The following is a 144,179-nucleotide window of genomic DNA, read 5'->3' as shown; positions in this document are numbered from 1 at the left end:
TGACCTGGAATAGACGCACACATTTCTGCAGCAGATGCTTTAACACACTGAACTATCTCAAGTCATTTGTGCAAGCTAGTTTACTGGAACACCGAAATACACACACTCTTACCTTGCTGCCGGTCCCGGTCCGCGCCACCTCTGGGCTCTGCTCCCCACACGTCACAGGCTCACAGCGCCCCTGGCCAATCCTGGCGCCAGGGGCACAGGTACCCTTTCACCCGCAGCATGCCCATTAGGGCTCCTGATGGGCATGCGCAACGCCGCAAAAACACAAGTGCACATGCGTGGGCACGGGTAAAAATTCACCTTCCGTCCCCACGCATGCGTACTTGTGTTGCCGCCTGTGCAATCATGTCAATGAATCAACATGACGCCCGCCCGGCGGTCTGACGTCATGTTGATTCATTGACATGATTGTCATGAGGGAGCTGCGGGCGGCGTCGGGCAGGGGGGGCTATGCCCCCACGCCCCAATGGACGAACCGCGCCTGGATATAACAGCTACTGCAGAATCCACTCCAGCGCAGTTACTACTGGCAATTTTGGACCACAATGCTAAACTGTACAAATTGCAAAAGGAAGTGGATATCCTTGCAGCTAGGATAGAGGCCTCCGAGGGGCACTTGCAGCACAATAACATCTGCTTAGTGTAAGTGCCTGAGCTTACGAAGGGGCCCAGTGCCGAACTCATCATGGAGTAGTGGCTGGCATCCTCAGTAATGGAGGGTCTGTTTTCAACCCTCTATACGATGGAGCAGGCTTATCAGGTGCTTGGTAAACCTCCAGTGCCAAGACCGCATCCTAGACCAATAGTGGCACAACTACTGAACTTGACAGACAGAGACAACTGCTTCAGCACACCAGCTCTCGTAGACCCTGGCTTATTGAGTGTCAACCGGTTAACATTTATCCGGACTATACGGCAGTGGTGAAGTAACAGACGGAAACATACCTTACGGTAAAACTGCACCTGCTTCAAATCAATATCAATTATGCCATGCTTTTCTCGGCATGACTCAACATAACAATGAGGTTCAGAACTCATGTTTTTCAACATAGGAAGGGACGTATGGGACTGGCTGGAATGGCAGGGCCACGCACTGCCCAAAGTGTGGGCAGGGATCCATCCCCTGAATGGCAAGCACATATATGGAGGAGCCGCCCATGTCAGCGGGCCAGTGGGACTCCCTTCGAGGATGAAGCACAACTGGGAAGAGACAAAGTTGTAGTAGAGTTGAGGGAAGGGCACACTATGCTCTCATCAAAGCACAGGTCTTCAAACTGTGGGGCGCGCCCCGGGGGAAGGGGGCGTGGATGGGTTCCCAGGGGGGCGCAAAGGCCTCTGCAAGCACATGTAAATGAAGACACCTGGAAGTGCAGCGATGTTTATTTGCTTCATTTTAAGGCTGTCTTCATTTACTCCAAAGCCCTCAGAGGGCTGTGGGGCCAGAGGTCAGTGGGTGTGCTGCTAGGGGCTCAGCTGGACAGTGTCTGGAGTCTTATTAAGACTCCAGCACGAGGCTTAGTTTTTTTTCCAGTACACCCTGGGCTCCGACTCTGCCTATTCCTTACATTTGTATTTTAAATTTACTGCTGTAGTGTGAAAATGCATTTCATAAAAAGGAATAAAAAAAGTGTTGCAAATAGAAAAAATGCCAGCCAAGTATGTTTAAAGAGCCTGCAAAGACCTTGCTTTGACGCTAAATAGGGTCTTGAATAAAAAAGTGTGCATTCATTTGTAATGTGACTTTCTGTCTGTTCCTTATATGTTAAGTCATGAATCATTTAGGCAGCCGTAGAACACATTTAAAAGTGCTTCATATTTGCTTTTCAAAGTATGCACAGATAAGTGCTAAAATTAAGGCTTTAGGTGACTGTTTTTTTTTGTACCATCAGCAACATCAAAATAATAAGCTGGCAACCCTAATCATAACACTGGAAGTGTGTTGCAGGTTCAGCACATTATTTATTTCCTTCAAACTCGATTCCATGATTCATTCTATAATAGCAATATTTTAACTTATATCTGAAACCCTACGCCAATAACATGCTGATTAACTTCAAGTGTCTTGTCCAACACTGCCCGCTCCATGGCACAAATGGACTACTTTTTAGTTGCATTGTCCCACCAGTGTAGGTGCAGCAACACAATTTTTAACCTACGGGGTACTTCTGGCCATTTCTCGTTGACTACTGAACTTTGACGTCCAAGTGGGAGCACCCATGCTGGCTGGTGGTTGGACCCCTGGCAGCTGACAGACTGAGCTACCCAGAGCCATGTGCTGGACACAACAGTTGATTATTCTGGGGCAATACTAGGGCAATACTAGCTCAATGGTCTCAGAGACAGTGCTATGGGAGATGTGTATGGCTGTGCATGGGGGTAGTAGGATCTCCCATGTAGCGGGGAATAGGAGGAATAGGTTGCAGCAGTACTGAAACTTGAGTAGGGACAGAGAAGGGGAAGAGACCTATTTAGATGCACCAGACCATGATGTGGCAAATGACTTGTCGCAGGTTAGGGTTTGTTATAGACAGGTTCTGTACCAGGAAGTTAGAATGCTGTATGGGGAGAAACAAAGTAGAAGTTATGAACAGGGGGATAAGGCGGGAAACTATAGGCTTGGTTAGGCAAAAATGAGAAGGCCAGAGATGGATTCCTATGATTCGTACTCCCAATGGTGCTCTGAACGAAACAGACGAGGACATAGTTTTAACCTTTGCTCAGTTCTTTTAATATCTGTAAACCCAGCATCTTTTCACAGATGCTAAGGAGACAATGGGGCATATTACCAACGATTAGCGATATTTATCGCTAAGGAGGCTTAGCAACAAATTTTTAAACGCTAAGCATCGCCGGAAATTATCGCAGAGATAACTTGCTATTAGCAAGGTTTATCTCAGAAGTGATAAAAATCCTCGCGCTAACTGCCAAAGGAGAGATTATCGCTGGAAAACCAACGATAATCTCTCGAAGTTTGGCGTTAGCTTGATGATAGGGGCTCACAAACTTAGCCATGATATCCACCTTCCATAGGATATCATGGCTAAGTCAGGAAAATACCAGGTGTAAAAAAAGCAGTGCTAACCGCGGTTAGCGCTGCTTTTTTTTATCACTAACAGGATTAGTGAAATCCTTGATAATAGGAGAAATGTCGCTTAACAACATTTCTCCTATTATTTTTCTCTGGAACGCCCCCTTTGCATCTCATCAGAGATGCAAGGGGAAGCATAGAGAAAAAGGGTGCTAACATGCAAATTTGCGTGTTAGCACCCTGTTGCTGATAGGGAGATAATTTTATCTCTGCTTTCTTGGCTTTTAAAGCCAAAAGAGCGGAGATAAATCCCTTGATAATATGCCCCAATGTGTGAGTTTCTAACTGATATTCCTGTCCTACCGCTGAGGAGGTCTGAAAGCTAATCCTCAGAGCAGGATATAATGGAACGGGAGATCGCAGAGGCACTTTCCCAATTGAAATGTAGGAAATGGCCTGGGCCAAATGGATTTCCGGGTGGAGTTTTTTTTATTTGTTTATTTTAAGAAAGAGGTCATTCCACTGCTGAAAAACCTGTTTTATGCTTCTAGGTCATAAGATGAACTACCTCAAGACCTTTGACAAGCTCATATAGTGTTTATTCTTAAACCGGGCAGGGCACCCGAGGAGTGCTCTTCATACTGGTCCAAATTATTGCCCAAAGTGCTCGTGATTGTCTACTACAAATTATTGACAGCATAGTGACTCCAGACCAGTCTGGCTTCATGTCTGGCAGGTCCACGAGGCATAATCTATGACGCTTGTTTGGCTGCAAGACCCATAGGCATAGGGTTCTGGAACCAGTGATGGTCTTGCTTTCACAATGAGAAATCCTTTGACTCCTTGGAGTGGCCCAACATGATCAACCTCCTGGAGCGGATGGGTTTTGGACCATCTTTCCTGTCATGGGTGCAGCTCCTGTATTGTGATTCCATGGTGAGTATTAGAGCAAATAGGACGCTGTCAGGGGAGATCAAACTGGGTAGGAGCATTCAACAGTGCTGCCCTTTATGGCCCCTGTTATTCACAGTGGCTATGGAGCCATTGGCAAACTGGATTGGGGGAGATGCTCTCCAGAGGGGACTTTGGTGGGATGCCGACTGGGTAGATGTAGTACACCTTTGTGCAGATAACATCCTGCTGTATCATCCTGACTCAGACAACTCCCTTCCTAGAGTACAAGAGACCCCTGGGGTTTTCAGCTCCTTTTCAGGCATTACTATCAGCTGGGGAATCAACACTCTTTCTCCTCATGACTTTGCAGCCGTGTGAGAATCAGTCCATTGATGTGGGAAGAGAGAGGTTTTACCTATTTGTGTATTTACTCTATGACAATAACCTGGGCCATATCTTGTTGGACTTTTGTGGGGACATGGAACACTAGTGGTGCCTCCCTATTTCGTTACTAGGCAGGGCAGTATTGTTCAAAATTATCTATCTCCTCCTTACTTTATGTCCTGCAAAATGCACCTTTTGCGGTTCCCTGACACTTTTTCTCTTTGGTGGATGCCAAGGTAAGAAACCTGCTCTGGAATGGAGGCGCCCCCATGTGGCATTATCTACCCTGACCTGGCGACTGATGGAAGGGGAAATTGCACTCTTCGATCTGCGCCTGTATTATTGGGTGTCCCAATTGTTAATAGTCAATGACGGTGCTATGCAGAAAAGAGATAACCATCCTTAATGGCTGACAGGAGGGCAATGGACCCCCGAGGAGACTTGAGGAGGCTATATGGGCTGGTTAGGTTCTTTGGCTTACAGGTGTTAACTGAGATGGTGATCAGGACTTGGAAAGGGGCACTACGTAGGATGGGTTGGGTGAATAGGCTGACTTTGGAGACACATTTGTGGGATTGCAGTGCCCTTGTGGACCTACGAAGAGTTATGGGACATCAGCAGTGGAATATACTGGGGATTTCAAACTTGGAGATTTGAAGGAGTAACATGGATTGGTGACCTTTGAGGACTTGCAGGAGCAGTTTGACTAGACAAGGGGAAAATTCCTTTGCTATGTACACGTAAGGGTGCTCCTGCACTGTCTGATTGAGGGCACTCAGGATATAGAAGAGGCAAACCCTCTGGCACACAGGGTGCTGGCTACCCCTTTGCACCGACATGCCATATCTCAGATTCAATCTATGCTCCTGGTGCACTGCCAATCCTCCTGACAGGCGTTGAGAGAGCAATGGGAATTGGCCCTGGGCAGAATTGAGTATGATAAGTGTGGTGCTGCATGTCCACACCGCGCTGAGTTGGGTATTCAGTCAGGTTTCCAAATGGTCCAGTTGAAGTTGCTACATAGGGCCTACTACACACAAACTCATCTGTATGTGATGGGAGGGACTTATTTGGATCGCTGATGAAGGAGGTGTGGTCAGCAGGGCACCCTCTTGCACACAATGTGGGAGTGCCCTAGATTACATAGGTTTTGGATGGGCGTACAGAGACGGCTCTCACAGGTGGTGGGCAATGTCTTGATGCTCATCACCAGGTTGGTGTTACTGGGCATTTGGCGGGAGGTGACCCTCGGCAGATTCACATTGGTTCTTTGTAACATGGCCTTAGCGGTTGTGATGCAGAACATAGTGAAACAGTGTGAAGGGCAGGTAACCCAACTGTGCAGGATTGGAGATCCAAAATGGAGTGGTGTAGGCTGGCAGAAGAACCCATTAATTGGCCTGGAGGCTGTCCTCAAAAGCGTGTAAAAATATGGGGACAGCACTGGAACATTTGGAGGAGTGAAGGTGGGATACCCACCTCCCCTACTTTTGTTTTATCTTAACGGACCGCCCACTATGGGGAACTGTATGGACTATGGAAGAAGAGGGGGAGGTAACCTAATGGCACTGAGCAGAGTGACCTGATACAGTTTTTACTACCCAGCCTGCTGTCTTCTGCCCTACACAGATATCTTGTATTTTATTTTTTGGGATTTTGGACACACCCCGCAACACCTAGGGGTGGCGATACAACTGTTGTTCTTGTTTTATTATATTGGTTTTTACATAAGTAATCAAAACATTTTATTTAAAACCTCATGTACACTATTGAATTAAATGTATAATGTATTTACAGTTGTTGATATTGGTGATGAACTGCATATGTGTTAACAAAGGTTATCGAGTACTGATACCATTCACATTGTCTATTTTAGGACTTTTATTCTCCCTGATAAAGGCAATAGTACTGCTGTTTTGATAAAGACACCCCTATATTGTATTTATTATAGTTGGAGGAGATCTTATGATTGTACGGTTTAAGGCTTGCTGAGCATGTGAACTCTTCTGAGGGTGTCACTAAAGATATTTCCATTTACCGAAATGTAAATTTTTTTAAATTCATGTAAATTCATGTTTAGCATTTAGTAGTGTGTGCGTGTAATGAACTACTTTTCCTTTTTATAAAAAAAAACACTGATTGGATAATGAGTTATTGTGTAGTTGTGTTGTAGAGAGATGGGGGTAGTAGCCCACATAACCTCCCCTGAGGAGACCCCTGACTGCTCTGCTACGCTACCCTGAGAGAATGAAGTGCTACGAGGTACTTGGGGGCATATTACCAAGCAATAGCGATAATTATCGCTATTGCTTGGTTAGAGACAAAGGGGCATATTATCAAGGGGGTTTATCTCCGCTTTTTTGGCTTTAAAAGCCAAGAAAGCGGAGATAAAATTATCTCCCTATTACCAAGCTGTCGCTAACACCAGTTAGCGACAGCTAATAGGAGATAGCGACCATCTTGGGCCCCGCTTTGCATGTCAGTGATATTTATCACTAATGACATGCAAAGTGGGCGTGCCAAGATGTTAGCGACTGGAAACAGTCGCTAACATAGCTATCTCCTATTACCAACTTTTGGAGATATTCGCGCTAAGCGCGAATATCTCCAAAAGCTAACACCTGCCCAGGAGCAGTTCTTAGCCATGTTATTCAATGGGAGGTGGATAACATGGCTAAGAGCATTTGCTCGATAATGCATGAATATCGCTGACTTTTCAGCGATATTCATGCATTGCGGCCGTTTTTTATCGCATTTGCGATAAACCTTGCTAATAGCAAGGTTTATCTGCGATAAAAATCGCCGATTTGCGGCGATAATTTTTGTCTCTAAACAAGTTAGAGACAAAAATTATCGCTAGTTGTTGGTAATATGCCCCAAAATTTTACCGCTGAGCTGCGGTGATTTTTATCGCAGATAAACCTTGGTATTACCAAGGTTTATCGCAAATGCGATAAAAAACGGCCGCAATGCATGAATATCCCTGAAAAGTCAGCGATATTCATGCATTACCGAGCTAATGCTCTTAGCCATGTTATCCACCTCCCATTGGATAACATGGCTAAGAACTGCTCAGGGCAGGTGTTAGCTTTTGGAGATATTCGCGCTTCGCGCGAATATCTCCAAAAGTTGGTAATAGGAGATAGCGATGTTAGCGACTGTTTCCAGTCGCTAACATCTTGGCACGCCCACTTTGCATGTCATTAGTGATAAATATCACTGACATGCAAAGTGGGGCCCAGGATGGTCTCTATCTCCTACTAGCTGTCGCTAACTGGTGTTAGCGACAGCTAGGTAATAGGGAGATAATTTTATCTCCGCTTTCTTGGCTTTTAAAGCCAAAAAAGCAGAGATAAACCCCCTTGATAATATGCCCCTTGGTTCTCAGGAAATTGAAAGCTAAAGATGATTTAATTGTGAAGATCTCATAGCTTTCACAACAAATTAAAAACATTTCTTACAGCGCCAATAACTTTGGAAATTCTCACGTAATAAAAGCAAAAAAGGCACTAAAACCTAATGGTATCCTGTAATAAACCTGCATATTTTATGGAGCACTGGTTTTCAACACGATGCATTGCCTTATAGACAGATCTTTTGTATTCCTCTTTCTCAACTGTTTCTCTTTTTATCTATATTTCCGGTTATCTTTTCTCAATCAACACAAGAAGACTACTTACACAGGGAATTATTATAATCAGCTTTAATACACTAGGCTTATATTCATCAGAGATGTTGTGCAAACATGGATTGCTATATTTTCATCATGACGACCATTTATTTTTCTTTCCTACTCCATGATATTTTCAATGTAAATGTTCGATGCGTCCATACTTTGATTCCATTTGCTATTTATTCTTTGCCTATGTTTGGTGGGGAATACTTGGATTTCTATTTTAACTCTCTATCCCACAACAATTAACGTTGTGGAACATCAGCAGCCAGTATTAGACACATTTCACTGGAGTGACATCTGCATGTTCAGTTTAAAGTACAAATGTGGCCTCAGCTCCGGTTTCCACTGGCATTTGTGAAGCCATGTTTGGATCATTTCGGTACTAGGCTACATTGACAAGATTGCTTTTGCTGGTTGAAGGGCTGCCTGGGAGAGGCTTTGCTTTAACCTCACTCTGGGAAGAAACAAACCTGAAAATAAGGGGGAGTCTCTTGATGAAGGGGTAGATTATTCTATAACCCATTGAATGAGATGTACTTGGTATCAAAATCAGATTACCATTTGAAGATTGCTGAAGTGCTTGTATGTCCCTCCTATTTTGTTTCTTTATTTTTAGATTATGTGTTAATGGTCCACAGATATGGAATTGATTACCAGAGAACATTCATGTAAATCTCAACCTTGTAGGGTTCAGAAGAACACTAAAAGTACTTTTATTTAAAATGAGAACACAATCTACCTTCTGGGCTGCCTTGTGCAGCAAATAACTGTACACATTAAGGGTATTACTGCTTACTTATTTCTTGCACCTACAGACAATTAAATTTGTAGGGCATGATTGCAAATAAATGAAATACATATTATTATAAGTATAGCCCAGTGAATGGTGCAGGACTGGATGCTGCTGAAGAAGACTATATGTATGCAGACCGACCGGATGGCTCCGATATTCTTCTGCCATTTCAGATGGTTTGTTGTTCTCTCCACTTAGGTGGATGGTGAAGTCAGCTGGTGGAATCCTCTAGAGAAGAACTATTGGTCTTTTTAAACCCTTCTGACGCTTCTCAAAGTAATATGCTGTTTTCTCAATCTCTCAGACACAGTCATTCACACTCAACGTTTTCTCCATTCCTGAAGCGACTCAAGCAGAGCTCAAGCAGATGCTGATGTCTGCTGACACGAGCCTTCAATTAAGGATTATCAACTATCCCAAGCACTTACGATGGTAATATGATGTATTTTATTGAAGTGGGTCTTCTTCCATCTGCTATATTTCATCTTGACGTGATTAAAAAACCGTTATTAAGACTTTCAAGCAGCGACACTCTCCATTTTGAAGATGTACATTCGAGGTAAAAGAGTGGTATGAATTGGGCTCTCACCGACATTTCTTCCTCACTTATCATAGGAAATGCTTCATAGTTTGGGACACTAAATATAGTCTGGTGTTTAGGTGGCTAGCTACCATAACAACCTCACTAACTCTTGGCATTCCTTTTAATTTTCAAATTACAATGACTATAGTGATTGTTGGGCGCCAAGTTATATATCACTTATCTATTAAATCTATTGGCTGAATGGCAAGGTTCCAAAAGAAGAAAGCCATAGCAAACTATTGCCTTTTTCTTACAAGCCTCCAAAAGTATCCCTCTTAAAAGCAATCTAATAAAGTAGTCAGGAATTGCAATATTGAGAATTCAGACAGAATGAAGGATAGTGATGTTCTTTGTGAAGGTTCTGTTTCATCTCATGCCTCCCTAGCAATTTCTAAAAAAACAAAAACACCAGTTCTCTGAAAAGGGGAAACAATGTTGATTATCCCCTTAAATCTCCATCTCAGCTCCAGGATACCCTTCCAGAGGATTAGTGTGCTATACAATTACACTGCTCTCCACCTAAATTTGTGAACTACACAGAGTTCTTTGCTTCCCATTTTCCATAATTTATTCAGCACTCTAAGCTTGAAAGAGTATTGTTGTAGGTTATACTTGGTGATCCCTTGTGTCTAGACAAAGCTATACCTCTCTGAAGAGCTCTAATGAGAGTGAAACACAAGTCAGGGGTTATTTCCATGCATTCCAGTGTGGCTTGGAGGGTATCTTACGAATCCAAAGTTGTAATGTTGTTCCTGGAGTGGTAAAAGGCTTTTGTCATTTTACAGGTCAGAATGGATGGCTCTTTACTAATCCTATACTTAAAGACTTTGCTGTATAAATGGCAAAAGACTTTGTCACTTTCTAGCTCATCGTGGATGGCACAGTGCTAATATTATGCTTAAAAACTTTGCTAGAAAAACTGAAATTTGAGATGAGCAGATTAAGAGTGTTGCTGGTGTTGCAGGGTGCTCTACATAGAAGCTGCTCTTCACCTAAATTTGGTAATTACCCAGATTCTCTGCTTCCTACTTAGCCTAAGAGAGAGAGTGTCTTTTAATTTGCCAAACAACTTTGATGTTGTTTGACAAACCCTCATTTTGAAAACTAGTTTGACGCTCACTTTACCTGCTGTCTTAACAATTTTGGAGTGGATCCATTAAGCAGGGGCCGAGAAAAAGGGACGGGGGGGTCCCAAAACGTGTTTTTTCCATGTTAATGTCCATAGGAACTTTAGACAAGGCTACAGCCAGAACTACTGAACAGAATGAAACCAAATAAGGCAGAAAGGTAGCAGTTGATCCGGAAAGCGACCTTTTTGTGAAATTGTGTCAATATGTTCAGTAGTTTTGGAGTTATTTAAAGAAAATCCCAGTTGCATTTATGGGGACATGGTGGATCCGCGACCCCTCCCAATCTCATGCTGAATTCCGATTGGCTGCCAACACTTTAAACAAGGAAGTGTTGGCAGCCATCTTGTGACTCGGTTGAGTGGCATACATCATATTTAAAAAAATGAAAAGGGGGCAGGGTAGAAACACCCTGACCCCTAACCCTCTTAGGGACCCCAGGGCCATAAAGACATTACAAAAACAATAATAATTTGGCCGGAGTAGCTCTGGATCTGCTAATCCCACTGAAAAACAAAATGGAGCGCAGGTTCTGTGCTTCATTAATTATAAACCCCCAGGTGGGCCAGGTACAGGGGGCATTTGTAATTATAGCATGGGGCTTATGGACCCCTTTCTTAGGTGTCACTAATGCCCCGGGGACCATTACATTCCCAGGGCTTCATTTTTAAAACAATGTGGGGGATCCCCGTACGGCCTCCCCCTTTATCTCGAGGACTGCCACCTCCCCAGGTCTTCTTATTTTATTAATGGTGGGACCTCTTGACCCCCCCCCCTGCCACAGGACCACCAACTCCCAGGGGTTCTTTGTTAAGCGAATGCGGGAGGCCAGACTGATCTCCGTGAAGCCTAGGGGGCCACCACCTCCATGGGGCTAAATTAACATTGATGGGGGCCGCGCGGTCTCCCTCTTGGAGCCATAGAAGGCCCTGGTGATCGTCACCCCTCAGGGCCGTCTATTGCAATGCCCACGGGGTGCCAAACCATAGCACTGCTCCCACCAAGCCATAGCAAAGCGTGCTTCGCCTTGAGCAAGTGAGACCATTATGCTCTTGCTTGCTCAATGTGGAGCACATTTTGCTTTTACACACATGGAGCTGTATGTTAGCAGCTCCCTATGGGTAAAAGCATTTCCAGCTTCCGCACGACGCAGGGAGCCGGCAGAGACTACTGGGGTCTTTGGGCCCCCGCATTATCCTTCAGTGGCAGTTAGTGCCCTGGGTGGTGATGGAGCGAGATAGAAAACAAAATTTTGTTTAATCTCGTTAAGTCACATTTCCATAACATGAATAATAATATTAATGATTTGTGATATGTCGTGATAATACAACTTAGATTAAACTTTACACATGGGGGGACTAACATGTGTGCTCATAAACGTGCATAATTGTTGCATCTTTTTGTTCGTGCAAAATAATAAAATAATTTATTGTTTTCGTTTTTGTCATTACTAACTGCTGCAAACTTAAAAGAAGCATGTGCTTGTTTTGCTTTTCCTTGTCTGTGTGATGTCATTTCTACTATTCTAGGTGCATATGAGTCTCATGGAGTAACGGAGACTGGTAGATATAAACGCTGCTTTATTTGTTTGCAATGGCTAGGTAACATTTTGATTAATCGGGTGGGTTAATTAATTAGTAAATCTTGGGGTGGATACAGAATCTACATTATTTCTTACATTAATACTTTTCTTGTGTTTGTTTTATACTAGAAATCATAAGTTGCCTGCTTTTGGGCCTAGTCACTTGAGTCGCAGAAAAGAGCTGACTTGTAATTCTGCAAAAGTCACGAGACGCCCATTCTGAAATAAATTATTCGTCAAAAGCTGCGTTCACAAAGCAAAAACTAATGTGCTGTCATCATTCTGTCGGACATGGCCAAGGTCGAAAAAGAACATTTTGTCAGTCCTTAACTTGGCATCCGCGGAAGTCAATTGAAAGTCAATGGACGCTGCGAGAATGACTTAATACATTTGTTGCAAACTCAGGAAGCTCCTGGTTGCACTCGGAAGGGACAATGGTCTCTAAGAAATATGACTTTATGGAAGTTTTGAAAAGTGGGTGACATGTCACTTGTCACTCTCAGCCAATGGGACGTCGAAGATTTTTGAAAAATCTTTGAAAAAAAGTCATGCCCCTAGGGATGGGCTGGCTGCTGCTTTCTGACTTTCCGATGAGGGTGAAGTGCTGACGGACTTTGCGTGGAGCACGTAAGAATCCTCAAAGAACTTTACTTTTAATTCTATCTATTTAGCTCAGTTAGGGAATTAGGTTTTAGAAATGCTAAACTTTATATATTCACTTTAAATTTGATTTACTTGCTTAAATTGTATTTTCTCTTATTTCTTTACAATCATGCTTGCTTTATGGCAAATAAAATTCATTTATAAAACTATCAACTTATATACCATAATTTAGTAAATAAAATCTTACTTTTGACAAACAAGCTGGTCTTGGTTATTCAGGAGTGTAGGTTACTATTAGCTAGATCACGTCGCCAATGGTGGTCGTTTAAATGGTCAAGTTTTATTATAATGACAATATTCTTTCCGCAGATGTATAAAATGTATATAGCTTGTAGATAATGTGTATATAGATTTAATCTGACCACCTGATTCAGTAGGCCCAAAATATGTCAGGTTTATAAATGGGTCCATATTTAGTATAGTATTTTGTTTATAGGTTATGAAGTTGGGTAGCGTTATTTATGATATATTTTCTATAGGCCGCTGGATCAATTCTCTGGTAGCAGAAATTGATGGTTGCTAAAGGTAACCAAGGTAATATGTTGGTTGCTAAGGGTTACTAAAACGTTATGGTATGGAAATAGGATCGATGTTTTAACACATGTTAAGTTCGTTTTTCGTGCTATCTGTAAGCTATACCGGTATAGATTGTGTGGCGAGAAATTAGTCACGCAAGCCATCTGTTCTGTTTGTAGTGATATCGCCGAGTATCACAAGAGGTATCGCCGTGTACCATAGTGTTGTCGCCGAGCAGCACAGTTTTAGGGCTAGGTCTGAATCTTGTAAAGTGAGGGTTTTCTAAGAAATTAAAGCAGCATGAGAATAGGGACAAAGCGCCTTCCATAAAACTCACTGTAATGAGAGTATTAGTTATATCCGAGCTTGAGTGAAGGGTAAATTAACGTCGGTGCATGATTATCTATAAACAGGTTAGAGTCCTGTACGGGTACATGTTTCATATCTATAAACAGGTGAAAGCCCTGTACGGATAACGTCGTTGTTTTGCTAACGGTGCATGATTTCTATAAACAGGTGAGAGTCCTGTACGGATTTCATGCGTGTTTGAAATTAGGGAAATTTCAGTGTGAAAGTGCGAGTTTGAATTGTATTTTATGTTCAAGTGGAACTCTTAGAACTTTCACTTCGCGGTGGGTTCAGAGCAAAGCGAGTTCATAATTATACGTGTTAGAAGGGTGGGGTAAGGTTACTCTACTGACAATTGAATATTATCCTTAGTGTGAATAGCGCCGTCTATTCCGAAGTGTGGATACTTGAATGTATGTAAACTATCCTAAATAGTGAAACGAACAGATGTTGTCTTTATAGTCATTGTTAAGAATTAATTTACACTGAAAAGTGCCCTTAAAATGGCGCTGTGAAAAGATTTTGTGAAGGAGGGGTAAGCGCCAGGAGTGAGAAACGAGAAACCGCAGCTGCTGTGTACGTCACAGAGCCGCGCTGGGATTGGGTGACCTACGTCACAAGCCATATTCTGATTGGCTCTTGAGTCTCTGACGGCCTGTGAGCTGATTGGTCCTTCGGAAAAACTCCAAATTTATTGGTTGAGCAGAAAAGTGACGTAGCTCAACTGTCATTGGCTTGTTGGTGTGTTTCGCGCACGGATTGGTTGTTTTACGGAACATCCCGGAAATATTTTACGAACGATTTTGTGAATTAGATTTAACTCCTAAAAATGAGTTATCATTTTAAACATGTTGAGAAAAAGCCAACATTATTTCAGAAATTTAAGAATTTATTTTCACCTGACAAGAAAATCGAAACGCGAGGTGGTAAACTACTTCATAAGTATAAAACACCTGCAGCGTATATGGAAGGTGAATATGGATATCATACTGTCTTATGGTTCGACAGTTGGAAACGATATACTAAGAACGACGGTGTTTTAACTTGGCCTGATGATGGTTCATTTAATGTAAAGGTTTTAAGAAATTTACGAGAGAAAATGAATGCTCTTGTTCCAAAACCGAGACCAACTCAATTTGAAGCTTTAGTTGAGTGGGAAGATGAGATGTATCAGTTACAAAGAGAAGCTAGTGGAATTAAAAGACCTTCTAAAAATCCATCTTGGAAAAGAGAAACTCATGAAGATAGATTGCGAATGTGGAGACAGGGAAACATGAGTGAAGGATTGTATTTAATTCATGAAATGGTAATGGGTTCTCCTACAGGGAAATCTATGGAAAGTGAATCTGAGGATGCAGTTATGGAAGAAATATATACAACTGCTAGAAAGAATCAGCCTTTAAGACCTCCTAGATCTTGGTCTACTCCGGTGGTTTCTACTGAAACTTCACCGAGTGCACCTCCAATTAATGAAGCTCCTAAACTTTATCCAAATAATTGTGAAATCATTGAAACTCCTAGAAGACCAGAATTCGAAAATGCTCGAAATGAAGGTAGACATTTTACAATGGCTCCAAGAGCAAGAGAACCTCCAAAAGATTATACAAGAGAGGCAAGAAATGTTGAAGATGTTGATTATAATGAATATATAAGATCAAAGGAAGAATTAATAAAAAGAATGACAAAAGGCATGGAAGCCGTGACAGTTCCAGTAACAATTGGTCCTGTTCAGCCCGTATTTGATCAAAGAGAAATAAACAAAACTGGATTAACTATTCCTTTAAATACAGAAATTCAAAAGGCTGCTGAAAAATTTTATTCAGATTTATCTGAAATAAACACTTCTAAATCGAGAATGCCTGATTTTACCTTTAATGAGGATTTATCTCCAAAAACACCAATGGGTGCTATATCAGATATAGGGAGTCCTGAAGTCAGGGTAACCACACCAAAACTTGATGTGGCCAAATTAAAAGCGAATATCGAAGAATTAATAATTGGAACAATTGGTCCAGATAGTTTAAATTACTATCGAGATGATGAACTACTGTTCATTTGCAAAAGCATTCAGTGGAAAACGAAAAACAAATATGATCAACTAGAGGATCTAGCAGCAGAACTTGAAATCGATGTGAGTAAACAAAAGAATTTTGCAAAGCATTACAGATTAGATTTTTCAGAAAGTGACATTGAGAGTTTGAACTCAATGGGAAGAATAGTTCATATTAAAGATTTGATTGTCTATATCAAAAAGCTAGGAGAACTGAATAAATGGAGAGTAAAATGGACGAAAAAGAAGGAAGATGAAAGATTGGAAAAATTGTCAAAACAATTTCCAATGAGAGAAATTGCAGGTGGAGGATATGTTCATGTCCCTTGGTCGAGACAGGACATTCTGTTATTTACAAATGACTTTCCAAAATTGAGGGAAAAACCAGTTGAGTGGTACAGGCAAGTCGATAGATTTATCAAAGTGTCAAAAGTTCTGTGGATTGATTTAGATGGATTTTTTGACATTGTTGTTCCATCTGATCTTTGGACAGAATGTAAAATATCGATTAGTTGGCCAAAAACAGAACCTGAGCGAATAAAAGAAACAGGTGCTCCAAATCCACTTGTAATGGATTTCTATGAGAAAGTAATTGTTTGGATGAAAAACAAAATTCCACCCAAAGAAGTTGATTGGGTTAAAATAGAAAGAACAGAACAGGAAACAAAAGAATCAGTTCATTCTTTTTATGAAAGACTACTGCTAATCTTTAAACAATACAGTGGTTATGAAAAATTAGATGAAAAAGACATGAGCCATTTTGTCTATAGATTTGTTTATGGACTAAAACCCGAAATTGGAGAAATGATCAGAAATAGTATTGTCGGATGGCAATCACTATCTGTAGATGATATTCTAAGAAAAGCAAAGTATTGCAGTGATGAAATAGAAGTAAAACAGAAGAAGCTGAAGGAGAAAGCCATGTGGGCTCAGGTAAAGGTGGCTGAGCAACAGATTGCCAGCATGGGAAATAAGAACACTAATTTTGTTCAAACTGGAAATACAAACCAGATACAAGGAAAGTTTAAAGGTAATAATTTCCCAAAGAAATTTAGCCCAAAGATTGAGGAGTTAAAGCAAAGATTACCTTGTTTTAATTGTGGCGAAATTGGACATTGGAGAGACGAGTGTCCTCATCCTCCTAAAAACTTAAAGAATCCCTTATTAAATCCACAGATGCAGAATGGTGTTGACCTGCAGCGACAGCTACAGATGCAACAGGGGTTAAACGAATTTAATATTCAGCGACAGTTACAGCAACAGCAACAACAACAGGTGAATAATCGTCAAGACCAATTGCCACAACCACCTTTTCCGAATTGTGGGGGAGTTCAAAAATATAATCCAAACGTGGGATTTCAGGGAAGTGAACAGGTAATAAAACCACAAAAACAGCAAAAGCAGCAAAGGGTTCAAATGCAAAATGCTTCACAACAATTCTTATTAACAGAAAGTCAAGACAGCGATTCTGATGATTATTGCTGACGGTGCCCGAGAGAGGAGGAAGAGTGTGTCGTTGGAGCCACTCTTGAGGTTGACCAGTCTGGTCCTTTTGTAAACGGGAAAGTTAATGATGTAGACATCACTTTTCTAGTGGACACTGGTGCTACCCGTTCTACTGTTAGATCAGTGGAAATTGAAAACCTACCTCTCTCTGGGGATACCATCCAAGTTGTCGGAGTAAGTAATCAGCAAATTAAAACTGACTTAACTGATCCAGTACCAGTTGAAATTGGAAACTACAGAGATAAACACAGATTTGTGGTTTGTAATAGTAGTCCAGTAAATCTATTAGGCAGAGACATCCTATGTAAAATGAATTGTAGAATATATTGTTCTCCTGATGGAGTTGAGTTACAAACAATGGAGGAAGATGGTTTATACAGAATGACAATGATGATGATAGAAGCAGAAGAAACAAAATTGTTTCCTGCATTTGAAGAAAAAGATTTACCTGAAGAACTTAAAGAAACAGTGAAATCTGAAATATGGGATTTTACTGGAAATGAGATGGGTCTGATGAAAAACGTGGATCCAGTAAAAATTACATTGAAACAGGGAATAGAATTTCCAAACACTCCACAATATAAAATGAAAACAGAAACAATTGAAGGTATTACACCTATAATTGAAAAGTTAATCAAGCAAGGTGTATTAAAAGAAATGGAAAGTAGTTCTTGTAATTCACCAATTATGGGAGTTAAAAAGTCTAACGGAACATATAGAATCGTACAAGATTTGAGAAAGGTTAATCAAATTGTCGTTCCATGTTGTCCTGTGGTTCCAAATCCAGCAGTAATTCTATTTCAGATTCCACATGATGCTGAATGGTATACAGTCATTGACCTTTGCAATGCATTCTTTACTGTTCCCTTACATCCAGATAGTTATGAAATATTTGCTTTCAGATTCCAAGGTAAGACCCTCGGATGGTCAAGAATCCCTCAGGGCTATACAGAAAGTCCTTCAATATTTAACGAACTGTTAAAAAGATCATTAGAAGATCTAGATTTACCTGGTAGGTCTACGCTAGTGCAGTATATTGATGATTTGTTAATAGCTGCAAAGACAAGAGAAAATTGTGTAACAGACACAATAATTCTGTTAAATCGTCTTGCAGAAGAAGGACATAAAGTGTCCCCAGCAAAACTACAGTTTTGCAAACAAGAAGTAAAATATCTTGGTCACAGAATTGCAAAGGGAAAAAGACAAGTAACAATAGAGAGAATAAAAATGATTCAAGCAATGTTACCACCAAGAACACAAAGACAGGTAAGAATGTTCTTGGGAATGGTTGGTTACTGTCGACAATGGATAAGTGGATTTTCAGTAATTGCAAAACCCTTACAAAGACTGACAAAGTCAGATGTAAAAGATCCAATTATTCTCAATGATGCTGAGATGGAATCTTTTGAGAACCTGAAAAAGAGCTTATGCCAAGCTCCTGCTTTAGGTATGCCAAATTATGAGAAAGATTTTGAACTGTATTGCAGTGAGAGAGAAGGATGTGCATTATCTGTGTTAATTCAGAGACATGGAAATTTAAAGAAACCTATTGCATACTTCTCTGCAGTTCTTGATCCAATTGCAAAAGCATTACCAGGTTGTTTGAAAGCAGTTGCAGCTACAAGTATCAGCCTCGAACAAAGTGAGGGGATCATAATGGGATTTCCAGTGAAAGTTTTTGTGCCTCATTCAGTTGAAATATTACTGACAAGAGGTAAGACTCAACACTTAACAAGTAGCAGATTGACAAAGTATGAGAAAATCATACTGGGAGCAGATAATGTTTCGATTTCAAGATGTTTAAATCTGAATCCTTCTACATTACTGCCTGATTCTGAAATTGTTGATGACATTGAAACAGAACATGAATGTTTAGATGTCATGGAATTCTGCACTAAACCAAGAAAAGACATCAAAGACAGACCTTTGTCTGAATCGGATTTTGTCTACTTTGTAGATGGGTCATGCTTAAGATCCGAAGGAGGTGTCTTAAAAGCTTCATATTCAGTTTGTACAGTCGTAGATATTGAAGAAGCATCATGTCTTGAAGGAGTTCGTTCAGCACAAGTGGCTGAATTGATTGCTTTAATTCGTGCATGTGAAATATCAAAAGATATAAGAGTTACCATCATTACTGATAGTCAGTATGGGTACGGAGTTGTGCATGATTATGGACAACTCTGGTCACAGAGAGGATACATGACATCAGCAGGATCACCAATTAAAAATGCAGTTTTCATTAGGAGATTAATTGAAGCAATACAATTGCCAAAAGAAATCGCCATTGTTAAATGTGCAGCGCACACTAGAGGAACTGATTATATTTCCAAGGGAAATGCCTTCGCAGATGAAACAGCTAAATACTGCGCAAGGAAAAATTATTCATACAATCGGGAGAGGAGTAAAGAAACTGATTCAAATTCATTAATGCTAACAACTGTTGTAGAAACATGGCATGAGATTAGAGATTTACAAGATGAAGCAGAAGATGAAGAAAAAGACTTGTGGTTAAGATCAGATTGTAGACCACGTGAAGAAGATGGAGTGTGGGTTTACAAAGATGGCAGAGTAGTCTTACCAAATTGTTTGATTGCTGACATGGCCAGATTATATCATGGTCCAGCACATCTGGGAAGAGATTCTATGGTTAGACTTTTCAGAGAAACATGGTTCAATACCAAATTTAGAACTATTGCTGAATCTTTTTGTCAAAGGTGTTTGTCATGCCAACAAATGAATCCAAACAGAAAATCAGTGGTGGGGACAGGAATAATTGGTCGAGAAGGTGGTCCCTTTACCAGGTTACAAATGGATTTCATTGAAATGCCCTTACACAATTGTTTGAAATATGTACTTGTAATTGTATGCTTATTCTCAAGATGGGTAGAGGCTTTCCCTACACGACATTGTGATTCAATTACAGTGGCAAAACTAATGCTCAGAGAAATCATCCCAAGGTACGGTTTTCCAGTCACTATTGAGAGTGATGGAGGAAGCCATTTTGATAACAAACTGATGAAGTTAATTTGCGAAGCTTTGAGCATTGAGCAGAAAATACACTGTGCATACAGACCAGAGGCATCAGGAGTAGTTGAACAAATAAATGGAACAATTAAAAACAGAATTGGAAAAATGTGTCTTGAAACAGGTATAAAGTGGACTGATGCTCTTCCACTTGTTTTGATGTCATTAAGAAGTACACCAGATAAAAAGACAGGTTTGAGTCCTCATGAAATTTTAATGGGAAGAGTTATGAGGCAAGCTTTTGTACCTGTAGGTAAACTGTTGAGCATAAATGACAGTGCAATTTTGGATTACTGTAAAAGGTTATCTGATATGGTAACTTCTGTGTCTAATCAGGTGGGAACTGAAGCACAATCAAATGAAAAGGTTTTGACACATGATCTGAGACCTGGCGATTGGGTCAGAATGAAAGTACATCGGAGAAGGAATTGTCTAGCTCCTAGATGGCAGAAACCTAGGCAGATAATTTTGATCACTACTAATGCTGTAAAGTGCAGAGGATTAAAACGTTGGATTCATCCTAGTCATACTATTCCAGTACCAACTCCTGAAAGTTCTGATGTTGAAAGTGATACCACAGACGATTCTGATTCTGAGGCAGAAGGCAAAACAGAAGGTGAAATAATTCCAGATTCTGAAGATCGACAAGAAAGTCGACATCTGGAAACTGTGTCAGTGAATGTGCCAGTGAATGGAAATCTGACAAGAAAAGACTTGGAAATAATTGAAATAGATTCTGAAGGTGAAGAGAATCTGTTAAAAGGAAAGATAACTGAGGATTCGGTTGTTTCCATTGAAGACAAAGAAGCTGAACAAAAGGAAGTTTCAGACCAGGAGAGTATCGAAAGGCAGAGAATAAACTCTGAAGTAAGGAACAAATATCCGAAATCTGGGAAGTTAGAGGTAATTGAGGAAGAGGAGGAGAACGAATTACCGAGTACCAGTGATGGAAGACAAAGTGAAATTCCTGAAGGAGTGAAATTGCCGAATAGAGAAGTTCCTGAGTCAATTGAGATTTCAGACTACGAAACTGAAGAAAGTGACGTGGAAGGTGAAAGTGAAAACAGAAAGAAAAGGACTTGGAAGTCAGAATCAAATAATTCTGAACCAAAGAAGAAGTACGTGAGAAAAGCAGACTACTGGCCAGGTGGAAGATTGAGAGTCAGATTGATCAAAAAGCCAAAAGAACAAGTTGAAGAAATCAGTAGTCAAAAGAGTCCTGGAAAAGAAGTTGGAGTTGGAAGAAAAATTGAAGTGATATCGAGAAAAGGGAAGAGAATAATAAGACCAAACCAAAAATACAAGTCTCCTGAGTGGACTTACTTAGTAATTCCACCTGTTATTGACATATATGATAGTAGTGAAGAAGAAAACGAAATCCAAGAAATTAGTGACAATGATTGAAGTACAGAAATATTAAATTGGCAAAAGGCTGAAGAAAATTTGTTAGTTGACACAAGGTCGAAGAAAAACTGTTTAGTTGAAGAAAACTTATGTATGACATAAGGTCGAAGAAATCTTGTTTAGGGTTTTAAAAAAAAAAAAAAAAAAAAAAATATTTTTAAAAGGGGGGTGTATATAAATTTAAAATTTATTTTTATTTTTTGAGGCTATAATTAACCAAGAATGCCTTATGTTAAGGAGAGCACTTCAAAGTGTTCTGTTTTTAAAAGATGCTGTAAGATGACTCTGGTATGTCTGCTCATTTTAGTTCTGCTCTGGTTGGTTCTAGCTGTGATTATCCCTTTAGAAATGAATAGAGAATTACACAAAGTTAACTTAACAGGCAAAGCTCTGCTTAGTCAAACTAAACATAGTGCGTCTGCAAAAGTTATTGATCATCAGCCTAACATTCATCAAGATAAATCAATTGGTGATTTTTCAAGTAATACATTCACAAAGCTATTGAGTGAATATGTTAAGGTAATGGATGCAAAAGACTGCTATGTCTGCGTTAAGTTACCTGCTTCTGTTTCTGAGGGAGTAACATATAATATGCTTCCTCTCACTTATGCTGTAACATGTAGTGTATTAACTAGTTTATTTTATCAAACTGGACGTTTAGAATATTACTATTCAAATTATGATGAAATTTTTGCTAATATTAAGATTGATAATGCTTTAAATAAGCATAAGAAAGCAAAACAAATGAGAGAATTTTTCCTTGTTACTAATGAACTCACTTACGAATATGCTTACAAGAATAATCTAACATGTAAATTAAGTGCTGAAGGAAAGAAATTTTTGAATATGGTTGAGGAGAGAAGAGCAATTTATAAGAGGAATGAATTAGTCAAGCAGACTAAGTCAGCCTTCTGGCAGAAAGAGGATGAGAAATTAAATGGCAAAATGCTTGAAAATATTGCAATTCACATAGACAAACCAGTTAGTGGAAAGCTTTGCATTAGAAGAGATAACACACTTTTTGATAATTATTTTGTAGGTGCAAGTAACTGTGAAGATACTTATCAGATTCTGGGAGGTTGGGGATTTAAAGGTGAAAAGGATCCTATCTTTCCTGGGATTTATTTTGTTTGTGGTGACAAAGCCTACTACAACCTTCCAGACCACTGGTATGGAACTTGTTATGTGGGAATTGTTTTTCCTAAAGTGTTTCATGTTGACAGAGATTCAGAAGGATTGTTTAAAATTCATAATTATGTAAATAGAGCTAAAAGAGAAACTTTTACTGAAGTTCTGGGAGATATTTTTCAAGCCGTAATACCTTTTGTTGGTATAACCCTAAATGCAGGGAGAATCAGAAAATTGTCCACTATAGTTGATAGATTATCAACTGACACTGCTGATGGATTTCAATTAGTAAATGTTGAAGTTATTGCAATTAGATCCATGGTAATTCAAGACCGTCTTGCTTTAGACATACTCCTAGCAAAAGAGGGAGGAGTCTGTGGCATTTTACATGTGCAACATTGTTGTACATATATACCTGATGAAAGTAAGAATATTGAAATGTATATTAAGAATATTACACAAATGCATTCAGAGATAATTCCTTTAGAAGAAGATGATTTTACAGGGAAACTTTCAAAAAGGTTTCAAGCAATTAAAAACTGGTTTCATAATATCGGAAGTTCAATTCTTGGCAAGATTCTGGCACCTTTGATTATAATAGTATTCATTTTTATTTTGACCAAAATAGGTTGTTTGTTACATAAAAGAAAGAAACAGTTGAAAGAAAAGAAAAGAATTTATAAACTCAGAAAAGAAGAAGAAAGGGAGATTGAATTACAGGAGTTACATGGAGAGCGTTATGTAAATTCCAAAGATTTTGCAGAAACAGACTTTTAGGTTTACTGATACAAATGAATTTGAATCGATTTCTTAGAAATTTAAATTATCAAAATTTTGAGTGCTGGTGTGGTGATTTGTTAATCACCAGATGAGGGAGTTGATGGAGCGAGATAGAAAACAAAATTTTGTTTAATCTCGTTAAGTCACATTTCCATAACATGAATAATAATATTAATGATTTGTGATATGTCGTGATAATACAACTTAGATTAAACTTTACACATGGGGGGACTAACATGTGTGCTCATAAACGTGCATAATTGTTGCATCTTTTTGTTCGTGCAAAATAATAAAATAATTTATTGTTTTCGTTTTTGTCATTACTAACTGCTGCAAACTTAAAAGAAGCATGTGCTTGTTTTGCTTTTCCTTGTCTGTGTGATGTCATTTCTACTATTCTAGGTGCATATGAGTCTCATGGAGTAACGGAGACTGGTAGATATAAACGCTGCTTTATTTGTTTGCAATGGCTAGGTAACATTTTGATTAATCGGGTGGGTTAATTAATTAGTAAATCTTGGGGTGGATACAGAATCTACATTATTTCTTACATTAATACTTTTCTTGTGTTTGTTTTATACTAGAAATCATAAGTTGCCTGCTTTTGGGCCTAGTCACTTGAGTCGCAGAAAAGAGCTGACTTGTAATTCTGCAAAAGTCACGAGACGCCCATTCTGAAATAAATTATTCGTCAAAAGCTGCGTTCACAAAGCAAAAACTAATGTGCTGTCATCATTCTGTCGGACATGGCCAAGGTCGAAAAAGAACATTTTGTCAGTCCTTAACTTGGCATCCGCGGAAGTCAATTGAAAGTCAATGGACGCTGCGAGAATGACTTAATACATTTGTTGCAAACTCAGGAAGCTCCTGGTTGCACTCGGAAGGGACAATGGTCTCTAAGAAATATGACTTTATGGAAGTTTTGAAAAGTGGGTGACATGTCACTTGTCACTCTCAGCCAATGGGACGTCGAAGATTTTTGAAAACTTTCCTCTGCGTAGTTTAGTTAGCATAGAAAGGTATAAAAAGTCATGCCCCTAGGGATGGGCTGGCTGCTGCTTTCTGACTTTCCGATGAGGGTGAAGTGCTGACGGACTTTGCGTGGAGCACTTAAGAATCCTCAAAGAACTTTACTTTTAATTCTATCTATTTAGCTCAGTTAGGGAATTAGGTTTTAGAAATGCTAAACTTTATATATTCACTTTAAATTTGATTTACTTGCTTAAATTGTATTTTCTCTTATTTCTTTACAATCATGCTTGCTTTATGGCAAATAAAATTCATTTATAAAACTATCAACTTATATACCATAATTTAGTAAATAAAATCTTACTTTTGACAAACAAGCTGGTCTTGGTTATTCAGGAGTGTAGGTTACTATTAGCTAGATCACGTCGCCAATGGTGGTCGTTTAAATGGTCAAGTTTTATTATAATGACAATATTCTTTCCGCAGATGTATAAAATGTATATAGCTTGTAGATAATGTGTATATAGATTTAATCTGACCACCTGATTCAGTAGGCCCAAAATATGTCAGGTTTATAAATGGGTCCATATTTAGTATAGTATTTTGTTTATAGGTTATGAAGTTGGGTAGCGTTATTTATGATATATTTTCTATAGGCCGCTGGATCAGTGGGACCAGGGCACGCAGATTACAGGCCAATCCATGTGGAATGGGGTCCCCAGGGCTGAATTAGGCCCTGGAGGGGGGGCTGCATGGGCCCCTTCCCATAACTTAAATTAACAAAAAACAATTAAAAGGCTGGGCCCATGGGATGTGGTCAACAGGGCCAAATTGAGCCCAGGGAAGGTGGGCCATGCAGCTCCCCTCTCTTAAAAAAAGAATGTAGGAAAATAAGGCAAACTCCGGCAAATCACCGGAGGCCACGCCCCCTTCAGCATCATTTTTTTACTTGGCCATAACTATGGCAACCTTTGACCAATCTGCATGAAGTTTTGCCAACAGAGTGTCACATTGAGTACTATTGTTGAGCAAATTTATGGGGTAATCGGTGCAGTGGGGACAGAGATTTTCAGGCACGAAATAAGCTTGCATTTGTAATGTTAATTTCCATAGGAACCTTTAGCCACCTCTACAACCCGAACCGCTGAACGGACTTACAGCAAATTTGGAAGGGAGGTAGATATCGGTTCAAGGAAGTGTCTTTTGCTTATTTGATGTAAATCTGTTTGGATGTTTTTAAGAAATGTAAGTAAAAAATTATAGTTATATCTCTGGATATTTTACAAAGGTTTTGCAGTGAATTGCGGATGCACGTGCCAACAGAAATGCTCTGATTGGCTGGACGCAACCTAAATAGAAAGTTGCAGCCACCATTTTATATATCGGGACCAGTTCCTGGGGTGGAACGTCTGTGTGAAAGCCCACATAAGGGGTCAGGGTGGAGATACTCTGATCCTATGTTGGAGAAATGGAGGTGTTAGTGACACAAGTTATGTGTCCAAAATTGATTTTTGTGCGATATTCATGACGACGATGGGCCACCAGTGTGGCCCTCTGGGTACCATCATGACTATCAGCGTTGACGCAATTATTGGTGAAAATATAAAAAAAATATCAATTAATCATTAATATCAATTGTTATAGAGACATTGAGATGTGGATAAATATTTTTATCGAGTTATTTCTATAGTAAGTTATCTACTGTGATGGTTAGGACTAATCATATAGTTATCATTTTTTATGTGGTGGTTGCTATTGAATTCCTGCTTTTGCTTTCTGCTTCTGCGACGTAACCGTAGTGATCGCAATGATCAATGTCATTGTGATCTCCGGCCTTACCGTGAAAATGGGAAATAGTTTTTAGAGGTGGTTGTTTTAGAAATTCACTAGAAAAACCTGAGCTTGAAGTGTACAGTAACAAAACCCCTAGTGTGTAAAATACTGTAATGTGTGTGTATATGTGTGTTTTCACATTATAGAACAGGTGCGATCATCGCTCTTAAAGACTTCATCGCAACATCCTGAATAACCGCAAAAACAGAAAATAGGTCTGGATGATGGTTTTTAAGGAAACTTAGTATAAAAGTATGTGTTTAAACATCATTTAAAAGAAGTATGTTTATAGTAATATTTGTTGGGCAATGTTCAGAATGGATTTTTATATATTATTTTTAGATGTGTTGGTAGTCATTGAATTTCTGCTTTTGTTTGCCATTTTCGCGTTTACTGACATCACCTTAATCTCCGGAGTCACCATGAAAAGTGAAAATAGGTTTTAGGGATGGTTTTTATAGAAACTCTCCCCTAAAACATGACTTTAGAGTATACTGTAAGAAACCCCTGGTGTGTAAAATACTGTAGTATGTGTGGATATATGTGTTTTACACTTTATGGAAAAGGCACGATCGTCGTGGTTAACAACGCCATTGCGACATCGCAAATAACCACAAAAATGGAAAATAGGTTTGAAAGATGGATTTTAAAGAAACCTAGTACAAAAATATGAGGTTAAACATGTCTTTAAAGAAGTATGTATAGAGTAATATATGTAGGGTAATGTACAGGAAGGATTTTTTTACATATTAATTGTTCGTGGTCATTGAATGTTTGCTTTTGTTTTCTGTTTTGCAACATGTCTGCACAGATCGCGACATTGGAGTGAATATAAAAAATGTAAAGCAAAAAATACAATGCTTAGTAATCCATTGCAGAAAATACAAGCTTATAAAAATACATTTTAAAGAGCCATTTTAGATAGAAAATACAATTTAAAAAGCTTAAAAATTGAATAAGAAAATAATAGGTTACATGGACGTTATGGTTGTGAAATAGAATTTGAAAAAACTTAAAAAATCACTTAAAAAACCTGAGGTTACATGCACTCAAAAACCTTGGAAATTTACGAAAAAAACAAAGGTTACAGTGATGTTATAGTTAGGCTGACATTTCAGTGCATTGCAGGAGCATGATTAATAGTTAGCTCAGGTAACTACAACTGCAGAATTTCTCTGTTTTTGTACAAGCGAAATGTCAGCCTAACTTTAATGCACTTTAATGTACTTTATTGTACCTATAACCTTTTTTTCACTGTATATATATATATATATATATTTTATTTAAAGTACCACAAATCCCAGGATGCATTGTTAGTATCCACTGATGGATGCCCACTAGAGGGCTTGAAATAGGGAGAAAATTAAAATGGTGGTAACTGCGAGATGCCAAGGCGGAACCTCTGAAGAAAGTCGTAGGACGACTGAAACGCGTCAGGACTGCCAATGAATTGAATACAATCATTTCATTTTACTGTTGGAGTGCGGCTCATTGCTTTCCGTGAAGGAGAGTTTTGGAGAAATATAAATATATATATATATATATATATATATATATATATATATATATATATATATATATATATATATATCACCAATCCTCGACCTTACAACGCTGGCGCCGTTGGTGGCAGCAGCCGCCACACTCTATTTCGACCTGCTTCTCATCCACCTCCAATAGTAGGACACAGAAAACGGCACACCAGGAAAATCCAGCACAAATCCTTTTATTGTGCACTTATGGAACAAGTGCACAATAAAAGGATTTGTGCTGGATTTTCCTGGTGTGCCGTTTTCTGTGTCCTACTATTGGAGGTGGATGAGAAGCAGGTCGAAATATATATATATATATATATATAGATAGAAATATATATATATATATATATATATATATATATATATATATATATATATATATATATATATATATATTATATATATATGGTGTGTGTGTGTAGATATATACACACACACCATACATGCATATATATATACACACACACCATACATACATATATATACACGCACACCATGCATGCATATGTATATATATATATATATATATATATATATATATATATATATATATATATATATGTAAATACAGATATATATTGATTTATCTACATATTTTTAGATAGATAGATAGATAGATAGATAGATAGATAGATAGATAGATAGATAGATAGATAGATAGATAGATAGATAGATAGATAGATAGATAGATAGATAGATAGATTTTGTCACTGGAAAGAAACATGGTTTACAGGGATGTTTTAGTTAAGCTCAGGTTGCACATGAACAAAACCATAGCAATTTAGCAGTTTTAGTTACCCGAGCTAACTTCAACTTACACCCCACAATGCACTGCTTATCACCTCACATATTACATCACTTATGACATGTCTACTGATATCACTGATGACAACATTGATGACATCTCAAATGACATCACTGACTTTCTACATAGTGTACTTAATTTTAGTACACTGTTCAGAGAGCCAGTTTTCTGCATTGGTGGTTCAGCGGTGGATCAAAAACTTCGGATTTGTTGGTACCACTTTGTCAATAAGTGACTGTATGAGTAAATCCAAAAATTGCCTTCAGATAGTCAAATTGTTTGATTTGTCTATTTTTTCTAAATTTCTAAAATTACCTGCTAGGGCCTTGGTCTGTGTTTTAGTTACGACAAAGTATTCATGAATACTTTGTTTTTGTAACTTCATAAAAACGTCCCAACTTTAGCAAGATAATGCCCGAGTCAAATAGCCAAGCTCAGGTGCTCAACCTGACCCCTTGCATGAACATCAACCAATGTGGTGCCCTCTGTAAGGGCTATGGTATAAAAACAGGCAAAAGTCCCAAGAAGGGATCACTCTGAATACTGATGTCTGAGTTTGAACAAGATAATCCAGAAATAGTGGTTCAGTCTATGGATGAGGAGCCTACTAATAAGATGTTGCTGAGAATGGACATTTGTTAGTCCTCTCAGACACAGCTGAGGTCCCCCAGATGAGGACCTCATGCTAGAAAGGTTGATCAGTAGACCAAAAATAGAGGCTCAACTCCTGAAAATAGAGAAAGAAAAAAAAGAGATGCCCCTCGGACCTAACTCTGGTGGCAGCATACAAATAAATAGGGAGAGGGGAGGCGAGACTTCTTTGACTCAAAACTGCCCAAGAACTGCTACAGAATCAGGAATCAGATATATTCTGGTGGTAGTGGATCATGCCACCAGGTATCTTGAGGCCATTTCCCTTGGGACTACTGCTGCCCCTACAGTGGCTAGAGCCCTCAGTGGTATCATCTTTACCAGGATGGGCTTCCCTAGGGAGGTGGTACCAGATAGAACTACAAACGTCATTCTGGCCACCTGAAACACATGTGGCATGAATGTAGTGACCTACAGGTTCACAACCCCATACTATCCACAGTGTAATGGCCTTGTTGAAATATTCAACAGGACCATGACATGTATGAATGGTGGACTCCCTAAAAAACTTGAGAGGAGATGGGATGTCCTACTGCCATGCCTGCTTTTTGCCTACAGGGAAGCGCCTCGGACAGGAGTGAGATTCTCCACATTTGAACTTTTGTTTGGTCATCCTACTAGGGGAACATTGTGCATTGTCAACAAGGTATGGGAAAACCCTCTCGTTGAACCTAAACAGGACATAGTAGACTATGTGCTTGCCCTCCATCCAGGATTGCTAAAAACATGGATAAAGCAAGCAAAAACCTTGAGGCCAAACTAGTGCTCCAGAAGCAATGTTATGACCAAAAGGCTAATATGGTGGAGTTTCAACCAGGGCAGAAGGTATGGATCTGGGAGTCTGTGGCCCCTAGGCCTCTCCAAGAAAAGTAGAGTGGGCCTAATCCTAGAAAATAAAGGGAGATCACCAATCTGGTGGGCAAAGCTTTTGGAGGAACCCCAAGAGGGTCATCCATGTAAACTGCCTTAAACCCTACTATGACAGGGCAGATGTGACCATGCTCATGGTCACAGATAAGGATCAGGAAGCATAGATTGAACCTCTCCCTGATCTCCTGTCCACCAACCCTAACAATGGTTCAGTGCAAGAAGTGATCTTGTCAGACACCCTCACTGCCCAGCAGCAGACTGATTGCAGGCAAGTCCTAAATCAGTTTGCTGAGCTATTCTCTTTAACCCCTGGTCAGACTGGCTGGTGGACCCATGGTGTGGACACTAGTGAAAGTCTACCTGTCAAAAACAAAATCGACAGGTAGTCTGATCATGTGAAAGACAGAATCAAAGTGGAAGTAAGCAAGAAGCTAGAATTGGGAGTCATAGAGTCATCCCAGTGGTGTTAGTCTCTAAACCTCATACTCAAGGTGGTAAACAAGAAATGAGGTTCGGTGCGGCTCTAGGGGCCTCAATGCTGGGACCAAAACTGATGCACACCCCTCACTAAAGGCAGGTGCATTTTTTGACAGATTGGGAGCAGCCAAATATCTTAGTACCTTTGATCTCACATCTGGGTACGGACAGATAGGTCTGACTCAAAAAGCAAAATAAAGATCTGCATTTTCAACCCCAGATGGGCATTACCAGTTTACTGTGATGACTTTTGGGCTGAAAAATGCTTGTGCCACTTTTCAAACGTTGGTGAACAAAGTCCTTGCTGACTTAGAATCCTACCGTGCAGCTTATCTGGATGATAGTGCTGTCTTTAGCTCCACCTGGTAGGATCACCTGATCTACCTTGGGAAAGTATTAGAGGCTCTGAGAAGTACAGGCCTCACTATTAAGGCAAGCAACTGCCAGACATGGCAGCAAAAGGTTACATACTTGGGCTAACTTGTTGGTGGAGGCCAGGTTCACTCCTTACAATGCAAGATCCAGACCTTTTCTGGGATGGGGGCTCCAAGAACCGAGACTCAAGTCGGGGCGTTACTTGGCTTGATTGGTACTGCAGGAGGTTTGGGAAATAGTACTGCACCATTGTGACACCCCTCACAGGACTGACCTTCAAAAGAATGCTGAAAAAGTTGAACTGGACACTGAGCTGTCAAAAAGCTTTTGTTACTCTGAAAGAAGCAACCTGCTCTCCACCTGTTCTGAAAGCTCCAGATTATACTGAGCCATTCATTGTGCAGACTGATGCCACTGAAAAAGGGAAAGGAGTATTCCTCTCACAAATAAATGATGAGGGTCAAGACCAGCCTGTGGCTTTCATTAGTAGAAGGCTACAGTGTTGGAGTGCCATTGAGAGGAAAGACGTTGGTGTTCTGGTCCCTGAAGAAGCTGAGACCATACCTTTTTGGCTCTCACTTCACTATTCAGACTCACCATAGGCCTCTCAGATGGTTATTTCAGATGAAAGGTGAGACTGCCAAACTGCTGGGGTGGTCCATATCTCTACAGGAAATGGAAATTGAAGTAGAACACAGACCTGGGACAGCCCATGCCAATGCGGATGGATTTTCCAGGTTCTTCCACTTACATGATCAAGACTGTAGAGGAAGGTTAGTCTCATCCTCTTCATATGGGGGGGCATACAGGATAATGCCTCTTTTAACATGCTTGTCCCCCACTTTTTGCCTGCTGTTTGATGTGTTTTGAAACTGTAAGTGCACTGGATACCTAATAACCAGGTTCCCAGTGCCAAATCTCTTTCCCAAAACCTGTACCATGATTGGTACAACTTCAGATACTGATGTAAGTCCCCAGTAAATGGTACAGCTGGTACCTAGACCATGAGTACTGAAGAGGGTCCTCTGGGGCTGCAGCATTCATTGAGCCACCTCAGAGACCCCTCACCAAGGCTCTGCATGCTTGATTAATTCCCCAACTTAAAATGCGCCACAGGGCGTGTTTGCACACACATCACCTCAAGCCCCGCCCCCTTCCTTCATCAGTGTGCAAACTCACCCTGTGATGCGTTTTTTAAGTTGGGGAATTATTTCTCTTTCAATACTGGAGATCCTGAGGGCCAAAAAGCCCAACAGGTATCTCCAGTATGCACCAGGGAGCTGCGTTGCAGACAGGTGTTCAGTGGCCACACCCCTTTTTACACCTCTCTACAACGCAGCTTTGTGGTGCTTACTGGAGGTACCTAGTGGGCTAGTTTGACCCTAGGGATCCTTAGTATTGAAGGGGACTTAATCTCTCAGCTTAGACTGGTGACAGGGCGCGTTTACACAGTGGTGAAGGTAGGGGACGTGGCCTGACGTGATGTGTGCAAACACGCCATGTGGCGCATTTTAAATTGGGGAAAAAATTCAACTTCAAACCTGAGGGACCATGGTTGCCAAGTAGTCCACCAGGTGCTTCCAGGAAGCGCCACTGCGCTGCGTTGCAGAAAGGTGGTGCATGCCGTGCCCCTTTTTACATGTCTCTGCTACGCAGCTCTGTGGCGCTTACTGGATGTAGTACAAATTCCAATTTACTCACCTGGTATCAGGAGAGACCTCAGTGCTGCATCTTTGAACAGAGGTCTGATCCTGAAAAGTAATTCTAACCGTACTTACAGTAACTTGAATGTCCTTCCAAAGGCTGACATTGACTGGTTTCACTTGGAAATTCTTTTAAGTGCGGAGTTTTGGAACTTTAAAAAATCCCTCTAAAATCAGCTGAACTACGAATTCCGATTTACTCACCTGTTATCAGGAGAGACCCCAGTGCTGCATCTTTCAGCCCTCTACTGATCCTGAAAAGTAATTCTAACCATACTTACAGTAACTTGAATTTCCTTTCATAGGCTAACAATGACTGGTTTCACTTGGAAATTCTTCTAAGTGTGGAGTTTTGGAACTTTAAAATATTCCTCTAAAATCAGCCGAATGACGAATTCCGATTTACTCACCTGTTATCAGGAGAGACCTCAGTGCTGCATCTTTTGGCCCACTCCTGATCCTGAAAAGTAATTCTAATCGTACTTACATTAACTTGAATTTCCTTTCACAGGAATCCATTGTCTGGTTTCACTTGGAAATTCTTCTAAGTGTGGAGTTTTGGAAATGTAAAAAATTCCTTTAAAATCAGCCGAACTATGAATTCCAATTTACTCATCTGTTATCAGGAGAGACCTCATTGCTGTATCTTTCAACCCACTGCTGAACCTGAAAAGTAATTGTAACCATACTTACAGTAACTTGAATTTCCTTCCATAGGCTAACATTGACTGGTTTCATTTGGAAATTCTTCTAAGTGTGGAGTTTTGGATCTTTAAAAAATTCCTCTAAAATTAGCCAATCAAAAAGATTTACTCACCTGTTATCAGGAGAGACCTCAGTGCTGCATCTTTCAGTCCAGTACTGATCCTGAAAAGTAATTTTAACCGTACTTGCCACTAACTTGAATTTCTTTCCATAGGATTTCATTGCCTGCTATAAAAAATATATATACATTGAAAAAAATATAAAATAAAAAAAAACAAATATTACAATTTCAATATTTTTAAACACATTTTTTTCAATTTATAATAAAATATGTAATGTAATTTAAAAAATAAAATTTCTAAAAAAAAATGGTTAAAAACAATGTAGTAAATCAGTACAAAAAAATATAACAATTAATACATTTAAAAATTAACATTTACAAAACCTTTGAAATTCACTAAAAAAACAATAGGTTTCAGCCACGTTATAGTTAGGAATTAGCATTTTAAAAACCTTAAAAATTCACTGAAAACACCATAGGTTTCACACATGTTATAGTTAGCTGGACATTTCACTCATACAAAACCATTGAAATTCCCCCGTTATAGTTAGTTCAGCTAACTATAACTCACGCGCCCGCAATCCACTGCTGATGACGTCACATGTTACATCACTCTTGACATAGTCAGTGACATCACTCATGACATCACTGATGACATCTCAAATGACATCACTGATGACATCACTGATGACATCATCCAGTGAATTTTGAGAAGCTGTCAATCACTGTCCAGGTGTGGCCTTTAAGGAAGAGATTTTAACCTTTGCAGAATTTCTTAGTTTTTTAAAGACATTTCATGAAAATAACGATGCCCAGCTTTTTTTCAAGATCCAGGTTCTTTAGGGATTGGTCTAAGAATTCTTTAAGACCATTTCTCTAGCTATCTTTATTAATTGCTAACCACAAGATGCTGTTTAGGGTGTTGTGTTCTGCTTGTCTTAGTTTGAAGCAATCAAATGAGACCTGCTTAGTTTGATTTATAACACCCTGGATGGTTAACATCCGAGGTTCTGCAATTAATTACTCTCATGCCCAGATGTTCCAGGGCACTGACAAATTTTTGCCATTTGAGGTCAGGAGGTTTTCAAGAGCTGTCCAGTCTGTGACTGGACTGCCCAAATAGCGTTCTCAGCTGCCAAGTGCTCATCTCCATTGGGATGTGTATTAGATTGATGTTAAAATCACCTGTCACAAGTATTTTGTGAATAGGATTAATATAAGGTATTTTCCATTTCTTCTTATATGCAATGTAGGCATAACATCTGATCTACAATTTGGGCAGGTCAAATTTTGGTTAGCCATTTTGATCAATCTACCAGGTTGAAAATTCAGTAGTCTTAAATACAGAATTCGCTCAAAATTGATTTCAGATGGTAGATGCTGTTCCATTGCACTTTCCACCTCATTCATGGTTATTGCAGCTTCATTTTCAATAATTGGTTGTCCAAGAGTATCTCGACTCAGTGGTCCAGAACTTTGACTACTTTGTGAGCTCTCCTTACCTATCTCAGCAGCGCTTGTTTCTTACAGTTCAATCTCATAATTTTACATTTTTAAAATAGATATGAAAGACCTAACACTAAATACTGTCTTTAATATCATTGACAGAATCTTGGTAGCAATCGTAGTTTGTGAGTCATTCAGATTCAGCACACCATGGTTGAAAGATGTAAAAGAGCAAAAATAGCACAATCATCTTTTGTCTGGAGTTTAGCAACTTCGTTTTCTGTGGTTAATTAGATTTCCTTTTGAGTGTCTGACCAAACAACTATCACAACCAACTACTGCATATTTCCCTTCTTCTATATATTTTCAGTTACATTGTATTTGTATCTCTGTTCGAAGTACTTCATAAAGGCACATGTTTTCTAGATGTTGACTGCCTTTTGGGATGGCACATGTCACATATGTTCTGTGAAAGAGAGAAGAGTCATCAGTGTCTGTTCCAAATTTTGGGGCACCTTTTATATATAACAGCATGTGCATATGAGGAGTACCTCTAGCTTAGTATGCTTTACACCAAAATAACTCTGTCACTTAGCCAAAAGGAGGATGTGTTGGCTTGTAATCTGTGGTTAATATATCTACAAACATTAGCAGGATCCAAGGAACAACGTTCTCCTATTGTCTTCAGATTGATGTCCTTAATGCTTGAGTTTGCTTCTCTCAAATTCAAGCGGGTCATCCAAGGAGTACTCAGCACAACATCATGTCAGAAACCAAGTAGGTGCAGCTAAATTTCTTAAAATCCATTTCAGTTCTCCATGACGTTGATACCAGTACTCATTGGTGCCATGTTGACACACCATCAAATTAATCAAGTTGTATTCTAAGGTTTCATTCTTTCCATGAACTTTGTCAATGAATTACTCTGCCAGGAGATTTTGAAGGTTTACTCCTATCTTTAGTATGTGGGTTAGTGCGTATGAAAATTCAGACAAGTCACTCTCAAACAGAAGATGAAATATGTAGGGAATACACTGGCAAAATATTGAATCCTCTGAATATAATCAGGATGACTGGTTTTCAACTGCCGATATCTGTATGGGGTTGTCATCATAGCAGCCGCCTTCTCCAGTGGGAAACAGTTGTGGAAAAGAGTGCGCTTCTGAAATGTTCTCCCACACATTCATGAACCCCTTTTGCTTGGTTCATTTGAAAGAGATCAATAGATTCACCATTGACTTGCATAGAATGCATGGGATAGATGCTTAGTGTCCATACATCTATTTTAATCTGGATCAATCCACTTTTTCAATCAGTCCACTTGATGGTAAAGTTTCGTGTTACACCTCGAACAACTTCAACATTTAGATTGCAAATTTCATTTTGTAGCAGGTATAATGTGACACCAAAATCAGATTAAAAAATGGTATGCTAAAAATTACTCCTGGATGATGGCTAATTTTCTTCAACTCAACACTAGTAAGATAGAAGTCTTACTTTATGGGAAGGCTCACTCAGTCTGGTCTACAGACTGGTGGCCTTCTGATTTGGGGTTGTCCCTGATTTCCAAAAGACTGGTTAGAAATGTGGGTGTCTTCCTGGGCGATAATGTCGCCATGAATGAGCATGTTAAAGCAATCTCTGTGACTTGTTGCGGCCTGATGCGCATGCTTAGAAAAGCCTTTCATTGGGTTCCCCTAGATTGTAGGAAAACTCTAGTTCAGGCATTGATAGTGAGCCACTTGGACTATGGGAATTCCCTTATGGTCACAGTGAAAGCCTTTTTTCTAGACTTCAGGTGGTACAGAACACAGCAACATGCCTTGTCTGTAATCTTTCTCCGCTATCTCCTTCTGAACCTTTTTTACTGTCCCTCCACTGGCTTCCTATAAAAAAGTGTGCACATTTTAAACTAATTTGTTTGTTTTAAAATCATTGCATTTGAAAGGACCCTATTATCTTAAAGACAAGTTGCAGCCATATATACCAGCATGCTGGCTCAGATTCAGTGAGCTACTATTGCTACGTCCCAAACGTATCTGTACAACCAGGGATGGTGGCCGTTCCTTTTCCTTTTTATCTCCCAAACACTGGAATCAGCTGCCTTGCTCAGAAGTACTTCCTTTCAAGAATCCCTGAAAACATGGCTGCTTGATCTTTAATCATCTTATGGAATTAGCTTTTTTTACTTCACTAACATCCACTAACTCTTGCCAAATTCTTTTATTCTTGGTAGACACACCATTTACTAGAATGATTACTAGTTCATCAATATCTCTCTCTAACCCTACAGTTTCAATTTTTCATTTAAAATCTAAAGGAAAGTAGAAAAGTCTTCCTTTAAGGTCTTCCTAAAGCTCAGTTGGTGGCAGCTTGTCTATCTATGGCTCCATATTAACTATAGCCTGAAATGGGGGTACATATTGTATGAGAATTGATTCATAAACATTTAAATCTTGCAATTCTTATAGAATAGATACTGATTCTAACTTGTTAAGTTCTGGTCTAGCCAGTATTTTGTTATCCTCTAACTTATCATAGCAGTACGTACATATAATTTGCCATGTGGACAACTGAAGGCCCACCTCCAAAATGAAATAATAAACAAATTCTTGCCATTAATCTCTGTTCTCCTGTTCAGTTTTTGACAATACAGCTACATTACAAGTTTGGCTTTTGATTTTGAGTACGTCAACAACAAATACAAACACAGTCTGTTTTCTATGAGGAAAGTGTGTTAAACTTTGCAATCTCTTGTGCAAAGTTTTCAGTACTAAAGCCTGTGTCCTCTTCCTCTACACCTCCATTAACCAACTCTTCATTTTCCCTAGACTCCTTTTCAGGCCGAAAAAAAAACAACCTGAAGATCTTTACAAACTTTTTTTACCTTTGCTACTGTACCATAAAACAAAAGAGCTCTATTAGTTTCTCCTAAACATAGGGCAGGAGTTTTCACATGGTAAATCCTCCTAACTAAATTCCTAATTTTTGCGTGATGCTTCGGCACACCTTCTTTGATAGACATGCTAGTGAACAACCCTGTAAATTAGTGTACTTCCTCACTTTGCATGGATCTAATCCTTGCAAAATCCATTTTCCTGGTTCAGGCTTTGGCATGGAAACTGAAATATGAAAACTCTCAATATATAAATTGATTCCTGCCGAACACTGCAAATACTGCTACTGTTGTATTTGGACACAGGGGCCTGTCTATGCCTTTCTTGTACCTCTTTAACTATCATTTATTCAGCACTCCTAGGAAACATCTCCTCTTTTGGAATGGGAGTACCATCCTTCACCTTATAACATCAACCAGTTGTTTCAATTGCATGCACTTATGTGTTCTCTTGAAAGAAGCTTTCTCTATTCAAGAAGGGCTCAATACGGAAGTACGCTTCCATTCACCACTGAAGATTTTACAAAGATGACTTTTATTAACAAGTTTTTTTTTCTGGATTTTTCTCTTCATAAAGAACACAATTTGATCCAGTGTTCTCATTCTCTTTAATATTAAGATAGGCAGTTTACGCTTCAAAGTGAATGCTTTATCTACTACACTTTATATGTGTTCTTTTTGCTAGTAAGCTGCTGTTTTTCTCTTCTACTTCTAGATATTACTTTGGAAAGTTTGTATTTCCATATTCCTAAACATTCTCCTTCTTTCCTCTTTGTATTGTTTCTGCCTTACTGTCAGATAGGTTGTTTTTTTAATAACATTTTTAACTTTAAACATGAGTTACTGCTTTTCATTTTTGAGTTCTTGGTAAAGCTTCCTATTTGTTCACATCTTTTCTACATGCTTCATTTTTTCTTACTACTGTTTTGAGAAACTCCCTAGTTTTCTTACCAGCAGATCTTTTTTCCTCACTACATTCTAACCACCATAGTGCTTTCTGTTCTCGGTTTCTTGCAGCTAGTAGTCTTTATTTTATGTTATCCTCCTCTGTTCCTACCATGCCATTGTAAAATGTTCTCCCTGAACACAAGTAGATATCTAAAAAGAAAATTCAGTATAGATGTTACATTGCATACCTTAAGCAAATACATCCCTACATAATTCACTAAATCAGTATATTTTTCCATTCCACAGATACTAAACAAAATAGCTCTACTTCCTCTCACCTACATGTCTTACCTTCTAAGCACATATCATTTTGCCCTATGTCCTACCTAAGCCAAAACTTAGGGATGGCCTGTATGTAGTAGAAGGAGAGTTTAAGGTTTGGAAAAGAGGTTTGAAATACCAAGTCAAGTTAGCAGTAACATTGCACACGGTCTCTGCATTATTAGGCCTGGCACATTTTTAAAAGGCAACTTTTCTGGATGGGTGAATGGATTGGCTCAGTACTTGAGTACATATGTGACTGAGTGTATCAGTCTCTCTTTGGGTGTGTGACTGGGTGTCTAACTAACTATATCAGTATATGAGTGACTCTCTTAGTGATTCTATTCATCTGTAAAACTGTATGCAAGCGGCTGTATGGGTAACTTACTGACTGTGTTAATGAGTATTGAAGTATGTCAGTATATGTGCAACTGGCTCTGCTTTTGCAGGATACATAAGTGGTATGTCATTGTTGCGTAACTGAATATCTAAGTACTTCTTTGACTATCTAATTGGGTGTTTAAGTGGCTCTATGCTTTTGTAAATAGGCATGCAAGTTGCAATATGGGTGGGAAACTATGTAAACTATGAAACTATGCGCATAAAGCTCACTTAAACTTCAAATTGTATGTCTAAACATTTAAGCACATACCACCCTCCCTATCATCTACCTACACCCTACTTTACTGGTGACTTATATGTAGTAGATGGGGAGTTTAAGGCTTGACAAAGGGGGTTTAAATATCAAGTTGACTTAGCATTAAAACTGCATACACAGGCTCTGCAGTAGTAGGTTCAAGACATGTTTAAAGGTCAGCTTCTTCTGTGGATGGGTGACTTGATTATGTCAGTACTTCAGTACATATGTGAGTAAGTGAGTGTATCTCATCTCTCTGTGTGTTACTGGGTGCCTAACTAACTATATCTGTATATAAGTGGCTCTGTTAGTAATTCTATGCATCTTTAAAAGTATGTGCAAGAGGCTGTATGAATAGCTTACTGACTGTGTTAGTGAGTCTTGGGGTATGTAAGTGTGTGTGTAACTGGTTCCATTACTACTGGATACATAAGTGGTATGGAGGTGTGAGTGAACGTCTAAGTGCCTCTGTCACTGTGTAACTGGATGTGTTAGTGCCTTTATGCTTTTGTAAATTGGTTTGTGAGCTGCAGCATTGGGTGGGAGACTGGATGTATAACTGGGTATATGGGGCTGTAACTGAACATGCAACTCCCTAAAACCTCTAAGTGCATGTCTTTTCATTTAAGCACATACCACCCTCCCTTTCACCTACCTACAACCTACTTTACAGATGGCCTATATGTACCAGAAGGAGAGATTAAGGCTTGGCAAAGGGGTTTTAAATGGCAATTCGACTTGGCAGTAAACCTGTACACACACTCTGTAGAAGCAGACCCAAGACATGTTTAAAGGGCTTCTCCTATAGATGGGTGACTTGATTGAGTACATATGTGAATGAGTCTATCAGTCTCTCTGTGGGTGTGTCTAACTAACTATATCAGTGTATGGCTGGCTCTTTTAATAATTCTATGCATATGTAAAACTGTATGCAAGTGGCTGTATGGATAATTTACTGACTGTGTTAGTGGGTATTGGGGTATGTAAGTGTATGTGCAACTGGCTTTGTTACTGCTGGGTAACTTAGTGATATTTGGGGTATGACTGAATGTCTTAGTGCCTCTGTCAGTATCTAACAGGGTGTGTGAGTGCCTCTATGCTTTTGTAAATAGGTTTGTGAGTTCCAGTATTTTGGTGGGAGACTGGATGTACAACTGGACATATTGAGCTGTAAGTGCAGATGAAGCTCAATAACTAGCAGGCCCAAGACAGGTTTAAAGGGTGACTTGCCTGGATGGGTGACTTGGTAGATTCTGTACTTGAGTATATATCTTAGTTAGTTGTTCTGCCCCTCTTTGTGCGGGTGACTGTATATGTATTTAAGTGTATTGGTACTTGAGTGGCTCCCTTTGTAACTATATGGGTCTGTAAATCTCTATGTAATGGATGTATGGTTAGCTTACTGTCTGAGTACGTGAGTGCTGGGGTATGTAACTGCGTGCACAGCTGGTTCTGGTACTACTGGATACATAAGTGCTGTGTGGCTATATGAGTGAATGTCTAAGTGCCTCTGTCTAACTGGGTGTGTGACTGCCTCTATGCTTTTGTAAATGGGTTTATGAGTTGTAGTATTAGGTGGCAGACTGGATGTATACTGGGTGAAAATATCTCCAAGTGCACATGTAACTCACAGAAACTTTAAAGTGCATCTCCTAGTGTTTTAAACAGATAGCACACTAGTCAATGAGCTACATAGGGCTTATCTCAGGGATGACATATTTAGTTTAAAGCTTGGCAATGGGTTTTATTACCAAGTTGGCCTGGTAGTAAAACTGTACATACAGCCTCTGCAGTAGCAGGCCCAAGACATGTTGAAAGGGCTACTTGTTTGAGGGGTGACTAGGAATGGTAGTACTTGAATATATATCTCAGTGAGTGTATCAGTCCCTCTGTGGGTGTGTCACTGGATATATACGTAACTATGTCAGTATATGACTGGCTCTCTTAGTAACTCTAAAGTTCTTTAAATGTGGATGTAAGTAGCTGTATGGAGTCCTTATTGTGTGTGTTAGTGAGTGTTGGAGTATGTAAATGTGTGTCCTACTGGCTCTCTTAGTCCTAGATATTTAACAGCTATGTAACTGTATCAGTAAATGTGTAGCTAGATCTGTCACTGTGTGACCGGTTGTGTGAGTAGCTCTATGGTTTTCTAAATAGGTATATCAGTGAGTGCATAGATAAATGAGTAGACGTTCAACTGCATATTCTAGTCTGTAATTGACCTAGGCGAAGATCGCGGAGTTCCCGCTATGCGGAACTAACCGAAGTGACAAAAAACCTCTGTCGATCTACATGGAGTTCCGAGAGCAGCGGAGTGCATTAGGGTCATGTCGTTAATGTTGATTTTGAGCACTGAGTGTTTGTCCTGCACCATAAAATCATCGCGAATGGCACCATGCACAGCGCAAGAGGGCACAGCATCCTTTCTGCTGCTTGATTAGATTTTCGACTCGAGTAGCAGCTTTCTCAACAAGAACAGAAGGTTTCTCAAAGTGAGAGGTCACGACCTGCCGCTACCACTGTCTATAAGAAATCCGACTGCCTATGTTGAGAAATCTCACCACGAGGTTGATTTTCATCATTTGCCTTTGCCAACTAGACTTTGGTGAGCATGAGCGAGGAAAATACTTGCCAGGAAGTGGATGTTCCTTGCTCGTGCTTGCAAACTTGACGTTGATGAGCAAGAGCGATGACAAAAACAGAGTTCACCACCCAGGGTTAGCCTGCAATGGTATTTCTAACCCACTGAAACATCGAATTACATGTTTTACCTTTTAAACACATACCTTCCTTCCCTTTTGGCTACATAGATTTTGTCTTAGTAATTACTTAAATGTAATAAAACATAACCCTAAGACATGACAACATAATATAAATGTCAATTTAGCATAGCAGTCTAAACTGAAGACAGGTTTTGGACTAGTATAACTCACACATATTTGAAGGTCTACTTTTCTGAATTGCACAATCAGATGTAGAATGTCTCTAGTACTATTCTACTATTTAATTAGCAGGCTCTGAGCACAGGTATAGAACAGAACTGCAAACTTACAAATAAATTAAATATACCAATTGTGGATAAGCTAATGAACCTTTATGTATGAGGCAAAAACATTCACTCACCACTATTTACCACCAATGCATTTTGAATCGCTTAATTCCAACTACATGACTAAGTATCTAACCTTGGGCCTCCTTACAATGCCGGTCAGACGAGCATCTGACCAACATCCTGTCAGAAATGGGACTGCCCAACAAGGAGTTGGTGGTCCCGCCTTCATGCAATTGGAAAGTATATTTTTCCTATTGTGGCTTATGCTGCGGGTCATAGTACAAGCAAAAATAGGAAAAATACACTTTTTGAACATCCCTGCACCGTGTGGCAGGCACCATAGATGTTTATGGGGTCAACACAGGTGTCCCCCAGGGCCCATAGCTGAGGTCCACATAGACAGAGGCCCTGCTAGGGGCCCAAAAGACCCTTTTCCATTAGCCTTTTCATTGCGGAAGAACTGAGATGTAAAGGCTGTCAGAAAGGTGCATCGTAATGCCTACAGTGGTGCCTGAGTGGGCTCCGCCTACAATCCACCCGTCACCATAATGGGCTCCTTGAGCCTGTCAGATGTGGAGCCGATTCCGCACGCATGCATTGCTCAGACTGTCTATATTATAATCCAGCAGTCAAACTGATGCCTCCGATGTCGGGTGCAGCGACACCGATGAGCTGTCAGATGACCTTCCTCCCGCAATTGTACTAAGGCCATATATTTGTTAGTGACTGTTTCATTGTCCAAATCGCTATTTATCAGACTGTTTTTATGCATATATTAGTTACTATTGAACTGTGTTACTACTTCCATGAGCACTTCACTTTATATATAAAGGAGTATTTCTGTCTCTATTTGACTATGTTACAGGATATGGTACTATTATTCATTCTTTATTTAATTTAATATGCACTCTTACCTCTCTCTCTCTCTCTCTCTCTCTCTCTGAGGTCATAAGTAGTGCATCGCGGGGCATAAGATATAGTTAGCTCAGGTAACTATAAATGTCAAATTTCACTGGTTTGTACCTGTGAAATCTGAGCCAAACTATAACGTCCCTGTAACCTTTGTTTTTTTAGAGAATCTGTAAGGTTTCTTTAATTCTATTTGTTAGCTATAACATCCCTGTACCCTTCGTTTTTTTAAGAGCATTTCTGTGGAGTTTGAAAATCGAGTTACTAACAATGCTGTCTCTGTAATGTTTGGTTTTGTAGCAAAATGATGTAACGGGAGAGCTTGTTGGCCCTTAAAGCCACGTTAGGGCCAAGGGGACTTCATCCTCCAACCAGCAGTGATCCAGGAGGCATGTTGGCAGAGTGATGGAAAAGGGGGGCATGACCTCTGTGGGACTTCATCTAGGTAACAGGATGGCTTGTTGGCCCCAAATGACCTTTAACATCCAAGGGGACTTTATACCTCAACCAGTAGTGCACCAGGAGGTGCATTTGCAGAGTGGCGGAGAAAGGGGGCATAGCCTCCAAAGTCCGCTCAGTGATTGCGCTCTGTGGGGATTACTGAAGGGCACAGGAGGGCTTGTTAGCCCCCAAGGACCTTCAGCATCCAGGGGAACTTCATACCCCAACCAGCACTGCACCAGGAGGCATACTAGCAGAGTGGTAGAGAAAGGGGGCGTAGCATCAGGTGACATGTTGGTCTTTTTAAAAATATTTTATACATTGGAGAGGGGGGATATGGTGCCCCCTCCCTTGGCCGATTAAGGCCCCTTCCCTCAGGCCCCACCTCTTTTTTAATTTAATGTTTTACTTTAAGGGAAGGGGCAGAGTATATATATATATATATATATATGCACGCTCGAACTCCACCTCACACGAAGCACGCTCGGGCGGGTGCCAATTTGCGGCTGTGGATTCCGCAATATATTATGTTCCCATAAGTGTCCAAGGAGGTGACAGGGTAAGCAAATTACAGAGACTAGAGTCACGTTATATCATAGATTTACTCACAAAATTTCCAAGAGGCCTTAACAGTGGAGAGGAGTCAGCTCTCAAACCAAACTTGAATTGAATTGACAATGGCTGATACATAGTGTAATGAACGGTAGCTCTTTAAATTTAAATTTGAACCAAAAGTAGGATCAGTATTGAAGGGACTTCTGCCGATTCACGGCAAGATTTAGTAAAAATACTGTGTTATGCGGTGCATTATATGCCGATAGACGGCTGAATAACTTGTCAGTAAATATTGACAAATATGAGTTGTAAATCAATTACATAATTACAAAGTGCACTGTTTATAAATATGACAATAATCGTGGTAACAGAATTAGTGGCATTAGTGGAGAGAGAGAGAAAGAGAGGGAGCGAGAGAAAGAGAGGGAGAGAGAGAGAAAGATGGAAAGAGAGGGAGGGAGAGAGAAAGACGGAAAGAAAGAGAGAGAGAGGAAGACTTAAAGAGAGGGAGGTAGAGAGAAAGACGAAAAGAGAGGGAAAGAGATGAAGACGGAAAGAGAGTGAGGGAGAAAGGAAGGACACAAAGAGAGGGAGAGAGAAGAAGACAGAAAGAGAGGGAGGGAGGGAGAGAGAAAGACAGAAAGAGAGGGAGAGAGAGCTGCCCCTTCCTTTACCCAGTGGTGCATGCCCACCCCTGCACACCCATGCAGCTGCACCCCAGCCCCTCCCACTGCCCAGCAGTGCATGCCCATCCCCGTGCACCCAGGCAGCTGCCGCCAGACCCTCCCGCTGCCCAGCAGGGCATGCCCGCCCCTACGCACCCAGGCCTCACTGCTCACCTTCCGCCACCGGCATGTCGCAAAGAGGGCCCACCACGTGCCAGTGCAAGCCCCAAGCCCAGGGCCCACAAACATGGCACCCTCCACATCATGCAGCCTTGCTCCGCGGGCCACCAAGTCTCACATTTGATTCTGGGTCTTGATTTTGCTATGGCAGAGGACATACCAGTGACCATGGTATCATCGAAGGCTGCACACCTCCTCAGACCTTGAGGTGCCACTAATTCTGTGACCAGCAAGGCAACGCCACGTGGCAGTAGACTTGCACTGCCCTCTGGCTCAGGCCTACACTGCGATCTAGCAGGGCTCACAACATTCGTCACCAGTCCGGACCGTCAGGACAGGGCATCATCGCTGGATGCACACCCGCTCAGCACTTAAGGTGCCCTTACCTCAATGCACCGAAAGTCACCATCCCGTGGTGGTGTGCCTGTGCCAGCCGCAGTGTATCCGGTGCCACCAAGTCTGTACCCCGCAAGTCCTGGACCCTCTATGATTGAGTATCGTGGTGCGGACGACAGTATGTCACCTCCGCTCCAGGGGAATGTGATGTTGCAGGGACCTAGGGCCTCATGCCTACATTAACACCACACGGATGCACCAATATAGAGAGTGGAAATGGCGTTGTGCACGTGTCCCCTGCCCTTTTTATTGGCAGGGTCACATGTCTTGTGACGCGTGTGCTGGATGGGTGTTGTGTGGGTGTAAACCAGCCATGACGGAGTGGCTGTGGCATGCTGACAACTAGACCTGTGATCTGCAGATCACTACAGGGAAGACCTGGCACATGTAGAGTTGTCGTCATCCCCTGTGTGCGTAAGCAGAGTGGGCTCGCCTGGCGTATGCCAGTTCAGGGTAAGGATGTGAACAATGACCCCTGGGCTCTGGGCGTGGTTCTATACTGGGCTGGACAAGGAAGTAACTAATGTGTGTGTCCCTATTGTTGTGTCGGCGCCACCTGGACCGCGTTCGGCAATGTGTCACCCTGCGACCCAGGTCCAACGACATGAGCAACATGGACGTAAGGGGGAATCACTGAGCCTACATTCATCCACACTTCCACACTTGAAAGATCATAGACATGACACATCTGTGTGATTATGAATGTTTAATGCACATTCAGTGGAGTGTTGCAGCTGGAGCAGTACAGGGCCATGCAAACCCCACTTTACAATGTTGGCCCATGGAGGGCCATCCAGAGTCCTTCAGGGAATGACAAGTCCAAAGGAAGAGGAAGAGTTAAGTCTGCAGTCTGATTGCTGTGTCATTGGTGATCAAAGAGAATACAGCAGCCCATGTCGAGGTCCAAGGTGAGTGTTGCAGAGTGTATCGGGGGACAGTGGAAGGTGTTGATGCAGAGTGCAGAACCAAGCAGAAACAGGCCCTATGATGGAGATGCATGCTACTGCTTCCTTCTTACAACGATGGCAGATTCATCCACATCTTCATCCTCTGCTGTTTCATGTGCCTCATTTGTGGCTCGTGGTGTTGTGTTTCCAGCACTGTGTGGCAGTGACACATCAGTGGCCGGAAGTGGAATGTCTGCCGCACTGTGTGGCATTGACACACAGTTAGATATGGATATAGTGGTAGCAGCAGCATCCTGAGGTCATTGACGAACCCAGCCACCTCTCACTGGTGTGCAGCTATACAGCTGCTCTTTCCGCCTGTGTCCGCTCCATGGTCTCCATTGACCTCTGCATGTGTCCCAACACTTGTGTGACATCGCTAGTGCCACTCTGACTGGAAAGTTGATCCTGTCTCTGAGTCAGGGCTCCAGTAATGTCAGCCATGGTCTGTTGGAGAGCATGGAGCGGACTATGGGTGTCTGTTAGGGACCATGAGTGGTCCCTGATGGGACTTATATAACAATGTATGGCATCTAGTTTGGCTGCCATGCAGTTGAAGCTCATCCGCATCTGTTCAGCCAGATTCTCCTGACACCCCAACACACAGCGTTGGAAGGCCATGTGTTCTTCGTGGGGGTCCTGGGTGGCAGCCGTGCTGGTGGGTGCTGCCTGCTGTGTGGTCTGTGCAGGGGATGGGGTCTCCTTGCAGCAGCTGGGCTGCCCTGTTCCTGGAGGTGGGGTGTGGAGGCTTTCCACAAGCTGTTGGAGGGCATCAGAGTCAGAGCTGTGGTTGTCTTCTTCATCATCAGAGAAGAGAGGTTCAGGCTGCTCTGCAGGAGGTGTTGATTGTCCCACTGCAATGTGAAGGGGAGATACAGTTTAACAATGTTTTCACATGTATGTTGTCCCTTTGTAAATTTTTTCATACAAACTGCATGACAGTGTACATTGTGGCTGCTTGGGAGGAGCTGCCTATTTTTGGGGGGACAGTGGCCATTTTGACAACATGACGGATGTGTGTTTGTACTTGTACATTATCAACTAACATTTCTCTGCAATGCCAAATGTGATTGGCCAGCTTCTACACACAAGAAGCACCAGTAGTGTTCTGTTGTAACCCTGGGCATAGTTTGCATAGTAGCACTACGCGTAGCTACGTGAAGTGCACTTCGTACTACGCGAGCTACGTGTAGCTACGCGAACTGCGTAGTGCACTGTGCAAAATGCTGTTCGCACTGATTGCACAGTGCCGGATGCTTGTCAATCTCATCTTGCATAGTGCAAGCGGTCGTTTTTTGACGTTCAAGTAGATTTCTACTCGAGCTGCAGCTTTCTCAATGCGGACTGGTAGTTTCTCAGCACGAGCAGTCGTGAGCATATGCATCCACTCGTAATGAGAAACCTGACCTCCCCGCGTTGACAATCTCGCTGGGAGGTTTATTTTCCACGCTCGCGATCGGCAACTTGATGTTGCTGATCGCTAAGGAGGAAAAAGTCTCACCGGGATGTCATTTTGCTCGCTAGCAGTCGCCAACTTGACGTTGAGAACCGCGAGAAAGCAAAAAAGAAAACGCTACACTGTGCTACGTGCAATTTGTGTAGTGCAAAGTAGCGTAAACTTCACAAACTACGCAAGCCCAGGGTTATTCTGTTGTGGACGTGTGGTTGTTTGTACCACATTGTTGTCAATGTTGATGTGCTCTGCATGTTAAGTGTGTGGGTGCTGCATGTCGGGGGAGTCACCCCTGCAGCTCTTAATTTGCTGCCCCTTATCCCTTTCATGCGGTGTGCCTTTGACTTCTGAGCTGATACAGTGCTGAGATGTTACAGACTTGGGTACATTGGTCTCTTGGTGGGAGTTGGGTGTCTGGGGCATCGTTTGTACGCAGATGTGCTCTACCTAATAGTGCTTGTGTGCCATTGAGCTCATCACCCCTGTTCATCCAGTCCCTGGTTGTTACTCAGCCTGCTGCTGTTGTGTCCGGTCATGTTGAGTAGTGTCCAGTCCCCCAACTCCTGCCACCGTGTCCCTACCAATGACTGTGGACACCATTTCCTCCATCTTGTCCAGCTCCTCCTGTGACGCTGGACTCCCACTTCCAGTCTGCCTTGCTGTCTTCCAGTTGTTGGTGAGTTTCAGCTTGGTTTTGCACTTGACATCATTCCAGTGCCTCTTGACCTCTTCCATTGTCCTCTTCAGCACTCCGACTGCATTCACCTTGTCACCTTGGACTGCCATAGTCCATTTTTAGTTGCCAATGACACAGTGGAGGTGATGAGCAGTTATTGATGGTGTTCTAACACCTCCGTTATCGGGATCCTGTTTTCCTGTGGACTGACTGCTTCTTCCTATTTTTCTCCTTGCCCTTCCTTGACGCCGAGATCCCTGCCTTGTCCTCCGGTGGGGCTTGTGGGGTTCTGGTTGTCCTCCGTACTTGCTCCGGCAACATCCATTGTGCTTCGCTGTTGTTTTGTATTTGTTTGTCTGTTTTTTTTCTTTTATGGTGATTTTTCCTGCCTGACGTGTGTGATTTCCAGGCCTGTCTCAGTTTTTTTGCAGATTTTTGTATCGCTATTGGCCTCATCGCAACATTTTTTGTGTTTGTGTTTTGCATTTTTGCAGCGTCGCATTGACTTTAGCGCTCACATTTGACACTTTGTTGTTGGCTTATCGCATGGTACCTTCGTGTTGTGAATACTTAATTAACACAGCGTTATTTTCCCGCGATGGACTGCGATATGAAGAGCTGCGTTAAGCTAATTTTGCGGTAATTATATCATGTTCTTGAGAATATCCCCCAAAATTTACTATTCTCACTCCAATTTAACTTAAGTCACGGAAAGATCTGGACCCTAAACATACAAAATTACCTATTCCCGCTCTAATATCAGTCAGGGGAGGTGCTGGACACTAAACATACATAATTTACTATTCCCACTCCAATAAAAATTAATTTCAGGGAAGATTCTTGACACTAAACATATAATATTTTCAATTCCTACTACAATATAACTTAAGTCAGGGAAGGTGCTGGACATTAAAAATACTAAATTAGCTTTGCCCACTAAACATGGAACCAAAAACTGCACACTAGTTAAAAATGTGAAATATTTTGTTAAAAATGAATAAATAACAATCATTTCACCAAAATAGAGTTTTTTAAATGTACATTATTTACAAATATGTTTTTATTATATAAATATGTACAAATAAACAAATATGTACCTTTTTTCCATATATCTTAATTTTTACTATACCTTTATTCTAGACCTTATAAGACAATTGAACAATTATTAAAATAAATGAAATAATCATTTGTAAAATAATGATCAAAATATAAATATTCAAATATTTGTCATAAATATAAAAAATCATTTATATATAAATTACATGTAGCTATTCAAATATAATTATAATACTTCACTAAATACATATACTTAAAATTATAAATAGATGTAAAATCTTCCCAAAAATACAAAATAATACTTTATTCATAAAAAAACTCACAAAAAATAATCATGTATTTAAAGAAACTAAATGCAAACATTTTAGAAACATCAAAGATAATTTGAGTGTTTTCATAATCACCAAAACACAAAAAAATGTCACATACATTGTCTTTCAAATTTTCTGTTTCTAAATATTTAAAAAAAATGCACAAAATTCCATTAATTAGTAATTGCACATGTTTTTCTCCATAAACATATATCCACATTAAAAAATTACTTATAGATTCTTTGTATATTTTAAAATATTTCTCTTTAATTTTCAACAAAAATTTAAATGTTTAAAAAAATCCTAACATTTAACAATAGAAATTAACCCACCCAACTACCCTAATTTTTTTTTTAAAAATTAAACCTAAAAATTATAAGAATTTCTAAGATAGCCCCTATTTCCATTTTAACAATACACATCACTACTCAAGAAATTGAAATAAATATAATATAATTTTACAAAAAAAATGTTTTTTTTACTATACCCCACCCTTTTCCCCTATAAATATCCATTATCTTTTCTCTTTCTAAGCTTAGATGCTGCCTATATCTGGTTTGACACAAAAGATTTCTTTGACATATAAGTTAAACTAGGCATGTTGCAGTACCATGTTAACCTCTTTAGTATCGGTGCATTGAACAATGGGACCTAATGCAAATCCAGGAAAATGGATTCCTAGATCATGCAGATCTTGGCCTGTGGCTGGTTAGTAAGGTAAAGCAACAATCAGGGCTCAGTTGGACTCTCAGGCTACTAGGCACTGATCACACTGCTCTAGTTGCATCACTTATACTTACTCCCCTGCCCTCTCAGGTCCTAGAGCCTGTTCACCACAGTCTCTTAACCACTGCCCTACCCATCCAAAGAAAATGCCCACTACCATCACGCTGCATACTTTGTGATCGATCTGAGTCTTCGTACTTCAAGTAACTGCTTTTTATGACCTTGACAAGCCCTGTTGTTCGTATATTAGCAGATATTCTTAATGATAATGACAAAAACTGTAAGGTTTGATACAATTGGCTCTTGTGGTATTTATGGGGAGCAGTCCTAACCTTAAATGCTAATTTGGTTTTCATAGATTTGACTATTGTGTAATTGAATGCAAGCCCTCAAACAAGGAACTGACAACCAGGCATATCAAAAGTTAATATAGTGGGAGTGGTGGGTTACAATTTGACAACTACATACACCACAGGATGTTATGTCACAAGACAAATTGATGTTGCATGAATTATTACCCACAATATCACAGGGAATACCAGCACAGTAATTGACAGTTAAATGGGTCCAGAAAAAACTGAAATACTATACACCAAGACTTGATTTAATCTGACACACACATTTTTGGAAAGGAGATGCTGGAAAGGGCCATTTTTGCAGGGTTTCCCCAAATCTTTTGCCTTCCTACTCTGTTTTTGACTTTGTTTTTTGCTGGCTTTAGGCCTCTGTGCACTTGACCACTGCTGACCAGTGCTAAAGTGCATGTGCTCTTATCTAAGATCTGATGCCAATTGGTTTATCCATGACTTGTATATTTGTTTTACTTAGAAGCCCCTTGTAAAGTGGTATACAATAAATCTATGGACTGCATATCAAATGCTACTAGTGGGCATGCAGCAATGATTGTGCTACGCACAGAAGTAGTGCTTCAAACCTGACTCAGGCCTGCCACTGCAGGGCCTGTGGGTGCAGTTTACTGCCACCTACACTTGGCAGTACCAACTACTTGCCAACCCTTAAACTCCGATTTCAATACATATCAGTCTAAGGTAGGCTTTAGGGAGCCCTATGGGCAGCGTGCTGCATATGTAAAAGGTAGGACATGTACTTTTTGTGAGAAGTTGGCCTGGCATATGCTGCCCACTATTCTAGTGGGCACCTTGCACCAGTCCAACGCCCCTTGTTGATGGTAGGTTTAAAAACAACCTATATAGAAAGCTATCCTAGTGGTAGCTGTGGAGAGCAGCCTTCAGGCTAAGTCTGGAAGGAATGTAAAGCTTGTTTTACCAGTCTATAATCTCATGAATGACCACATGAAAGGAGAACCACACCAGGTATATGCGCATCAAGAGAATTTGTAGCTCAGAAACAGAGAGTTCCAAAGCTCAGGAGGCTAGCAAAGCATGCTTCCTTGCCAGGGGCTACTCTGAAGGGGTAGTGCAGAAAGCAATAGATCGCTCTAACAACATAACTAGAGCTCAGGCATTAATTCCGAAAATAACATCTAACATTGCTAGCACAAAATCAGTACCAGGCTCTTCAAGAGTCATTGTCACTTATAACCAACAGCACAAGGAAATTCGTAAAATTTTCTCACGCAACTGGAACCTGGTAACCGGGGATCCGGTCATCGGAGGTCTAGTGGGTAGAAAACCTGAATTTCCCTTCAGAAAATCTGTTTCTATGGCTGACAGATTGGTGAAAAATCACTTGGATCAGCCATCTTCAAAAACCTTTATGGCTTTGAGCAAAGGATTAAAAAAAAATTCAATCTGTAAAGCATGTAAATACGGCTGTAGTAAAACACAATATTCAACACCTTTTAGGGCTGAACCTGTACTAATAAACAAACAACTTACCTGCAAGACTGAGTTTGCGGTTTCTGTGCTGCAGTGCCCCTGTGAGCTTCGTTACGTGGGTAGTACCCGTCTGCCGGCTCACAGACGGATACGGCAGCACATAGGAGCCATTAACACCAAAGACCAGTCATATCCCGTAGCACGCCATTTTCAGAGTACTCATAACAGCGATCCAAAACATCTCACATATTATGTTATCGATTGTATCATGCCGCTAAAAAGAGGTGGCAACAGAGATGCACTTTTAAGAGTTCTGGAAACTCGCTATATACTGGAGTTAGACAGTCGTACCCCAGAGGGTCTTAACGCCAGTGAGGATTTATATACGTGTTTATGATAATTTCCTAATAACAATCTCAAACATCTAAACCATACAATCCTGGATAGCACAATGGCACTCTGTTCTCAATTAATATGGCTGACAATACAGACATCTTTATGGGTTTTAATCTGTTTGCTTTGTTGTATTGCAGTGGTTTAACATCTGTTATGAAATCTAAGATAAAAGGGAGGGGCTCCTCCCATCATATTTTGAATTTTTTTTTAATGAAATTTATGATTATATACACATTAGCACATTGCACTTTTAAGAAATACTATTGCACTATGCTGTTATAGCTGCTCCATGCCACTTTAATGGGTTTGAACGTATAAACATGTTTACATTGTATAATGTGTTCATTAGCACAAGCACTTTTGATGGATCCCCACTTGGGGTGCATGAAATTTTGGAGGTTTTATTTAATTAGGAATCATTTGGCCTTTTATGCCAATATTTCAACATATTGATTTTAGTGGTTTAAACATGTATTTATTTATTTATATGAATATTTATGAATATTTATTAGTTTTGCGATATGTTGCACACAAATATTATATTGTGTACTAAATGAAATCACTCACTATGAGTTTCACTAGTTGAGGTCAAAAGACTACAAAATTATATATAGTCTTTTGTTTGTTTCCTTTTTAAAACAACAACCTTCTGAAATGATGTTGGGGGTGGGAACAATAAGTCCGCCCTTTGTGTTTGCTATTTTTATCCCATTTGTGGCAATGCAAACTTACCATGTGATCAAGACTGTGGAGACAGTCGAAACGCGTAATGGCGGGCAAGCTGAGCAATGATATGCATAAATAAAGGCACCTTTGTTTTGGCACCAGAAACGAGTTCAACTCTTCGTCTTTTCATCCAGTTGAATTACTAATTGGAGGCGCAGGCTGCGCCAGGCGAGTTTTGTTTCATATATATATATATATATATATATATATATATATATATATATATATATATATATATATATATATATATATATATATATATATATATATATATATATAAATATATATATGTTAGTAACCTGTACTACATTGGGATGACGACCCGCCCAATAAAGACGCGCATTTCGGAACACCGGAGCAACATCCGGTGAAAAAAGAGCAATACTAAAATGTGCAGACATCACCTAGAGTTAAATCACTCACCAGACTCACTACAATGGTTGGTACCAGAAGCCAGTCCTAGAACATCGACACAGGACTTGTTTTTTAAAGAACAACGTTGGATACATAGACTATCGGCTGATAGTAGCGGCCTGAACGAGGAAATACCATGGAGTTCTCTGTGAGCATTCTGCCTCCCGTGACCTTACAGTGACCCCGCCAGAGCACATTACACTTGGTCCCTACATACGATGTGACACACAGTATAGTGATCAAGACAATTTACGCACATTTCTGACGTACACCTGGTGCGTTACACCTGCACAACCCTGGGGTGTCTCACTCTCTCTCTCTCTCTCTCTCTCTCCCCCCCTGGGACTGCTCACCAGTGTCTTCCGGCCAGTAACCCCCTGTGTCATGGCCCCCGGTCTCACACTCTTAGTCATGTGACTTCCCACTCTGACTAGAACACCGAACTCCTCGATTGATCCTTTTCCAATGATGACACGCGTGTTTTCACAGAAGACACGTGTTCTAACCTGGAGGGTTAGTATGCCATGCCTTGAGGCAACATACACTAATATCAATGTAAGAACTACATCAGATTCTAGATTAGCGTATTATTCTCTAATATCAATCAAACCTCCTACAACTATTTACACGCTAGCTGTAAGGGCAAGACACAGACTTGATTTAGGTTGACACAATTTAACCACAGTGATAGCACTCCACTTGAAGATGGCCGCCATGATCCCCCGGCAAAACTTGTAACACACCGTTCTGCCGAGTCACGTGACCACGTGCCCACGGGAACCTGCACTTGAGGCAAGACCGCCGGATCGCTAACCACCACCCGGATCCGGCGGCGAGGGGTAGGTGACAGAGGAGGCCACACGGGATTATCAAGTAAGTGCAAGCAGTCCAGCTCCATGGAGCGCTTACAGAGCAGGCACACTCCACCCCCGGCCTTAGAAACGGGGAGGGGGATATAATACCAGGGCAACCTTCAGCCACATTTTGCACACATACAGTGACTGCCCATACCGGGGACCACAACGGTTCTCAGACGGCTCATGTGGGGGACGCTAACTTTCTGCGTCGGGCTGGTTCAAGTATACGGGTGACATCTTCTCCCGATGCCCACACACTGAGCCAGCTCACGCCACTTTCATAACAAAACCATAACATGAGATAGGACCTCAGAATTACAGCGGGCAGCCCGCCGCGGGGGTTGCATTACTTTACCACTGGCAACAAGCGATGTAGTAACACGGCAACGCAGCCGCACATATAACACTCCTAAGAGTTAACGGGCCGCGGCTAAAGCCATTGATTAATAAAACCCGGTATACACAGCTAATCACCGCCTGGCCACGATGCACAAATAACCAGAATTCCCGACCCGGTCTCACTATGCCGGTTCCACCGCACCATAAACAAGAGGCATTTACCAGGCTTCAAGCAGCCGTAAACAATGGGGAAACAGAGGCTAGGATCCTCTGGGACGAGTGTAATCTCGTACTTCTTAAAAAAGGGAGGGCCCTTTCGAGTTAGATCCACTTGACCATACAGAGGTCCCTTCAGAGATAAGAAATCACCACTTACCACCCTCATCCGACTATAACACCAATTGCCTGGGACATATATGACCATATGCAGGCCCCTAATTGCGGTTTCTTCCCATGAACCGCCAGATATCTGTTGATGTAACCCGCTGTGTAACCCGCCGGAAACTGTTGTTGACTGCTTACAAAACCGATTAGGTGAGTTAGAAGCTACGCCACCTACATCGTTGATGTACATACTTATTTTAGTTGTTTTAACCTCTAAGTTTCGCACAGTTGCCCACAAGAGCATACCCACCATGTTGCTCACTAAGGATTTGCACGAACACCTATCTTTCTAATATAAAATTCACATGCTAGCAGCACCTGGACTAGCATGGCACAAGGAATGTACTATATCACCCATTTTTTTATTTTCATACCTGTTGTGATTTTCTCCTTTTTTCCTCCCAAACCAGGTAGAAGCAGCCCAACACAGGTACCACGCAGGAAACACCTTGTTCCTGTGAGCTAATTACACTTGATTGTTTTTTTAATCATTAGACACTTACCATATAAACATAGACAGTAGGTACTTAAGAAATACTTACTACTTTTAGGTTCTGAAGAATCGCTAGCCATTTGCACCACAGCAAGAAACATGTCGACCAACTACAACACACACTAAACCGTGACTCGTTACACTGAAGCATAATATTCCAGCGAGTAACAGATAGTTTTGTTTTAATTAGAGAAGGGGACCCGCAAAATAAAGTCATTCCTGGTACTCCTGGCTTTATTTTAACCCACACTGACACGTCTACGTACTTCTGGCCCCACACCCGCACTTCATCTAAACGCCAGTTGGAAAAAGATCTCCGCCAAAGAGCCCCTCTTTCAGGTGTTGCCCGTTGGGTATTGCACCGCCAACCCAACGAGGAGCAAGCCCAGATGATGAAGCAAGACACCTGAAAGGGTGTGTGAGGGCATTACATCCAACAAAATGGATGCCCAATCGTAGGACTCAACGAGGCCCTACAACATCCTTCACACCACAGTGATACATACATTTCTTCCCTCAGGAACAGCCCAGCCTTTTTGTAACTATACCTTCATTGAGGGCACTACTGTGGCTGGACCAACCACTCACTAGGAGTGGCGATTGCCCTTCTTTCAAAAATACTTCTCCCTTTGTTGTAAACTATCCCTTGCACGGCTAACCACCGTGGGAGCGACTTATGAGGGTAAGATCAGTTCCATCCCCCACTTGGCACTCTCCATCCACCGGAGGGTTCCCTTATCATCCAGAAATTGGGTGATTTTTACCTTCTCCATTGCCAAGACTTCACCATGGACGGTCAAGGGTTGAGCTTTGGGGAGTATGATTCGGCAGCAATCCTTATGACTCCTTCTATCCTGGGTCTAGATACCGAAAGCGCCACCAGGAGCAATTCATCCGATTGGCAGACTCTCGCAGACCTCAAGAGAGAATAGGGGAGAATCTCACTCCATGGCACACTCATGGCAGAGTACTTCAAAGCCAAGATAGCACCTAACGGCTTAATCGTTAAGAACTTCCCCAGGATTTAATGGGAAGATGGCCAATTCAAAATAGAATGGTCACAAATATCCTGGAAGTGCACTCATGATCTGTTGACCCTGATAGTGAACACAGCCAAACGCCTAGCAGATGAACTACTAGTGTGCATCCAGACTTTGGAGAGCACACTCAAGAGCTCGGTCCCCAATCCTGGCTTTAAGACCAAACTAGCAGAAATAAACAAAGAACTGACCGAACATAAGGAATACCTTATAAAACAAAAAAAATCACTAAACTTCAGAAGGACATCCAACGATTTGAGAAGGAAAAAGTCTATCCTTACCTGAAAGCGGATTATATTCCCCCAGGTACAGGCTACCTCTCGGACTCCAGCGCTTATTCCTGAAGGAGAGGCTCCAACAGCGATAGCAACTCTAGCGGGGATGAGTGGCAACCTCGCCAGCGCAGAGGGGCAAGAGGAGGTAGGCAAGGACAATATAACTACCCATACCCACCTTACCAGGGACCCCCCTTTTGGCAATACCCCCCATTCCCACAAACGATGCTACAATTTGGTCCACAATACCCGCCACAATTCGCCCCACAAGGTAACAACCGACCTTTTTTAGACAGAGGCTGGGGCAGAGGGCGAGGGCGAAAGAGAGGCAATGGGCCAGACAAGAGAGTGCAATGAGAGGATGCCACAACACAGGGTATGGAGACCAGGAGCAAAACCAGCAGGAAGTGAGTCTGGTAGTAAACCTCTCTACACGCCAATTCACCACAGATGAAGAAAGTGTCTTACAGAAGGGTCTTGGATTTGTTACGACCCCCAGAATAGACAACTTCCAACAAACGGTTGAAATACAATAGTTCTTCCACAAAATCAGGCTAAAAGCCTTCTTTGAGATGAAACCGAAGGAAAGCAGTGAAGACTCTGGCCTCCGAAATGCCTCAACTTTCACACCATACAGTGGGATGGTCCCAAACGAGATACTGACCTATGAACAGGCGGTACTGAAAGATATCAAAACCCTCACTGGACATAGCAACCACACCAACATTTCAAAGAAAGAAACGGAGATACTGGAATCTTTGGCTAATGACTCTCAAATCACGATCAAACAGTCGGACAAGAGGGGTGCCACAGTGTTGATGAACACAACAGATTATGACACTGAATGTTATAGACAACTGAGCAACACACGCTACTATACCCCTATCCACCAGAACCCAACTGAACACCTTAAAAACACCATCACAGGGATGGTAGAGTCATCAGAGTGCCAAGGGTGGATCAGTAAAAAGGAGGCTGAATTTCTGGTCAAGAAAGACCCTAAGGTCCCGTATTTCTACCTTCTCCCGAAAATCCATAAGGAGACCACTCCAGTCCCAGGTCACCCAATAGTCTCCGGGATTGACTCAGTACTGGAACCCCTGTCGCAATTTTGCGACCACTTCCTCCAGCCATTGGTAAAACATATCCCGTCCTACATCCAGGATACCACAGATATGTTGCGCCTCCTGCATGATCTCGAAGACTGTACACAATTTGACTTCCTCATTACGCTCGATGTGGAGGCCCTCTACACCAACATCCCACAGAGGGCCACCCTCGACGTAATTGAGGAAGTACTCAATACAGGTTCATGGGAGTCACCCACACCCACAACATTCATCATGGAATGTGCAAAAAAAGCCTTAACTGAGAACTATTTTGAGTTCAAGGGCCAGTTCTACCATCAGACACAGGGCACCTCGATGGGGAGCACCTTTGCCCCGAGTGTGGCCTGTCTATATGTGGCGGACTTTGAGGGCACGCCAGTATCACCCAAGGAATATCATGAACAATTGTCCTTAAAGAGTATGTGAACGCACGTGAGAACCACATCCAAGACAAAGAAGAACGTTTTGCATGTATTGTTTGGTTGCATTGAACTTTTGGACACTATTATTGTCGTCATGTTTTTAATGCTGTATATGTTGCAAAGTAATCTGTAAAACATATAATTAAGGGTTCAGTGTTATATCGCAAACGACATCAATAGGGTGGGCGGGGTATAGTTTTGAATTATCCAAGGGACCACGAATAGAATTGGGAGAAAATGGATTGGATTAATTAGAAAGGGATCGAACATCAACACTAGGTTTGATAGCATGAAGAGATGCATTATGGGGGTTGTAGGTAGGAGTGATGATATCAGTGTTAATTGAGCGGCAGGTGCAGTTTAAGAGGCGGGGCAACTCCAGAGTAGTGAAATGAGTTGGAAATGATGGCGTGCACCAAAACGCGGCCATTTCAGAGGAAATGAAGGGGAAGATTCGAGCGCTGAATGAAGCTGTAAAGATATGAGCCTACAAAGAGTTGTTTTGTGATGAGAGTAGTGTGAATGGGAAGGGATGGAAATAGGGTTAGGCAGTGGGGATGTTTTGAAAGATGAAGGAAGGTTCAAATAAGGAGCACGGAGGGTGGTTCAAGGATTCTTCATATTGAATAATAGTAGCGTAGTAGCACCAGGTTTAGAGGGAGAGCGCTATACATGGGTCGTTTTGAAATATGGTATAGTGTTTGGCATGTGAAGCACAGTAATTTGCAACTAAATTTTAACAGCCACGTTGTTTTATTTTTTTAGTGAACCCCTGAGGAAGGGCTATTTTTAAGCCCGAAATGCATTGGGTAACATTATCACTAACAGTCGAGGATGGTTTACGTCTTTGCGTGCCTGGAAAAAGGCATGGATTTGCATATCCAAGGCATGAGAAGATGTTTAAAAACGTAACGCAAATCACGTGTGGAAAGATCAAAATAAAATGGAATGAAATTAAAAGTTTTGGAGTACATGGATTGAATTTGGATCAATTAGTATGGTAAACAAATAGAAAAAGTTACTGAATATGTGACATTCCGCTGTGCCCCTGGATTTGGTGTGCAATTTCGCACCAACTCGAACATTGGTCTTTGAGGGCAAGCACATTTCCCCCCAGTCCAATCCCTACCAGAATAATATAAAACTTTGGAAACGCTTTATTGAAGACATTCTGGTCTTCTGGGCAGGCAGCAGAGAATCTTACACTGAATTTTTCAGTTGGTTAAACACAATGAATCCGTACTTGAAGTTCACCATGACGGCCTCTGCCTCACAGATTGCCTTTCTAGACCTCACCATCCAGAGGGGGGCAGACTGAGCACAACCATGTTCAGAAAGGGCACTGACAGCAACAGCCTCTTGCATTTCATGAGCCACCATCCAAGGGCCCTTACAGTCAATCTACCCTTTGGGCAGTTCTTGAGGGTTAGACGCAATTGTAGTAGCCTGGAGGACTACAAAACAGAATCCACTCTTCTATCTAGGAACCTAGCTGATAGGGGTTACCCCACGAGGGAAATCGCCATGGCCAGGAAAAGGGCACAAAAATAACCATGCGTCACAACCTAAACACCAACCTCAAACGAAGTGAGGAAAATTGTGAAACAACACTGGCAGATCCTCAACACAGGTACCTTAGAACTAGAACCACCTAGGTTCGCGTTCAAAAGGTAAAAAAACATCAAGGACATACTGGTACACACGAGACCTAAGAAGCAACGGATGACAACAGTACAAACCACCTTGTGGCAATTACCCCCAGTTAAGGGACATTACCCGTGCGGCAGCTGCAGTGTATGCCCCTTTACCAAAACACGCAAGACCATCACCCTGTCCAATGACAGAGGGTCAAGATTGATTTGCATATAGCTGTGTCTGACCTAGGGTGGCGAAGAGAGCTAAAGAAGGATGATAAATTCAACCCTGATCTGTGACTGGAAGTGAGTGTTTGAAAAGTTTCAGTGATCCGTCCATCATCTCCTTGTGTTTTTTCGGTTTCTCTATCCTGGCTGTAATCTACAGCTGGGTGGAGAAACATGCCAGACTCCCTGTACTGAGCGGAGCGGTGGAGAATCATGGCAGATCCCTGTATCAAAGCAGACTGCTCAGTCCAATGCTGAGTCTGTCCCAGGGACTGTCAGAAGCAGCAGGCAAGAACGAGCACCAAAGCGCGAGAAGGCTGCAGGATCCGTTTGTTTTTTTTTTTAAATTCAATCCTGCCTCTGCCACCCCGCCACCCTCCACCGCTGCTGCTGCCCTGCCGCCCCCCCCAACCACCACCACTGGATATTGGGCAATTCGTTATCCCTCACCACTTTAAAATCTCACCAGCCGCCACTGTTTACTGATATTGTGATGTAGTTGATATCAAGAGAACCAAGGACCAAAATCGCTGCTTCTACTGCGATCTATGATGAGAATGGTGAGCTAAGAATGTAAAATGCGACCTCTGCATCAGATTCCGGTCAGCAGACAAAAATCAGCTATCGGCCCTCCGCAATCTACAACCAGTTCTAGGATAATGCAAGAGTCATTTTCATCTTCTTCACTAGGCCAGAGCATATGTGGTGGGCCGCCCATCTCAGCAGGAAGTGCTTCAGCTGACATCCCGCCCTCAGCCGGCATAAGGCAGCACAAGGGCCGGCTCCTCCGGGCATCACAGAGCAAAGCCTTGAACCCCACTATGGCATGCATGTTGCACCCCTCCACTTCGAGAGGCTGAACAAGTGCATTTGAAATCAGGATACTAAAGTTTGAGATTATTTATTCACCTTTTCGCTCTTGAAATTTGGCATCCGCTCTGCCAGTATTTTTTGCTACATTAGTAGCCTGATTCTCTTTCAGAGTGCTCAATGCGTTTTGCGTTTCAGATACTGAATATTTCATTTTATCGAGGTAGTTTAATTTGTGCGACGTACATGACACTTTCAGAGAGTAATTAAAGCTGCACATTGATTACGGGAAAGCTGTGCAGTATTGAGTCCTGAAGCTATGTAAAAAGTTTCACATTAAAAAGTGAAACTGAATAATTTGGGCATGCGAGAAAGACACATTTCGAACAGCATAATTTGAGGTTTTACTTCAACTTTTAAAGGTAAAAGAGCATTTCACTTACAAAAACTCTTTTTATTTACAGTTAAACTCCTTCTATAGCGTTATTCAGAAATCCTTTCATAATGTAGACTGTGTATATTTCTTAAATATTCATGCCAATTGGTTTAATGCCAGTTGTATCATCACTTGCTTTTACTTCAGGAGACCCGTAGGAAAGCTAAAGGTCTTAATTCTATATAGCCCAATTTAAGGATGGGTGTAACATGACATCCACCAAAAATTCTGGCCGGACTGGTAAGGCAAACCAGCCCTGGCAATTAGGTGGGCCCAGGTGAGGGTGGGGGGAGGGGGTGAGTGGGGTGCTGGTGGGAAACATTGCTGCTGCTTTTCGGTTCCGTGGGCCGATATTGCAGCACTGCTGCAAAACCGGCCCCCTGTACCTAAAACGGCCCCCACTGTTCCAAAACCGGCCTCCACCCTTCCGGCTCACAGGGAAACGCCCAGTGCCCGCTATGGTCAGTCCGCCCTAATATCTATTCACCTCATTCCTCGGTACTCCCGCCTCATTTTAAAGCAATGTGTTCGTGACAGCCAGCGACTCTGCAGTTTAAATTACATTCACTACTGTTAAGACTCAAGAACATGTGGCTTTGGTGGCCATTCCTGATGAAAGTGGGCCTTTCTATGCCATGGTAGCCTTCTTTTTTTTCCTGTCTATTGCCACTATTCACGGTATGTGGGTAGGAGTAAGCTACTTTATCCTAGCATATTGTAGCCCCCATCAAACTTTAACTGAGGCCATGATTTTTCGATAAATGATTATCAAATTATTTTTTTTAAAGTTAATAAAAAATGTAACCAAAAACAATGATTGCACTGCCCAAATAGCAATAGAGATAACCAAAGTAAAACAACCGGAAAAGGCATGAAACACAATGTTCCAATGACATTATTATTCCACACCAGTGCACACATTTACAAAGGAAACACATGGAGAAAACACAGGACAAGGCAAACAGTGCTTTGGTGATGATTTTCATTCACATCTGAAAACACAGACTTTAATCAATGGCCTAGAACAACGGAAAACCATTCACCCGAAAATAGTAAGCACCAGCAACCACCTTTAGGAAGCAAAAAACAAATGGATTGTTTTTAATAATGTTGAAACATTGACCTACATTTCAATGTATACATCCAACTCTGCCAAAACAACAAATAAGACACGTGAAAAAGTAATGAAAGCACAGTTAAGCAACGGATCCTTTAATGTTAGCTCCGAACCAAGTTAGGTAATATCATGGTTACATTGTATTTATGGGTACAACCAACTACACAAAATGTGTTTTCCTTCTTTGTGGGAAAGATCATTATGATAGGGATATGATGATAATGAAAAATAAGTATAGGAATAAGAATAGTAATTTAATGAATTTAATAATGTGTTTGTTTCATTAGCTTGGATACCAAAGTTATTGCTTCTTCTAAACTCTGTACATAACTGGTGTCACTATTACCAATGTAATGGTTCACGGTTTCAGAGCGTCATAGGATGGGAGGAGGAGTTGTCCTTTCCAGGATTCAGACTCGTGACCTGTAGATCACATACTTGTGAACTGGGAGTGTTAGTTGGGCCATTCTGCCGGCAAAAAAATTAAGGTGTAAAGTAAATTGGGAGAGCACATGCAGACTCTGAGAGGCCCTCTAACACAGAGGTCTTCAAACGTGTTTGCTTAGAGCCACCCCTAAGCAAGATGTTTTGAAGTCAGGCCCCCTCCAAAACTTTGTGAGAAGGATTGGGGGAGCAGTAGAGACGGGCTGAGAACAGGGGGCAAGACTCATTTCAGTGTTTTCTTTCTATACCTCATACTCCACACTGAATGCGAGACTTAGCAAATACATTGAAAGGAAAAGTAATTGTCCGAAATATACAGATCCTCATAATTGGGGTGGTATGATCTCCTTGTTGAGAATTGGGGGGGGGAGGGTCTGGTATGAATTTGTGCCATGACTGATGTAATTGTAGGGGGCAGAGGAAGCTCCTCCAAAGGGGTTCGTTAAGTGATCCTATAGGCAGCCCCAAAGTGGATGGGATCAGGTCCATTGATAAATGTCTTTCGGTCAGCTCTATCTCGTGCGAGAGGACGCTGGCCGCTCTTACTAAAATGGAGTCCAATGTAGCTCCAACCCTCCCCCATTTTTATCCTTTCGCTGCTTTTCTCTGCTATGTATGTAGCTTGGAGTAAATAAATATAGTGGATGAAAAACTAGGAAAAAAAATGAAAGTACCGTAATTGTGTTGTAAATGTAAGGGAGTAGGCCCAGCCTCTTCCGTGATTGGACGGCGTGGGTGCTGCGAGAGCCCGTGGTAGCCTTTATAGCGCCTCCTGGTGCTATAAGGCAACGTTGGCAGCTGTGCGCCGCAGGCAGAGAGCAGGCTGGATGTTGTGGTCCTCCCAGGACCAATGGCAGCTAAGCAGAGACATGCTGCAGGTACGGGCTGTAGAGAGCGGGACCCCTGATTGTGTTAATTCTTACGTTTACTCCTCTTTTTGAGAATTCACAGACAACTAGTAGGCTACTAAGTTTTAAAGCAACTGTCACATTGGGCAGGATGCACTTGACTACAGGCTGCACGTAACCAGTTCCTTTATTGGATAGAAAGCCAATGATACAACTGCACAGTCTTTTAATGTGTGAGACTCAACGTCTTCGTCAGGTGAATCACGTCTTCTCCTTGGCGTCGCTGAGTGGGCGGTGCATCAATGGAGTTTGACCGGATCAGGGAAACCAAACAGAAAGATACGTACAGCTATTAGTACAAGCTATGTGTAGTGTTGCGCTCTAGTCTCCGGCGCCCGGCGTAATGACGTGGCGCGCCGGAGCAAGAGCGGAACACTGGCGCATGCGCGCAGGGCAGAAAGGAAAGCGCGCGAAGGTCAGGAAGCGGCAGAAGCGACCGGAGCTTGAGTCTATTAGCCGCTCGGCGCTCTTTGAGATACCGTATTTTGTTGAACGAAATAAAGGCACTACTTACCTACCCTGGTATCCTGTTCTCTGTGGGGGAAGCAAATAACAACATTACACTATGGCCAAGCCAGTGGGAGGAGAGTGAAGGATACAACACCCAGCTGAGCAAAACAGAAAGTGAAGGGTAGGGGCCGTCACCGAAAGGAACAGGGAAATGTGGGCAGAGCAGCAACGCTTGCAGATTCTCTACGGAGGACAGTGTGAGAAGCCTCCCAGGCCTCCCGGGTTTCTCAACTCCTTTCCACTCCCAGGAAACTTGCACGCACCTGAGCAATCCACGTTCTTCCGGGAACTTGGCGGGGCGCAGCGTGAAGTCGGTGGCCTCCTGGCTTTCCCCCAAGGCACTTGTCAGCGACTTTCGGAACTCCCGGTCCCTCTTCGGCTGATTGCAGGTTCCTCCTCTCGATCTCCTCATGTTGGTCTATGTGTTCTTCCTCCTGCTGCTACCGAATCGTTTCTTCACTGGTCTTTCCTTTCTGTCGAGGATCTCAGCGGATGGAGCTCCAAAGGGCCATGATGGAGAAGCGAGCCAGGTGAGCTGCGACTGTTCTGATGTGTTATATATATATATATATTCACTGAAAAAACCATAGGTTATAGACCATATATAGTTAGGAATTAGCATTTAAAAAACCTTGAAAATTCACTGAAAAAACCATAGGTTATAGACCATATATAGTTAGGAATTAGCATTTAAAAAACCTTATTTTACCCACACAAAACCATTGAAATTCCATATATAGTTAGTTGTACTAACTATATATCGCGCACCCGCAAACCACTGCTGATCATGTCACATATTACATCATTCATGACATGGTCAGTGACATCACTGATGACATCACTGATGACATCTCAAATGACATCACTGATGACATCACTGATGACATCTCAAATGACATCACTGATGACATCACTGATGACAACATCCAGTGACTGTGTGTTTCTGTAAAGTTTAAATATGTTTTACATATTGAAGAATGAGTAGATGTAGAAGTGTCTGGATGAAGGATTTAGTAGGTGCGTGACTGACTGTATGAGTGAGTGATTAAATGTGTCTCACTGAATGCATGGGTTAGTGACTAAACTGTCTTAATTTGTGCATCATTATGTCTGTTGTTCTGTAAACTGCTGCATGTGTTGATCAGTAGCTATATGAGTAACTATATGGGTTATTGATTGGTTGCCCAAGCATTTGTATGGGAGACTGAGTGTGTGTGTGGGTGGCTGGGAGGTGTATGACTCTGTGCATATATGTGTGAGCAGTTGATTCACTAGATGTATGGGTTCAAAAGTGCATGTGGAAACAGCTGTATGGGCGGTTGACTGTGTGCATGAGTGTATTGGTGAGTGAATGGATATCTCAGTGCTACATGTCAAAGTAAGTACATATGTAACATACAGTACATGTGAGAGTTGACATATATAAATAACTGTGCATAGGAGCCAGTGAATGTGTGAGTGGCTGTATGCATCATTGTGAACTTGTATCCAGGATTGTATAAGAGAGTAAATATGTTTTAGTATATGTTTGAATAAGTAAGGTGTGTATAACTGTATAGTTGAGAAAATGGAGGTGTGATTGATTCTTTGCATGACTGACTAGGTGTCTGAGTAACTCCATGGATGAGTGACAGTCTGTGAGTGTATGTTTACACTGAGTGTATCTAAGGTTATATTAGAGTCTGAAGAGGTTCATTGTATTATCACATGAATGATGTCATCAGTGATGTGATCAGTAATGTCAAATGAGATGTCATCAGTGATGTCATCAGTGATGTCATTTGAGATGTCATCAGTGATGTCATCAGTGATGTCATTTGAGATGTCATCAGTGATGTCATCAGTGATGTCATTTGAGATGTCATCAGTGATGTCATCAGTGATGTCACTGACCATGTCATGAATGATGTAATATGTGACATGATCAGCAGTGGATTGCGGGTGCGCGATATATAGTTAGTACAACTAACTATATATGGAATTTCAATGGTTTTGTGTGGGTAAAATAAGGTTTTTTAAATGCTAATTCCTAACTATATATGGTCTATAACCTATGGTTTTTTCAGTGAATTTTCAAGGTTTTTTAAATGCTAATTCCTAACTATATATGGTCTATAACCTATGGTTTTTTCAGTGAATTTCATTGGTTTTTTAAAAGCTAATATCTATAGCTGTAAAATGTATTCTTCTTTAAATCCAAAAATATATTTTATATGTTTATTAATAATTTTTTTTAAAATATTTTTTTTGTTTCGCTCCCGGTTCGCGAACTGGGAAGCTTTCCGTTAGCTCAATTTGTTGCCGCGACCCGGTCCGCGAACCGGTAAACGTTCCGTGTGCGCAACTGCCGCGTTAGAAGTCAACATCGTGACGCGTCGCGGAAGCGCGACGTATCACGTTGCCGCGTAATGCGTCTTATGACGCGCCGCGTTAGCGCACCCGGAAGTGCTCCGGAGCGCGAACCGAGGCGCGAAGCGCAGCGAACCGGAAGCGATCCGGGGCACGTTCCGCAGCGCGTAACATAAGCGTGAGAGGTCATGTGACTTGTTAATAAAACTTTTCATTGGTTCATTTAACTTTTTGTTTCATAATCATGTAAGGCTAGGTCAGGTGACCTAAAAATAACACTTTTCATTGGTTTAGAACTATTTTTTTCCCAAATGATGAAAACCCCTCCTTCTTTCCTCACTCTGACTTTCATCATTGTGAGAGGAAGACCTTTATTCATAGTAGAGCAATGGCTTCAGTACTTGCTTCAGCTGGTGCACCCCCACCACCACCTCCACCTCCTCATGGGAAGAGAGGACCACCTCCCCAGGTCATCACCAACACAGAGAAGGAAGAGGAAGAAATAGAGGAAGAGGAGAGAGAAGGACCACAGTTCTTGGAAGAGGTGCCCCGGGTTTCCCATAGGAAAGCCAGTTTCATTTGGCAGTTTTTTTCAATCCCTCCAGGGCAGAAGAAAGTGAATGCGAGGTATGTCACCTGCCTCATTTGCAAAGACAAATTATCAAGAGGGATTGATAAAAAGTATAGCTATGGGAACTATACCATGCATCGGCACATGAGCAGGAGGCATCCACTCAATTACAGCCGGGCGGAAATTCGTGACATGGAACAAAACCCAACAGCAACTCCTGTGGCAAGGTCAACATCGTTAATATCATTGACAGCAGCAGAGGCACGGGAAACCGTGCCAAACATCCAGGAGAATTTTGGGCATATGAAATATACTTGTCTGCACTGCGGTGCATTGATATCATGTGGTAACATGAGTATTAATTCCATCAACCTGGCTTATAACAATCATAATTGCCCTAACCGCCCCACACAGTAATTTTTTTTTTGCTCCTGTTGAGCCCTTTTCAATGCCTGTTTTTTGTTGTTTCCCCCCCCAAAAAAAAACCAAAAAAAATATAAAATTGTTCAAAAAATACATAAAAAACAAAAAATGTTCAAAAAAAATAAATATATAAAACAACAAAAACATTAAAAAAAAAAGTTATTTTCAGAACTACCTCCCCTTTCAAAAAAAATTGCTAGAATGTTTAGCACTCTAGCAAGCTCTATTTCTTTTAGTTCGCTTCCCAGTTCGCTTCCCGGTTCGCGAACCGGGAGCGAACCAAAAACATTTAAAAAAAAAAAAAAAGAAGAGTAAGTATAAGGAAAGTAAACAGAGAGTGATGTTAAAAGAAAGACAGCTATAGGGAGTAAACCAGAGATACTGTTTAATAGATCTATTTACCGAAGAAAAGACGGAAGAGGTTATAATTGTGGAAAACAAAATAGATAAGGAAGTGAAAGAAAAAAAAGAGAGTAGAACAATAACAAAGAAGAGTTTCTTGGAGAATGTGAGTGAATGTTCAAAATAAGATTAAAACATGGGGAATAACAGAGAGAAAAAATAGAAAACAGAAAACAAAAAATAACAGAAAAAGATTAATTGAAACAGCAAAGAAATGTAAATAACATAGAGCCATATCATCAACATAGGCAATAAAAGTTTTGCAGCTTTTATCGGCAGAAATATGTCACCAAAGCCGCTTTTGCGGCAGAAAACTGCCGCTAAAACCACTTTTGCACCAGTTTTCTGCCAATAAAAACAGCAATAATTCTATTGGCTGTGTTCATAATATGCCCCTTAGTGTGCTTCAACTACACAGAGAAAGCATTATGAACAAGTAGTGAAAAAGTGATCAGTCAAAGACACTAAGAGTAATAGAGACGGAGTGAGTGAACAAGAGTGAGGAACTATGAGAAGAGAGGGACTGAGAAAAAGAGTGGAAGGAGTTGAGTAAGTAGGTAAAAGAGAAAGGAATGAGGAAAGTAGCAAAGGCAGGAAACTGAGGGTTAAAGAAATGAAGCTGTGGAACTAATAGTAGGTGAATGTGATAGAAATGTAACGAAAAGAATACAAAACATTTACCTTATAATTGTCGTTAAATTACTCACTTTTTGTTTTTATACTTTCAATCTGTGAAAGAGAGAACAAACATTTGAAAAATATTAAAACATGTATTTAAAAATTACAAAAGACAAGGGAAAAGATTGAAGGACAAACAGTTTTTCAACAACTTTGACACTGACAGAAGCTTCTGCTTCTCCAGGCCCCCTGCACAGTCCTAAAGATATACATTTTAAACTAACAGTATCTTGATGCAGATGAAGTGAGGCCTATCTTAAAACATGGTGCATCTTTTGCACTGCTGTTGTCTCAGAAAAGTGTCGCAAGACACTAACATTTTAAATGATTGCTTCAGGATGCCAATAAGATGTGTCCTATCCAGAGGTTTGTTTGAGGTGAGACCTACTCAGGGTTCCAAATGAAATTTCGAGTTGTTTGAAGAGAACAGAGGACATAATACATGTGGAGGCCTACCAACGAAGTGAGTAATGTCCACTGCACTCTTGAACAAATGTCAGACCTCCTCTGTCTCCAGGAACAGGCCTAAACCTCATCTACACAATGTGGTGTGTAATGTTAGGAAACACAGGTAATATAATTGAAAAACATGCACATTTTTTTGCTCATTCCACAATCATATGACCTGTGTTTCCTTTGCTTAGGTATCTCATTGTGGAAATGTAGTCTATCATATGAAAGACTACGTAGAATATGAGCACTGTATGCAAGAACTTTGACACTTACAGAAGCCTCTCCTTCTCCATGCCTCCTACACAGTTCTAAATGTACATCATAAATGGAAACAGTACAGAATTAATTATACATGTTAAATGGTTTATTTTTGCTGTTCTCAGAATGTATCAAATTTCACTAAAAACAGTGACTTGAAGGTATTCATCATATAACAGCGGGGAAAAAAAAAACACAATCAAAATGATTGTGTTTAAAAAACCCATACAACATAACCAATCAGAATTCAGAACTCCTTAAAGTTAACTTACTTTCCATGACGTCAAAGGATGTCCTATGAACAGCTTACACTCTGTTGTGCTGTTATTACTTTCAGCCCGCCACTTTCTGAAAGAAAACCTCCATCGTTTTGAAAAACATGTTACATACAATAAATGACTTCTTGCTCTCTACCACAAGTTTCCACAAGGCCAAATCTTGTCAGAGCCATTTATAACTCTTGGATTTCTTGTAAGCCAATCCCGTCATTTGGCATTTCCGCAACTTTCAGAATTAAAATGTTGAAGATAATTTTCACAATCCTGGACTAGTAATATCTTCCCCTTCTTCCTCAGTCATGTTCTACATTTCCTATGACACTGATACTGCTTACTATGAAGCAGACTTACACTACCTCTATGACTACTACAATTATTTAATTCTCTACATCACTTTTAATCACAAAGCAATGTAAAACAGTAGACAGCATTGCAGACTTACATTCCCTCTACTCTATGTTTTGATTGGCTGCTTCAATTAGCTTATAAAAAGAAATAGTTTTTCTGAACTCATTCAAAGTGCACTTATTTCTCCATGACGTCCAGTCTTATGGTTAGAAGTTATGTCTCTGAACTACACTTATCCTCAAGGCCAAATCGTGTAGGAGCCATTAGAACTTCTTGAAATTCCTCAGAGCACATCCCGAGATTCTTTCCCTAAAATTTTGGTTTTAAAAACACCAGGTAAGAGTTTTTAAGGTCATACGGCAATTTTTTTTTGAAAATTAAAACAGAATCATTGCTGAATGACCAGCCATTTCTAGACTTTAAATAAGCTGTGTAATGTCCTGATGTTATTGAAGGACCGTCATGATATATAATTGCTGCAGTTACAAAAGTCCTTCCTGATATTGACAACTGCGAAGCCACAAAATTTTTAATTAAAGTTGTCAATTTTGTTCCATCAGGCCTACATCGTTGGAACATTAAAATGACATACTGGCCATATGTTCGCATAAATAATGTGGACATCATTTCAGATTTACATTGGCTACACTCCATGTTGTGATCAGCTGCTTTTACTAGCTTATTAAAGGAGACTGATTTACTGTCTGGCAAAGTTAAATATATAAATCTTTCTGAGTCTACACTAGTAGTACTTGATACCATACAGTTCTCGCAGTCATGCTGCCATTGATAAGAAAGCCCAAACAGCTGATCTACATCTACACCTTAAGCATGCAATACATCATGCATATACATTAAAAACTCATGACAATCTTGCTGAATATTTTGAGAGAATTGTGTTTGGCCTGAACATCTGTCTAACAGATTTCGAATTTCAGACACACTTTCTATGTTTGTTCTATCAGTGCTACATTTTTCTAAGACAGAATTTAACAAACTGCAAAATCTTTGATCAGAATTGACCACAATCTCTTCTTTTACATTTTCTAGAGAAAACAAAACATTAACCACTACATTAGCATAGCAGTTGACACCAGAACTGTTTTCAAATTGAAAACCAACAATATCTTCAACAGAATCCTTTTTCTTTCTGCTTATAATTTCAGGTTCATCGACTTTTCGTCTTTTTGCTACAACCTCCCCAGTATTGGTCACATTTCTTCGTTTCCGGCCTACCACACGTTTCTCAAACAAAGGATATTGAGGCAAATGTGGCGCATACTCTCTTCTTAACCTATTGTATTCCTTAACACAATCTAGATCCGCACAAATGCTTGTGACATCACACTCAATCAAGTACAATCCCGATAAAGTTCTAACTCGTGACAATGCCACATATGCCATACCCTCCTTGAACACAGAACTGCCAATATTCACCAATGCACTGTCTACACTTAAACCTTGCGATTTATGGATTGTCACCGCATATGCCAAGCAACCAGGAAACTGCTTACGGCGAACATATAAGTCTTTTACAAGCAAAAATCTACCAGAACAACGACCAATTAGCTGTACTTCCTCAATGCCATCAAATTTAATTTTTAAAAATTCAATTCCATCTCTATTTCTGTATTTTACAAAATCAACAACATTACCCATTGATCCATTTACCAGACCTCTTTCAACATGTAAATTCCTTCTTAAAATTATACGGCAGTTCAAGCACACATTCAGAGTCTTTTCAAAACCTGCAGTTTTAGATATACTCTTCTCTAATGAATCCAATTTTGTTTTCAGATTCTCAGACAAAATAATTGTTGATCCCATATGCTCTACTCTGTCAATAGCTTCCAGTTTCACAATCTCTTGCTTTTCTAAATGCAACATTTTGTTGTTGAATTTGGCACATTCTGCAAGAGTTGGCATCAAACATATTCCAGATTTCTTCTCAGTAATTTTCTGAAAAATATTCTCAGGCACAACATCTTGTTCTGGATATAAATTTGACAGTAATCGTGCATGTAAAGCTTCTTTCCCATGCTCGGTCACTTTTCCAATTCTAACATCTTGTAGAATAGTCTTGTAAACTTCATCCTTCGCCTGCCGCATATTTTCATGCAGTTTAGCATAATTGAAGTTTAACCATATATTGACGTTGCCAATGCTGCCTAGGCACTTCCTGGTATCTTCATGCGTGAGCATTTTGAACACAGGTTGCCCTTTCACTGGTGTCAGCTGCAGAAGATCTCCGAAAACAATGATGTGTTTGCCACCAAATAACACATCATACTCTGTTTTGAGAGCTTCTTGCATTCTCAAATGCACAAAGGCAAGCATGACATTGGAAACCATGCTTACTTCGTCAATGATAAGAAGTTTCATTTTCCTCAAGATTCTTGAAACTTCAAAACAAGCATCTCCAGATAGCTTGTGATATTGTAATTTGTTGTCATGCTCCACTGGCAGCATCAGTAAACGATGTAAAGTAATCCCTTTAATGTTATGTGCTGCCAGTGTAGTTGGAGCGGTGACAACACAAGACAGCGATGACTCTGTCCTTTCCTGCAAATAACATGAAATTGCTTTAATAAGGAAACTTTTTCCAGTTCCCGCTTCTCCACTCACGTACAGTCGGACAGGCTTCAACGACGTACATGAGCACTCTTTCTTGTCATGACTTAATCCATGATCAATTTGCATGGTAACTTCGTCATATATTTTCCTCTGCTCAACGTTGAGTTGTCTTTCCAACTCTTCTAAGTTAACCGCATCCTCCTGAGCATGTGCCATGGCTCTTTCCACTTCATTCATAGCAGTGGCAGCTTCATTTTCGATAACAGGTCCTCCTAGTGGATCCTGACTCAATGAAGCAGAACTCTTACTGTCCTGAGAACTGTCTCTGGCAATCTCGGCTGCAATCATTGCTTCCTGCTCAATTTCCGCATTCAACATTTCTACATATTTGGGAAAAGCAGGACATTCTATGGTCTCCTTGGCGGCATTGAAAGACTCTTCGTAACAGAGAAAATCTCCAAGCAGTTCCTCTTCTGCACGCCAAGGCTTGAAAAGTTGCAAAAGTGCTAAATAGAAAAACTCCTTTTTTTCAGGAGATTCGCCACTCAATTTTCGATGGTTTACCAAGTGGCATTTTCTTTGCTTGACCAGACATCCCTCACTTCCTATTACAGCATACACTCCTTTCTCAGTATCTTCTTTGGTGTTCCTCTTGAATATGTAATTTTGAAGAACCTCATATAAACAAAGATTCTCGAGGTGAATGCTTCGATTTGGATAATATGTATCCAACATGTTGGTCTTCAAAATGTCGGTACTGTTTGGCTCCTTTTCCGCCAAATACTCAATTTCCCGCACAGGTTTGAGAACTCGATTACGCGTTGCAGCAAGACCAAGACTCGCCCAAACGATACTCCTGGACTTGGCATAGAGACTTGCTGAAGACAACCGGTCAGAACATTCGTACGCTCCAATTTCTCGATGCGACAACATCTTCAGACTGAAACTGTACAACTTCTTGCTGAGGCTCTTTTCATGGGAAATGTCCTCCCACATATCCTTCATTTCTGTCTTCTCTTTTTTGGTGATGTAAGACGTCACATACCGAGCCACAGCCATACAGTTATCAGCCACAAACTGTATATCCATGTTAGCATTCCACATGGACAAAATCACCGGGTTGTAGTCGTTGATGTACTTGGACTCTTCGTTCCTCTTCAAATTGTATGTGTTTTTAGGTGATTTCTTCATCACATTATGTCGCAGCGAAGACATCAAACTGTTTACTCTTCCTTTAGAAATCACCGGTCGTGGAAAGCCGAAACGACATTTGGTGTAGAACTTGTCCTTGTTTCGGAATTTACGACGACAGTACTTTCCACATCGATGGCTTTGGAAACGCAGAACTTTTTCTCTTAGGCTTTTCTTGTCCTTTGCGTTTGGAACAGCACACGTAGAATACTGTTGTATAAAACTCATCACTGAGTCTTCTGGATCCGTTCCAAATTTAGGTGCATCCTTGATCCACAGCAACATATGTATATGAGGAGCACCTCTTGCTTGGTACTCCTTTCTCCAGAAGAAATCCAACACCTCTCCAAGAGGTGGATTCTTCTTATTCATGATGAAAGACATCATAGCTTCAAATCTATGATTGAAGTACCTACATACATTGACTGGATCCAAAGAGCACAGTTCTCCAGGTGTCTTGAATTCGATGTGTTCTACGTTAGCATTTGCCTCTCGTAGAAATTCAAGTAAGTCTTCCCAGCCATACTCGGCACAGCTCAGAGTGAGGAACCATGTGGGAGTTCCTAAGTTCCTCAGCATACATTTTAAATCACCATGACGACGGTACCAGTACTCATTAGTACCACGCTGACACGCCATGAGATTAATCAGGTGAGAATCCAAAATACTGTCTTGGACATTGACTTTATCCATAAAGTCACTTGCCGAGATGTTTTGCATGTGTATACCACTTTTCAAGATGTGGTTCACTGCATATGACAGTCCAGACAGATCGCTTTCAAACAGGAGATGAAACAAATAAGGAATGCATTGTCGAAACCTAGCATCTCCTGCATACAATCGCAAAGTCCGGTATTCAGAAGCAGGAATTTGATGAGGTCGCTCATCATATCTTCCTCCCTGACCTGTTGGAAAAAGCTGTGGGAAACACCGAGCTTCCAAACTTTCCTCCCAAATACTAATGGGACTCCCTTTGGCTTGTTTCATTTGAAACAACTCAATAGCATTCCCCATGACTTCCTTGGAATGCAAAGGATGAACACTATAATGTTCATATATTTCTTCACTAGTAGAGGGTTCTACTTTCTCAATTTGACCAGCACACAAATCGCTATCCTCTTCCTCACTTACTTCCTCTTCTGCAACATATACATTCTTATAGTATTTATTATTTTTTTTCAAATACAATGTTGCCTTTTTAACTTTCCTAACATCCACTAAATCTTGCCATATTTTCTTATTCTTTGTCGGAACCCCATTAACTAAGATAACCAGAGGTTCCTCTTCCACTTTTTCTACTCCAATTGTGTTAATGTTTTTCTTCAAATCTAGAGGCAAATAAACAACTCTTCCCTTTAATCCTCTCTGTAAATCTGATGGAGGCAATTTCCCTGTCTTTGGCTCCATTCTTACAATAGCCTGAAAGGGATGGATACTTTGAATCAAAATAGATTCATAAGTATTTAAATCCTTCGATTCAGAAGGAATCTCAACCAATTCCAGATTATTATGAACTGCTCTAGCAGGCATCTGGTTTTGATTTAATTTGCAACAACAATAAGTACACACACGTTGATCCAATCCCAAATCAAAACAATTTTCTACCATCAAGTATGTTGTGAAATCCTTCCATTCACTATTATTTTCCCTTTCACTTTTTGCATATAAATCCACTAACTTAGTCTGATTCTTATAATAAGTGCGTCGACAACACACACAAGTGAAATTTGGCCTCTCACTTGATTTGACCTGAAACCTCGCAATTTCCCTCTGGAAATTATCTGTACTGGAAACCTGTACACTATCTTCCACATTACCCGCTTCTTCTTGGTCAATTTCAACATTCTCCTCTTTACTTCCAAAGTAACAAAACTCAATTTCTTCACATATATTCTTCACATCTATTTCAGAACCATGCAAAAGAGCAGCGCATAATTGTTTAAGCAGAATTGCTGGACTCTTAGCATAATACAACATTCTAACTAATTTCCTCACTTTATTATGATGCACTGCTAGCATCCTGAAATGATGAAAAACACTCTGGCATACTCTCCTGGAAAGACAAGCCAGTGAATGACCATGCAAACCTGTCACTTCTCTCACTCTGCAAGGATCTAATTCTTGCAACAACCTCATTTTCTGCTTCAAACTTTTCTTATTAAATGACCGTACAAAATTACAAAGCAAATTGATGGAATCCTGTCGCACACTGCAAATACTACTACACTTCCAGGTGTACACAGGACCCTTAGCACGTCTTCCTAAAACCTCATTACCTAACACCTCTTCTGCCTCTGTTGTCACAAGTTTTTCTTTTTCAACTGGACAACCATCTTTCACTTCATAAGCACGACCACTGGTGTCAACTGCATGCACCAAATCATTATCCTGGAAATAACTCTCCTCATTAAAAAATGCCTCACAGCTTGAACTATGCATCCATTCTCCAGAAAAAACTTCACAAAAATTACTACGATTAACTATTCTCTTCCATCTACTATTTCTTTTGAAATCATAAATTTCCTTGTTTAGCTTCCTAATTCTATTGATTATCAAAATAAATAACTTACGTTTAATTTCAAATGCCTGATCAATAACTTTCTCAACTTTTTTTTTTCTCTTATAAAAAAGCACTTTCTGTTGACCTTTCTTAATATTTTTTAACAAATTGCCAATTATCCTGTTGCGGAACATTCGTTTACGAATGTCCCTAAACTGTTGTTTCCTTCTACTATCATGCACAGAGTTATCTCTTGCTCTAGCAGTAACATTTTTGATTGGCCTTTCCTTTCCGTTTGAATTGCTTCTCTTTTTCTGGACTGAAACATTTTCTGTAGTAATATTTTTTTTACTACAAATATTTCTTATGAATGTTTTTGTACTCTTACCCAGTGCTTTCTTGGTGACTTTACAAATCTTTTTGTTAGAGGACTGCTGCTTTTTTTCATTCACCTGCTGTCTTTGACGTTTTGCAGCCTTTCTCAGTCTTTCTTTCGCTGGCATGGTGAAATGTTGAAATGATCTGCAGTTGAATCTGTGGTAAAATATATTAAAAAATGTTATTAACCACTATTACCCAACAGTACATCATTAACAGTAATAAGAAACTTAAAACACTACTTGACATTTTTACATAGAAGATTTTTTAGTGCTTGGGAAATTTAGAATACAAAAATAGCAGAAAAGAAATGGAATTTATATTCATGTTACCTGTGCTATTTTATATGTAAATCTGATCTAATTTTATGAGCATATTTTAATATTTTATTGAAGACACTACACATAACCTGTTTTTGAAGGTGTCTTTATTTTTAAATTAAACAGTTTACATTTTTACTTTTTATTTATTATAAATTTTAAAAATAAATGTTTATAGTTCCATAGGCTCAAGCAGGTCAGCTTCCCACCCTATGTCATATAATTCGGGCAAATCTGCATCCTCATCACGTTCTTCTTCATCCTCAGGATTTAAATCATCCAAGGGATCAACATCCACTGATGTTTCAACTACGAGTTCAATGATGAGGTCAAAATCAACTGATTGCTGATTGTCGCTCATGTTGATGTTGTCTTTATCTTTAAAGAAAGATAACAACAATGAGATGTTGCAGAGTAAGAGACAAATCTCAGAGATTATAATAGTAAAATTGTTTAACAAGAGTAACATTTTGCAGCTATTATTTAGCCATGTCCAGCGACGCTGAGCAGGTGAAGCCTATGTCTAATTTTTCAGTGAACAGGACTCATCTCTTCTTAACCTTGGATAAGCCTCACCGACTCTGTGTCCCCTGCACATACTTAAATGTAAAGGGGCAGATTTATGTTAAATGGCACATCCCCAGGCATGCACCAGTTAACGTGCACCACTGCTCTGCCACCCATGGTGTGCCGCATTTACAATCAGATAGGAAAAAGCTGCGTCAAAACCCTGCGCCTGCTTTAAGCAGGCATAGGTCTTGACGCAACATTGTGGAGATGGGGCACCCCTGAGCCTTGCTGGAGCTGCATCGCACTTGCGATACAACTCCAGCAATGCGCCACCTTTACGGCACAGATGCGTCACGCATCTGTGCCATTTTTGCCCCATGCTGCGCCGCATTGTAAATGCAGCACACCATGGGTGGCGGAACAGCGGCGCAGGATGACTGGCACATCCCTGGTGATGCGCCAGTCATCATAAATCTATCCCTAAGCTTCTTATCTTGTTACAGATGAACCGCCATATGTATCATCAAACTATTTTGCATTTCCTAAATAGCGAATTTTAAGGAATAAATAGCAATTCTTTACCATTCCTAATTTGCAATGAGCAAATTGCTAATTGCAAATTACCCATTCATTTCCATGGGCCAGGAGGCTCATAGGAATGAAGGTGCAATTTGCGATTAGCAATTAGCTCATCGCAAATTAGGAATTTTTCCAAAGGTGCAGGGGTGTCTCAAGAACACCCTGCTGCACCCCTGAAAAAGAAATTTGGGGGCATATGGCGCACATACATGCCCTAAGGGCATGTATGGGCGTCATATGGCACCTTTTGTTTTTTGGAAAAAAGGCTTTTTGAAAAGAATTCGCAAATTACCACCAACTAGAAGTTGGTGGTAGTTTGCAAATCCTTAATGGCATTTTTTGCATATTTTTTGTTTGATACATTGCATTTAAGGAATCGCTAAATTTGCAAATCCTTCAGTGCAATCGCAAAATAAGGAATAGCAAATTTTGCTATTCCTTATTTTGCATCAAACTTGTTTGATACATACCATTTGTCTAATTAGCATTCGCAAAGGCCGAAATTCGCAGAATTTTGACCTTTGCGAATGCTAATTAGCTTGATACATATGGCCCCAAGTGAGGCCTGTCTTGCAACATGGTGCATCTTTTGCATCACTGCTGCATCGGTTTCATGTGGCACGTTTTTTTTACACCATGACACATCTGCCTAAATGCATCAATTTGTAATTTTGTCGCCTCATAGCAAATCTTTTGCACCGCCGCTGCATCAGAAAAGTGACGCACAGTAGCGCAAAAGAGGCATACACCTATCATAAATCTGTCCCTAGCATTTTAAATGATTAATTCAGCGAATTTTAAGGAATAAATAGCAATTCTTTACCATTCCTAATTTGCAATGAGCAAATTGCTAATTGCAAATTACCCATTCATTTCCATGGGCCAGGAGGCTCATAGGAATGAAGGTGCAATTTGCGATTAGCAATTAGCTCATCGCAAATTAGGAATTTTTCCAAAGGTGCAGGGGTGTCTCAAGAACACCCTGCTGCACCCCTGAAAAAGAAATTTGGGGGCATATGGCGCACATACATGCCCTAAGGGCATGTATGGGCGTCATATGGCACCTTTTGTTTTTTGGAAAAAAGGCTTTTTGAAAAGAATTCGCAAATTACCACCAACTAGAAGTTGGTGGTAATTTGCAAATCCTTAATGGCATTTTTTGCATATTTTTTGTTTGATACATTGCATTTAAGAAATCACAAAATTTGCAAATCCTTCAGTGCAATCGCAAAATAAAGAATAGCAAATTTTGCTATTCCTTATTTTGCATCAAACTTGTTTGATACATACCATTTGTCTAATTAGCATTCGCAAAGGCCAAAATTCACAGAACTTCGGCCTTTGCAAATGCTAATTAGCTTCATACATATGGCCCCAAGTGAGGCCTGTCTTGCAACATGGTGCATCTTTTGCATCACTGCTGCATCAGTTTCATGTGGCACGGTGTTTTTTACACCATGACACATCTGCCTAAATGCATCAATTTGTAATTTTGTCGCCTCATAGCAAATCTTTTGCACCGCCGCTGCATCACAAAAGTGACGCACAGTGGCGCAAAAGAGGCATACACCTATCATAAATCTGTCCCTAGCATTTTAAATGATTAATTCAGGATGACGATAAGGTGTGCCCTATCCAGAGGTTTGTTTAAGGTGAGGCCTACTCAGGATTGCAGATGAAAGTTACGCTTGATGAAGAATACAGAGGAGATAATACATGTAAAGCTCTACCAATGAAGTAAGTGATGTCCACTTCATTGCGCCAGTCATCATAAATGTATCCCTAAGCTTCTTATCTTGTTAGAGATGAACCGCCATATGTATCATCAAACTATTTTGCATTTCCAAAATAGCAAATTTTAAGGAATAAATAGCGATTCTTTACCATTCCTAATTTGCGATGAGCAAATTGCTAATTGCAAATTACCCATTCATTTCCATGGGCCAGGAGGCCCATAGGAATGAAGGTGCAATTTGCGATTAGCAATTAGCTCATCGCAAATTAGGAATTTTTCCAAAGGTGCAGGGGTGTCTCAATAACACCCTGCTGCACCCCTGAAAAAGAAATTTGGGGGCATATGGCGCACATACATTTTAACAACATTCCTTTACGTCAAAAACGATTTTCAAGTCATAATTTGAAAACACTGCACCCGGGGGGAAATGACTTAAAATGTCCTTAAGACACATGAAAGTGTTTTTTTTAAGCCTTTGCAAGTTTTTGGGTCACTTTTAACATGGCTATGTAACTCAAACAGTCAAAATCTAAATTTACCATGCACAGGTGGGACCATATTTACAAGGAATGTGCCCCACGGGGAAAGGTCTTTTAATGTAATATGGGAAAAATGACATCAGAGACACTGAAATGCCTTATAAAGAAGCATACACCATTATATCCTTGTCATAAATTTACAAACCATTCCTTTTCCCCAAAAACGATTTTCAAATCATAATTTGAAAACACTGCACATAGGGAAATGACTTAAAATGTCCTTAAGACACATGAAAGCGTTTTTTGATTGCCTTTCCAGCATGGTTGGGTCACTTTTAACATAGCTATGTAACACAAACATTCAAAATCTAAATTTGCCATGCACAGGTGGGAGCATATTTACAAGGAATGTGCCCCACGGGGAAAGGTCTTTTAATGTAATATGGGAAAAATGACATCAGAGACACTGAAATGCCTTATAAAGAAGCATACACCCTTATATCCTTGTCATAAATTTACAAACTATTCCTTTTCCCCAAAAACGATTTTCAAATCATAATTTGAAAACACTGCACATAGGGAAATGACTTAAAATGTCCTTAAGACACATGAAAGCGTTTTTTGATTGCCTTTCCAGCATGGTTGGGTCACTTTTAACATAGCTATGTAACACAAACATTCAAAATCTAAATTTGCCATGCACAGGTGGGAGCATATTTACAAGCAATTTGCTCCACAGAGAAAGGTCTTACATTAAAATGGGAAAAATAACATCAGAGACACTCAATTGCCTTATAATGAAGCATACACCATTATGTCCTTGTCATAAATATTATAACCATTCATTTTCCTCAAAAACGATTTTCAAGTCATAATTTGAAAAGACTCCACAGCTCCTATGCACAATAACACCCTGTCAGTACTAATACTTCACATTTTCTCCAATTACATTTTCTCAAGGAAACAAAATCTATTTGTAAAACACTTGAGACAAAGCAACATTTGAAGAACACAACTTTCTTCATAATTTTCTCCTTAAAGCACACTATTCTCTATCTAAATTAAAGAAATCTTTTCTCACCTTAGCAAATACTTTGAGTTTCAAAACAGTCTCAGAAACACACCAATTTGTCTTCAGCAGAGCAAAAGGTATGCACTCCAGAGTCTGCAGCTATCAAAAGCACAGAAATGCTGTAATTCTTCACACATATCTCTCATGTCACCCAATCAAAACTCTTCCCTCACTTTTTTTCAAATGAAAACCCTTCCCCCCTCTGCCCTTTCTTCCATTTTTGCATGGCAACCACCTCTTGGAAGACTTCTGGTGTTTGCAAGTTCACACAACAATGTTGCAATTGAACTCTGAACTCTCAGTGCACCTCATATCCAGTGCATTCTTTCATTTAATGATTTTTTCTTGACCACTCAAAATACATCTTTCAAACAACTCATCCATGCACCCTAACTTTCTGTTTTCAGCAATCAAAATCCACCAATCACTGTTACTGCTTCATTAACACAGAAACTCCACCGTTTTTTTCATTTTAAACTCTTATTTTTTCAACTGCCATTTCATTGCCACACTTCATCTGACTGCAGGAGAACCTTCTCTCACCATGTTTTCTGTCTGGATTGTTGGACATAGTTACATCTATTGGGCTCAGAGGTATGCTGAGAACAGGAATTTACCTAACCTCAATTTACAAGATGTGGAAATTAAGTGGTTTGGCCACAGAGGATTAAAATGTCACCAATTGATACAATTGGTGAAAACCTTTATGCATTTGCCAAAACCTGACCTGTTAATTGTGCACTGTGGAGGTAATGATTTGGGCACTTTGACTGGGGTAGGTCTGGAAATGCTTTTAAAGGACACCTTTGAGCAATTGATGGCACTTTTTCCTCAGACTGCCTTGGTATATTCAAATATATGTATGCAAGAAAGGAAAGGGGTACCCCCGACTAGAGTTCCTAATTTCGGGATATGTGGCCGTGTGTCAATACAATAATTAGGAACAGGGTAAAAGGGTGGATAATTACTGACAAGAAAAAAGGAACACTAAATCATCAGGAGAGTGCACGGTACAAATAGGGTTTATGTATTTTTATTGAACAATCATATATCAAAAAGAGGGGGGGGGAGAAAAACCAATATCTTTTATACATTTATTATGTTTTGGTCTCCGTTATATTTCTACATTCTACAACAGCATGAAATTGTGCATATTTATTTCTCTATGCAGATTATTTGAAATTTACATTTGTGATGCTGTCTAGATGGTTACATTAAAAAACATGGCTAAAGATTCAATTATTACTACGCGCGTTTCGGCTTTTTAGCCTTCATCAGGAAGCCATGATGAATTGTCCTGAAGTACCTGTGCACCCACAAAAAAGGAAAAATAAAGAAAAAACATATATATGAGACAAAGGTTCCTATCAGTGTCAGTGTAATATCCTAAACTATTTACAATATAGGGTCTAAAAACATCACATCTTTACACAAAAATGATGAGATGACGGCTAAAAGGAAAACAGTACTGAGATAGATACCAATACATCACTTCTATTTGGTGCACATATTTACAACTATTTACATGGTGTTCTATACACAATTTTATATATACATATTTTCACATGTTTAGAACGATGACTTTCTTGGTGTTACATGTGTTGTTTTACATATACTAGCAGTCATAGCTTTTCTATACATTTCTATACATTTAGGACTAAGTAACTTTTGTATTAGGCATGCCTTCAAGGCTGGTTGCTATGATTACATGCACTTTCACATAATGAGGGCCAAAATGGTGGAACCAGGTGATCTACTTGTGTATACCTGGTGCCAGTTATGAAAGTTGGAGAACTGAAATGAATCGAAACCCCAAGAGGCAGACAATCCAACTAATATTGATTTACAAACCAACACCGAATACCAACAACTCTTAGCCTTGAAGAAAAAGACAAAAAGAATAGAGCTGCATGGCCACTTCATGCTTCAATATCTTAAGGCAGGAGTGATTCCCCAAGGCCTAAGAGTGAAAAACATCCCTGGACTATTTGTACAGATCCGCAGATTCCTAGAAAGATGGTCCCTCATAGCAAACAGATGCTCAAGGGACCTCATGATGTTAATTGTGGAAACAGCAAAACATCTAGTGGAAACCTTGCTGTCAGAAATAAAAGACCTTGAACTCAAACTTAAAAACTGTTCTGCGGTTGAAGACGCAGTAAAAAAATTAGAAGGTATGGAACAAGAGATGCAATCCTACAGTGACTACCTTCTTAAAAGAAAAACGGACAAACTTAAAAAAGATGTCCAATACTTCAGCCAAGAAAAAGTCTATCCGTATCTAGCAGATAACTACTACCAGCCAGAACCACTTGGCGACATACCAAACACATCCAACCAACATCAAATTCCTAAAAAAGTTACCACCTTTTCAGATACTTCAGGGTCCGACAATGGCAGCAATAACGGTGATAATGACCTTAGAGGAGGATACAATAGAGGTAATAAGCCTTTTTTATCCAGGCGAGGGAACTCCCGGGGACGATGGAAACCCCGATACCAACCGAGATTCAGAGGCAACTACCAACAGCCCAATCAATATTACCCACCTCCGAATCAACAATACCCTGGACCAGCCATGCATACGTATGCACCACCTCAGAACTTCCAGGAAGCTCCAGTCATGTATCCCAACCCCAATCAATACCTAGTGACGCGCCATGCACAATATTGGCGCGATTAGAACAAATTCCTATTTTTAATCTTAGCAAGAATCCACTGAATTCTGTAACAGAAAAACTACTGACCAAAGGCTTAACCTTTGTTCCACATTGCACCATTAATAAGTTTGAACTTTTCAAGGATCTAATGAGCTTTTTTAGGAAGATCAGACTGCAGAACTTTTTTGAAAATACCAACCCTGATCCAGAGGGAATGATTAATCTATCAGGACTCAAACCTTGGTCAACCTTCTTGCCCTCTCTAGAATAAGTCTCTCCCGAAATAGCTATATTTGAGCATGCAGTTTTTAACAAACTGACAGCCGCCACCAAATACATACCGCCACCGAATTACAACATCACACATGATGAACATCAAGCCTTAACAGCACTTAAAACAAACAAAGATATCACCATCAAATGTTGTGATAAAGGAGGCGGTATTGTGGTGCTAGACACTGATGTATACATCCAGAATATGGAGAGACTACTACATGATGAGAGGCACTACGTCTCAATCAAAAAAGATCCGACCAAACGAGTCCAGTCCTTGATTCTTGATTTGACTACGAAAGCACTCAATGACGACATCATTTGTGACAAGGAATGGCAATTCCTTAATGTAAATCAACCAAAGATGGCTGCGATATACGGAGTCCCCAAGATCCATAAAAACAGTACGGATCCACCCTATAGACCCATAGTGACCACCATTGGGTCGAGTACGGAACCCCTGTCCAAATATCTGGACACCATCTTGAGACCGTACATCTCGAGAATTCCGTCTCATATAAAAGACACAAGGGACATCATCAATACAGTAGAAACATTGTCCTTCAACCCAGAAACACAATGGTTGATAACTATGGACATTGAGGCTCTATATTCGAATATACCGCAATCAGGAGCAATCACAGCTGTAGCCTGGTTTATAGACACATATGAGGTAGAATGCTCCAAACCTTTTATTATAGATTGCCTCAAAATAGTCTTATCAGAAAACACCTTTGACTTCAATGGCTCCCTATACCAACAAACGAAGGGAGTCAGCATGGGGGCTTCATGTGCGCCCACTGTGGCAAATATATACATGGCCTCGTATGAATCTAAATTCATCTATAATGATGTTGCCCCTTTTAGCGAGTCTGTTACATCATGGTCTCGCTTTATTGATGATGTCTTTTTCATTTGGTCCTCAGAAACAGAATCTGTTCACACTTTTTGTGTCATGGCCAAACCTCTGTGATCAGAACATTCTTTTCACAGCCACAGCTAGCCAAACATGTGTAGAATTTCTGGACATCAGCATTTCTAGCAAGAATCGTCAACTCACTGTAGATTTGTTTGTGAAGCCCACGGCTCGAAACACATTACTACATTATACCAGCTACCATCCGTTGACCCAAAAATCGAGCATTCCATTTGGGCAATTCCTTCGAGTTCGAAGGAATTGTACCACACTTGCAGACTTTGACACCAGAGCAGAAGAAATGAAAAGTAAATTCATTTCGCGAGGCTATCTGAAGCGCCTAATTCGTGAATCCTATAAAAGAGCCAGGTTCTTTGACAGACAACATCTTTTAACACCACAAATCAAAGAACCCAGCCCCAAAATGGTTTTTGTCACTAGACATTCCACCATGAATGCTAAACTCCAGCACATAGTGTTTTCCAACTGGCATATATTGAATGCCACAAAACCTAAGGAACACCAGCTACCAAAACCAGTGTTTGCTTATAGGAAAAATAAGAATCTTAAAGACTTGATCGTACGGTCAAGAATGGAACAGAAAAACACCGAACCGATACAAAGGTCTATCAGCGATATGAAACCAGTTGTGGGCAATTTCAAATGCTCCACATGTATTGCATGTGACTCAGCCATTGAAACTAAACAATGGACTTTCAACACCAGGATTCTCACGTCCCAAACCATGACGAATTGCAAAACCACAAATGTGGTTTACTTACTGCTCTGTCCTTGCAATTTGGGCTATGTGGGGGAAACCGCCCGCATGATGTCCACCCGCCTATCTGAACATAGATCGGCTATACGCACGGGGAAAATCCAAGCACCTCTAGTTAAACATTTTAAAGAGGCTCAACACCATCCAAATGACATACGGTGGTATATCTTGGAAAAAATACGCACTTTGAGCACCCAGACACGCAAATGCCGAGAAGTGTACTGGATTTTTTCTCTGGACACCTATACAAAAGGGTTAAATAATGAAATACCCTGGGAACAGGTACTCAAATACAATTATGGCTAATATATCCACTGATTTCTGCCCAACATCGGCATATCAAAATCAATACGTTATGACATGGAACATATCCAGTCCACATCCTGAAAATATGTTGTGGACTACATAGACAGCCATGTCAACTCAGGGAGCCATAACTGGACCATAGTACAGAGAACCGCAATAAGACAAAGACAGAATACTGTTAACTCCATCTCTAATACATGGCACTTCTAAGCCATTCATATTGCCCATTAAGTCTGAACAATTTCCAACATTGGTCGCTATGAGCTTCTTTGACATAGTTCAGCAACGTGGGCTTGTACATCGCCCAATAGGTACAGTCAATGTTTTTTCAGAGACATCTATTATGTCCTCTACATTTGTTTTTATTTCTATTTTGATTTCTGATTGGGCATACCATCTACTATATAGACAAATAATAACATAGTGTTAATTTTTCGATACGCCACATAATCAATATCTACAACATTTCTCCTAACTTGACTCCACCATTGCGTAGAGAACATGAGCATAGCATTGTTCCCAGTTCTATAATATTATCAGCACGCACATACCGTTTCAATATGGCCGCCGCGTTATTCCGAACCTTTTAAGGAAAACTCCTTGTAGTTCCGGGCTCATACTCTGCCCACATTGACCTTTCGCCTATATGCGCGCGCAATTTGAACATAAAAGGAACCATTATGCATTACTGTTTCCTTTTCCAATCTACACCGGGACGCGATCCTGCCAGAAACCACGATTGGAAGGCACGCCAAACTTCCTAACCAGGTACGCATCCGCCTAGTTGCGCGCACACACTCGGAGCCCAAAGAGAACCGCTCGTAATGGTCCATTTTCCGCTTCTCTTTTAACTAGCGGCCGGCTCGCGGACTAGCAAACACCCACCAGTGGGAAGCACGCCGGACCGCCCAAACAGGTATTTTTGCGCGGCTTTAACTAATCTTAGTCGATAATCGTCAACACAGAAACACTCTGCTAACCTCAAGTGTTCCCTCCTGTCCCTAGACCAACATTACGAGAGTCTTGCCCCACCTGCTATTAGTCTACCTACTGTAAGCAGAGAGGATCCGTCATCGGGACACATATCAGTTATCAACAAAAGGTATGCTCGTTCTGTTTTAGTTTCCACTAGTAATTACATTAGTCCCTCCAGTTAACCCTTGGACTAACTAAGCGAGCACCATTCCTCATCTCCATAGATATGACTCACTAGCTCCATCATCGTCACTCCATCCTGCAGAACTTTACACCCAGTGATTTCTTCAAACGGAGGACTCACCATACCTACAGATAGGTACTACGAAACGCTCTTAAGTAATTATACAATGCATTCCAGCATTGGCATTTATCTGGACCCTGTAGCTGTTTTCAAAACACCCCCTCCCTTGTTTCCCTTTTTCCTCCCCCCCCTCTTTTCCCTTCCCCCCCTCCCCCTTTGTTTCCCCCCACCCCCGGGCCCCTCTTGCCCCCTACCCTGTCCCATCCTCAGCATATCTCGCGTCCATTACTGTGACTGTACCACCAAATAATCCTTTTAACCATATAATTCAACCTTTCATGCCGTCTACAGGTTCATGTTTATTGCAAGGAAGGCCATCTACGTACAACCTCATTATTAAAGGTTGCCATCTATCCTGTTCGCATATAGGTACTCCTCGCTACTATATCTCACAGTTATGCAGTTTCACTGTGTCTTCCACTCATGTTCCAAAAATAATAAATAACCTCTCGCATCATTCCATTAGAGCACCACCTTCCTTAACTGGCAACCTAAAAGTGTCCATCCCATTCTCCCGTGCCAACATCGCAGGACGTTACATCAATAAGTTTCGGGTGAGCCCTTATCTTCTCTTCTCTTCCCTTCTGTATCCCTCCCCTCCTATCTGTCTAAGGTTGTCTATCTTCCATCCAGGTGCCTCTTGGGGTTTCGATTCATTTCAGTTCTCCAACTTTCATAACTGGCACCAGGTATACACAAGTAGATCACCTGGTTCCACCATTTTGGCCCTCATTATGTGAAAGTGCATGTAATCATAGCAACCAGCCTTGAAGGCATGCCTAATACAAAAGTTACTTAGTCCTAAATGTATATAAATGTATAGAAAAGCTATGACTGCTAGTATATGTAAAACAACACATGTAACACCAAGAAAGTCATCGTTCTAAACATGTGAAAATATGTATATATAAAATTGTGTATAGAACACCATGTAAATAGTTGCAAATATGTGCACCAAATAGAAGTGATGTATTGGTATCTATCTCAGTACTGTTTTCCTTTTAGCCGTCATCTCATCATTTTTGTGTAAAGATGTGATGTTTTTAGACCCTATATTGTAAATAGTTTAGGATATTACACTGACACTGATAGGAACCTTTGTCTCATATATATGTTTTTTCTTTATTTTTCCTTTTTTGTGGGTGCACAGGTACTTCAGAACAATTCATCATGGCTTCCTGATGAAGGCTAAAAAGCCGAAACGCGCGTAGTAATAATTGAATCTTTAGCCATGTTTTTTAATGTAACCATCTAGACAGCATCACAAATGTAAATTTCAAATAATCTGCATAGAGAAATAAATATGCACAATTTCATGCTGTTGTAGAATGTATTAATATAACGGAGACCAAAACATAATAAATGTATAAAAGATATTGGTTTTTCTCCCCCCCCTCTTTTTGATATATGATTGTTCAATAAAAATACATAAACCCTATTTGTACCGTGCACTCTCCTGATGATTTAGTGTTCCTTTTTTCTTGTCAGTAATTATCCACCCTTTTACCCTGTTCCTAATTATTGTATATTCAAATATATGCCAAAGACAGAAATGGAGGTGGTCAAACCAATTTTGTCCACAAATTGAGAAGTCGAGGAAGCATGTAAACAAATCTGTTTCAGCTTACATGAGAGACCATGGAATGGGCTCCCTGTACAACAATAACTTGCATTACTACATGCAAGATATCTACAGAGGAGATGGAGTTCACTTCTCAGATGAGGGCAACAGAATTTTCATTCTGAATTTAAGACTGTGCATTGGTACCTACTTATAAGTACCTAAATGTACCATAAACCCAAAAGCTCTTCTCAGAGCTACCCTACATCTGATCACTCACAATTATTATTTTACTCTAACATTTTTCACTAATTTTCAACAAAGTACACTCCCTGGGGCGCTACCCGGTACGCGAACCGGGAGCTAACCTCGCTAAATTTTTAAAAAAATGTTTTTTTTTCGCACATATGGGCCTCCTCAGCCACCCTCAGAAAACCTAGGGGGTCAAGATAAGTCTACCGTGCCCCCTTCTACCCATTCTGAACATTATTTGCCCTCCATCTTGTATCTTAATTCGACCGAAACACAAAATGGTGGACTCCGGTAACGCTTAAGGTTCGCGAACCGGGGCGCTCGCCAGTTCGCGTACCGGGTCGCTCCCTGGGAAGCGCACCATCAAAAAAGGTGGGAAAGTAGTTTACAGAAAAGCGACTGGAGACAATTTCACCAAATATAGATTAGCTCATACTACATACCAATGCCTACCATTTTCACAAATTTGATTGAAATTCCATTTAACCATTTAGCCTGTAGACCTCTCTAAATACCCTGAGGTAAATTACTTCACAAAACACATCTGAAGTGTTGGAATTGACAACCAATTAAAATATTACTTTCATTTTCTACTTTTTTTACCTGACATTTGATTGGTTATGTACCTGAATATATATAAAGGAAGAGAGAGAAACACAGCCATTTTGACTACTATTTCCTGAACTACATTGCAAGATCATTTTCACTCACAACTTAAACTTGTTTTTAGAAGGTGAGATATTATTTTATAAATTTGAAAACATTTTCAGATAGTTATATACTATCCCTCTGTAAGAGTTAGACATTGAGAAAGGCTTCTTTATTATAATTATGGATTGATTTAGGTTTCTGTGGTATAATTATGAATTTACTTAGGCTTCTTCACAGGCACTTTTTAATAGTACTACTTCACGCCTGAAACCATACAGTGCCCATAGATTACTTCTCTGTTATAAACTCACAAGTACCTGTGTGAACTTAAACCCAACAGTGCCCTATCTCTACTGATATATTTATTTTGTATGCAAATTACAGCAATAAAATGGAAGGTGAGCAGAATGTTTCCTTCGAAATTGTTCTGGAGAACAACACAGAAAAAGATATTGAGGACAATGATGACTCAGATTTCATGGATGAATCACGGGACCATGAATTAGTTCAATGTGTAGAATCTGTGGATCATTTACTTCATTATGATGACGGTCAAATGTGGGAACTTATGTTCACTCAACAAGAACACATATCGGACAGTCAAATGCTAGACGTTCTATTAAATTTTGAAAAACAATCCGAAAAATAAAATTGTATGTAATATTAAAAAATTGTTTGAGTCTTTAATCATTTTTATATGTAATTCATAAACTAGTTAAATGTTAGAAATGTTATTACATTTTGAAACACAATCACAATAATAAATAATTGCTTAAAAAATAAAAAAATTAAAAAATAATCAACAAAACCAACAATCAATTAACATACAGTATTTGAAAAGTCTATCATTCTTTTTTCCTTATAGTACGCTGCCCAGAACGCTTCCCGGTTCGCGAACCGGGCGCTACCCACGCAAAAAAAGAACAAAAAAAATTTTTTTTTGTTGCCCCGCGGGGCTCTTTTAAAGCCTCCACATTAAACCTAGGGGGTCAGGGAGGATCTACTATGCCCCCTTATGGTAATTTCCCCCTTTGTTTTGGCCTCCTCTTGTCTCTCAATCCTACCGAGAGACAAGATGGCGGCCGCTCCGGACTGTTTAGAATGTTGACAGACACCGGAGAGCCAATCAGCTTCGCTACGCGAAGTTCCGTTACACGTAAAGTCCGCGAACCGGAGCGCTGCCCGGTCCGCTGTTACAGATATATATCTTTTTTTGAACGTTAATTTCTCAAAATCCACTGAAGCACATATATTGAGACCTAGCAAAGGCACATCGGGCTACCAGTCCCTACAATTTTGCCAAGTTTCGTGGAAATCCATTCAGCCGTTCGGGCTAAAAGTGAGGCCAACCGCCCTATGGAAAACTCAATGTTAAAAACACGTTTTGGGACCCCCCTTTTTTCACGGCCCCCCCTTGACGAACCCCCCCCTAATTTCCAGGGGCTGCTCAGAAACAAAATGTTCCATTTTCCAGAAAATTTCAGCCAATTCCGTCCACAAACGCCAAAGTTATTAGACATAGAATTTTCAAAAATCCCATAGGGAAAAAATCCTAACTATATATACCTACTGGCGACCGCCAGTAGGTAATATATATATATATATATATATATATATATATATATATATATATATATATATATATATATATATATATATATATATATATATATGATTTGTAAAGCGCGTAGCAACCTGAAACTTCCCAGCACTGAGTAAAGCAAAGCTGTGCTGGCTATGCCTCATGTAGGGCTTAATGAGGAGCCCTGTAGGACCCCACAATTTAATGCAAAGACATCTGAGTAATAATGGGGCTCACATATTTGAAAAGACCTCTCTCAGAGATAAAGAGAACCAGTTCAAGGCACCATTTTTTATCCCTAGGTCTCTCATCCTGTCAAAACGTGTCACATGGTTGATCGAGTCAAAGGCACCACTCAGGTCTAGAAGAATGATTGCCGCTAAGCCTTCTTTGTTAAGCAGGAATTTCAATTCCTCCGTGACTGATAACAGAGTGGTCTCTGTGCTGTGCTGAGGCTGGAACCCGGTTTGAGTTGGGTTGAGGAGCGAATTGTCCTCGACAAACTAGGAGAGCTTTTGGTTAACATGTCTTTCAAGTATGGTCATTATCAGTTGAAGCGAACGTGTTCTCACTCCCATACAGGAAGCACAGCTTTTTTTGCCTGCGTTGCACAAAATGCCACATTCAATCAATTATGTAGATTTATTCATTTATTCAAATTTTAAATTTTTCATTCATTTTATCAGTCACATGAAAAAAACAATATGTAATAAATTCTGATGCACTAGATATGCCCATCCGGGCCTTTTTCTAAGGCAGGAAACATACATGACATCCTCTGTAGTGTTTATATCCCAATGCATTTTGGGCTATTTCATTGCCCTTCTTCAGGGTTTCACTACAAATATAAACAACGACATTTAGACTTTATGTTTGTAAAAAATTCATTTCATGCCAATAAAAACATTACTCATTATATAAAAAAGTGATTTGAAATTTAATGTCTTTGTAAGAACTGCGGTCACCAATTCCACTGCGGTAGTTTGGCGCGAGCGTGAAGGCACCCGATAGCTAGGTGTAAAGCAGAAGTGCAGCACACACTCACACTGAGACAGGGAAGCACTCGCAATAAAATGACACCACACCAGCTAGTCGTTTAAAACAAGATTCATTTATCTAGCCTTGTCTCATTGCAGGTAAGTAATTCATTATCATCAACTAAGCATCACTTCATCAGGCAACATTTCATTGTGTAGGCACAGGTAATAACATTGGGCCTAAGCAGATTCAGGATAACCACACTTCATAAGACACTTCAATGTAGAACATTTCCTCTTGGCAATTTGGAACATTTCATAAAACTACTTTCATTATAAACCATTTCTGGTGAAAGGGGGTCATTTAAAGCAGCTCAACAGGAGACAAAGGGGTGTACCCACAACATAAACAGTGTTTCAGGCCCAAGGGCAGGCTAAAAGGGCATCCCCCTAACAGGGGTTAACTTGGGGACAATATCTGAGTCTTTATGGGAATCTGGTGCCCAGGTCCGCAGGCCTTTACTTATCTATCCCCTCACTTCAGGCTTCTACAGGGTTAAACCAGGCCAATGGGGCCCATCGGCAATCTCAGGAGAGGAAGGGCGGGCGCGGGGCAGGCTCACTTGATCTCCTGGCTCTCGTGCAGCCCCACCTCCTCCTTAGTGCGGGGGGGGCTGCGCCGGCTAGGCGGGCTCCCCGCCACTCTGGTGCCGAGTTCCATGGGCCCCTGGTGGGTCTGGGGGCCGATAGGGGGCTCTCCTTGCCTGGGAGCCCGCTCTCCGACACTGTGAGCTGGTCCCGGGCCTGCTGTTCCTTCCCGGGCCCGGGAACCAATCAGGGCACTCGGTGCTGGTGGGCGCGCCCGCAGCCGCCAATGACATCCCGGCCTGATGCAATGGCTGAGCGGCTGGCGGGGGCGTGGCCTGTGATGCGGCAGATGACCTGTTACGTGACGATAGTGGCGGAGATTCCCAGGCCTAGCGTGGCCTACCTCGGCACTGCGGCGGCCCTCTCCTGGCTCTGGGGGCCGCCGCAAGGGTGGAGGCAGCAGCGGGGTCCACACAAGTGGGGCGCAGGGGCCGTGGCGGTGAGGACAGGCCCCCAGGCGCCTCCAGATGGCACGGACCGCTCCGGGCTGCAGCGGGGAACAAGCAGGCTTCCAGCCTCTCTGGGCAACCGAGCAAGGGCCCCCGGCGGTGAGTTCAGCCCCAAAGTAGCACTTTGAAGGCACAGCACGTCGAGGGGCAGCAGTGCGTTCTCAGGCACATCGCTCTGGCCCTGAGGCAGTCTCCAGCAGTCCAGCACTTGGGGGGAGCACAACACAAGGGCACAGACCGAGGCAAAATAGTGCTGAGAGGTTATAGCGCTTAGGAATGATAGCACTGAGGTGGGCAGACAGTCCCAACAGCAAGCAGTTCTGGCAGTTCAGGGCACAGCTGAGGCAGGACAACGCAGGGGGGCACAGTTCTGGCAGGGAAGCGCTTGGATGGTGCAGCGCTGTTACCTGGTTGATCCCCCAGCAGTCCTCAAGCAGGTAAGTGTTTCCTTGCGGCACTGAATTGTTCCAGCACCCTTCTGGTTTAGTTTCTTGGGGGGAAGAAGGGGGGGTTGAGTTGGTGGTTCAGAGGTAGGATGGTTCCCCTTGGCTCACTGGAGGTGGTTCCCTGGGTTCCCCACCGCTGGGTCAGATCAGTGGGTTGGCAGAGTCCCTCACCTAACTTGGGAAGCAATGCCTAGGCCCAGTCAGTTCCAGTGATGTAGGTTCCTCCCCTAGGCCCAACCACCCAAACTCCTGCAGAGGTTCCCCCAGGTTCAGTGATGCCCCAACTGACAGGCAGGTTTCCCTCCTTTCCCCTTATACCCCTAGGTCAGGTGACCACTCTCTAAAGGCAGCAAAGTGTAACCCCTCCCCTATTCTGGAAGTTTCCAGGAGCTTCCACATTCTAGGCTATGGGCAGAAAAGGCGGGATGGCAGTGCTACTGTATCCTAATGTCCTATCCTGTTCCTGACTACTAGTGTGTGTTTAAATAGGCCACTCCGCAGTAGCAGGGGCCTGGGGCAGCCATGTTGTTAGGAGAGAGCACCTGCACCGTAGCACAGATTGGCAGTGGTAAGGTGCCCAGAGACCTAGGTCCAATGAAATATATGGTGGAAAAAACAAGGCAAAGGGCGAAAAAAACGGGGTAAGACCACCCTAGGGATGACAGGTCTAACAGTCTTAGTCAGCGTTTTCCCTCTAATAACTCACAACGCTAAACTGTTCACGATATACATCCCTCCTTCCTTATCACAGTCACATGTGAAGGAAAAAGCGCAGTCTTATCTCTCCCACTGCCTCAGTTCACAAACCTTCCCATTTTGTTCACACCAAACCTCGTAAAGTCCCTCTCATGCCTGTGATGCGTTGCATGAACTTATTTCTCCTTACTGAAATTGGCTAACAGCTCTTTTGCACCTGATACCCTTTTAAACTCTTTTAACGTCATCACCTTCATAACCCCATCCCCTTCATCCTCTTCATGCCACTTTACTACAAAACCCATAATCCGTCTAAATGGCACCCACGTGGTTGTATCAGAACGCCATTGTGTGAACCCTTCCTCAATCTCCTACTTCAGATGAACCAACCCCACCGCTATATTAGTGAGTTACCCTGCCCACCCTATGCCCATTGAACTGATGATACACTAAACACTGATCAAAACACTATAAGAGTTGTAAAAACCGGAATTCAAGATTGAAAACCAGTCCTCCGAGTAACTGTAAAATATGACATTGTTCTCACATCTATGGATTTTAATTATCGTGTCTATTTCCAATAGAGCAGTTTCAAGTTGCTCCTCCTTACGAGGATGGATTTCTCATGTGACCGTCTCTCTTCTTGACTTTAATTGTTGTTATCCGTGGGTGCTACTCCAGTTGGGCTGAAACAGTACTTATCTAACATTGATAAGTAGAGTGAACAGTTTAGCATTGTGAGTTATTAGAGGGAAAACGCCGATTAAGACATTGAATTTCAAAACACTTTTTTATAATGAGTAATGTTTTTAATGGCATGAAATTAATTTTTTACAAAAATAAAGTCTAAATATCGTTGTTTATATTTGTAGTGAACCCCTGAAGAAGGGCGTTGAAATAGCCCGAAATGCATTGGGATACAAACACTACCGAGGATGCTATGAATGTTTCCTGCCTTAGAAAAAGGCCCAGATGGGCATATCTACTGCTTCAGAATTGATTACATATTGTTTTTTTCATGGGACGGATGAAAGAAATGAAAAAGTGAACATTTTAATAATTGAATAAATAGACCTAATTGATTGAATAGTGGCATCTTTCGTGCAATGCACGCAAAAAAATCTGTGCTTCCGGTATGGGAGCGATAACAAGTTCCCTTCAACTGGTGATGGGTTTTGTTTCATGTGGTTGGAGGGTTGACTTCCTTCCTGGGATGCATGTAATACACAGTTACAACTGAGTAAAATGGATAAAATGATGAAACAGGTGTGTGCTCCACCTATCAATGTTTCAAGTATCTTCCTCATGGCTGGGAGCAGGGTTATAGGTCTTTAATGCGCGGCACTAACAGGCTTTACCACTGTGTGCTTCCTCACTTGGGGAACTATTCCAGTAGAACGAGATAGGTTGAGGAGGTCTAGCATTGTGGGAAGGATTACTTCTACTCCTATGGGGAGGGGCAGGATCCATTGCAGAGCCACTTTGAATTTGTCTACAAAGTCAGGTAGCAGCTAAATGGTGACGGGGAAGTTCAAGAAACAAGTATTCCTCTTCTGTGAAGCCTGAATGTCAAGTGGGGTTGACAACGAACCTCTTGTCTGTTGCAGGTTCCTATAGATAGCTGACAGTTTGTCTTGGAAATAGCTGCAAGTTCATTGCAGCGTACTGTCGTGGGACTGGGCAACAAGTTTTCAGCTTTCAGAGTGGTGAGCAAGTTGACAATGAGGAAGAGCTTGCACTGGGCATTAGCTGCTTTCATTATTACAGTTTCATAATATGCTGTCTGTCCTCTTTTCATTTCCTGGTGGTAATGTCTAACAGCTGTCCTGTAGGAGAGTTTTAGGTTATCATCGTAGTATTTCCTCCATTCCAATTTCAAGAGCTTTGCAGTCTTTGTTTAAGGAAACTAGGTGGGTCATAAACCATGGTGCTGACTTTTCTTTCTTTTCCTTCTCTATTGTTGCAATGGGGGCCACTTCATCTAGTGAAGGTTTTAGCCATCCATCCATTAAGGAGTTTGCAACATCAGTGTGATTTCCAACAGAGAGTTTGGTTGAGGATAAAAGATTCTTTCAGTTATCCTTGTTCAGTTTTGTCGATCTGCGACCTAAACTAGTGGTAGCCATCCTGGCCAAAAGGGGAAGGATACTCTCCAATGTGAATAGAATTAGGGCATGGCCTGTCCAAATGAGCGGGCATGATGTTCTAAGTTTTTTAATTAGAATTGTTACTAAACACAGGGCTCAGAAGGTAATTGTTACCATGAATATTGCTTTTTACTCTCTGACTGAGTTCATAAGCTTGCTATATCATGTTCAATGTTAGACACCGTAAGGTTATTCAACTCTTCAGAATTAATGGTAAGAAGTGTGAAATTGTTTGTTTTTCCATAGCCAGGCTGGATATTAACTCTTGTAGGGCCTCAATACATTTAGCATCAGGACCTGGGCATCAGGACCTGATGGTCCTTACTTCACCTCTCACTCTCTTTCCATATTGTTATACTTTGCTTTTATTTACCTCTCTATACCTCTCTCTCTACTCATAAATCTCTCTCACGACCTAACCTCTCACTTTACCTCACCGTGTGCTTGTTGACTTACCTTCCTTTTCCCCTTTCTGATCTCTGTTAGCTCTACCTTACATTCCTCAGTAACTTTATGTTTCTCAGTACCTCTCTTCCACTATCTTTAGCTCTTTTAATCTATCAATATCCTGTATTTAATTTCTCACTACACCACTTTCCCAATGTCATCTTAACCTCACTATCTAACTTCTCTCTTGATACAGCTCTCTAACTTTCCTCTTTGCCCCTACCTCTCTACCTAACCCCCTCACTCTTTATCTCTGCATCAATTTTCATATCTCATTCTCTAAGTCACTGGTATCAACAACTATTTTCTCTCTGCACCCCATTTCTCATTACATCCTTCATCCCTTTCTTGACCTGTCTGTCTTACTACTCGAGTTGCGTGGACTATTTTTCTATTACTCTTCTCAGTTTGACCTTATCACTTCTTCATCCATTTCTACCTTGCATAGCAATGCTTTTCGAACTCAAAACTCTATTTGTAAACTTTGCCTAACCACTTGGTGTGCACTTGTTTGTCACAGGAAAGTTCATAGTCCATTCCCGTAACTAGAAATTTAGTTTATTTCAAAGCATATAGTCAAGCCCCTAACAGGCTGTGTGTCCAGTCTTCCTTTCCAGCCTCAACTGACGCAACTTCCGAGCCTGGTTCTGGAAACCTGGGCACACACGCGTACAGAAACACAGTATGCAAATTATACACAGAATACAACATACATCACCACTCTCCCTCTCTCTACTTTTAATTCTCCTTAAATCTAGTTCACTTTACCTCACTCTATAATCCAACATTTCTCATAAACCTTCTCCTTTCATATCACTTACTCTTCGTACCTCTCTCTGTCTTTTGTTCTATCTCATCTTCTCTCTTTAACTTATGTCTCTTCCTATCACACCCATCTCTCTACTTCATCTCTAGCTCTACCACACTATCTCCCTCTTCTACACCTCTCTCATTCTACCTTTCTTTTTACCTCTCTATCCTTCTCTTGTCTCTCAGGCCTTCCCAATTATATAATTATAAGTTTTCACCCAAAGGGTGGAGAAAATCGTCAGAGCAGTGCTTTGGCACTGTTCTATCAAAAATGCCATTTAAGCATGGGTTTTTGTAAATGATTATAAATATTCAACAATTTAAGCTACAAGCGCTAGGATCACATGCTTTATTTAAATAAAGTTCACTAGTCAGTTAAATATTAACCATATCAGCCTTACCATATATTTACCCCAGTTGGAAGAACTCATTGTTTAGACATGAAACCAAGTAGAATATTGTTGTTGCAAATAAAAAAATCTTGATCCAAACGATAATTTAAGATTTTTGTTGGTATCATTCAACTGGTGGATGATGGGCAGGTTACTGCATTCACATCATTGTGAACCTATAACGAATTATTCAACAGGTTGGCATCACAGCGTCTTAAATTACTGAAAACAAGAAAATAATATTCTACGGGGGCAATTACTATATTGTTTGGAAAGGCTCCGAGCAGGATTCTGATTGGGCGAATCCGATTCGGAACCTATGTTTCCGACCGAATCGGACACATTGGCAAACGACCAATTACGATGCAAGAAAACTGTTCAGGCTGTCTGATTCGGTTCCAACCCGCATTCGGACTGCCAGAGTCATTCGGAGCCAAATAGTGCACCTCTATGGACACGGTTTCTGACCGAGCAATTATATTTACTGAGAAACCTAATCACTCACTTATACAGTCAGTCACTGAAACCTGCTCTTGCAAACCTGCTCTTGCTTCCAAGAAGCAAAGCATATTGCTTTTGGGCAAAGGGAGCTGAATGTTTGCTGCTCCTTTTGTCCAAAAGCAATTCCGGCTCCCGCAGGAGGTGGGGAGCCGGCTGGAACCCTGGAGGCATTGGGGATCCCTGTGGTCCACAACAATGACTACCGACCATGGGAGATGAGGTCCCAGGGCCCAGAATTGGCAAGGGGACGGGTCCAGGAAATAGTTTTGAAAACAAATTAAAAAAACAAGGCCAGGCTCTGTGGGATGGGGTCCCCGGGGCCAGAAGTAGCCCAGGGGAGGAGGGCCATGCGGCCCCCTCCCAGATCAAATTAATTTTATTAAAGGAGGCCATGCCCCAGGGGATGGGTTCCCGGTGCCAATAGTGGCTCAGGGATCGGAGGCCATGTGGCCCCTTCCCGTTTTTTTTTATTTAAAAGAAAAAAATCTCTGGTCCTGGGGAATGGGGTCCTCAGGGCCCAAAAAATACTAAAAGAAGGCGGGCCAAACAGCCCGCCTTCTAAAAATATATTAAAAAAGGAAAGCCGGCATCTCGCCGGAGCCCACTCCTCCCTGCACCACTCTACAAATGCGCCTCCTGGCGCGTTCTTAGTTGGGGGATTAAGTCCCCTTGAATCCAGAGGGTCCATGGCGCCAACTAGCCCATTAGGTGCCTCCAGTAAACCCCACATAGTGGGATTACTGAGAGGTGGTCCGAAGCCACGTCCCTTTTTACATCACTCTGCAAATGCCCCTCTTGACGCACTGCTGGAGGGGCAATGAGGTCCTCTTGTGTCCTGGGGACCTCAGGACTAAAGTGGACTTTATCCTCGAGCAGCAGAGTGCTAGGAGGCACGTTTTGCAGAGTGGTGTAAAAAGGGGGTGTGGCCTCAGACCACTCTCAGAAATCCAGCTGTGTGGGGCTTACTAGAGATAACAGGAGGGCTAGTTTGCCCCCAGGGACCCTCAGGAGGCAAGGGGACTTCATCCCCTTACTAAGAGCACACCAGGAGGCGTGTTTGCAGAGTGGGGGAGAAAGGGGGCATGGCCTGTGTTCACCTTTCAGCAATCCCACTATCTGGGGCTTACTGGAGGTATCAGATAAGCTAGCTGGCCCCCGAAGGACCCCCAGCAGCTAAGGGGACTTTGATCCCCATCAAAGAGCACGCCAGGGAGTGCGTTTGCAGACTGGTGGTCAAAGGGGGCATGGCCTGCGATGAGTACTTACCAATGCTGCTGTGTGGGACTACTGGAGGTAATAGGAGGGTTACTTGCCCCCCAAGGTTGTCACTGGGGGCCAACTAGCCCTCCTGTTATCTCCAGTAAGTCCCACACATTGGTATTGCCTTCCCTTTTTCCACCACTCTGCAAATGTGCCTGCTGGCACACTACGGGTTTGGGGATAAAGTCCACTTTTCTCCTGATGGACTTTGGGGTCAAGAGGCCCTCCTGGTACCTCATGTAAGTCCTACACAGTGGAATTCCTGAGCCCTGGTTGGTGGCCCAGCCCCCTTTCTCCACCACTCTGCAAACGCGACTGCCAGTTGAAGAAGCATTTGCAATGTAATAGATTTTGCATTTGCGGGAGTTAGAGCTATTGTCACTGTAAATTTAAAAGTATTTTATTAATGTTTATTGAAGTGGAGTGGATGTAGGTTGTGTGTAGTGGAATTATGTGGTACGTTGTACAGTGAAATTATGTTGATAGAAAGTATGTGGTATTTAGTGTATAGGAATTATGTAGAGTGGGATTATATGTTATGGAGAGCAATTGTGTGGTATGATAGTCTGTGTTGTGGAGTTGTAACCTCAGGGTTAGTCTTCCTCATTTCCAAAGAAGCTAAACCATAACCTCAATGAGACAAAAAAAAGAAGGAACCACAGAGGAGAACGTCTGGACCTAGTCAGAATTATGAGCAGGGCCCTGGAATTTGGGAATGTTTTGGCTGCATCAACTTTTGCATAATTATACATTTTCCACATTTGCCACATATTCCATCATCTGCTGCATAATCTGCAGATTTGAACAAAAACACATTGTTTCTAGCTCAAACGGCTCAAACGATATAAAAAATGCAGCCACAAGTGTTACAGCGTGGAGGGCCCTTTGCAAACCTAGAATGGGTATTAAATTGGTACTAATTTTGTGTAAACCACTCTTGCTTCTTTCTGCGCCTCTTTCGCCCTTTTCTGCATTTCTGCTGCTTCTTTCTGCACATTTCTTTTATTTTCTGCATTTCTTTTGCCTAAATCTGCACATTCCTTGCACTTTCTGCTCCTCTCTTGCCTCTTTCTGCACATCTCTTGGTTCTGTCTGCATTGCTCTTGCCTCTTTCTTCAACCCTGTTTCCTGGGTCTGTACCTCTTTTGCCTATTTCTGCAACTTTCTTGCCTCTTTCTGCAGTTCTCTTGTCTCCTGCACCTCTGTGGCTTCTTTCTACACTTATTGTGCCTCTTTCTGTACATCTTTTGCTTCATTCTGCACCCCTGTTGTCTATTTCTGTACTTGTCTTCCCTCTCTTGCTTCTTTCTGCACCTATCTTCCCTTTTCTGTACCTCTCTTGCCTCTTTCTGCACCTCACTTGCCGCTTTCTGCACTTCTCTTGCTTCTTTCTACACTTCTTTGCTTTTTTTAGCACCTCACTAGCTTCTTTCTGCACACCTCTTGCCTCTTTCTGCACCCTTTCCTCTTTCTGCACCTCTCTTGCCTCTTTCTGCAGTGCTGTCCCTATTTCTGTACCTTTCCTGCCTGTTTCTACATCTCTCTTGCCTCTTTCTGTACCTCTGTTGCTTCTTTCTGCACTTCTCTTGATTCTTTCTGCACCCTTAACGCCTCTTTCAGCACCTCTGCTGGTTATTATTGCTCTTCTCTTCCTTTTTTCGGTATCCCTCTAGCCTCTTTCTGTACCCCTCTTGCCTCTTTGTGCACCTCTCCTACCGCTTTCTGCACCCAATGTTGCCTCTTTTTGCACTTCTGTTGGTTCTCGCTGCACTGCTCTTGCTTCTTTATGACCCTCTTTTGCAAATTTCTGCATGCTTCTTGCCTCTTTCTGCACCCCTCTTCCCTATTTCTCCACATCTTTGCTTCTTTCTGCACTTCTCTTGCTACTTTCTGCACTGCTCTTGCTTCTTCCTGTACCTCTCTTGCAAAACTATGTATCCCTCTTACCTCTTTATAGACCCCGTTCCCTCTTTCTGCACCTTTCTTGCCTGTTTCTGCACCTCTCTTGCCTCTTTTGGCATGTCTGTTGCTTCTTTCTACACTTCTCTTGCCTCATTTTGCACCCCTTTTACCTCTGTCAGCACTCTGTTGCTTCTTTCTGCACTTCTCTTGCTTCTTTCTGCATACCTCTTAACCTCTTTCTGTATCCCTTTTGCATCTTTGTGCACCTCTCCTGCCTCTTTCTACACAGCTCTTGCCTTTTTCTGCAGTTTTCTTGCCCCTTTCTGCTTCTTTCTGTACTTTTCTTAGCTCTTTCTGTATACCTCTTGCCACTTTCTGCACCTCTGGTGGTTCTTTCTGCACTGCTCTTCTTTCTGCACATCTGTTGCAAATGTCAGCATCCCTCTTTCCTCTTTCTGTACACCTCTTCCCCCTTTCTGCACCTATCGTGCCTCTGTCTAAACACCTATTCCCTCTTTCTGTACCACTTTTGCCTGTTTCTGCAACCCTCTTGCCTCTTCCTGCAGTTCTCTTGCCTTTTTCTGTACCTCACTTGCCTCTTTCGGCAATTCTATTGCTTCTTTCTGCACCCTTCTTCCCTTTTCTGCACACCGCTTGCCTCTTTCTGAACCTCACTTGCCTATTTCTGCACATCTCCAGGAACTTTCTGCACCGCTCATGCCTCTTTCTGCACCTCTTTTGCTTCTTTCTACACTTCTGTCATCTTTCGTCACCCCTCTTGCCTCTTTCTATACCTCTGTTGCTTCTTTCTGCTCTGCTCTTGCTTCTTTCTGCATTTCTCAGGCCTCTTCCTGCACCCCTCTTCCCACTTTCTGCAATTCTCTTGCCTCTGTCTGCACCCCTGTTCCCTCTTTCTGCATGTCGTTTGTCTGTTTCTGCAACTCTCGTGCCACTTTGTGCAGTTCTGTTGCCTCTTTCTACACCTCTGTTGCCTCTTTGTGCACCTCTCCTACTTCTTTCCGCACTCCTCTTGCCTGTTTTTGTACCTCTGTTTGTTCTTTCTGCACTGCTCTTACTTCTTTCTGCACCTCTTTTGCAAATGTCTGCATCCTTCATGCCTCGTTATGCACTCATTTTCCTATTTCTCCACCTCTCCTGCTTCTTTATGCACTTCTCTTGCTTCTTTCTGCACTGCTGTAGCTTCTTTCTGCATTTCTCATGCCTCATTTGCACGCCTCTTCCCACTTTTTGCACCTTTCCTGCCCCTGTCTTCACCCCTGTTCGCTCTTTCTGCACCCCTTTCACCTGTTTCTGCAACTCTCTGTCCTCTTTCTGCAGTTTTCTTGTCCCCTTCTGCACCTCACTTGCCTCTATATACACTTCTCTTGCTTCTTTCAACACCCTTCTTCCCTTTTTCTGCACATCTCTTGCCTCTTTCCGCACCTCTCTTGCCTCTTCCTGCACATCTCTTGGTTCTTTCCGCACTGCTCTTGCTTCTTTCTTCACCCCTGATCTCTCTCTCTGCACCTCTTTTGCCTGTTTCTACAACTTTCTTGCCTCTTTCTGCAGGTCTCTGGCCTCCTTCTGCACCTCTGTGGCTTCTTTCTGCACTTCTTATGCCTCTTTATGCACCTCTCTTGCTTCTTTCTGCACCCCTGCTGTCTCTTTCTGCACTCGTCTTCCCTTTTTCTGTACCTCTCTTGTCTCTTTCTGCACCTCACTTGCCACTTTCTGCACTTCTCTTGCTTCTTTCTACACCTCTTTGATACTTTTAGCACCTCTGTTGCCTCTTTCTGCACCTCACTAGCTTCTTTCTGCACCCCTCTTGCCTCTTTCTGCACCCCTCTTTTCTCTTTTTACATCTTGTGCCTCTTTCTGCACTGCTATTCCATCTTTCTGTACCTTTCCTGCCTGTTTCTGCATCTCTCTTGCCTCTTGCAGTACCTCTGTTGCTTTTTTCTGCACTTCTCTTGTCTCTTTCTGCCCCATTTGTGCCTCTTTCAGCACCTCTGTTGCGTCTTTCTGTACTTCTCTTCCTTTTTTCCGTACCCCTCCTGCCTCTTTATGTACCTGTCTTTTCTCTTTGTGCACCTCTCCTACCTCTTTCTGCACCCATTTTGCTTCTTTGTGCACCTCTGTTGGTTCTCTCGGCACTGCTCTTGCTTCTTTATGACCCTCTTTTGCAAATGTAGGTATCCCTCTTGCCTCTTTCTGCACCACTCTTCCCTATTTCTTTACCTCTTTGCTTCTTTCTGCACTTCTCTTGCTTCTTGCCGCACTGCTCTTGCTACTTTCTGCACCTCTCTTACAAAAATATGTATCCCTCTTACCTCTTTATGCACCACTGTTCCCTCTTTCTGCACCTTTCTTGCCTTTTTCTGTACCTCTCTTGCCTCTTTTGGCACCCCTGTTGCTTCTTTCTACTCTTCTCTTGCCTCATTTTACATCCCTCTTACCTCTTTCAGCACTCGGTTGCTTCTTTCTGCACTTCTCTTGCTTCTTTCTGTACCCCTTTTGCCTCTTTCTATACCCCTTTGCCTCTTTGTGCACCACTCCTGTCTCTTTCTGCACCACACTTGCCTTTTTCTGCAGTTCTATTGCCTCTTTCCGCACCTCTTACCTCTTTCTGCACATCTCTTGGTTCTTTCTCCACTGCTCTTGCTTCTTTCTTCACCCCTGTTCCCTCTCTCTGCAACTCTGTTGCCTGTTTCTGCAACTTTCTTGCCTCTTTCTGCAGGTCTCTTGCCTCCTTCTGCACCTCTGTGGCTTCTTCCTGCACTTCTTATGCCTCTTTATGCACTTCTCTAGCTTCTTTCTGCAGCCACTTCTCTTGCTTCTTTCTATACCTCTTTGATACTTTTAGCACCTCTGTTGCCTCTTTCTATACCTCACTAGCTTCTTTCTGCACCCCTCTTGCCTCCTTCTGCACCCCTCTTTCTTCATTCAGCATCTCTCTGGCCTCTTTCTGCACTGCTATTCCTTTCCTTCTGTACCTTTCCAGCCTGTTTCTGCATCTCACTTGCTTCTTTCTGTACCTCTGTCGCTTTTTTCTGCACTTCTTTTGTCTCTTTCTGCCCCATTAGTGCCTCTTTCAGCACCTCTGTTGCTTCTTTCCACACTTCTCTTGCCTCATTTTGCACCCCTCTTACCTCTTTCAGCACTCTGTTGCTTCTTTCTGCACTTCTCTTGCTTCTTTCTGCAGCCCTTTTGCCTCTTTCTATATCTCCTTTGCCTCTTTGTGCACCTCTCCTGCCTCTTTCTGCACCACTCTTGCCCTTTTCTGCAGTTCTATCGCCTCTTTCTGCTCCTCTTTTGCTTCTTTCTGCACTTTCCCTACCTCTTCCTGTACCCCTCTTACCTCTTTCTGTACCTCTGTTGGTTCTTTCTGCACAGCTCTTTCTTTTTTAGGCTCCTCTGTTACAAATGTCAGCATCCCTCTTGCCTCTTTCTGTTTCCCTCTTCCCTCTTTCTGCACCTCTCTTGCCTCTGTCTGCACACATATTCCCTCTTTCTGCACTACTATTTGCCTCTTTCTGCAACTCTCTTGCCTCTTTCTGCACCTCTTATGCCTCTTTGTGCACCTCTCCTACCTCTTTCTCTATCCCTCTTGCCTGTTTTTGTTCTTTCTGCACTGCTCTTGCTTCTTTCTGCACCTCTTTTGCAAATTTCTGCATCCCTTTTGCCTCTTTCTGCACACCTCTTCCCTATTTCTCAACCTCTCTTGCTTCTTTCTGCACTGCTCTTGCTTCTTTCTGCACTGGTCATGCTTCTTGCTGCATTTCTCTTACCTCTTTTGCACCCCTCGTCCCATTTTCTGCACCTCCCTTGCCTCTTACTGCACCTCACTTGCCTCTTTCTGCAATTCTCTGGCTTCTTTATGCACCCTTCTTCCCTTTTTTCTGTACTCTGCTTGCCTTTTCTTAACCTCTCTTGCCTCTTTCTGCACATCTCTTGGTTCTTTCGGTACCCCTCTTGCCTCTTTCGGTACCCCTCTTGCCTCTTTCTGTACCTCCTTTGCTTCTTTATGCACTTCTCTCTCATATTTATGCACCCCTTGCTTCTTTCTGTACCTCTGTTGCTTCTTTCTGCACTGCTCTTGCTTCTTTCTGAATTTCTTAGGCCTCTTCCTGCACCCATCTTCCCACTTTCTGTAATACTCTTGCCTCTGCCTGCACCCCTGTTCCCTCTTTCTGCAAGTCTTTTCTCTATTTCTGCAACGTTCTTGCTTCTTTGTGCAGCTCTCTTCCATCCTTTTGCACCTCTCATGCCTCTTTGTGCACCTCTTCTACCTCTTTCTGTATCCCATTTGCCTATTTTTGTACCTCTGTTTGTTCTTTCTGCACTGCTCTTGCTTCTTTCTGCACCTCTTTTTCAAATTTCTGTCTCCCTTTTGCCTCTTTCTGCACACCTCTTCCCTATTTCTTAACCTCTCATGCTTCTTTCTGCACTTCTCTTGCTTCTTTCTGCACTGGTCTTGCTTCTTTCTGCATTTCTCTTGCCTCTTTTACACCCCTCGTCCCATTTTCTGTACCTCTCTTGCCTCTGTCTGCACCCCTGTTCCCTCTTTCTGCACCTCTTTTGCCAGTTTCTGCCACTTTCTTTCCTCGTTCTGTAGTTCTATTGCCTTCTTCTGCACATTTGTTGCTTTTGTCTGCATTTCTTGTGCCTCTTTCTGCATCTCACTTGCTTCTTTCTGCACCTCTTTTGCAAATTTCTGCATCTCTCTTTCTTCACCCTCCTCCCTATTTCTCTACCTCTCTTGCTTCTTTCTGCACTTTTCTTGCTTCTGTCTGCACCCTTCTTCCCTTTTTGCATCCATCTTGCTGCTTTCTGCAGTTCTCTTGCCATGTTCTGCCCCTCTCTTGCCTCTTTCTGTACCTCAATTGCCTTTTTCTGTACTTCTCTTGCTTCTTTCTATACCTCTGCTGCTTCTTTCAGCAATTCTCCTATCTTTTTCTGCACTTCTCCTGTTTTTTCTGCACCTCTCTTGTGACTTTCCGCATCTCTATTCCTTCTTCCTGCACTTCTCTTGCTTGTTTCTTCACCCCTCTTGCCTCTTTCTGCACCTCTGCTGCTTCTTTCTGCACTTTTCTTGCTTCTTTCTGCAACTTGATTGCAAATTTCTGCACCCCTCGTTCCTCTGAGTGTACCTCTCTTGCTTCTTTCTTCTCCTCCCTTGCCTCTTTCTGCACCCCTCTTGCCTCTTTTTGTACCTCTTTTCTACACTTCTCTTGCTTCTTTTTGCACCCCTCCTACTTCTTTCTGTACCTCGGTTGGTTCTTTCTACACTGCTCTTGCTTCTATCTGCTACTCTGTTGCATATTTCTGCACCCCTCTCGCCTCTTTCTGCACCTCAGTTGCTTCTTTCTGTACCTCTCCTGCCTCCATGTCCGTCCTTGTTCCCTTTTTGTATACCTCTCTTGCCTTTTTCTGCAACTCTGTTGCTTCCTTCTGCATTTCGCTTGCTTTTTTCTGCATCCCTCCTGCCTCTCTCTGCACCGTTGTTGCTTCTTTCTGCACTTCTCTTGCTTCTTTCTACACCTCTCTTGCCTCTTTCTCCACCCTTCTTCCCTTTTCCTGCAAGTCTCTAAGGGGCCGATTACCATGGCAGGCGGACAAAGTCCGCCCGCCATCGTTGCTGCAAAAGGGTCCGCCCGTCATAGGTGCGGCGGTCCTGCAAAACCAATTATGAGGGGCCCGCCACAGTGGCGGGCGCATCTTGTATGGTTACATTGCAGTGGGTGTCAGCACCCGACACAATGTAAAAATACAAGTTCTGCATGTGTATGTACAACGTGGCAGGCACCATGCAGTGCCTGCCGCCTTGTGCATTCACATGCAGTGGGAACCATAGGTACCCCCACGTGCAGCACCCCCCCTGGGGCCCGCAACGGGCCCCCGAAGGCATTCTCTGCATGTCTTTTTGCGGCGGGAACTCCGAGAGGCATTATAATGCCTACGGCGGTGCCTGCACGGCACCGCCTCCATTACCCCATGGTACCTGGTCCCACAAGGTGGGCAGAAAGGGACCGCCTTGCGGGACCACGGCGGACGGTCTTTCCACCCGCCGCGGTACCTTTCCCATTCCCACCGCCGTCCTAATTTATCGGTGGGAATATTCAGGGTGATGGCAGGAAATCTGCGACCGCCGGGCCGGCGGTCCTCACCGCCGACCCGGCGGTGGCGGACTTCCCGCCATCGTAATCGGCCCCTTAGTTCTTTCTGCACTGCTCTTGCCTCTTTTTACACCCCTCTATTCTCTTTTTGGGCCTCTTTTGCTTCTTTCTGGACTTCGCTTGCCTCCTTCTGTACCCCTCTTGCCTCTTTCTGCACCCCTCTTGCCTCTTTCTGCACTGCTCTTGCTTCTTTCTGCACCTCGGTTATTTCTTTCTGTACATCTCTTGCTTCTTTTTACACCTCTCTTGATTCTTTCTACTCCCCATTTGCCTCTTTATGCATACTTCTTCCTTCTTTGTGCACCTCTCTTGCCTTTTTCTGCAACTCAATTGCCTCTTTCCTTACCCCTCCAGCCTCTTTCTGCATCTCTTTTGCTTGTTTCTGCTCTTCTCTTGCTTCTTTCTGCACCTCTCTTGCATCTTTCTGCACCTCTATTGCCTCTTTATCCACCTCTATTGCCTCTTCCTGTACCCCTCTAACCTCTTTCTGCATCTCTTTCGCTTGGTTCTGCACTTCTCTTGCATCTTTCTACACCTTTCTTGCTTCTTTCTGCACCCCACTTGCCACTTTATGAACCCTTCTCTCTTTGTGTACCTCTCTTGCCTCTGTCTGCTCTTGCTTCTTTATGTACCTCTCTTGCAAATTTCTACACCCCTCTTTCGGCAGCCCTCTTCTCTTTTTCCGCACCCCTGTTCCCTTTTTCTGTACCTCTTTTGCCTGTTTCTGTGCATTTGCTGCCTCTTCTGAACTTCTCTTGCCTCTTTCTTCACCTCTGTTGCTTTTTACTGTACTTGTCTTGCCTTTTTCTGCACCCCTCTTCCATCTTTCTGTACCTCTGTTGATCCTTTCTCTACTTCTCTTTCTTCTTGGTGCACCTCTCTTGCTTCTTTCTGTACCTCTCTTGCCTCTTTCAGCACCTTTTTCCCCTCTTTCTGCACCTCGCTTCCCTCTTTCTGCAACTCTCTAGCCTTTTTCTGCTCACAGAGGACAGCTTATAAACTGACCTCAGGCTCAGCAGTGCACACATGCAAGTGCGAAAAGGGCTGCTGGCCTCTAAACTGCCATGCTCTATTATATGCTAGGGACTTAGATGCAGATTTAAACCCCCTTCCCTATTATGTACTAGGGCCATACAGGGGATTCATGCCAATCACAGGGTACCCAAATCATAGTGTACCCTAGTGTATGTAGGTGTTTTCACTGTATTCTAACTGTCTTTCAGCATAGCACTGGCTCCAGGCCTGGTTAGGCAGAGCCCAGTGTCAGTCAGAGTCAGTTATCGCCAGTACCAGTCAGCAAAACATTGGGGGGTGCACAGGGCACAGGATGACTTTTCAAAAAGGAATCTTTCTGTACCTCTGTTGGTTCTTTCTGCATATCTCTTGCTTCTTTCTGCACCTTTCTTCCTCTTTCTGCACATTTCCCACCTCTGTAGGCATAGTTAGAAATTAGCATTTAAAAAACCTTTGAAATTCACTGAACAACCATAAGTTTCAGGGACGTTATAGTTAGAAATTAGCATTTAAAAAACCTTAGGAATTCACTGAAAAAAACACTGTTTCAGGAACGTTATAGTTTGTTGGTGATGTCATCAGTGATGTCACTTGAGTATTTATCAGTGATGTCATCATTGATGTCACTGACCATGTTATGAATTTTGTAATATCTGATGTCATCAGCAGTGCATTGTGGGGGTGCGAGTTATAGTTAGCTCAACTAATTATAACGGCTGAATTTCTCTGGTTTTGTATGCGTGAAATGTCCAACTAACTATAACGTCCCTGAAACCTGTGTTTTTTTCAGTGACTTTCAAAGGTTTTTTAAAATGGTAATTTCTAACTATACCATCCATGAAACCAGTGGTTTTTTCAGTGACTTTCAAAGGTTTTTTAAATGCTGATTTCTAACTATAACATCCCTGAAACATTTGTTTTTTTCAGTGAATATATACTTATTCCAAGTCTCCAGGGCTTCGCTGCCCCTTGAGTCCAATTGGCAGTGGTGGGTGTACGTGCAAGACACTCAGCATATATCCACAACATTCCTCTGATTCCAATCTCCTCAGAGAAAATATATGCACTCCAGCAGTATGTAATTGTCAGTTTATTGCCCGATCATCATAACACGGTCCATCATGCGGATGGTATCAGCCAGCGCATTTCGGCATCCCAGATGACTGGTTCTGCGCCCAAGTGACTGGCTTTTTGTTTTTACGTTATTTTATAACACCAAGTGAAAATAATGACATAAAAAAAGGACAAGTAGGTCTTACATTTTGGAACATTCTGTAGGGGTCACTCATTTTGAAGTTCCTTATTGTTATCATAATGAATACATTATATGATTAAATCTAGGTTAGGAGTGTGGCTCGTAATAAGTAGAGGTATATCATACATACATCCCGAATCCATTATACTTTTGTACCAGGTGAGGAAAAGTATAATAACATAAAATAAATTGAACATAAATTAAACTAACAAAAATCCAATAGTATCTCATCAACACTGTGGGAGCATTGTCAATTATGGGCACACCAATTATCACCAATATTTATAATGCACTGTGCTAATCACATTGTACCAATCATTACAATAAGTAATACGGCTGCAGCTGAACAGTCTTACAAAGATGTGTGTGATTCAATAAAGCCCACCATGGGCTGCACATCAACATTGCGTGGGTAACATGAATTCTGGGTAAATCGTTTATAAAAAATGTGCACTCTGCTAACCTCTTATTTAAAAATGTTCCAATTCCAGAAAGTAGAAGGGCTGCAGTTGAACAGTCATATAAAGCAGTGTGTAATCTAATGAAGCCTACCATGGGCTGCACATTTTGTAGTATGTGTCCTAAATTCTATTCCATATTGATCAAGTGGGCTATAAATACATACAAGTAGATAGCGAATTATGTAACCCAGTATTTACGGTCGAGAATCATCCTCATATTGCACTGGTGCGACACCTCAATCATGCAAAAACAACACTCAAGTTGCTCAATTTACCTAATTCCAATATACAGGTGGATACATAAAACTACACAAACATGCATAAAGACACAAAGAGCTGATACCGCCCAAGTGGGCATAATATTGATGAATGGTTATAGAATCACAATATTAGGCATTTCGGGACAATTAATAATTCCAAACAACAATATATATTGAGCCATAGTTCATAAGTTGTCTTTTATCCAATCTTCTGGTTAGCATTTCACAAGAGCTGCATACCGTCTCTATTAACTCACAGAAAACACAATGAGAGGATTGTGGCCAATTGCATTAAAAGGTCACTTGCGGGCCCCAGTGCACATTTCAATGGTTCATAGACCTGTAAAAGAACAGTGTGAAAAGTGAAAGTAAGTGTAGTGAAGAGAAAAGATGCATAGGCTCACTAATGTGCTTGAGAAATACATTTTTTTTAAAAAAGTGATTTAAAAATATTAAATATATTAATAATGGAATATATATATATAGTTGACTTAAGGAGGAAGGGGAGGGGGAATCAAAGCAGATTATTGTCCAGTGTCTGTGGTTAAAATCGTCAAAGGTCTAATTTTCCCAAATCCCACGTTCATGTTTAACCTGTTAGAGTTCTTGGTATTGAGTTAGATACTATAGTGATACACTAACTGTCTGAGTGCTTTCTCTCTGCCACCTCCTCTTCTGTTTACAGGTAATCTGCCAATTGTAAATCTTTTTAGATTAGATACATCTCTGTTGTAGCGGGGGTCAAAGTGTCTGGCTACAGGAAATTGTTGGTCTATGTGTGTATTGGTTCTTGAGTGCACAAATGTTCTTTTCTCAGTTGGATGCATGGTACTACCTATATACCAAAGTACACAGGGCCAATTTAAAAGGTAAAGTCCGAGGATCTTGTAAAATGTGACTTAATCTTAATGGTTGTCCCAGTTAGGTGATATGTGAACTCGGTGACAGTGGTACTATGCTTGCATGCTTTGCAATTGAAGCATGGATAAAAGTCTTTTATGTTATTCCTAGTTCTTGTCTTAGTGTTAATATTACTGTTGCTTAGCCGGTCTTTAAGGTTGGTGCCCTTTCTAAATCTTACTTTGGGGGCTCATATCTATGAAGCCCGTAAGGCTACTTTAAATACATTGTATTGGCCAGTGTTTGTGCAGGATACTTTTCATTTAACCTGCTTGGTTGTTGTACGTTGTGATAATCCTACTTGTAGTTCGTGACTCTATGACTGGAGGTTTTCTGGGGAATAGAAGATCTTCTCTTTGGCCTGTAACCTCTCTGTTTGAACCTATGTATCATGACAGTACACTCTTGTTGGAAAGCTTGCTGTAAGGAAAGCTTTTACTCATGGTTCTTGGATGGCTACCAGAAGCTTGAAGCAATGTGTTTCCTGCTGTTGTTTTTCTATGACACCGTGGTGTCAGTGTGTTATCATCGACTTCTGCAGTGATGTCAAAAGTACAACTGTTTTGGAATCTAACTGTGATGTCATGCCTATGTTGAAGGGGTTGTCATGGAGTTGTTGTACAAAATGGTGTGCTTCTGTTTTTGTGCCTTTCCATATCATAAAAAGGTAATCTATATAGTATACTCACATCACTACCTTGTAATTAAAGTCCTCCACAACTCCGGCTATCTGTTGTCAACATCCCAAAAAGAGACCGACTTAGCTGGGAGCAAAACAGGTAAATATCGCAGCCCTTTCTTCTGCCAAAAGAGTTTGTTTTCAAATATGAAAACATTATTCTCCAAACAAAATTGGATCATGTGTAAGAGTATCTCATTATGGAAAAAAATGAAATGGTCTCACCCTGAGGAAATGACTGCAGGCTGCAATGCCATCAGTGTACTTAATGCTGGTATACAGACTTACTAGCAGCAGGAAGTCATCTTCCCACTCAACTCTCTCAATGGTATTCACAAAATATCTAATATACTTAATATATGATGGTAGGATCATAACAAAAGTTTGTAAGATGTAGCGTAATGTGCTTTCTAACATGGAATCGATGGATGACACAGTACGTCTCCCTGGTGGATTGGTGGGTTTTTTCTGCAATTTCGTTAGTAAGTACAAAGCTGGAATCTCTGGTTGTTCACAATAAAAATATGAATTCATCTCTCAATTAAAACCCTGCTCTCCATTGAACCAATCAGCTATGGTATAGTTTGTTAGAGTTACATATAGTCTCGTAGTTGGTAATTTAGTAACACTCAATGTCACTGAGTTGGTGGTGTAATTCTTTGAGGTACATTTCCTTGGCAAGGACAACAATATTGTTTCCCTTGTTGAATTATCTTATCACAATGGTTTTGTCATTTTACACATCCCTCAAGGCCTCCCTCTCTACTTTTGGTAAATTGTAAAGAGTGTCAGGACCTCTCTTTGGCCAATGTTTTGAGGTCTTGTATTACTATGGTCTCAAAAGTATCAATAGAATCATGGTTTGATTTGGGATTAAAGGAGGATTTAACTTTAAAAGCATTTGGGAAGCTCATTTCCAGATCAATCTACATATCATACAAATTCTGGAATGTATCTTGTGTAGGTGAATTCAGTATCCAGTTTTGCCAAATTGATTGAAGTATCTATATCACTTACAGTCAAATTACTCACGTTCTCCCTGCTGGGAGGTTTGGATACAGAGGTTCCTTTTAGAGAAAATCATTTGTGCAGTTTAAAGTTTGCGTATGAAATGGAAAAGATCCATTAGACTATGTGTATGGCTCAAAGCATTGGCTGGGCAGAATGATAGTCCTAATGTTCAAACTCCCACCTCGTTGCTGTTCAACATATGGGGAGAGAGATTTACCACATTAACAATGTCATCAACGGGGGCGTGGCTTTGCCGTGCAACAAGATGGCCACACACTAGCACGGCTCTGCCGGCTGAGCCTCATTAATCCGTAAATAATCCGATAATTGTACCTTGACCCATGCGCCACCCAAGTAGAGGTATCCAGGGATCCAGTCCGGATCAAGAAAAAGAAGTATAGTGACACGATTCTTTGCCAACACTGAGTGGCTCGCTGTCATCCGATCCACGCCAGCGTGAGGCCTGCCCACGAGTCAGCAAAACACAGCTGGGACCTAAAGTAGACCACACTCCAGGTTGAGGAACGCGGAGAACTCGGTGGAGACGACGAGTCCCTCAGTGCCAGATTGCTGAACACAAGGTTAGTCGGAGCAACTTAAGCTGATGCAGCAAAGTTCACCACTGAGAGCGGAAAGGGCAAAACTAGTATACGGCTAGCGCGTGTACATCGGCTCTTGGCTGGATGAGAATGGGGTCCGGCATACCTGAAGAACGCCATTAGACGATCGACCGACAAGTGGGACCTAAGAGTGATACAGGAGGGCTACCAAACAGATCGGAGACTGTGAAAAAGGGGATATACGCTTTAGACTGCTGGTGTAGATAACAGGCAGCTGTAAAACGTCTCCGAACCGGAGCTACATAGGAGGAGGTAACCGGAGATGGCTCCGCCATTTTGTTGGGTGCTGCCGTAGCCAACTAGTGAGACCAGCGCAGAGCCCGGGCCCAGCGACGCATTTCACAGAGTGCACTCTGAGACACAGGAATAGCCTGCATAAACAGGAATGGCGGCTGAGAGATTGTCACTGCCCCAAAGAGTCAACCGCCTGACATGAGAAGGTGCGCGGTGGAGTGAACAATAAGTGAAGCAAATCAGAGGCATATACGCGATCCACTGGTGCACAGCTTCGGTCACAGTGAAGCTGGTCGGTGCATTTGCGGATTTTGCACTAAGATCTCTGCACCCCTAGGGGAGCGGAAAGCCATTGTACCGAGTAGCAAGCGCCTACCCCTACCCTGGGCACAATGGACCGTAGAGGACCAGTTTATGAATAGGTCGTGTCTGGAATCCTCGCTAAGTTGCTGAAGTAAGGTACTGCCGCAAAAGCGCTACAAATACTACTGGAGCAACTAGTTGACATCTGTCGACCATAACCTGATGCACTTAGGAGCAATAAGAGGAAGACCACCTTGTCACACAGGAAACGTGCGAAACGTTTGGTATCAGACCCGCCATCGAGTCTGAATCGACCGAAGTTACTCGACTCAGTTGTAACACAACCCAGGCCCAGAGGTGAACAAAAGGCAACGTTTCCGGAGCCGCAACACTTACATGCATGGCAGGAATATATAACAGGGAAAAACATATACTAATTTTTGTACAGTTGTACAGAGGCGGCAGTTGACAGTGCGTCCCTCACAACTATTAAATCTATACCGAAAGTGAATCATCAGCACTGGCCACTGTGGGCAGTACAGCTAAGTCCATAGAAGGTAGCAAGAAGGACTGCAGCGGACCCGATTAAAAACCCATTTCCAGAGCTGAAAAGTGGTGGGCACGGCAAACTGGTGCGTGAAATGAATTGCAGCAGACAAAGTCGGCGACAATGGGTAAGCCAGACACATGTCAGTCCCGGTAAGATTTTTATTAAAAAAAAAAAGTGAGCTGAGAGTGACACCGGCCAACAGGACCATACAGATGATGCCAACACAGGTCAACTGCCAGAAAAAGACATTCAGATGATGTTCAAAGACTTGAAAACAAGCCTCCAAGGCATAAACTCTAAAATAGACACGTTGCGGATCGAATGGACAGAATAACGCAAAGTGTGGAAAAGCAGGAGGGACGCTTGAACGTGCCAGAAACAAGAGTGTCGGAGACGGAAGAAGGATAGACAGATATGGACAAGGAAATGAGACATGGACGGGGTACTGGCTGTTATCCAACAGAAGAACAAAGATTTGGAAGCTAGGTAGAGGAGAAATAACATAACAATCATGGGAATTTCTGAAACGGCAGGCATTCAAAATATGGAGCATTATGTGGAAACTATGATGGGGGACCTGTTCGGAACCTATCCAACATGTTTCTTATTGAAAGAGCACACCGAACTCTGGATCCTAGACCGCGGCAACGGGCGCACCGGCAAGAACAATAATGGCGAGAGTGCTCAACTACAGAGATCGGGACGCGAGACTCAGAATGGCCAGGGAAAAAGGATCTATCCAATATCAAGGAAATAACATTGCAATGTACCCAGACTTCACACTGCAACTTCAGGCGGCCTGCAGGGAACTTATACCCGAAACAGCTTGGTACCAAATATGCTCTGATCTACCACGCCAAGCTACGAATTTAGGGACATGGTAAGACCACCTTTTTTACAGACGCAAAAGCAGCGCTGTCATATGCAAAACAAATGGCGAAAGAGCAAAAACAACAGAAGGCGGCGATTAAAGTACAGACTGAGACTAATCTAAGCGACAATGATTAAAGTAAAAAAAGACTGAAACGCTGGCTGCACAGATACATAACTATTTCGGCGAATGGAGGTACTGTGAGATTGTGGTCCAATGTTAAGGTCGGTGCCTTCTTCTAAGAAAAGGGTGACATGATGTCTACTCACACACAGTTAATCCTACCGGACTGAAAATGCAGATATTTCATATTGGGTGGTACCATGGGTTCAGGTGATCTGACGAGTGCTCGTCCACCCTGCCATTAGTGCAGGGGAGTTTTGGCAGCGGCCCCACATGCCCCCACGAGATGATTCCCTTAAGTTTGCTAATATGGGTTGTTTGTTTATTGTTACAGGTAATGGGGGTGGGAGCAACACAATCTGGTTGGGGGGGGTTGGTGTGGGTGGGGGGTAAGAGAACTGTTTTACTATTTGGGGCTGCCATGTGATTTTCGACCCTGCACAAATCGAATGAGACTGACACGCACCAGGTTACTCACATATACACGCCAGGAGAGAAGCTTTGAACATTCTTTTATACCAACGAGTTCCAGAGACGAACATCCCAAACACATAACTATAGAATTCCCTGGCATTACAAATATGTATGTCACTAATCACTAACATGACATCCCTGACATGCCTCACATGGAATGTTAGAGGCCTAAATGATCACAGAAAGACCAGACTGATCCATTCATATCTGACCAGGCATGCTGCAGACATATGTTTACTACAAGAAACACACCTGACGAACGCATCAACGGGAATGCTCAGAGACTACAGATGTGGCGAGGTGGTGGAGGCCGGATACTCAAACTACTCGAGGGGAGTCGCGATATTCGAATGTAAAGGACTTCAATGGAAGACACATCACACAATCATAGATAGTGAAGGAAGATACAACATACTGCAAGGTCAATTGTACAATACCCCTATGGTGATAGTCAACAACTATGGCCCAAACTCAGATAGAAGCAACAGCTAGTGGTGAACCACTGGTATACCAAACGCACAGCAATATTTAAAGTATCACATATGAAATCACTAGGATTAAAAAATTCTAATCACATTTATCATCAAAAAAACATTCTTGAAACCAAAAAGTTGAGCAATGTATTCATTGTAATTTTCATGAACAAAATGCTAAGTTTAGATATCATCAGAAACGTTCAATCAGTTTCACTGTGTTACAAACAATGAATTCAATACTATATGTCAACAGTACAATTAATTATTTGAAAGCTTGATGAACCATACATCATAATAAAGCCCAATGCATTTCGGGAGGTTCTCCCTTCTTCAGGGGCGCTGGTGAGGAAAAGAAAAACATATTCAAGGTTCTACTACAAATCCATCATATACTGTTGTCTCTTTACTCAATTTAATAAAGATGCAGTTAAGTCCAGTGTCTAGTATTTACACAGCGGGGCTTTAGTCAGGGACACACCTTCTTAGGTATAGTAATGGGAATGTTCCTTACAGTTATTTAACACTTTGTGTAGGCTTTCTAGCAATTAAAGCAGTCGACTAGAGGCAGTATCTAACATCCTGATTAAGAGTATATTAGTGGATGTAGACTGGTCATCCAATGGTGTGAGTTAGAGGATAAGAATGTCAGTGTCATGCAGGATCGTTGACGGGTATGACTCGGCTTGGCATTGTGGTTTGTCATGTTTTGCCGAGTGGTGAGCGTGGCAACAGACATCGTTGGGTTTTACATAGGAAAGTATACATTCCTATATTGATTTATAGGTATTGGTGCGAGTGTAAATACAAGATTGCATGTTGAGATGAGTATTGAGCAGTACACCTTTACAAGATGGCCGACGTATATCAGTCCTGTTTCTAGTTTCATTGAGCTTGCTTTGAATAGCATACGCGGCTTCACTATGCCAGAAGCGTTTTGACGGTCCATGTAGGAGCTTTGGTGTGAGAGGAAATTGCGGCCACGGTAATTTATATGGAGAAGTGTGGTATGAGATGACAGTTGATACAGAAGCGGTAACTGGGGTTAATGCGGTATAGAACTAAGGAGAAACCGTGCTGTTGTGTAGATATCGGGGCATTTCTTCACGGCTGTTTCATTAAAGTTGGCGTTCTAAAGAACATTCAGGTACACGGCAGTGGCAAGAGTGAAATATTGTTAAACTGTTAGGTGTATAATTAATTACTCGTGTTCATGAACGGCAGTAATTAGATTGACATGTTTATTCCTCACAGATTGCCTACATTTTTTCCGTTTTCGTGACGGAGAGGATTCGATTGACTTAGTAAGTAGGAGCTTCTATGTTAAAACATGAGTCTAGCGTGATTTTTTTAACAGCCTTAAATATTGGAGGCAGATAGCTCATCGGCATGCCCTTGTGTTTATGTAGAGAGGTAATTTTACATTGCTGAGTTTCCCAGCTAGTAGTCACATACACTTGAAGAACACAGTGAGTCAGCCTTCATTTTCAAACTTTGTTCAGGAATAAGGAGGGAGAGATGGATTGAACGCACTTTGTGGTGACGATGATTGATAAGATTTGGTGTGCACCAAAAGTCGATTACTCATATCAATGGATTTATGTTAACACTAACGCACTTGGTGACATATTTCCTTTTGCGCACAAGTTCGTTTTGACCTCTAGTAGACACATGAGGTATCTTTCAATTATGTTATAAACGTGTAACTTGGCCATTGTTGAAGAAAGCGTCTTTATTAAATTGAGTAAAGAGACAACAGTATATGATGGATTTGTAGTAGAACCATTTAATATGTTTTTCTTTTCCTCACCAGCGCCCCTGAAGAAGGGAGAACCTCCCGAAATGCATTGGGCTTTATTATGATGTGTGATTCATCAAGCTTTCAAATAATTAATTGCACTGTTGACATATAGTATGGAATTCATTGTTTGTAACACAGTGAAACTGATTGAACGTTTTTGATGATATCTAAACTTAGCATTTTGTTCATGAAAATTACAATGAATACATTGCTCAACTTTTTGGTTTCAAGAATGTTTTCTTGATGATAAATGTGATTAGAATTTTTGAATCCTAGTGGTTTCATATGTGATACTTTAAATATTGCTGTGCGTTTGGTATACCAGTGGTTCACCACTAGCTGTTGCTCATATTGCCGGGCTGGCCGCCCATTCACCAAACAGCATGCTACTTGAGTTATACTTTGTTAAGAGTTTTGTGGAAAATATAAAATAGGGTGTGCACAGGCTAAACCAATCATTTGAGTAATTGTTGCGCCTAAATTTGAGCCAGTCGCACCCCGACATCATATCACATTATAACCATGTCGTTTGACAGCATTTCTAACCTCACTGATAACCGAGCAGATACTAGAACATATACTAGCACTCAAGTTCAAGATATTTATTCTCTCATTGAAGATGCTCCATCATTCAATGTCCAAGGTAGCTCTGTAACACAACAACTTAGACAGTTGGAATTCATCACACGTAGAGCATTGAGCCAACGGTTACATGCTTCTACACTTATACAATACCACAAGGTCCAAAGAATACCACATGGATTACGTTTACCGATCAAACCACTACTCTATAAATTTCAATACAACAAAGCTTTTATGGAGAAGTGGCAAGCAGTGTTAAACAAATGTTCACTTGATTTGATCTCACTTCTCATAGAAGAACTTTCTAAAACCATCAAAGAGTTGGAGGAAGAAATTCACACCATTAAATCCGACTTATCAAGTTGCTGTGAAGCTGAATTTTGGCGAATTACATCAGAAGATCTCAATACTAAACTGGATGCTTATGGTAAGGATATTCAGGAAAGAAAACTGCCCAAATTCCGCAGAGATACAATTGACTACAAACTGAACGAGATGTACATGTGGGCAGAGCTGTACGCCAGAAGACGTCTGTATCAGAAACCCACTACTTCTTCTCAGGAGTCAATAGTATCGGATCACGAGCTGGATCCCTCCAGACGACGAGTGGTAGTTGAACAGGAGTCAACAACTTCAGGTACAAAAGGTGGAGCAAGTTCATCAACTCAGTTAACTACATCTTCAGCCCCTACTCCTTCTTTTTTAGAGAAGGGCCAAGTGGGGCAGACCCCCAGAAGCAAGAAGACAAGGAGGGGTAAAAGACAAAGAGAAGGAAGCCAAGAAAAAAGAAGCAGAGGCTCGGAGCATGAGGAGCAAAGGCAAACCCTCGTGATAAACATCTCTACTAAACAATTAACAAAGGCTCAAGAGTTAGTGCTTAACAAAGGCACTTCATTTGTACCCATCTATCACACGAACCAATTGGAATTGGAAGTGTCAACTTTTCGATTCATGTGCAATCTCAGATTGAAACATTTTTTTATCAACGTAGTACCCAGCCTTGAGCCAGCTTTCACATCGGAGACTGAAGCATTGGATCCTGAACTAAGACCGTTTAAACCTAAGAGTATATTTATGTCATGATCTATCCAAATTGAATTTACGTCCTCAAGTCAAAGCTAATTTGAAGAAGGATGAAATGAATATATTGCGTCAATTGAGTTCTGATGAACAAATCACTTTTCAAATGGCAGACAAAGGCGGTGCTCTAGTCATTATGGACACTAGCTTTTACGTTAAGAAGGTGACTGAGCATTTAGCAGACACAACAACATACATCAAATTGGATGAGGATCCCACTACTAGAATGATGGATACTTTAAATCAAATATTGGATAAAGCGGAACAAATGTCTTGGATCAAAACACCATTACGTACATTTCTCACAGTGCAATACCCTAGAAGACCGAAATGTTATATGCTCCCAAAAGTGCATAAATGCCTTACAGATCCTCCATTTCGCCAAATAGTTTCCGGTTGTGAATCCATTTTCACACCAGCAGGACAGCTCATTGATCACTTTCTTCAAAAATTTGTACAGTCTTGGCGGAGTTACGAGAAGGACACTACTCATTTTTTAAATTTACTGCAACAAGTACAAGAGAATTTTTAACCATCGTGGCTTTTGTGTACCATTGATGTGACATCATTATATACTTCTATTCTATTAAAAGAGGGAGTTGAGGCCTGCGAGTGGGCCTTGTTACAACTTCCAGAACTTGGTGTGAATAAAGTTTTCTTACTGGAGTTACTCATTTTTTGTCTTCAACACAGCTATTTGAAATGGCAAGAAGATTTCTATTTACAAGTCAGCGGGACCTCCATGGGTTTTCCGGGGGCTCCTGCGTATGCCAATACGTTCATGGCACAGCTTGAGAATGACAATATATACAATCATGATGTGTGGAAGACCAATCTGGCATTTTATGTCAGATTTATCGACGATATTTTCCTCATTTGGAAGAACACCAAAGTATTATTGGAACAAGTTATCTTGGAACTCAACACAAAACATGAGAGGATCAAGTTTACGTTTTCTATCAGTCAAGATAACATCAATTACCTAGATGTCTTGATCAACAAACAAAATAATACCCTTTAGACGTCGGTTTTCACAAAACCAACAGACAGGAATAACTTGTTACTCCTCTCCAGTTTTCATTCTCCTACACTGATTAGAAATCTTCCGTTCTCTCAGATGTTGAGAATAAAACAAATTACATCAAATGCCAATACCTTGCAGGAGACATTGCAAAAACAACAAGAGAAATTTCTTGATCGTGGTTACCCTTTAGACACCTTGACTGAAGCAATGAACAAAACACAACTTAAAGAACGCAATACTTTGCTCACTCCGAAGATCAAAAGTGATTCAAAACTTTTAGTTTTTGTATCGAAGTATTCCACCAAATCACATGCAATTAAAAGAATTATTAAATCTAGGTGGGAGTTGTTGAAACAAGAACCGGACTTCAATGGTCTGTTTGCTGAAGAACCACTTTTTGCGTATACTCACAGCAAAAACATCAAGGAAATTCTCTCTACTAAGATGACAGAAGAGCAAAAATTGCATGGCATGCGAAAGTGTTTCAATTGCGTGCACTGCAATAATGTTATAATAGGCAATGTTATACATCTCCCACATTCAGGCAAAGCAATTGCATTGAGATACAACGGGGATTGTAATTCCTCGAATGTAATCTACACAATAAAATGCCTGTGTGGTCTACTATATGTGGGTAAAACATCACGAAAAATAAAAATTCGAATCACAGAACATAAAAGTACGTTCCGTACTAAGTCTACAAAATCACATTTTGCTTCCCACTGGCTTGAACATCACCACACTAATGCACAATTAAAATATACAATTTTAGAATTATTAACTCCACGGTCAGATCAAACCCAAAACACAGTGTTAGCTCAAAGGGAAGCGTGGTGGATAAAATAGTTGCAGACTATGGTACCGGGTGGGTTAAATGACAGGATTGAGTTGCAATGCTTTTTGTGATTTACAAATACTTTATCGTGATCGGCCGATTTCAGTTTTGTGAATGTGTCTATCTCCCAGGCAAATCAACTTTAAAGTTCTTGACACATTATGACGATTGTGGCACTGTTTAGAAGGTGGTAACTCTCACTTTTCTCTGCAGGTCTTTCTGGTTTTCTTCTTTTTTCTTTCTTTACGTTCATTGTTCTTAGCTGTTTTCGTTCATTAGTTTACACCTTATAGCGTAAGTGGTTTGTTCTAGTAATCCCGTGGTACCTCCGATTTTATATTTACAGGCTGACGGTAATGACAATTGTGTGGCAGTTAAGTCCAGTGTCTAGTATTTACACTGCGGGGCTTTAGTCAGGGACACAACTTCTTAGGACTAGTAATGGGAACGTTCCTTACAGTTATTTAACACTTTGTGTAGGCTTTCTAGCAATTAAAGCAGTCGACTAGAGGCAGTATCTAACATCCTGATTAAGAGTATATTAGTGGATGTAGACTGGTCATCCAATGGTGTGAGTTAGAGGATAAGAATGTCAGTATCATGCAGGATCGTTGACGGGTATGACTCGGCTTGGCATTGTGGTTTGTCATGTTTTGCCGAGTGGTGAGTGTGGCAACCGACATCGTTGGGTTTTACATAAGAAACTATACATTCCTATATTGATTCGTACGTATTGGTGGGAGTGTAAATACAAGATTGCATGTTGAGATGAGTATTGAGCAGTACACCTTTACAAGATGGCTGACGTATATCAGTCCTGTTTCTAGTTTCATTGAGCTTGCTTTGAATAGCATATGCGGCTTCACGATGCCAGAAGCGTTTTGACGGTCCATGTTGGAGCTTTGGTGTGAGAGGAAATTGCGGCCACGGTAAGTTATATGGAGAAGTGTGGTGCGAAATGACAGTTGATACAGAAGCGGTAACTGGGGTTAATGCGGTATAGAACTAAGGAGATACCGTGCTGTTGTGGTGTTGCAGATGTCGGGGCATGTCTTCACGGCTGTTTCATTAAAGTTGGCGTTCTAAAGAACATTCAGGTACACGGCAGTGGCAAGAGTGAAATATTGTTAAACTGTTTGGTGTATAATTAATTACTCGTGTTCATGAACGGCAGTAATTAGATTGACATGTTTATTCCTCACAGATTGCCTACATTTTTTCTGTTTTCATGATGGAGAGGATTCGATTGACTTAGTAAGTAGGAGCTTCTATGTTAAAACATGAGTCTAGCGTGATTTTTTAACAGCATTAAATATTGGAGGCAGATAGCTCATGGGCATGCCCTTGTGTTTATGTAGAGAAGTCATTTTACATCGCTGAGTTTCCCAGCTAGTAGTCGCACACACTTGAAGAACACAGTGAGTCAGCCTTCATTTTCAAACTTTGTTCAGGAATAAGGAGGGAGAGATGGGTTGAACACACTTTGTGGTGATGATGATTGATAAGATTTGGTGTGCACCAAAAGTCGATTATTCATATCAATGAATTTATGTTAACACTGACGTACTTGGTGACAGCTTTCCTTTTGCGCACAAGTTCGTTTTGACCTCTAGTAGACACATGAGGTATCTTTCAATTATTTTGTAAACTTGTAACTTGCCCATTGTTGAAGAAAGCATCTTTATTAAATTGGGTACAGAGACAACAGTAAATGATGGATTTGTAGTAGAAACTTTAATATGTTTTTCTTTTCCTCACCAGCGCCCCTGAAGAAGGGAGACCCTCCTGAAATGCATTGGGCTTTATTATGATGTGTGGTTCATCAAGCTTTCAAATAATTAATTGTACTGTTGACATATAGTATTGAATTCATTGTTTGTAACACAGTGAAACTGATTGAACGTTTTTGATGATATCTAAACTTAGCATTTTGTTCATGAAAATTACAATGAATATATTGCTCAACTTTTTGGTTTCAAGAATGTTTTTTTGATGATAAATGTGATTAGAATTTTTGAATCCTAGTGATTTCATACGTGATACTTTAAATATTGCTGTGCGTTTGGTACACCAGTGGTTCACCACTAGCTGTTGCTCATATTGCCGGGCTGGCCGCCCATCCACCAAACAGCACGCTGCTTGAGTTAAAATTTGTTAAGAGTTTTGTGGAAAATATAAAATAGGGTGTGCACAGGCTAAACCAATCATTTGAGTAATTTTTGCGCCAAACTCAGATAGACCAGAGCTCTTCCAACAAATTTGGCAACAAATACAAACAATGCGACACATGGTAGTTCTGTGGGGGGTGGCGATTTCAACGTAGTGCTCTCAATGACTGCAAACAGACAGGGAGCATCTTGTGAGCATCACCCAAAAGCAGCAGCAATGCTGAGTGACAATATAGAGGACCTCCAATTAATAGACTCCTGGAGGGTGCTACACCCTACGGCCAGGATGGGCACTTGCGTAACGCATCATCGGAATGCGTGTTTGAGGCTAGACTACTGGCTACTCTCTTGGGACCTGATACCTGGATTATAGATGCCACTCACCATCCACGCACTTTTTCAGATCATGCGCCCACTCAGATACGACTGAGCATACCTCAATCATATGTCCAACTGTTTAATTGGAGGTTTCTGTCTAGTGCTCTGTTGGATCTGGTTTTCCGTGAAGAACTGCGAGATAAGATTGTAGAATATTTTACGCTAAGTGAAGGCACAATATTCACCGGGAACACTGTGGGAAGCATTTAAAGTGCTCACGAGGGGAAACTGCATTGCCCTTAAAACAGGAGTCCTCAAAGACATACGCAACCGATTAAGCAGGCTAGAGCATAAAATTAGAGAGCTGGAACAAGTAAAACTCACCAGTCCAGTTCCTGCTACCACAGCACAAATTAGGACCAAACTGACCAAATTCCAGAAAGAAGTGGAGAGGGAAACAGCATTTATACATAAATACGTACAGGCACAATGCTATGGGGAGGGTGAACTGCCAGGAAAAATGTTGGCAGGACTGCTTCGATCTCCAAAAGGGTCAGCATACATAACCGAACTGCAAACAGACAGTGGGGAGATAGCCAGAACACCATATGACATATTACACATGATGTCACAATTTTATCGACAATTATACAACACACAAACTAATCTGTCGCAGACTGACATAATTGAATATCTAGATACTATGGCGCTGGCTTGGTTTAACAATGGCGCTCGAGAATACATGGAGTTACCGATCACAGTGGAGGACATTAGGCAAGTGATTAATAGTATGCAGGCAGACAAGGCGCCAGGGGCAGACAGCCTAACTGCAGCATTCTACAAAGAATACGCAGATGTCCTTGCCCCCAGATTATTGCAGGTATATTTGGAGGCAATGGAAACAACTGTTCTCCACCCGACACTACGTGAGGCCACCATAATCACCCTACTGAAACCGGATAAGGATCCGACTAAGCCTGATTCGTACCGTCCGCTATCACTGATCAACTTGGACGGAAAGATCTATGCTAAGTTACTAGCAAACAGGTTACAACCAATGCTCCCACAAATAGCACTGCCTGACCAATCAGGGTTTATACCGGGCCGCTCGACCGCACACAATTTAAGAGCGATATTTGGTCTTCTTCACTACCTGGCCCCTCACGAACAGGCGGTGGTGGCATTATTAGACGCCACCAAAGCGTTTGATTCATTGGAATGGAAGTTTCTTTTCACCTTGCTGCCCCGCATGGGACTCAGCCAAATATTCATTAGGCAAATTCAAATACTATACACGAACCCGACGGCGAGAGTCCGGGTTAATGGACAGATTTCGGAACCTTTTGAAATATCTCGGGGGACAAGACAGGGCTGCCCCCTATCATCACTATTATTCGCTATAGCTACAGAACCGCTGGCAGCCAGACTGCGGCAATATCACACGCAAAGAAGTATTGGTTTTACATCTAGGGGCTTTCTGATATCAATGTATGCAGATGACATGACAATTTACCTGATCAATCCTAAAGATAACGTTGATACAGTGAGGAGGGAACTGATAAGATATGGTGGGCTAACGGGAGTACTGAGAAATTGGGCGAAATCCATTATGCTACCGCTCATGGACACCACAACTCCATTCGACATGGTATTTCCAATACAATGGGCCATGGGAGATATACTATATCTGGGAATATGGATCAGTAGGTCTATGCAGGAAATATGGCTGGATAACTACGGCAAAGTGATCGACTGGCTGGGAAGTAAGACACAGAGATGAAAAAAATTGCTGTTATCTCTAACATGGCATGGCTATTAAAAAATGATAATATTGCCTAAGTTACTATATTTGTTTGTAAACATTCCAATGCCACTAAACACCCATTTCTTTAAAAGACTCCGCTCTAATATCCTAGAGTTAGTCTGGGCAGGAAAACAACCTCGGGTTTCATGGAAATTGTTGTCATTGCCATTTGCACAGGGAGGACTAGGAGCTCCAGATCTTGAGCTGTACGCATACAGCGCACAGGCACAATACCTACACTTTTGGCAGCACCCTACACCGTATCAACCTCATGTGGCGATCGAAATAGATAGAGTTGCACCTCTCCCGCTTAACACAGCAGTATATCAACCTTATAAGCGACCCCACATGGAAATAGACACAGTAGAGACATTGCGGTGGGCATGGAAAGGGATAGCGAAGAGGGCAAGCCAGAACGTCTCATATGCACCGTCCATGCCTATAGGCGGGAATCCTCTTCTAGCTCCGTTACTAAATAAGGCAACCAACATGGGAGTGAAATCCCACAAAGTGGAGAAAGGAGCGATCTCTTCCCAGATGGCACTTTTTTAACACTTCAGAAGATGTGCAATTTACAGACTCCTACAGCGTCAGATATGTTATTATATTATCAAATAAGGGTGTCATGCCGGGCAAGATATGAAGAATTTCCCCACTCACCACCTACACAGTCTGCGCTGGAGAATGAATGAATGAATGACTGAATGAATGAATGAATGAATGAATGAATTTGGGATTTGTATTGCGCAATTTAACCGGGAGGCATCAAGGCGCATCTGATGGAAACAGCTGAGAGGTGGGTGTCACCCGATGAGGGAAGTTACAGGTAGGCTTCTGCGAAAAGCCAGGTTTTTAGACCCTTACGGAAAACGGCGAGGGAGGGCTGGCCCTTAAGGTCGGCTGGAAGCGTGTTCCACAGTTTTGGGGCAAGGGAGAAAAAGGCCTTACCTCCCCACCTAGCCTTAGTAGTTCGAGGGATAAACAGAAGGTTTTTGTTAGCCGATTGCAGGGTCCTGCCCGGAGTGTAGAAGGACACGAGAGACCCAATGTCCTCGGAATCCAATCCGTGTAGAGCACGGTAGGTAAGGACAAGTACCTTAAAGTTTATCCTGGCCTGTACGGGCATCCAGTGAAGGTTTTTTCTGATCCCAGATCCAGAGGAACGACTGGGGGCATCGACTACAAACCTAGCTGTTGCATTCTGGACAACTTGTAGGTGATGGATGAGCTTTTTATTTATACCTAGGTAGAGGGCATTACAATAGTCCAGTCGAGGAGAAATGAGAGCCACCGCAACCTGTTTCCGGGCATCCGGGGAGAGATAGTGTGCGAGTTTCCTAAGGATCCTTAAGACACCACAGCAGGTGGAAGCAGTCCTATTGACTTGTTTATCAAAAGCAATTGTGGTGTTGATGATAACACCCAGGTGGCGGTCAACTAGGGACGGCTTGGGGCATGTTCCGAGGGCAGGCGGCCACCAATCAGCCGACCAGACATCTTGTTTGCCGCCAAATATGAGGACCTCAGTCTTTTCTCCATTTAGTTTGAGGAAATTTGAGGTCATCCAGCCTGCGACGACTTCCATGCAGTTCCTAAACTTTGAGGCCGTGGTCTCAACTGAATGAGATAGGGAGACCATTATCTGGGTGTCGTCAGCGTACGAAAAAACTTCCAGTCCGAAGGATCTTACAAGTCTCGCAAGTGGGGCCACATATATGTTGAAGAGTGTGGGGCTCAAGGATGAGCCCTGTGGGACCCCACATTGCAAAGGCTTGGCGGATGAGAGGAAGTCGCCCAGTTTGACCCTTTGTGCACGATGGTTGAGGAAGGATGTCAGGATACCCAGAGCCAGTCCTTCCACTCCCATCTCACCAAGACGAGTGGCCAGAATGGAGGGGGACAGGGTGTCAAAGGCAGCCGTAAGGTCAAGCAGGATCAGAAGAGTAGTCTGACCACTGTCGACCTTGGCGCGGATGTTGTTGACCACCACTGTAAGGGCTGACTCTGTGCTGTGCGCCTTCCGAAAACCATGCTGAGAGGGGTCTAGCAGGCTAGCTTTGTCCAGGAAGGCGCTGAGATGGTGATTGAGGTGGGCCTCGAGCATCTTGGCGGGTGCAGGAAGAAGGGATATGGGGCAGAAGTTTTTTAATATCCCGGGATCCAAGGTTGGCTTTTTCAGAAGAGGCTTGACAATGGCCAGCTTCCAGGTCCCGGGGAAAACACCATTCGAAATTGCCAGATTCATTACATCTAGAAGGGGGGGAGCAGGACCTCTCTGCAGTTCTTCAGAATTTTAAGAGGGCAGGGGTCCAGAGGGGATCCCGATTTGAGTTTATTGAGAAGCTCATTTAAAACTTCAGCGGTCAGAGGGGGAAAATTGGACAAGTTGCCTCGGGGAGCCGAAGGCGGACTCGGCCAAGAGGGAAAGACAAGTGGTGAGACGGGCTCCTGGATAGAATTGAGGGCTTCTAGAGCGGTATAGATGTCCACGATTTTGGTGAGAAAAAACGAGGAGATCTGATCGCAGAGTTCTTGAGATGAGACAATGGGATCGGGATGCTGAACAAGAGAGAGGGAATCCACAATTTTGAAACGGTCTCTAGGGGAACTGAGGGAGGTTGTCAGGTTGGTAAAATGTGACTGTTTGGCTGCCAGGATTGCGGCCTTATATCCGATAATAAGGTTTTTGTGTTTAGTTCTTTCATCTGGTTCAGGGTGGGCTCTCCAGAACCGTTCTTGCCTCCTACACTCCTGCCTGAGGAGTCTAAGGGAATCAGAGAACCACGGGCGGACGGGCGTTTCCTGGCGCAGTAGTGTAGTTTGGCAGGGGCAAGGATGTTAACTGCTGAATGTTTTATCCAATCCATCACCCCGTAAACTGATAACGCACATTTATAGTACTACACAGGGGGAATTCCCTGTAGTTCACACCACATCTAAGGCGGAATGGGAGAGAAACACCGATCTCACCATCACAGACAAACAATGGCAGTTCTGCTCTTCCCAACTAGAGCACAGCTCTCCGAACTATAGACTGCTGCTTATTCACTTTAATTACCTGCACAGAGTATATCGCACTCCACCTCAATTGCACTGCATGGGCTTACACCCAGATGCAAGATGCTGGAGATGTGGAGATCAGTGTACCACTTTATCTCATCTGGTTTGGGACTGCGGTCCAATAGCACATTATTGGTTAGAAATTTTTAGACACATTGGCAGTATACCCAGCAATCAATTATCTATTACACCATTGATAGCGCTACTAGGATATGGACAGGAGATGCAGAAAGGCCATCGTAAACTCACAGCCATGGTACTGTTCTGGCAAAACGACAGGTGGCCATAACCTGGAAGAAACAAAATCCTCCTACAATAGCCAAATGGTTAAAGGCTGTCACATATTGCAAAGATCAACTGTCCCATTTTTAGGAGCTGGTGCCTAGCAGATCTAGACCTACCGACATATGGGAGCCCTTTGCTAGTTGGCTAAGGTCGGGTGGTATTGACCTACGCAACGAAAAAGACATGTAAAGCAATAATAATTGTCAGCTGGCTATGCATAGTTACACTTGTGGAGGATTGTTTGTGTCACACCTGCCATTACAGATCGTATTTGGAGGGAGGGAATGTTGGTTGAACACATAAGATGTTCGGGAACTTACAAGAGAATATTTAAGTTGTTGTATGCAGTGTACAGGTGGGAGTCATTTGAATTAATAGGATGGCAGACGGAGGAGTGAGGGAAATAGTTCTGGGATTTTTTGCATGTTTAGATGCTTTTGGTAGTATAATCAGCATTATTCGTCTATAAAGATCACATGCATAACAGTTTAACAATCGTTGCCTGCACCAAGGGATGGTGGCGAAGAAGCTGTGTATTTTTGAGGTAAGAAAATATTGTTTTTTAAGGAGGCACGCTGCCGGCCCCAGTGTTGTAGGCAAAAGGCCATGTAAACTGAAAATTATGCAATAAATATTTCCAAAAAAAACAATGTCATCCACCATTGGCCTACCTTCTGTCCCTTTGTTAGAATTCCCATGGGAGATAAACTTCCTGTTGTGTATTCCTCTTCTGAACTTCCTTCGCTTTTGCCTCTGCCTCTTCCTCTTACTTTTATTCCGCTCCTCTTTTCTTCCCAGTTCGGTTGATTTATTTCTTGTCCCATTAATCTGAATTCCTCAGGGTGAAATCCCTTTTATTATTTTCCATACTGAGATGCTCCTAAACATGATCCAACTTTGTTTGGATAATATTTTTTTCAAAGTTGAGAACAAACTCTTTTGGCAGAAGTAAGGTGCTGTGATAGGTACTTCTTTTGCTCCCATCTATGCCAGTCTATTTATGAGATGGTGAAAGCAACAGGTAGCCGGAGAATTGGAGGACTTCAATTCTAAACTCTATAAAGATAAACTGTTTTAGATATGGAACAGCACAAAAACAGAATCCTAGAGTTTTCTACTACAAAAAACAGGAACTGTTGAATTCCCTGACATTAGTGCAGAAGTCATTGAAAGAAATTGACATCAAGGCTTCATAGACATGTAACAGCACGAAACACCTTGCTTCATGATTCTAGTAGCCATCCAAGAACCCTGATTGAAAGTATTTGTTACAGCGAGTATTTAAGCCTTTTTGAAGTTTAAAATGTTACATTTTCCCTGCAAATTTCCCCTAACTATAATGTTACTTTAACCTTTGGGTTTTTCTATGAAAATATGACAATGTAATATTTTAAACTAAAAAAACACACACAGAATTTTACCAGTTGTAGTTATCTCAAGCAACTATAACTTATTAACTTATGCCCTGAAGTAACTGTCTTGTGCTCCCAATGCACAGTTTTCTCATCAATAATGTTTAAGCAAATGTTGCAGTGATATTATCATGTCATAGAAGATATCACAAGTGATGGAATATGTGGGGTAATTATCTGTGCATTGACCCTGCATATTAGAAATCTGAATGGGAATTGAAATGTATCATCAGGGCCATGCTTCTGCCCCATCAGGCACTCAACTTTCAAGCCAGCAGGACAGAGACAACAGAAATGGGAAAAGAACATTATAACCATTCCTTTCAAATGTAAGCCAGAAACCATAGAAAAATTGTAGAACCTGCCCATAAACCAAGGATATAGAGGTCTCAAACCTCTTCTACCTACAATCAGGTTCAAAAAGAAAAACTAGATTACTCTGGGAAAAGGTCAATCATGCAAATGTAGAATTTGAGCTGTGTCACAGAGAAGATCTATTTGTGGAGGGAGTGATGCTAATTGCGTAGACTTTCTCAGCCACATTATTTACCCCAATGAAGTAAATCAGTGGATATGGAGGACGGATAACTGACATAATATAGAATGCCAAAATATCGACCTACCAAAATACGAGGTAAAAATATAGAATACCAAAATATCGACGTCCTATCTCCAAACCGGTAAGTACAAAAATATCGAATCAAAAATATCGATGTAAAAAATATAGGTTAGTCAAAATATCGAATTTTTTAAAATGCTTTAAATTAATTAAAAATTAATGAAATAATAAATATAATTAACTTAAGCATACTTAAAATACTTAAATAACCTTAACATTAATAAGTAATTAATGTAAGTAAAACAAAACCATACAAATTGATTTTATATATATATATATATATATATATATATATATATATATATACGTAATATTACTAAAAAAATTACAATATTTTTACCGTAGGATAGCGGAAAGGGTAAAATTTACTATTACCACTCCAGTAAGTGCAACAGTAGGGATAGCGCTGGATAGCGTAGGGGTAAAAATTACTATTCCCACTCCAGAGAGTGCAACAGTAGGGAAAGCGTTGGATAGCGTAGGGGTACAAATTACTATTCCCACTCCAGAGAGTGCAACAGTAGGGAAAGCGTTGGATAGCGTAGGTGTAAAAATTACTATTCCCACTCCAGAGAGTGCAACAGTAGGGAAAGCGTTGGATAGTGTAGGGGTAAACATTACTATTCCCACTCCAGTTAGTGCAACAGTAGGGAAAGCGTTGGATAGCAGGAGGGTAAAAATTACTATTCCCACTCCAGTGAGTGCAACAGTAGGGAAAGTAAATACTTCATATATAAATAAAAATAAAATACCTATTAATACCAATTACAAATTAATTAATTAAAATAATTAACACTTTTATATAATATATTAATCAATTAAAAATTAAAATTAAAATTAATTAATAAAAATAATTGCCTACTAATACAAAGTATTTACCAATTAACAATAAATTAATTAACAATTAAAAAATAGTTAAAAATTAGATTAAAAAAATAAGAATTTAAAAAAAGGATGACTTAAAATTAAATAACTCCCCACCCTATTCCCCTATAAACCCATAACCCACTACAGAAAATAAATTAATAAAATTAACATAATTATCAATTAATAAATTAATTAAAATTAAGTACCCATTATACTTTAATTAATTACCAATTAATAATTAATTAACAATTAATTCAAAATAAATACAAATAAATAAATTAACATATTTAATTATTTATAATTAAATTACTTCCCACCCTATTCCCCTATAAACCCACAACCCACTACAGAAAATAAATTACTAAAATTAACATATTTATCAATTAATTTATTAATTAAAATTAATTACCAATTATATTTTAATTAATTACCAATTAATAATTAATTAACAATTAATTCAAAATGAATAACAATAAATAACTTAACATATTTAAATAATTATAATTAAATTACATCCCACCCTATTCCCCTATAAACCCACAACCCGCTACAGAATTATATTACGCGAAAATTAAATACCATAAAAATAATTAATTAATATAAATAATAAAATAAATATACACTTTTCAAACATATACTAACATAAAAAACACTTTACAAATTGATATTAACTTACTTACCTCAAATTCGATATTTTTGTAGTCTGTATTCTGTCCATTCTATATTTTTGTAGTCTATATTTTGTCCATTCGATATTATGTCCATTCTATATTTTTGATTCAATATTAATGCTATCCTATTCGATATTTTTGTAGTCTATATTCTGTCCAGTCGATATTGTGTCCATTCTATATTTTTTAATCGATATTAATGCAAATCGATATTAAAAAATGTTGACCGTATACCATGGAGGACATTCACCTCTGCCCAACATCTCAACTGAAAAGCCACATTTTCCAAGGCTCTGAATTTTAGGTAGCTACACGTTTGCGTGATAGATGTGTTCTTATTCTTATTTTTACTTGATTTTTTAAAGGCTAGTGTAAACTATCCACCACATTTTGACTATAATGCTGGCACTTTTTTCACCCTACCTTTTTTGCACAACTGGGTTTGGCACTGTGTTACCTTCAGGCAAGGACTGTGTGTTCTGGTGCTGGTTCTGATAAATTGTGCTTCTTTGCTCTAAATATGAAATTAGATTATATAAGTTCAGGTCTGTCTGAAGTTTACTGGCACAGAAGTCTTCTTCGTGCATGTGACATAACATGCATATGAGCCAAATCGTCTAGCAAATGTTGCCAACCTAATGAAAACTTACAGTTGGGATCCGTCCCTGGCTCATGCCGGGCTCGCGCGTGTGCCCATGCCGTGAACAGCTCCATTCCAACTTGGAGTGTTCATTATGTGTGTTCTTGGTCAGGCAGTTGCTGCCGGGACTCGGAGGTTGCAAGAACAAATAAACGCAATTCCACTTACTTTGCCTTGTAATCTTTTCATTGGCAACGATGTGGCCTTGCACCTCCGTTTTCCCTCGATGTGCCTCGTTGATGTCCTGGTGTTGATGTCTTGGTGTTGATGTCCTGGTGATGATGTCCCGGTGATTCCTGACGTTTCCGTCCTGAGGTCCTGTCAACCTTACGATGTGGTCCGCCTGAGTTCTGCTGTTCTGGTGCTGTCTACTGTTGCTGGGCACTGGCACAGTCTCACTTTCATTGCCTTAAGTGTGTGATTTTCCATCGCCGAAGTACCAATGCTGTGACGTCACTCACTAACCGTGAGTCATCATTTTGATTAGTCATCTGCATCCGTGAACGCGGCCTTGCCTCAAGAATAGGCGCATTCTAGAGGTTGTGTCTTCACGTGATTTCATCATCACGCTACGCGGTGGCCATTTTAACTTTCCTCGATTTCCTTGCTGGCATTTGGTTTCCATGGAGACGCTCATCACCGGTGATGCGCACACCCTTTAATTATATTTGTTGTCTCCATTCGTGGCATAAGCGCCCTTGGGCTTTGGATATCGAATGAAAGGATAAATCATCATTTTGCATCATTTACGCTACATGACTGAAATATGCTGCAATAAAGGCATCGCTCTAAAACTAGAGCAGTTGGTGCTTGTCTAACAGTGAAACCCACACTTTATGATTTGCGCATTCGGTGATGCAAACACCTTTGTTGATATTTCTACAATGGCAACGCCCACATTTAGAATTAAGTCATTTAGACGTAACATTTTTTTTACCATTTGTTTATTTATTTTAACCTTATTCGGGAATTTGTGCTCCTTTATTAACCTCAACTTCCAACAATTTTACATTCATCACTGTGGGGCAGCAACTCACTCACACTCATGGATCGTGTTTTGGCACCTCCTCCTTTTTTACAGTCAGCTGGCACACCACCAGTGCCGTGGGAGCAATGGAAAGACACTTTCGAGGCATATTTAGAGGCTATTGATGGCGAAACCTTTACTTCCAAGAAAAAAAGAGCACTTTTAATTTACAATCTTGGTACTGAAGGCAGGAACATTCTGAAAACTTTACCGCTTGAAGTTGTGAGTACTTTAGTAAGCGGCATTGACAATGGCGATTCGCTTTTAATTGATGATTATGCCTCTCTTGTAAAAACTTTAGATAAGAGATTTTGTCCTAAAAGGAATGTTGTACTGGAATGTCACAAGTTCCTCCAACGGGCCAAAACTCCTGGTGAATCAATTGATGACTTTGTGGCAGCTCTTCGTATTCTTGCCATCAACTGTAACTATAGGGAGTTTAGGGATGAAATTATACGTGATCAATTAATTGAAAGAACATGCAACAAAAAGATTCAAGAAAAGCTACTTTCTTCTGGTGATCCCGATTTAGAAATTACTCACATTAGCTAAAAGTATTGAGCATTCGCAGTTTTGTGTTCAGGAAATGGGTTCAACCTTTTCAACCTCAGAAGTGAAACCATTAAACTCCAGACCACCTCCCAAACCCAAACTCGATGTACCTATGACCAGTGTTTCCCACCCTACCACGTCTCCCGTCCCGTCCAAAGCCAAGCCTGAACAAAATAAGCTTATGTGTTTTCACTGTGGGAGCAAATCGCATTTAGGCAATGCCAAATTCTGTGTTTGCTCTGAACCAAACGTGTTATAAGTGTGGAAACAAAGGTCATTATTCCAGGATGTGTAGAGCTGCTTTTGTTACGAAAAGTCCTACTCAAACAGTGAAAGCGATTACTGAGGATTCCGACAAAGAATCTTATGATTTATTAATGTTGTCTCCTTCGTCGTCCTTGAGCACAGGGGTTGTTTAACTGTCCTCGTTGGATGAACTCCACAAGAGGAAATCCCCTTCTTGCCATATGGCTATTACTGGCGTGAATCTCAAGTTTCTCGCTGATCCTGGTTCTCCTTTTACCTTCATCAATTCTATTGATTTTGGTAAAATTACCGGTGCACATTTAGAACCTTCCAACATTAACATTTTTGCATATGGTGGCAAAAGAGTAGAAGTACTAGGAAAATTCTCTGCTGACTTAGTTTTCAATTACGATCACACCTCTGAACTCGTATTTGTGGTTAAGGAAGGTGCAAATTTATTTGGGTGGGATGAGCAAGGGGGTTTGAACATTGTTCTGGATCCCAACCATCCTGACATGGTCGTATCCCGCAGTGCCTTATGCCAATTTTACAATTCCGCTTCTAGCACACCTCATGCTCAAACTGTTACACAGATTTCCAACGTCAAGTGGGCACAGATGTTTCCTGAGGTATTCAATGGTGATCTTGGTAAGCTTAAAGGTTTCCAGCATCGTATTGTACTCAAAGAAAATGCCAAAGTGGTAGCTCACAAGGTACGTAAAGTGCCTTTGAGTTTACGTCCTGAACTCAAGAAAGAACTTGAACGTCTATGCGCTGCAGGGGTTATCGAGCCTATTGAGGGTTCCGAGTGGCTTGGCCCCATAGTTTTGGCACGTAAATCCGATAAATGCCTTAGAATGTGTGTTGACTTGAGGGATCTCAATGCGAACATCTGGATTGATCGGCAACAACTTCCAAATATTAATTAGATGCTGGCCACTCTTGAAGGTGCCAAGTTTTTTACTTCCCTCGACATCTCATCAGCCTACCACAAGATGAATTGTGTAAGGAACCCAGACACATTACATCTTTTGTAACTCCAGAGGGTGCCTTGCTTTGGCCTCGGCTGTATTTCAGAGACAATTTATTTAAGGATATTCCCGTGTTGTCTTCTTCCAAGACGACATACTTATTCACGGGAAGACAGAATCTGAGCACGATGAGAGGGTCAAACTGATTTTGAGTATTATAAGACCCAGTGGCCTAACCTTAAGGGAGGACATATGCAAATTTCTTCAAGATGAAGTTGATTACCTAGGCCATCTTATCTCTCACAAGGGAATTGAGCCTAAACTTAAGATCTTCGATGGCATTCAGAATGCACCTATTCCCTTGAATAAGGATCAACTTCGTTCGTACCTTGGGTTGGTGGGGTATTACTCCAAATTTGTCAGAAACGTTTCCACCAAAACGGCTGCTATGCCTAATTTACTGAAGAAAAACTGTCAAATTTGTATGGGATGATGACTGCAACAGTAATTTTGAAACCATCAAACAAGAAATTGTATGTGCTCGCCCTTTCAAATTGTTCAATATCAATGACTTATGTATTATATCCACTGATGCCAGTAATGTGGGTTTGGGAGCTGTTCTTCTGCAAAGGAGGAGCAATGACCGGGAAGAAACTATAGCTTTTGCCTCCAGAACCCTGAGAGGTGCAGAGAGCACCCATTCGACTATAGAGAAGGAGGTTCTAGGCATGTGGTGGGGAGTCTTACACTTTAAAAAAAATTCTGTGGGGGAACAAATTCATCTTAAGAACATACCACAACCCTTTGGTTGACTTGTTCACTACCATAGGTGGTGGCAGAGCTACTCCTCGGATCTCAAAATGGCAATTTAGGTTACAGGAATTTCACTATCGGCTCCAGTATGTGGCTGGAGCGAAAAACTTAGTAGCTGATTGCCTGTCCAGACTTCCTCTCTCCAGTGTTGATGATGATTCTGAGCGTGATGACTTAGAGATTGTTTGGGCTGTGGGCTCTTTGGACGGTACTGTGGGTTGTTCCCTTTCCGAACGTAAATGGTTGGAAAGTTGTGGATGGATTATTGAGAAGAGGGGGGTTATTAGTAGTTCCCTTTTCAACTCGCAAAGGGATTTTAAGTCTAGCTCATGAAGGGCATCCTGGTATCCGAGCAATGAAACCTAGAGTGAGGCAACTTACCTTTCCACTTACCTTGTAATCTTTTCACTTAATTTCAATGAAAATCCTCCCAAGCTACTGATAGTATTAGTGTTGTAATAATGACCACATTAGACAAGATTATCAGCAATAGCCATCTCAGGGCAGGATTGTCATCTGTCATCACTCCTATCCATCAGGCAAGGTTGCCAGCAGCAATATAAATAGGCTTTGTTAATACATAGCAGCCATATCTGATGTGCCTGCGGCACCAAGGTAATAACATTAGTAATACATCTCCCCTAATGCCACATTATCTATCACTTAAATATCACCTTAAAATCTATTTTGGAAATTCAACCATTTTTCTCCAAACATAATTTATGGGCTCTGAAAATGCACACATTTTCATCTAAGATGTGGGTGGACTTTTCAATTTGGTATACTAATATTTATTCAGCCAAGCAAAAGCTTCTAATTTATTAAACTAGATTGCACCCAGGGGAGTTACTAATAGGTGGTTGTAAAGCACACAAGAGCAAATGTTTCTTGCTCCTAGCTTAACAGTTATGCAATGGGTCACGTTCAGAGGAAGAAATATGCATTGGCAACACCAATAGGTTTTGCCTACTCAAGATCTATTGAATTTGTGAATGTGTTTTTAAACATGTTGCATAGCAGCGCAGGCTGCAGTACAACACAGATTAAAGTAAAGAAAAAGAAAGTGCATTGTCACTGCCAGCACTGATGGCAACATAGTGCTTGTTTTCTCTTTCCTTTAAGCCATGTTGCACAACAGCCCCCACTGCTGTGAAGTATGAATAACTAGCATATGTCGGTACTATTTGCCTTTGTTAATGTCTTGCTTGGCAGGCGGGTGGTTTGGAAAGGGCAGGTGGGAAGCAATATAACAAACAGAAGGAGAGAGCAGGATAGGCAAGCAACACAAGGGAGTGGCAGGGAAGGGAGATTGGGGCAAGAGCACAGACTTGTGAGGTGGGAGGGTGGCAGGAAGGAATACTCATAATCGCAAACAGTGAGGGGAGAAGTGACGGACTGCAGACACATGCACTGTTATAGAGTGCATGAAGAAAAGCAAAAAAGAAACAAAAGTACGCTCAAAACTGCAGAAGGTCATGACCAGTGAAAGAAAACTGTCCACAGACTGGTTCATGTTCTACAATAGGGACAAACACTTGACACCCCAGGTGGAAGCAGAAGGTGCTGACAAATACAAAACAAGGAAATAAGAGTGGTGCCAATGGTAACTAATGTTCACACTCTAAGCCACCTATAGGCTCTTGTCTACAAGAGATTTTGCAAGTGGTGTCTACAGGAGAAACCTACAAACTGCCTTGTTTAACTTGGGGATGATAAACAAAAATATATCCAGCAGTGGGAGCTTCAACTTTATGATATTTGAAACAACTTGCTTTCAGTTCAACTGTACATGCACCACTCCTCTGTGCGCATGGAAGAAAGGTCACTGATCCACACATGAGCACCCCTTCACTTCCTATCTCCATCTTTAAAAAAAAAAAGCATAGTTTCAGAGGGGGTTTGGGTTGTGATGCCCCCCAAATAAATGGATTATTTTCAGTAGTTGGGTATGGGCACATAAGCTGGGTCTGCTATCTCTCTGTGGGTGTTTCTGTTTGTGGGCTAAGATCGAAAGACAAAAGAGGGACAATTCATATAAATGACAGAGACATAGAGACAGAAATGTCTCTCTGGTGGCTGCATTTCTAAATGTGAAAATCAGATAACCTGGAATCAATACCAGCTTCCCTCCTTGCCCAAATTGAGTGATCCTAGTCAGAAAATGTATTTTACAAAGTCTCCATTTTCCTTATTTTCACACATGAGCACTGTTAGAAATTGTGATGTTTGTTGATTAGGGTGTGAGGCATGGTCAAACAACAGCCACAATCGCTTGCAAGGTGAACCAAAAAAAATCACTAAATTAATCAGTACTTAACCCTGGGTAGCTTGGCACAAAAAGCTGTGAGGCTTAACTTAGAGGCAATGTGTAAAGTAATAAGCAGCACACAAACAGTTATAAACTGAAAACACAGCACAAGAAAAAATCCGAACCAATTCAGAAAATTAGAGTAGATTTTAATACATTATTTTACACCAAAACAACAAATATCCAATCAGTAGAACTGGAGTTTTAGTGAAAATAGTATCAAAAAGCTTAAAGCGCCAACTCACCATATCTGGTCACGCTGGGCCAGGTAAAAGTCACACTTTCAGGCTGACTGCGATGTAGTTCAGGTCGGCTACAGTCACCGGGTTAGGCCCGCATGAAGTTTACTTTCTCAGGCTCAGTGCTGCATGAGCTACATGTTAGATTGGATGCCTTCCTCTGCGTGCCTGATATACATACTGTGATTTCTACTTCTGGGAAATTGGATCACAATACTTTAGCCATCAGACTGGCCTGGGTTAAAATAATCACTGCCATTTCTAGTTGGAGGTTAAGAGTTCAAAATATAAAGGACTTAGGGCCCGATGTAGGTAAATCCCATTTACCGATTTTGAAATACCGATTCTTACCGATTCGGTATTTTAAAATCGGTAAATGGGATGTAGGTCCCAACATCTGGATTCGTTACCGAATCCTTAACAATTCATTAATTACCGATTGGGTAAATACCGAATCGGTAATGCCCATTCTTTCCTATGGGCTTTGAAGCCCATAGGAATGATTAGGCATTACCGATTCGGTATTTACCCAATCGGTATTTAAGGAATTCACAAGGGTGCAGGGGGTGTCACTTTGACACCCTCTAGCACCCCCAAAACGGCCATGTGTGCAATGTGGCACACAGACATGCCCTAAGGGCACGTCTGTCTGTCACATGGCACATGTGTACATGCACAGATGTGCATGTACACAGGAATCGGTTTTTTACCATGGATTTGTATTCCATGGTAAAATACCGATTCTGTAAGCCATGTGCTGCCGGAACATAGGCTACCTACATCACATTTTCTGTAATTTTACCGAATCGTTATCATTACCGAATCGGTAAATATTACCGACTCGGTAAATTTACCTATTCGGTAATGATAACGAATCGGTAAAATTACCGAAAATGTGCCCCTACATCTCCATGGCCCTTTACCGATCGGAAACGGCCGAAAATCGGTATTTTCGGCCGATTCCGATCGGTAAAGGGCTACCTACATCGGGCCCTAGGTGTTTCGTCACACAATAGGGGCAGGGATCCTGCATTATTTTACAGACAATGCAGATACTGCAAGGCCAACACTGTCAGCATGGGATGCATTTAAAATGGTGATGAGAGGGCTGTGCATTGAAACTGTAGTAGGAGTTTGCAGCACATGGGTAGATGTGATTAGCACCCAAGAAGCAATAATAAGAGAGGTAGGGAAAGCTAGACCTACAAAACCAGACCAGTAGAACAATCTATTAGAAGAGAAAGAGAAATTGGCACATCCGATCGAGCGTCTCCGGTGCTTTGATTATGAAAGTATATGGTGAAAACGTACGCTAAGAGGGATCATTCTGGGACAATGTTGGCATGGGTAGCTAACCTCAATCAAGGAGCCTCGCAAATACTGGAAAGAGAAAATGCTGAAAGGGTCAGAATCTATGGGCATGATCACATTATTTTTCTGCAAAATTACACTGCTGAATTGTATACCGGAGACTGTCGGACTATCATGCTAATATACAAGCCTTTTTACACTCCTTGCCCTTGCCGCCACTTACTCTTGAGGAAAGAGAGGAACTGTGTAGTGGCATTACACCACAAGAAATCACAGCAGCTGTTAAGGGCTTGGCCACGGGGAAAGTACCCAGAAGCGACAGACTCCCGGTGGAGTTCTATGCTACATACATTGAGCACTTAGCTCTGTGGCTGGAGGAGGTTTCTAGAGCAGTAACACAAAGTTGCTCCTTACTTACATCGACTGAAGAGACACTGATAATTCCCTTACTTAAACTTGGTCATGACCACTATGATGTTAAGGCATGTAGGCCACTATCGATGTTAAATGTCAATTACAAAATACTGAGTAGCGGTTTAGTGACTCGCTTGTTGCCCTATGTGCTGCGATTCATGCATGCAGATTGGGCCGAATGCTGCATTAAACATGTGTCAAATGATAACCCTTCTACCAGATGTCCCAAATATTGCCAAAGATGCCTTAGACATGTCTGTCGCAATTGAGAAGGTATTTGGCAGCCTGGATCGGAATTACTGATATGCCATGATGGAGTGAA

This window comes from Lissotriton helveticus, chromosome 1_1 (assembly GCF_964261635.1).
Source record: "Lissotriton helveticus chromosome 1_1, aLisHel1.1, whole genome shotgun sequence".
NCBI classification, from domain to species: domain Eukaryota; kingdom Metazoa; phylum Chordata; class Amphibia; order Caudata; family Salamandridae; genus Lissotriton; species Lissotriton helveticus.
Note: the sequence above shows the minus strand (reverse complement) of the source record.